We start from the raw sequence: 112,759 nt of genomic DNA on the forward strand, positions 1-112,759 counted from the left end.
AGTTGTACTGTAAGCTAGTTCTTTATTTTTTAAATATATATATTTTTTTTAAATTAATGAATTAATTTTATTTATTTATTCATTTATTTATTCATTTATTCATTAATTTATTCATTCATTTATTACATTTTCCCCTTGAATGCTTGTGTGATATGACGCTAACGCTTTCTGCCCAGAAGCGACTCATGGTTGAACACAGGCTTTTAGCCCGCAAGATTAAAAAGCTGAGGCCTTCACTCAAAGATGTGCTTGCAAGTTTCAGAAGAGGCCATGCTTTGTTTGCTTAGGTGAGAGGCTGGGGCGGGAAACTCCACTCTTATTTATTTTTTCCCTGTTGGAATTTGTATAAAGTTGTTCAATCAAAATATTTCTGCAGTGGTTGAAAAGCCTCCCATGTCTGTGGTAAACCCAGTGTAAACAGATGGTGAGTGTGTGTAATGCTATACTGCACCTGCAATTGATGTCATGGAATTGTGACACATGCAGATGGTTATGGGGTATGATAAAATCTGAATCACTTTAGTGTTTTGAGTTATAGTGTCCTTTTTAGGCTGCCGTAACTGCAGACTTGTTTAGACTTTGGGCTTAGACATATTATTCGCTGTTATTAAAACTCAATAGTGTTAATTTGACGTGATCTCAACCTGATGTTGGTTTTGCCAGAACACACACACACATATATATATATATATATATATATATGTGTGTGTTACGGTGAATGTGAGAAAACGGGGAATGTGAGCTTTTCCCGGTTAATGTGCACATTCCCCGACCTCGCGGGAGATGTGAGAAATTGGTTAGTATTTCTCACATCTCCCGCAAAGTCAGGATTGTGCACATTAACCGGGAAATGCTTACAATTCCGACCTTGCGGTAAATCTAGCTAAGCTAAGAAGTATGCAAAACTTCTGCACAGCCGGGTGGTGGGAGGGGAAGCTACCGTAGGTTTATGCCAAAAGACAAGTGCGAGTTTGATGCATCCTCAACTAGATCATTTACAGTTAATCATAACAGTCTGTGGTCTACTTTGAACAGTAATATATGCTGCACAGTGTAATATATACTGTATATATGAGTCAAATGATAATAAGAAGCTAATAAGTGAACATTAGAGGAGCCAATATGAGACTAGCAGTGGAGGCTGGTGACTCAAGACATTGGGGAGGACAGAGGGAAAGATATGACCCCCATCCGCAGGCATGTTCTCCCTTGTCTTTTCAAGTGTCTCTTTTGCTCCCGCTGTCGGTGTCTGTCGCACACTAATACTGTGAATTGAAATAATGGTTCAGACTCTCTGCTTACGGCACACAATTTGTTTCCATCTGCAGATCAGTCTGGCCTTCCTCATATCTACAACAATTTAGATCTCCATTTTCAATGTTGATCACTGCCAGTTGCTGGCTAGTTATAGATAGCTAACGTGATTGTGATTGTGATTTCGTCATCAGGCTCTCCTTGGGTGATTGACCTATTGGGGTTACAGAGGATGTCCTCCCTAGCAGTCCGTTTTTAACATGGAAAAGATAGGAAGGTGCATGTTTGTATAGTTAGGATGCATTTGAATGGAAGTCTCTGGAGCTGTATGGAGGACGGGAGCTACGCTGCGTTCCGAATCGCATACTACCCTACTATATAGTATGCCAAAACAGGATGTAGTATGTCCCAATACATAGTATGCCACATGCAGTATGGCAAAAATACCACGATGTCCTACTACATCCGGTCGTATTTTGCAGTATGCAAGCCAGCAGGCTTTTCTGGCTATTCTGACCCACAATCCTGTGCGCAGCAGAAATGTGCGTCACATGTGCGAGTCGTGACAGCTGTAGACGAATGTCGTGTTATGGACAGCGACGGATGTGGGCAAATTTCAAGGCGCAATGTTATGACAAGGTAGTATGTCCCAATTGGATGCCTACTGCTTGCAAAGTACGTACTTTCTAAGGGCAGCTGTAGTAGGTACTGGTAGTAAGAAGTATGCGATTCGGAACGCAGCCCTACTCATCCTCCCAGAACCTCAGCATGTCCCCCCAGTCACGTCTCCATGAAGCTGTTGAGACTTTAACCTTGGCAACAGGGTTTTGTGTATCCTGGATGCTTACACATTGATTTGAAGGCGAATAAAACAAAAACAATAAACATATTTTTTAGTAAAAAAATATTCTTTTTCTTTCTTCAAATTATTAGGGAGGACCGTCCTCCCTGTCCTCTATGGACGAGCCTCCTCTGGAGGTAGGTTTGTTCACCAATGACGGAATTCACACTGTTCCATTATACTGTAAACACAGTCTGGTCTTTGATATGTTCAGAAGGCGATTGCAAATTCCTAGTTTATCCATTTACACTATGTGACAATGTATATCAGGCTTGTTTTGTAAAATTGCCTTGCTGGGCTTTATCCAATCAGCAAGGAATGCACGTGCAAGACCGATTTTGAAGATTTGTGTGATACAGTTCCTATGTAGACCTTTGAAATTAATTTTGATACACTTGAATATATGTCTGTTTCCAACTGGCTTACATATTTTGTAGAGGGTAAAAACAGGGCTTGGTTGGCTATCACAGCAAAATGAATAAAGACAATACCAGTAGTTTAATACTGGAATACATTATTTATGAATGAATACTCCATGAATTGAACAAAAAACATTCAACTTAAGTACTCGCATGCATTCAGATTGGTGTCAGCAGTGACAGAGAGCTCTCCATATGTGATGTTATGATGTTTTACACGGCGTATGAAGGGCCTCCTGCCTCCTTCCACTGAGTCGTGGAAAACATCTGGGTGACACCTTTTAACACCCTTTTTACCTTTCCACAGCTGTCCATACAAGAGAAAAACATGAAATTATATGGGCAAAATCTGAGAAAAGCCTTGGAAAAATAAAGTGTGAACAGAACTCCAGAATCCTTAAGAAGCTGGGTCCCTCCCTGTTTTGAATGGTCTGAGGCAGGGACCAGAGACCTGCTAGCCAACATAAACATACCACCACCTAGGGTCCTATTCAATAGAAACCGCTATCCGGAAATAGGTCAAATAGGTCTGCATTTATTTCCCTGGAGTAATGGTATTTTTCATGGGCATTCCAAAACTGCACACTGTACATGTAGTGGAATAACAATGTTTTTGACTTTTGACTGTATTAAAATATAAAATATGTATAAAATCCAGATACCAGGCTCCAGTTTCAAAGTACTTAGTTTCAGAATCTTTAGTCTGTTGCCAACAGGGAGAGAGAGGTCTATTACTTTCTGATGGTTGTTTGTCACTTCAGATTGAATATTGTTTTATATTCTCTGCCCCTCTTACTCACTTGCAACACTGTCCTTAGCAGTCCATCCCCTAAGCCCTGAACAAGACAAGTGTCGGATTTCACTGAGGTATTAAACAGTTCAAGCTGCCAGATTCACTGTCTCTAAACCTAAGTATTTCTGCAGCTGCAGTGGAATCAGGATATTATGTTCCTGTGTTCTATTCAGTGTCATTATAACTTCTAAAGGCCAACTGAGGCTATTGCTGGTATGTGCTTCATCAAGGAGTGATCCAACCAAGTCAAAAGAGGTGGTGGTTTGGAATCCAACCTCTGGTATGTTGATTTTTATGGGCCAGCTTTGGCATGTTGCCTCTGTAACAAACAGTTTTGTCCTGCCTGAAGCTTTTTTCATACACTTGTAGCAAATGTGCAGAAAAGGTACTTTTGGATGAACTGTGGGTGGAGGAATTCAACTATTCAGATCCAGGTATCATGTGTCTTGAGTAAAGCTCTTGTTGAGTTTGCAAACCCATCATCTCTTTTAACCACAGTCCTGAATGTAGCACCATCTGGCCCACAGCTGAGAACTGTTAGGCACTGCTGGAACTTCCTCCTCTCAATTCCACCCTGTCACAAAGCAAGTAAGTCGCTTTATTTTGGTTCTCACTTGTTCCTTTTGCGTGTTTCTCCCAATACCTCTCTCTAAATCTGTTCTCTCTTCTTTTACTTCACTTGGCAACGGTTGGGGGTATAGGTTGGTTTCTGAAAATAGTCTAGTTTTTCTGCTGTTTGCTGAGAGTGCTGCTTTTTCATGTGTGGGACTCTGACTGAGAAAACGCTGTGGTTTGAAGAGAGGCAGGCTACACTTTAAACCGAGAAGACCCAGCTGATTTTTTAAATTGTGGACTGCTGGGGCTATTATTCATGAACAGATTGTTGTGCGATGTACAGTATAATGTGTTGCGCTTAGCAAGCAAGATTCCAGACCTCAGCGAAAAGCAAAGTGGAGAAAAACAAAGAATCTTTGTTGCCTTTTTTCTGTGGCATTATGTTGGGGCTACAGTGCATGATTTTATTCCATGTCAAAAGCTGGGCTGCCTTTTTTTGCGCATATGGATCAGATTAGTGACTGGTGAAGAGGCTTCTTTTTTTTTTTTTTTGAGGAGTCTTTTTGTTTCTTTGACATTACTATCAGACATATTTACACGTGTGTTATTTTCTGTGAAACATTTGGAACCTTTTTTCCCATGTGGATTGCTATTTGGGCTTGAAAGAAGACTTTTCTGGGTCAAAGTAGGTCAACGAACAAAAGTTTGTTTCCCAACCTAAATTCCATCTGTCTGAGTCACTGAAGATGAATTGTGAAATGTTTTTCTGAGTGAATCTCCCTTATTAGAATGAAGACTGATCTCATGATTGGGCCCATCTTTCATTTATTTAATCTTTTGCAAAAGAAAAAAGAAAGAAAAACAATTCTTTTAGTTACACATTTGATGTGTTTGGTCACTTGGATTAGTCTGTTGGATTGTATGTGCATGTTACTGTACGTGCACGGATGCTCATCTTTACCCCATATTAGTAGTAATCTGTTGCCATACATTACTTCCCAATGGCACAGGAAGCTAGCAGAAAGATGTTTAAACGTACCCTTTAAGTGTTAAGTGACGTTTGTGCCATTTTCTTTATCAGAGCCAATAACTGTTTACACACCAAAGTGCCCCGAGCATTCGCATGCCCTTAGATGCTTTCAGTTGATGCTGTATTGTAAATCACATATGGTCTTTGTCTTCCCTGGGGAGCAGTAGACTCACCCCCTCCCTACCCTGTTCCTTGTACTCCTAACACGCTCGCTCTACACACAGATACAGTGCCAAGGAGTTTTTGAAACTTGAGGTAAAAGGTCCTGCCAATAAGACTGGCTCAGCAAGTCTCAGTCCTCCAGACGGTCGTATATTCGGCAGTGTGGGCTCAAACATACCTGACCCTGGTGCCTCATACCACAGCTGGTCAACAGCAGTGGGGACTTGGGGAAGTTTGCGACTTGGTGCTAAGGTGGGGTGCGTTTGTGTGTGTGTGGAGGGGGTTGTTTCTCCCAAGAAGGTGGTGGGGGCTGAGGGAGGGAGAGATAGAGTCACTAGCCAAGAAGACATTAAAAAATTAGAAAACGGCACCTGTCACTCAAAATGAGTGACATCACAGGCGTCAGTCCAAGCGATAGGCTACAGAGGAGTACAAAGGGGATACCCATTTAAGTGAGCGGGCATTGTAATCTGCTCGTCTATTCCTAGGTGGCTGCCAGTAAATATAGTATTTTGACTTTGAATAGCATTGCTGCATGTTGCTGATAGCTACTGTCAGGAAAGTGGATGAGGACGAGCATACATTTAATGTATGATGTGAATTCAGAATAGATTGCCTTTAATTCCAATTTCATTCCTTTGTGTAGTTTAGTTTTGTATGGTTTCTGGCATTGGCTATCAACAACTAGAATGGCACTCAGAGAGCACAGACCTCTGCCCAGAAATGCATCTTGTCAGCATGTGCAGTGACAGATACTTGGAGATGACAAATATAAAAAATATAGGCCTAGGTGGTGGTGCATCATCTTTGCAGTTTCTGAGCAGCTGGGTTTGAAACAACGGGTGGACTTCGGCTCTCTGATTCATCTCAGCTACCTAGCTAGCTACCTAGCTAGCTCGCTCAAAGTTTTGTTTTGGCTCTCTCCGTGCGCATGTGCATGCAAGCAAGACATGTTTGGTATTGCTGCATTGGTTAGGTCGAGAGATTTATAACACTCCAAACCCTGTGTCTCGGCTCTCTCCGTGCGCATGTGCATGCAAGCAAGACATGTTTGGTATTGCTGCATTGGTTAGGTCGAGAGATTTATAACACTCCAAACCCTGTGTCTCTGTGACCTTCCCACTTTGAGATATGGCTGTTTCAACCCCCCTCCATTGACAATGAATGGAGGATTTTTTTCTCTCCTGAGCCTGAAGTCCCAAAAAAGGATTGAGGGTGTTTGGGCGGCTCTGTGGCGCCCCCCTCGGGTCAGAGCCGGCTGGTGGCAGTTCGGTGAACTCCAGGCTCTCCACCTGCAGCGCCCAGTCCACCACCGTATCCAGCACACAGGGAGCTTTGCTCTAAGTTTTGTTTTAATTTGTGTATCTGCCAAGTGATTCGAATCCACCCCAAAATGTAATGGCTTGGCCCATGTTACACCGCTCCACAGAGTTTCATGAAAATGAGTCTGGTAGTTTTTGCATAATCCTGCTAAATAACGAACCAACCCAACAACACATGCCACCGAAAACTTGGTGAGGTGATTTTGTAGGCCAAAAAGTTAGCATCGCTGCCATTTCCCTCTGAAAATGAGCGAGATTAGTGCAAAATGCAGAAAATAACTGTTTAACAGACTTCCAGACTATTGAGGGTGATTTGTGCCAAAATTAAATACAATACACACATTGAAAAACAAATGTAACAAATACATTACAAAAATGCTTTGTGTTTTAATGTCGGTCAGGAATATTAGTGCCAACATAAAAACAATACAACCGTATTGTATTTCAAGGTGTGTATTGGATTTCGATGTGCGGTTTCGGCACAGGTAACCACATGATGGTGGGAGTAGAGCAAGGTGGCAGTACTAATTTCACCGAACATATAACAGCCATCCCTTCACGCTCTAAACCTCCGCGAAATTCGGATTTGGATGAATTTCGCAGAGGTTTACAGCGTGAAGGGATGGCTGTTGTATGTTCGGTGAAATTAGTATATGGTCGGTGAAATTAGTACTGTTTACAAGCTACTGTTGTTTCGAAATGCAGAGGCAAAAGGACCTATGGTGTTTACAGGATGACTTCAGAGCTTGGTAAGCATAAACCATGTAATTCCTGAACTTGAAATCCACGTATATCATACTTTTTAGAGTTTTTTGATTGTGACCATAGCTAGCAACGAGCCAGGGTGCGCGTACCGACGTTATTGACACAAAACTCTGTACTGCACAAAACAGAAATATTTTAACCTGTTCTAGTCAGATACATGCCAGGGAAGCCAGAAATAGGGCTTAACATGAAATTCAGAGTCCTTTTAAACAAATACCTTATTTTGAGGATTTTCCCCCATAAAGATCTAGCACACACAACCACATGGCGGGAATGCTAACTTTTAAGCCTACAAAATGACATCAGCCTCACCACTCTATTACCTCTCACCCTGCGCTGTCGCTGGGGCAGGGGTAACTAGCTAACTATTTTAGACCCAGAACACCACAGGTGTGACAAAGTTGACTAGACCAATCAAAATTCAATGAAAGTGGTTATCAGTGATTTTATATGTTCAATATGCCTAGTGTGGAGGATGTCATAAGGAGGCAATCAGATGGAAAAACACAATGAGCTGGACGAAGGATTTCAAGAATAGTATATAGTCGTACTACTCCTGGTCATGAGTAGGCTGAAAGATAATCCCTAAATCAAATTGTAGGGTTTCAAGTGTGTCAAAGTTGCCTTGTGGCTAGACCATAACTTTAAGTCCTTGGGATTCAAGATTAGGAACAGACAACAAGTAGGTAAGGTCTCGAAGTGTTTGTGTGCACACAGTTTGATCTGGAAGAGCAAGACTTCATGAATGAGGCCCATTGTTATCTTGCCCAGTGTAGCATAGGCCTACAAAACTGGCCTGACGGTGCCTATTGGTCTGTATTGTTGAGATTTGCAGAAACAAAGCCAGTCATTTGACTGTACATTGCTCTCAGCAGCACAAGCTGTTTTTTCAGCAGCAAAGCCATTCTGTTTTGGCAGACCTCGGAATGTCCCAGTCCCCACCCTGTAGCTTGTTCCATTTTAGACTTGTCCTCCCCCCTATAGGACCTCCATGGTGAGAAAACATCTAACATGTGGAGACATATGATGTAAAAACTTTTATTTTGAAGTTTGAAAGTGTATGTGATAATACATCTCATGAATTATTAATTACTCTATTGAATCGTCTATAGAGTATTTTATAAATGTTTCTTAGAATCAGAGGAGAGATAATGACATATTATAGGGAGCCTGTTGCTATGCAATTATAAATAAGAATCAGGTGTTGCAGTTCATGTGTTAATTATGATGGTTTGCCTCTTTCGGATTCCTTTCATAAGACAAATAAATGATGGTTTGAGTCGCTTTGTTTGCCTTGTTGTGCAGTGTTGTCTCTTTCAGTTGGAGATTACATTGTCATCGGGCACAATATCCAGTATATCAGACAATACATGTTGTCATAAAGCTGTTAGTGCAAGGACTCTTGCATAACAGGATACACTCATGCTTTAACTGACAAATAGCATGCCTGTCTTCCTTTCAGACACGAGTTGCATGATACACTCAGCACCACACCCTTCTGTAGAAGTAGCCTTGGAATCATACTTTTTTTCACATGCCAGATGTGATTTTCTTTCCTGCTTCAGAGTCATTAGTGTGGCAATATCCCTCACCCAAACAGTGCATGTCAGTAAAAAGGATTTGTCTCAGGTCCTGTTTTAGATGGAAGTGCAACGTATAAAGGCTTCCTTAAGCCTTCATAATGCAAGCACTACAGAAATGTGTCAGAAAGCATCTATAACCATATTTCATGCATATATTTTATAGATGCCGTGTGACACATTTATGTAGTTCTCACGTTAGTTTGAATGTATTAGTAGAAGTGCACAGTAGGCCTATGGATAGTATAGTAAATGGCCAGTTTGGAAACCTTTAAATGTCTAGTTGAGTACCTAGGACTGGAATGAGGAACTTATAAAATACTGTAAGGACAAGCGATTACAATACCTCCAATGTACCTGTACTTGTTACACATGGCAAATAAACACTCTATTCTATTCTTTTGAGAATTGGTTGATTAATTGCCTACATGGTTCATGATGGATATGGTGGATATGGAAGTACTGAACTTCGAACAGCCTGCCATGTATTTGTCAGTATCAGAATGGATGGATGCCCAATTCTGTTAAGTTGAAGCTCAGACACAAATATGACCTAGTTCTTCTAGGAAGATTACACTTGAATGCCAGGGATTGTTCCAGAGGATGGCAAGCATTGCAATGTTCCATGTCTTGCCAGCTTTGCCAGATATTGTCAAACTGTTTACTCGTAGGAAACAGTACAGCTAGTAGTAGTTTTTTGGGGATATTTGAATAGTCTCTCATAGACGGACACAATATTTATATGTAATTTCTGTCACAGAACGGTGGAGTTTGTGATACTACATTGGACAGCGTGGTCCAGTGTGCACATTTTCTGTTACTGGTTATTTCACTTTTTGGTGACATATGTTCAGTGTGGTGCAATGATCAAACCAGTCTTGAAAGGTGAAACAGCTGATGAGGTGTAAAGGGTTTGGCAGGCTGGAGCAACTTCTATTCTATCTATGCCATTTTGTCACAGACACTTTGGGTATGGTTTCCAAGAGTACTACACATACCAGAGCAAAGATTATTCTACCAACAGCGATTGTACTAACATCAACAACATGTCTAGTCATTGAGAACACTGTTGTTTTCAACGCGTATGACTTCAGAATAGTTTTAATCCAAGGGTAAACAGGTGCTATGCCGATTGCCCAAGGGTAGACATTGCCCAAAAATATTGCCTTACCAGTGTTTCCCGTGGAATTGATCTCTTGGTGTGGTGGTGTGTGAAAAAAAGAGTCGATTTCGAAACCAAAGCGGGGGATCGGAGACCTCCCTTCTTCCTCCCTTGTTCTTCTCTCCTGTCCCCTTCCTATAAGTAGGCCTATAAAGATGGCCTAACTTATCTCGTAAGGCTGGTAAAGTCCTAGAGCTTAAAATGTAATTAATTACATGTAACTGGACGGGATAAAACAGTAACCACACAGGCACTTAATAAATCATATGGTTTATAGACATATTTTAATCAGATGTATTGTAGGTTACCATTATAACAGCAGCTGTTATAATTGTAACAGCTGCTGTTTTCTGTTATTTTGATTGGCATTTTTTAGGTGGCTGGAGGAACATTAATGCAAGCTAGTGTTAGTTCAGCCAGCCAAAAAGACCGTCGCACAATCCATCAGGCAGCTGTAGCTATAACGGCACTACTAACATAAATGTATAAGACAGTAGGCTAGGCATTTTGAGGAGTAGGCCTATGTGCCAGCACCAGTGTTTGGCCCAATTCAAACACTGGTTAACACTATGGTAATATTTGAGGGTCAACATCCTACCTATCTTTCTTTGTAACCTCATGCCGCTCACTGAAGAAAAAATCCCTTCACGCGCCGAGTCTTCCGATCACCTCAGAAAGGAGCAGCATGGAGCGGTACAGAGCGCGCGGCCTATAGGCTCTTTATTGAAAATAAAATAGTCCTAATGTGGGCGCGACAGTGGTTTTGAAAGCGCATTTAGGCGGTGCGCCACGACAAAACCTTACCAGCGGAAACGCTGCCTTACTGTAAGAGGTTGGGTTTCCTGAACCAGATACTTAATTGAGTCTGGTAAGATTTTGCATGTTTTGTTAAGCAAGGGCTTGGGGTTTTTAAGCTGTCTTTAACCTCCTGTTCCGTTTGTCTCCAGGTGGAATATTGGCAAATACACAAGAGGGACTGCCAAAAAGCAAAATTTTTCAGTATGAACCGGGCCTTTAACAGGAAAAAAGGTGAGTGCTTTGCACACAAACACTGAACCCCACATTTTGGCCTATCTGGGACTTTAATATAACTTAGCTAGAGAACATCCAGATGCAAATCAGAAAATTAACTGCACAATAACGATTATCAATGTGGCGGTTGTGGCTCAGGAGGTACTGTAGAGCAGGTTGTCCAATGATCGTAGGGTCGGCGGTTTGAATCCTGGCTCCTCATGTCCACATGTCGAAGTGTCCTTGGGCAAGACATGATAAGACAATGAACTGCACTTATATAGCGCTTTTATCCAAAGCGCTTTACAATGAAGGCCTCTCATTCACCCATTCACACACACATTCACACACCAATGGCGGAAGCTGCCATGCAAGGTGCTAGCCTGCTCATTGGGAGCAATTTGGGGTACAGTGTCTTGCCCATGGACACTTCGATATGTCGTCAAGAGGAGCCGGGATTTGAACCGCCGACCCTACTGTCATTGGACGACCATTCTACCTCCTAAGAATTTAATCTAATTGACTACCCCTGCCTGACATAAATCTAAGTCTAAAAATCATGAGATCAAGTCCACAGTTGGCACAGAGATTCATAAGTCAAGTACACATTAATTTTTCTATGAACTTTTGCTCTACCGTGAATGAATGAACTTGGATCTCCCTTGTGGATTAAAAATAATTGGTTTGGCTTAAATTTGTATTAGTGGAAAATCCCATCATACTTCCTACACTAATCCAATGCCTTTAAATACCATGGGAAAATAAGTTCATTATTGGGCTCACAGGTAAAGAATCAGACAACTCTTGATTTTCCTGATAATGCTTGCATGAGCATCTTACTACATCTAGCTTCTGTTTTATAGTGCAGGATTAATCATTTGCTTGAGTGTACGAGGGCTCAATGGGCTTGGTTGACATTTTCCAATTATTCAGTTGGCTCAGTTGCATGGGTAGGATTCAACAATAACTTTTTTTAAGGATGTGGTATGTAATTATCATAATGAATTCCAATGCTGTCACTTCCTGGGTTTACTTGTCCAGTGCAAGGTGTACAGTACTTGCCCCCGGGCAGTTGGGTCACAGTTCATGTTGACCCTTGTTGGGGCAAGCTCAATCTTGCACAGCAAAGTATTTGAAAGCATTTCAACTACTTTGTAACTGTTCCTGCTCCCCCATCGCTCAAGTGACCTACCACAGTCAAGAAAGTCAGACTCTAGCACTGCGGTTTTCAGCAACATCTTGGTGGGATTACCACCAGCTGTGCCACTCCTACCTCTCCCATGAATCAACAGACAGCGTAGCCGGCTGGACAGCTTTCAGCGCCCAGACGGCCGTCCGTGTTCTAATTATATTTTGGCATTCTGATTTACCACCGGGCCCTGTCAGAAACCTGTGGAGGAGCTAAGGACAGTCATCACTGGGGGCACATCTCTTCTCCTTGACTTGAATAAATCTTTCTTTTCACCTGCAATATTGAAATGCAACGCAGTATCTAAGCTTCTTCCTCATTGATTTTATCCTGCACAGGGTAACAAGTAAATATTCTGAGACCTTCCCTCTTAAAGTTCCCCCTTTATAACAGACATGGATCAGATGCAGTACATTGAAATGCAAATGTACAGATGTAAAACAAGTAATATAGACGAAAGAAAAGAACAGAAAAAAGAAACAAGTAGGCCGACATGGGCAAGTCACGTGGTAACATTCTTCAGAAAGCAGTTTAGATACTGCGTTGATTCTTTTGTCATGTTTCTACGTAGGCGAGCGCTTGGGAGGGCACAATTGCGCTGAAGCCGTGAGAAGAGCGAGAGGCAAAACAGACCAGTTGGCTCTACAGCTGACAGATAAAGTGGTCACCGATGTGTCCCGGGAGAGAGAGAAACAGTGGAGCTGTTTACCATCCGCTGGCCAGCTCTGGCTGCTCCCCACAAACACCCTCATACATGCTGGCGCACAGCTCCGTTCTGTTGGATTGTGGGATGGGATGGGGGGCGGGGGAGTGGCTACAAAGGGTGCATCCATCCAGCCATCGGGCAGAAAGAGGGGCATTAAATCTCTTTCACAGGGAAGGACAAAGGTCTCTCCCCAGCTCTCCGTTGAACATAGCTGACCTTTCACCCCAACTGAACACCTAATATTAATTCTACCTCTCATTGCACGTTCATCTAACTACTTGTGGTGCAGTTACTGTATGTGGAGTTAATGTTGCGCACTCAGCAAGCATGTGTTTGTCTGTGGAAACCTTCTGTAAAGCTGATGTTGAACGTGCCGATAGATAATCTTTATGGTCCTCTTGTCCTCTTCTAACATGTGGCTTTTACATCGGTTTAGTGTCTCGTAAAACTCAGTACAGGGGGGGGGACTTTATTTTGGCCACACAGTGACACAAATTGCACATAGTTATGGCGACTTGGCACACAAAACACAATCAACTTGGTGTCCCCGGTGGAAATTGTTCCCTGCATTTTCCCATCCCAGCTGTCCCCCTCCAGGGGCAGCCAGGAGCAGTGGGCAGCCATCATTAATGGCGCTCAGGGACCAAGTCCAAATGTTCAGTCCAGGTCTTGGTCAGGGACCAGACTACAATTTCAGTAATGACACCTTGTGCACACACACACACACACACAAACACACACACACACACACACACACACACACACACACACACACACACACACACACACACACACAAATACAGTAGCTTAGGCTAGTATAGTGAAAATGGATATGGATGGATATTTTCAAAAACTATAAATACAACTTTAATAGCAGACAATTCTACCGTTGCACACCAGCGGTAGAGATGGCTCACAAACCTGCACCGCTTACTTAACGACATGGGTGTGTTTTTTTCTGTACATTTCTTAAAATGTGTTATCTTTCTAAGCCAACATGAGGTTGTAAACTTGGTGAATGCTCACTCTGCTGTAGTGTTCATGTATAAACACTACAGGGGTGGCTGTAGCTCAGTTGGTAGAGTGGGTCGTTCAATGATCAAAGGGTCAGTGGTTCGAATCCCTGCTTCGACTGTCCACATGTCGAAGTGTCCTTGAGCAAGACACCTAACCCCAAATTGCTCCCAATGAGCAGGTTAGTGCCTTGCATGGCAGCTACCGCCATTGGTGTGTGAATGTGTGTGTGAATGGGTGAATGAGAGACCATTGTAAAGCGCTTTGAGTGCCGCTAAGCTGGAAATGCGCTATATAATTGCAGTCCATTTACCATTTATGATAATGACTTGCCTCTCTGCATTCAGTGTTTTAGTTCAGTATTTGCACTCCTCCTCCAGAGATACTGTTGGGAATCCATTTCTTTGCACATTTTCTAGGAATGAAATTGGGTCAAATATGTAATTTTCCGCTCCGTCGAGGGCATTAGAATAGATACAAATAAGTCGAAATTGAAGTGTTTTCCTGCCCCATCACGCAAGGAATTCCTTTCCAAACATCCACATTTCATTTTCACAATGAATGTAGTTCAACTGTGGATAGAACGCTCCACTCTGTCAGTAGACATTATTTGAGACGGGTGGCTTTTTTTTTTCTGCAGGCATGCCACTATTCCAATATGAGTAAAATGACTGGTTAATAACTTGTCCAAACTGTCTAAACTAGGAAGACCTTTGAAGGACAAACATGAATCTAGGATATGATTATTAGATGTGGAAATCATAATAGGCTCTCTTTGTTTGTGTCCATACTGTTGCCTATTCAATACTCCTTACAGTAAACAATAATTGTAATAAGTTAGCTAGTAATTAGCTAGCTTGTAATAAGTGCATTTGATTGTCCAAACTGTGTTTGTTTAATTCCCTGGCATATAGTTATGATATATAATTGTGTCCAACATATCAGCTGGTAAATGAATTGTTTTAATCTCTCTCTCTCTCTCTCTCTCTCTCTCTCTCTCATAAAGAGCAATGCATGTAATCATTTCACTCAGTGGAAAACACTATGTGATTTGGAGTTAAGTAAAGCAAAATGTTGGAATCAGACGGACATAGGAGCTGACTTTGGGTTTGGTTTTCAGAGGTGTTGTGCCCCTGTAGTTTGCACTGGTGCACTGATGCCCTTATTAAATGTGTTGTCATGGCTGTCCTGATGTCCTTTTAAAAAAACGGTCCCGGGTCCCAGCGGGTAGATGGGAAGGGCTCATGCCTCTGGTGGTGTTGAACCTCCCCTGGGTAGAGAAGCCAAAGGTTGTAGGAGACAGTGCATCGGCCCTTGTGATTGATCATCCCCGGTGTCTGCCAGCGTGGTGGACTTGGATCACAGTTAGCAGGTACTGCCAGAAGGGGTCTTGATCATTTTTATCACCCATGTTTACTGCTGAGGCCAACGAACGTGACATGTAATCTAAAGTGCCCAGTCGTGATGCCGTGGGCTCCAATTCTTTTATTGAGAGAGAGATAATTTGATCTGGCTTTTCTTTTTTTATAATTAATTGACATGCTGATCTGTATTAATGCAGTGTATTATGTTGTAATTATGTATGTTGGTTACTTTGTGTTGTTTTCTTGGCCAGGTGTGCAAAAGAGATTTTAATCTCAATGAGACTAGCCTGGTTAAATAAATGTTAAACAAATACAAATAAAGATTATCAGGCAAACTTGCAGGGCAGAAGGGTTTACAAATGAATTTGAATGTTGGAAAATGTGTGCAATATAAAAAAAGACCAGGTCTTGTAACAATGAGTGCCCATATTAAGATTATCAGTGTGTTTGCAGAATGCAGAGAACAGCCTCTGTACCCAGTACATGTTCACACTAGTTCCTATGATATATTTTACTTCCTCAATATTGACAACAGACTTAAAGACCTAGATTTAGCTACAATGCTGCTGCTCTCAACAAGCTTGCTAGTTGGAATACTAGCTCAGGACCATGGCGCCATGACATCAGGTCACCCTCTCCCGCTCATAAAAGTGTGTTAATGAGAAAGAAAAGTCATAGCCAGTATTTTTACATAAAACAATGTACTAATAAACTGCTCTGACCTAAATGTTTGAACTTGGGGGATGCTAATTTCATACTCTAATGCCAAAAATACAACACAAATCCTGGAAGCCTTGTTTTACCTTTCATAGGAACTTTAATACAGTCTTTATTTGCTGGAGACATCTCTTGTCAATGCAAGGAACCCAAGCCTCATGCTGGACTTCTGAGTTATTGTTGATTTTATGTCGCTTGACCTACAGTACACCGGGACTAATAAAGTATTCTGAATATGAATCTGAATCTGAATGGAGATAGAAGCCATCAAAATGAGATCATATACACACTCGCTACAATGTTGAGTCATGTTGCTCATGCTGATTGTGTAATGTCCTCTATTTGTCATTTGGGGATCAACAGATAAAAGGCACTCATGTGGAAAATTAGATGCCAAGGTTACAGACACTAATTTCTCTGGGCCACACTGACGGTCCATTTCCTGCAGCATCATAATACGGGTTATTAGTGATGCTCAACTCAGAAGCCCACTCTCTGAAGATTGTATTATGTAAATCATATTTTGCAACCCGGTGGTTGAACTTGAAAATGAGAGATACTTCTCGAATCAAACTTTTTGAGGTGGACATGTTTGCATGCATCAGTCTTGTATACAGCTATTATGCCTTGATTTCAAACAATTAAAAAGGCACTGTCTGAATTAATTATTCTAGTCAATCATTTTTTGTTTGAGTATGTGTGCACCACCATTTTATGTGTGTACTACCACTTTAATATCTCTGAACAACTTGTACTTTGAATTTGGCTTGCAGGCAAGTGTGTTCAATGTGAAAAAAAAAATCTTTAACTTTTTTCATTTGTTTTAATGTGAGGAGTTTTAAGGCTACGCTCTCTGGGACAAACACTGTTCAAGTGACATTCACACATGTGTTTGCCTTAAGCTTGTGTGTTTGTGTTAGTGTTTGCCTTAAAGGACCATACCGGTCTAAATAGGATTTGATCTCCTTAAACTAGTCACCCAACGTATATCACATTACCGCAATCCATTTTCCAAAGTAAAGCTCATGTTAAAAGATGTTTTCATTTTTGTGTTTTACTTACATTTCAAAAGTTGAACATGATGGTTTTAAAACATATTTTTAAATTGTTCCCTCTTTGACAAACTCGTCCCAGTTACTTTCAAATAATTTTCAATTTTCAGTTCAAAATGAACTTAAAAAAAATATATTTTTCTGCTCAGATTTTTGTGGATGCTTAGTGAGACTTAAGTGATATCATAAAAGCATTGTTACTATTTCAAGCCAAGTTACCTGAATCTGCACAGTTACGAAACATAAAAGGATCATTGACGGTTGATGAGAGATTTCACCAATATTCACTATAGATGAACGTTCAGAAATCTTCAGGTTCAGGAACACAATGGCCATTCCCTACTCTCTCTGGCAGAACAGAGGAAAGATCCCTCATTGAGTTGGAGGAAATCCATTGTTTCCGTTTGCCTAATGATTAGCGATTTATAGCCGTGTACTCTGTTTAATGAAAACTGATATCTTGAGGCCTTACATACTGGTGGAGGTATTTAAGACATCAGTCCCTGCGGACTTGCCGATCGATCTGCCCGAGTTTTCAATGAGACAAATCTGAGATTAATTGGCAATTCTTTTCCTGTAAGGTCTGGGGTCAGTTATGGGCCACTGTCCAGCCTGGACAATGTATTGTGTGAGTGTTCCTGTCCAAGAGACATTACTTGTGTTATTCATTAAAGTGAATGTAAACAGAGGATATAATGGTGTCAGGTCTGCTGATTAGACCTTTGAAGGTTTTATAGCCTGTGTTTTGGAAAACAAAGCTCTCTTAATATACTAAGTATACTCAGTTACTTGCCTCAAAACCTAAGACATTAGTGAACTGAGTGTTTACAAAACAAAATCAGGGGGACCCATTGTAGATGGCAAAGGAAACTGAGAAGGTGACTCTAAATGACTATGTACGTAAGGCGTACTTAGCTGTGGCATTTCTATACTAAATTATACTGTATTGGATCTACTTCATATGGATATGCATAGTTGTCAGAGTAATGCTGCCATTACCTTTACCTTATATTTACCAACTGACGTTTCAACCCATTTCACTGTCACAGACTAATTTCCAGTGTTGGAATAAAATCATGAGTTTTGCTGGAGTCGGAGTGCGCTCCCGTCATCTTTATCGTTTGGTGTAAGGTGGCAGTCCGAGCTGTCTTAAGTCAGTCTTTTTCTCGTCTTGATGTTCTGATAAAATCAAACATGTTTAATAGTATCCTAAGTTTGTAGTCTTGGCTCATGCAAATGGTGAAGTTCAATGACGTGAACATTCCGCTGCGCTCATCTCTCCAGCACCAGAGCAGACGGGGTAGAGTAGTCTTCCACGGTAGAGGGGGAGAAGGGAATCAAGTGGACAGACATTACTGCAGCATTCGAAATGTAGGCCAGTCTAATGACCCTGACTAAATAATGACCCTGCAAGATCCCAGTTTTTGCGAAATCTCATGGTCTGTGACTAAAAACTTAAGGCAAAAGAGCTGTGCGCACATCCAACCTCAGTAGGCCAGGTGCTGGATCTTAGAGTACATACGTATGGAGAGAGGAAAGATCTGCACACTGATATCTCCTGGTTCACTTTGTGACTAAAAACTTGAGACATTTGTCTTTAGATCTGAGAGGGTGTCAGACCCACAATCTTTTCAAAGTCCTCTAGTGTATTGTAGGCATAAGGCATTGAGCTGTTGTAGCCCCACATCATCTCTTAATCGCCACTCTCCCATCTGACATCTTTTGCCCTCGACATGACACGTAGGGGAGAATGGGGTGATTTGTGCCAGGGGGGAAGTTGTGCCACCCCTTGTTTCTTTGAAACCATAGGATAAATTGGTCATGTGGCCAGAGTTATCTATTTTACTCACACTGGGCCTCATTTATCAAAGGAGTGCAGATCCGTTCGCAGAAAAGTAAAAGTTTTTAAATAAAACCTTTATGAAGTAATTTGGTATTGAAATGGTCTCACTTCAGTATATTATATGAGGTGAAACTGTTCCGTTTTACTTCAATATAATCAATGGCACAATGCGCCCCCACATATCCTCTCCTTTGGCACAACTTACCCCTCATCGGGGGCAAGTTGTGCCAATAGACCACTTTTTTGTGATATTTTGAACACTGTTTATTTTAGATCCAAAGTGATTATTCCCAGGAATGCAGCACATCCTGAAATATATGTACATATTTAAGTTGGAGACATTACTGTCATGCCCTCCCTTTTAAATACGCCTCAAGTAAAAGCTGGCACAAACTCACCCCACTCTCCCCTAACTAAAGCTGCCTTCCAAGATGCCTGTAGGCACACATTGCCTGTAAACTGACCTTCAACATCAGACTCGTCCTCTTGCACCAACAGTTTATTTCCCATATCCCCCTTGTGTCATTCCCAGTTTTTCACTGACCTTACTGTGGGCTTTTTTATATGGTGGGCTCAAGAGGTAGGACTGCCACTATTAATCAGAGACATGTGCTGACGCAACGAAAAATTGCCGGGCTACCTGCGTGCTGCAGTGACTCCTGCCCCCCCACAACCCATTCATCATAGTTAGAAATGACAGTTCCTCAGCACTGTTGGAGGGAGGGAAGGGAGGTGCCCCATCCCTCCATCAACCTCTGTCCCTAGAGCTCCTCCAGCAGATTGATTGAGAAGTCAGCAGGTCTCAGTACCGTTGTGTGATGCCAAAAAGTTTTGCTGAGTTTTTTCATTCATAACAACATGACAGAGGGAGCAAACGGGCATGCCATAGCCAACCACATGATATGTCCTTTCTTTCTCTCTGAAGTTAGTGCTGTGAAATAATAAAATAAATATATTGTGGATGATTGCAATTAGGCCGATATTGGAGATCAAGTCAGAAGTAATTAGTATAGAAGCTATTAGGCCACTATACTGTGTGGTAGAATTTTCATCTTGCCTTTTAAAGAGTATAAATGAGATATGTGTAGAAGAAAACTAACTCCAGGGGGTTGATCCTTATCTACCAGATGGTCTTGTCTTAAACTGTTCAAGGATTGGTTTAAATCAGCTAAATTGGGCCATCAGGTAAAATGGGCCATTTAAGGTTTGAGTGTCTCAGCTCTTTAAAAGTTGACAGCCACAATGTTTTCAAATGATTTCAAACTGTTGCCACAACTGTGCTTGATATGTAGCAATTGAGTGGATTGGTCTGATGCTGCTAAGGTGGGCAGGGAGATGCCTAATACTGTATAAAGACTGCTGAAAAAATCTTCATGCAATTGGCTTGACGCACCAAATCTGACGTGTCAATGATAAGGTTGATAAATCAATGAGAAACAAATGAACATCTAGAAGTAATGCTTCACAATATATGTCTTGATGGCCTCTATTAAGTGATGCTGATGTTGATATTTTGCTAAATAAACTTAATTGTTTATGAAAAAGCATTTTAGTGACTGGCCAAATTTGCCTTAATGTGTTAGTTCAGCTAAAATGGCCCACCTTCTGAGTTGAGCTGAGCTGATAGTTTGATGGTTCCTGTTATTATAAACCTGTATTTGTATACTATGTATTATATTATTGCGTACAGTGTTTCCCCTAGGATTGTTTTCAGGGGGGGTGGTAGGCCCCCCGAAATTACTAATATTGTTGGGCGGGCATGTCACAGATATATGGCGTCAACAGTGTCGTCATAGACTGTATGGACAAAAGTAAGGAGCTCTTATGATATCCCATTCTAATGTGAATTTTCTAAAGGGAACGGCTTCCACTCTTCTGGGAAGGCTTTCTGCAAGATTGGAGACACAGGAGTGTGTCTGTGGGAATTTGTGCTCATTTGTCTAGAACTGCATTTGTGAGGTCAGACACCGCTGTTAGATGAGAGGGCCTTAAATCACCAAGCGCAATGCCACACATCGGATGGAGCGGTGTAAAGCACACCGCCACTGGCCTCTGGAGCAGTGGAAATGTGTTTTGTAGAGTAACGAATCACGCTTCTCTGTCTGGCAGTCTGAAGGACGAGTCTGGGTTTGGCGAATGCCAGGAAAATGTTACCTGCCTGACTGCATTGTGCCAACTGTAAAGTTTGATGGAGGAGGGATACTAGATTGTTTTTCTGGGGTTACTAATGTTAGCCTACCATGTATGCCCTACATAGTTACTAACATCAGAAGACATAGACTAAACTATGGTTACATTACTTATGTAGCTAGCTACAGCAACAGAAAATATTTTCATTTCATCTCTCACTCCCAGTCAGAAAATGTCTGCTAGCCGAAATGCTAATTTTCACTACTTTGTTAAACTTCATTGACTTATGCAAAAATTGTTAGCGATCTAAAGGTCTGTTATTTTATGGGTCTTTCTGGAGGAGTGGGGGGTCCCGTTGGGGGGGCGGGCGGCCCCTCCAAGACAATGGTGGGGGAAACACATTACATGCCTCTCACATTTTCCCTTCTAAGTGTGTGGTGTGTGTGTGTGTGCACGACTATGTTCAAGTGTAACAGGTGGGCTGTCATGGCATCACTCGTCAGCAGCTTCCAACCTCTCTTTGCCCACACTGTGTTTGAACTCGGGTCCTCCGACTTCCAAACTCATGACCACCTCTCATAAACACCGCTACCAGCTACACCATCTAATAGCTAGCAATTCAGCAGTGTATGTGGGTGGTTTTTACACTAAGGAGTGAGTTTAATTCAACTCTGTTACACTCACCCCACTTAACTCTACACACACCACAGCGCCCCCAGCTGGTCGATGTGTGTGTGTAGTGAGCTTCCACCCCAGATAGAATGTATTGCAAATTACCCACACATGACGAGGGCAGGAAATTAAAATGGCTGAGAGGGGTGAAAAAGATGAAATGTGGCAACACAGTCGTGGCATTTTGTTTATTGGTTTGTGATGATCTCCTTCATTCCTTGTTCAAATGTGACTGAACAACTAGATCAGTGTGGTCTGTGATTCACATTCACACCTTCTAATGGGAAGGAAAGTATGTTACTTCCCACCTTATTCTAGGAAATGAAAGGGATTGGGGAAAAGAAAACATGGCCGCATGAGAAACGTCTTGCATCACTGAAAGGCCCCCATCTTTATAAAACATGTTTAAAAAGTTCTTAAATTAAAAAATTTTCTTATATGTTTGATCTTAGATCCAGCACACATTTTAATTTTTCCTACAATACCAATAATGCAAAGCTCTGTTCACCAATAACTTCTTTTCTGGTTGTATTTGCCTATTTCCTTGATTACATTTTTTTTTTTTTTTTTTTTTAAATCTCATGTTCTGTCCTACCCAACTCAACTGTGGTTTTCTCGTTTCAGATAAATCATGGATGCACACTCCAGAGGCACTGGCAAAGCATTACATCGCCTACAATGCCAAGGTCTGTATCAGTATGTAATTGCCTCATGCTTTGAATGTAAACTACCTCATTGCAATTGCAGGGCTGATGGAGAGAGTTGGCTGCTGTTTTGTTTGGTTCAGCAAGCCGTGTGAGAATTCCACTCATCAAAGGTTTTGCAACATGTTTATTTGCATATGGAGTGTTTGTTTGCATATGGAGCAGTTCTGTTTGTAGTTCTGTTTAAATTCCGATGCACACTTGTGTCTGTGCTATCCGAAAGAAGTATTCCCTAAACTGAGACGTTCTTGCCCTGTGAAGTGTCTACCTCATGTCAATCAAGTATAGTACAGCACAAACAGGCTATTTCAAAGGATGGATGCCCTCAGAACGACACAATATATTTTGACTGGAAACAAAGAAATGGATTTGTTTGTCTCCTTAAGGGAGACTGGCTCACTCAGGCAGAAACTGCCCGAACCTCTGTTCTGTTTCACCTTGTGGCAGAGAAGCTGTCTGCAGCCACCCAGAGCTCCTCTGAGAGGTCTTACTGAACTGAAGTGAGGAAGGCAAAACCACAAAGTTTCAAACTGCCACTTCCCCTAGCATTCAAATGTGGTGAGGTGGGGAGGGATGGATTTACAGGGGATGGCTCTGTCTGATATCAAAGAAAATGAAAAAATGATCTCTCCCATTAAGGGATCATAAATATCGGTGCATACAATGTGTTGATCCATCTGCACTATTTGCTGAATTGGAAATTAATGTGAAACATTGACACCTACAGTATGGGTCAAGTCAACATAGTGGCCTGCCTTGATTTTTTTTTTTTTTTACTTCCGCTTTAAGAAGCACCTGGATGAGACGTCGAGTGAGATTAACCCCGTGTCACTGAAGCTTGTAAAGAGCTTTTAGGATGGACATTGGAGAATCTTCGTTTTTTATTGAAGGGATTTGTGCAGATCTGGCTTTTATTGAAATGTTTGTTCTTCTCTTTGTCTACAGATATTTTTAGGAACATTCTGTATTTAAAATATATATATTTTATTTACTGACATCTTTGTATGTTGTATATGAATTGGTCGTCTCTTATGATTGCAGCATAGGTGAAAGGTCAAGCCAAAATGTCTACTTTCTGCCTCCCCCTTTATTTTTAATTTTTAACACTATCGTAATTTTCACATTGCACTGCATTTTGCCGCATTGTTTCTTGGTATTTTGTATTTGCATTTTATTTGCACTGCAAAGCAAGCCAAAATATTGTTTGTACTGTTTTGCACTGTCCTGCAAAACAGCAGCTAGAGCAGCGTATGCCTTAACCCTAGTCAAATTCCCATACTGTATGTGGACCATCTACATGGCAATACACAGATCTTGAGTGTTGTGGAATCCACAATCTTGAATCTTGAGATGCAGGAGTGGTACAGTATACCTTTGCCAATGCACGCGGCAAGTGATTGATGAACACGGACTGGGCTTACCTAGTAGAACCGGCTGTGTCTCAGTCCAGCAGAACACACTGGCCAGGAACATGTCACCCTCCATTCCATGCTGGGCATCTGTCAGCGCCGCATCCCTTGCAGGGTCTCACTATACAGTGCATGTCCTTGGAAGTGGCCAGCATTTGTCATGGCGGTGTGATACACTGACACATTTTCACTGGTGCTTCATCCATCTTCCTGGTCTATTGATGAATATGCAACGTGGCTTGTTTGGCGTTGTTAGCCTGTTTGCCTATATACTGCGAGGCGCCTGTGGCTCAGTGGTAGAGCGGGCCGTCCGATGATCGTAGGGTAGGCGGTTCGAATCCCGCCTCCTCCTGTTCACATGTCGAAGTGTCCTTTGGCAAGACACTGAACTTGCTTCCAATGAGCAGGCTCGCACCTTGCATGGCAGCTGCTGCCATTGGTGTGTGAATGTGTGTGTGAATGAGAGGCCATTGTAAAGCGCTTTGGATAAGTGCAGTCCATTTACCATATGCTGTAGCACAAACGTCCTCCGTTTGAAATTGCCATTTCTGAAATCAGAAATCGCATTGCATCCATTAAACAAAATTCCAATTCAAGGGTTGCCCCATGTCACCTTTAACAGCCTGTATGGGAAAATGGGAGGGGCACTGAGAAAGGCAGGGATGCACAATAGAGTGCAGAGTATGGAGTTCCACTGAGTAAATGGAACCAGTGCTGTGGACAGATGGAAGAGCCACATGCTCCGGCCTGAAGGTTAATGGCTCCATCTGTTGGATTGCCGCAGTAGAGCAATTCTTTTACGAGCACAATGTACAGAGGCTCTCTCACAGACGGGCTTTTCTTTGAATTTGAGTTTTTGTCAGAATTTACCATAGTTTGATGTCTTTACACTTGCAGAAAAGGAACAAATGTTGTATGCTGTGTATATATGGCATTAAAGGCATTGTTTAGAAACAAACAAAACCATACTAAAATGCTCTGTAAATGTCACCACACTGCCATTGTGGTCAATCTACTCACCAGACTTTTCAGTGACTGATAGATATTCATACTGTACCTGTGTCTATTTTGGTTTGTAATGATCCTCAATCACTCAACTCTTGTTATGTACACATGAACAGTTAATCACTCAAAAATCTTTTTTCCTCTATCGGTGATACATTTCCCTCTTCGTTCTAGTTCCTGGGGAACACAGAAGTTGACCAACCAAAAGGCACAGAGATTGTAAAGGACGCAGTCAGAAAGCTAAAGGTACAGTAGGTTACAGAATGTTGGTATGTTTTATTCTACGATTTTTGTGTGAAACTGACATTGGTATGGTTTCACTAACATTTACATTAGGGATGCACCGATGCATCGGCCGAGCCTTGTTGACTGCCATCGGCCCATCGGCAAATAAAATGACATTCACCGATGGTAGTGGCCGATGTTATGTCGCAACAATTATGGCTTTTTTTGTTGCAAAACGTAGCCTACCCAGCTGCAGATTCAGAGAAGATCCGTGAGGTAACGCTGCAAACGCACATGTAGTTTGCTTTCAAATTAAATTAATTTGATTTTTTTTTTTATTAAATCGGCGTTTTGGAACCAAAAACTTAATTTCTTTGTTTCCCTGGCACAAAAGGGGGAATTAAAATGAAATAAACATCGGCCATCGCCATCGGCCGGATTGTTATTTTAAACATCGGCATCGGCCCAGAATTTTGCAATCGGTGCATCCCTAATTTACATGTTAAGTCCTAACAGAGAGTGTGTAAAAGCATCGCCACTGGAAGCTCATTGAATGTACTTTAATTAACAACAAAACTTGCCCTGAGATGTGCTGGTTGTCTTCGACTTTTGCTTTTAGTTTGCTGCAGTTTTTATGATTGTTAGATGAGCAAAGTCACACTTGCTGCTGTCTACTGGCAATGGTCAATACCTCAGAAATTCTACATAAGATCAATGGGTCTCAACAATATCTTCCCAAGTACCGTTCTTAAATTTCTTCCTAAGAACGTTTCTAAAGAAAGCTCATGTCTGATTCCCGTGTTCGTAAACCACTGGATGAGTTCACACCTGCCTTCTCATAACGATGAATCCCATGGTTTCACAAGTTGAATGTTCATGGTCGTACACCTGAACTATCATAGATAAACAGCCCCATATAAGGACATGCAACTACAGAATGAGAGACAGCACTCTCGCTTTGTCAAATTATGATTTTAAATGAACTGCTCTTCCATGTTCGTAGATTCTGTTCTTATTTTCCACATGTTAGAACATTGGTGAATGCCAGAATCTTCTTGGAAACGGTGCAAGTGGAGTTTAAGAAGAAATTCTTCTTAAGAAATTCTTAACTATGTTTGTGAATGAGGCCCAATGTGTTGTATGTGCAGTATCAGTGAGGCAGATAACATTTCTTCAGTCATGTTGGATCTAGTCAAACATGGACAAGACCGTTTATTTCATTTGGTCGCCATTGCAAACTAACAAAGAGTTTGAACAGCTTTGTTTCTCTCTGATGGTCTTGGTTCTGTGTTGCTGTGCTCTCTAAATGTTAGCTCCCTTGCCGTCTCCGTCTGCCAACATTTGGATTGTGAGGCCGCTTGAAGGGGAAACTTGTTTTCATAGCCCTAACTCCCTTCTGTTTCTTTTTTTTTTGCTTGTGCTGTCTGGTTGTGGAATAGGCCTTATTTTGTTGGTTCCCTTGACAGCTTGCCCTTCAACTTATATGCCTTGACTTATACTTCACAGTAGCACTCACACTGACTGTACAGACTTCAGATACAGCATGTTCCAACAATGTCTTATATGGCTACAATTCTGGGTTTCCTCATCTTAAAAGATTAACTTAAAGCATTAACCTAAGGAAAAACTCTTGACCCTTATGAGAGCCCATAACATGGGCCCCAGATTTTTGTGTTGTCCCTGACTCTACTTATGAAACAACCTTTTGGACTATACTGTAGACCTTGTGAGGTATGCCCCATAACATGTACAGTACAATTACATCATACTAAAAAGTTTACATTAAATCTTAACTGTGACTTAAACTGAAAGGGCACTCTAAGATTGTTGCTTTGCCAATCATCTTGATTTTAAACGCCACCTTATGGTTGTTGAGATATTGCAAGTTAATGTACAATAAGCATTCTTGGCAATCCTAGTGAAAGTGATGGAGGACAAAAACACTTTTTTTTGTAAATCTCAAAATGTCTATCCATTAAACAAGTCAAAATCAATATGTAGGCTAATCTACTTCTAGTTTATTTTCCATATTCTTGGACAATATTGGGAAACATTTTCCTGTCTTCTCAAATTGATTACATTGATTGATTACATTCAATGATTACATTATTAATTGCCGTCTGTCCTCTTCAGATACATACGTATTCTGTTTAATCATGTTTTTGAATGACACTCGACATTTTTGTGAATTTTCAGAGAAAATGCCTTCATGCCCATCAGTTCCTCTAGCATTGCTAGCAATACTAACAAACGTCAACTTGAATAGGAACAGTAGGAATATTTAATATCAGTTTTGATGGATAAGCAGGGGACATGATAGGCAAAGCAAGCCAAATATTGTGGAGTATGCCTTTAAATGTCCTCCATTGAACATGTGTAGTTCAGGACTAAGGTGATACAGTCTGTCCTAGATTCCACCATCACTAATCCCTCAGCAATTGATCTAATGTGAAGTTATCGATTTGCCAGCACCGAGCGCCCTCCCATTCACCCTCTTTTGATCCTTTACTTTCTTCCTTTGTGTGCTTCTCCTTTGTTTGGCCCTTACCTCACACAACTGCCAAAGGATTTCAGGTGTGGAGTTAAGTCAAACCAAGGTAAGAATATTGAGTGCAGCATTGCTTGGGGAATTCAGGTTCTTCCTGGGTATGGTGAACTCCACACTTGACAAACCCCTTATTTCTGCCGGAAGTCAAACATAGCACATAGTTGACACCATTTTGGCATCCAAACACTATTTGGCATATTCATATTCCATCAATTTCATCAATTGACATTCAAAAATGTATTCATGTAGAAGTTTTTAATATTGACTCAAAGCCTCAAATTTCCTAGCTGTGATGGATGCCAATTTGTATCATGCCCTTCTTGTGTATGGTTTGATGAGCCTTGCGTAACAACTGAATACTAGCAATTAACTTTGCTTTCTGTTGTCCCTCCCTGTATCAGGTCTTTGGGTTGGTTGTTTGAAAACAGTAGAAACTGATTACATGATTTCTAAAATGGATACAAAAGCACAATATTTTATTTTCAAGATTACGATACTTTTTGATTTGATTTAATTGATGTTCTCCATAAATATGTGTTCTGTTCTGTGAAACGAATCTGAATTGTACAATATGATTCCTCACTGGTCCACAACAAGGTTGACATTGATTTACTTTAGGTGCCTGGTTACTGGTTTACTAAGTTTGATTCGTCAGTGGGTTCAATTAATGTTACAAATTCACGAGAACTTCGGATTGTTCGACTATTTCTGTGCAGCCACTTCAAAGGTTACAAGGTTACATTATCTCCATACAGTATGTTGGTTTTAACGTGCATGATTCACTTGATCTAAATATTGTGTCTCTGTACTTTAATTTCCCCTCCTCAGTTTCAAAGGCATATCAAGAAGTCAGAGGGACAGAAGACCCCCAAAGTGGAATTACAAATTTCGATCTATGGAGTGAAAATATTAGACCCCAAGACAAAAGTAAGCCTCCCCTCATTATACATTTGATGATGATGGACTATAAAATATGCTACTAGATGGGATTTTACGTACTTTTACTGCACATGCAGGGGGGCAGCTGTGGCTCAGGAGGTAGAGCGGATCGTCCAATGACCGTAGGGTCGGCGGTTCGAATCCCACCTCCTCCTGTCGGAAGTTTACTTGGGCACGACACTGAACCCCACCTTGCATGGCAGCTGCCGCCATTGTTGTGTGAATGTGCGTGTGTGATTGGGTGAATGAGAGGCCATTGTAAACTGCTTTGGATAAAAGCGCTATATAAGTGCAGTCCAGTCACCATTTACCATGCAGAACTGAACATTCAGTATTATTATTTCCTGTCATGTGACATGCTGTACTGTACTATGGTAGCATAAAATGTATACAGTAGATGCATTTCACTGATCAATGACCAGTATTATCAATGGTAAATGGACTGCACTTATATAGCGCTTTTATCCAAAGCACTTTACAATGAAGGCCTCTCATTCACCCATTCACACACATGGCGGCAGCTGCCATGCAAGGCAGCTCATTGGGAGCAATTTGCGGTTCAGTGTCTTGCCCTAAGGACATTTCGACAGGTAGTCAGGAGGAGCTGGGATTCGATCCGCCGACCCTACGATCATTGGACGACCCGCTCTACCTCCTGAGCTATATAGCAGCCCCACTTTGCCCCCACACTGTTCAACTTTATAGAAATTTGAACAGTCAGTATTGTTAATATTTTAAGGTTTAGTCTTAACAGACCTGTCAAGGTTTGCGTCCGTCACTAAGGTTCTAGTATCTGGTTTCTCCTTTTCCCAGGATGTGCAGTACAACTGTCAGTTGCACCGAATATCCTTCTGTGCAGACGATAAAACAGACAAGAGGATCTTCACCTTCATCTGCAAAGACTCTGAGTCCAACAAGCACCTGTGCTATGTGTTTGACAGTGAGAAATGTGTAAGGAGCACAGGATATAAACCGGGCTTTTCTCAAGGGCACCGTTTGTAGAGATTGCATAGTGTCAACAAATACATCTTCAAAATGCAGTGGTCATCGTATAATCTAGCAGCCTGGAGCCCTCCAGGCTGGAAACATACTTGGAACAGTATTTCTACTACTGTAGATCAAATGAGACCACTATGGTTTTTGTATACTGCAAATTCTTTGATAGCTACTGTACCACAAAGACTAGGCAGGTGCTTCTAGTTAGTTTGCACCAGCAATGCATTGTACAAAGGTATGCTGTGGTATACAGATTTCGGTAATACAGAAAGGGCAAGAGGACTATAAACAACGTCGCAAAGAGTGTTATTGAATCTGTGTTTCAGGCAGAGGAGATAACCCTGACTATCGGTCAAGCGTTCGACCTGGCCTACAAGAAGTTCCTGGAATCAGGCGGCAAGGACGTGGAGACCCGGAAACAGATAGGCACCTTACAGAAAAGAGTACGACTCGATTGTTGATTGGATGCGACTATCCATGTCTAATGTTCTTAGGAGTTATGGATACACACCTTTGGAAGCTGAACATATCACACTTTCACTTCTCTCTCGCTCACATCTTTTCACGCTGTCTTTGTTGTGCGTAAACACCTGCTCCAATCAGATACTACAGGAATCATTAATCACAAACTGATCTGCCTTTCCTCCGGACCCTTTAATTAAGCAATGCTTCTTTATCTGAAAGATTCCTCAAAGCATTTCGGGGTGCATATTCCTCTATTCTTTATTGCTATTGATAAGGTGAAGATTGAGAAACCCCGGTGTTTCATGTGTTATTCACTTGCTTTTAATGACGGTGTGCTCTGTGGAGTGATTGGGATGCTCTTGCTTTTGCAGATTCAAGAATTGGAAACGGAAAACTCAGAGCTTAAGAAACAGCTTCAAGATCTGGAGGAGCAGCTCATGATTTCTCCTGTATCGCCTGTAAGAACCGCATGGTCACAGACTCCATCCCAGCCTACCGATGATCACGCCTTAATAACCATACTGTAGAACCAAGAGCAGTGAAACGTTGTCTGCCCTGTACTTGCTGCAGTAACTGACTAGTCTACTCAAATACCCACACTAGCACATTTAGGCCAAAAATATGCCTTGAACTAATGGTGCGTTCGTTTATAACTGGGAGGTGGCAAATTGCGACTTGCAACTAGGAATGATTAAATAAAACGCTGCAGAACTCACATTTCCTCGTCGCAAATTCTGATGTTTCTCAGCCCCCAGTTGCCGGCTGACGTCAGTATCATATATCATATCATTCGCTATAGCTCGAATGCACACAGGTCGGAATTTAGGTAGGTATTTTGCCACTTGCGACTTGACACCTCCGACCACAAACGAATGCACCATAAATGGCCAGATTCAGTTCAATCAGAAACCTGCAATATGTGGATGAAACATTCAAGGAAGACTCTTTAAATACAGGAGTTTGTAAGTCTGGGTAGCAGGCTGGTGTCATTTTCCCCACCCAATCTTTTAATTTCCACTAAATCTTCCTACGATCTCTTCTCAGCTGCTGCACATAAACTCGACTAACGAGGCGTTGGCGCTGCAGAGGCCGTGCTCTCTCCTCTGGTGCCACAGCCTGATGTCCTCTTCCTGTCTGGAGATCTCCTCTGTCACGCTCACGCCCATGAGCTCGCCGGAGTCCGATTTTTCCACCGGCCTACTAACCCCTCCGCCTGCTAAGCCTTCTCTGCTTCCTCCCCGGCCCGCCCAGGGGCGGAGCCTACCGCGACCTCGCGTAATCTTCTTCTTTCTGGATCTCCTTCTTGATTCCCTGCTCCTTCTTTCTGTCTATTTCCTTTTCTCCTCTTTGGGTGTCTTGTATGTGTCTATTTAATGCATGCCCCTGAACTTGTGTACGTATCGTGAGAGCTACATGTTGGTTAGTGCAACTTAAAAAAAATGGCTAGTTTTATCTTTGCCCTACGGACTTTGTTTATTTGCATATACAGGCGATTGGCTTTATGTACTGTCCACCTGAAAACAAAAGCCCCTGTACCAAGCAGAACAGTAATGCATATGAAACTGGGGTGATGAAATAGTGTGCACTCAGTGTACAGTATAATGTCACAGACGATGATATGATGACAGATGATACAAAGAAGTATTCAATATTATTCACACTGTATTAATTTTTTTTTATATATTTTTTTTTTTTATATAAATCTTTTAGGATACTATTGCCATGAATTATTTTAAGAGTTCCTAGTCTGACTCGATGTGCATTCATACTGTATGCAGAACTGGGTAATTACTGCGATGGCGAGTAAAGGTTATAATTTGAGTGTGATATAGGCGAATGGAGATTTATGTACACCCTTTTTTTCTACAGGCAGGTAGTATCTCTCTGAAACCCCAGTCAACAGACATCTTTGACATGGTACCCTTCTCTCCTGTGACACCCTTGGTTCCCCTACCGGCCAGTAATGGAACACCACCCCCACCGGCTACCACATCTCCCCCTGATATGAGTGAGTAATCCTCTGACTTTGGCGATTGTTCGGACTAACAGCTTTTGCACACTTGAGGAAAAGCAAGTCTCTTCAATTCACTTCCCTAGGAAAGGACCTTTTTGGTGCCGAGCCCTTCGACCCGTTCACCTGTGGAGCGGCGGACTTCCCTCCGGATATCCAGTCCAAACTGGATGAGATGCAGGTGACTGCATGTCTGTGAACGGTCTTAAGACCTTTTTAATGGACTCGTCATGTAAGAGAGCAGCCGTTGTACTGCTGTTACTTGTTGTAGAGTACTTCCCCCTGTCACGTTTGTCAATAAATAACTGGTAGCCTAATTTCACAGTAGGCTTTACCGTCTGCAGAATGGTAGTGGCATTCCATCATCCTCAATGTGAAGCGTTGTGCATTATTATGAAATGTCCCAACCTTTCGTTGCATTGAATCAGTTTGAGTGATGGAGATGTAGAACAATAATTGCTCATTGAGAGAAGATGGATGCAAAATTATAATTGTCAGTTGTTCATTATGGCTGCATCAATAGTAATTTGCCGCCTTCCTGTTGTCAAAAAAGGCATTTTGTTGTAATTTACAACCTATTACAAGTACAGAATATACTAATTATAGATACTTATTATAGATTAGACTAATTATAGACTGTCATTATGAGAATTTAAGCACCATTGAGTTGGAATCACTAATAGTGCCAGTCTGAGCTGCAACAATGACATTTTCCACAAAAAATCCATAAGACTTCTAAAAAAATAAATAAATAAAATAATAGAATTCTGTCATTCAGAATTTGAGCTTAGGCAATCTAACATCCAGCTGCAAATTATTGCTTGCAAACCACTAGATCCTCTTTGTCTTTGCCAAATTGAATATTTTTCTCTGATCTCCGTGCCAAAAGAAGGCGTATTGCTACTCAACCTGTTCTCTACTTCCTCCTTCCTTTAATTGTTTTAACAAGCTCTTTCCATGTCTTTTTCTCCTTCTGACTACAGCGCCAGAGATGGTTTGTACCTTCTGTTTTGAACTACAAATCCCATATCTCTTGGTTGTTGTAACAGTTTCATTGTGACATTGTGATTGGACTTGCATGCAGTGTTTTATATCTGTAAAAATCAGCAAAGCTAAGTACACCCAAGACCTTGAAATTGCACTGTTGTATTTCAACTACGAATTTGGCTATTCATGTGGAATTTGAAGTGTATCTTGTATTCAGTGTTAGAAATGCACATGCACAGATGACGTGTTAAGAAGTTTGAGAAAAATCTAAATGAATAAGCTAATTTACCACCCTTCTATTTCTTTGGGCTAGGAATATTGACATGAATGGTTTTGGATGTACTATGCTTAAGTCTTAATGTATTAATTAGTCAATTCTTTTATGTTTTTTATTTTTGCTATTCCAATGTAAAATGTACAAATAACAGTACAATGGTTATTTTCTACCTTTAAATCTGAGGTTGTTGGCAGGTATCATTGCCATCCAAACGATGTGGCTTACTATTCCTGTATTTTGCCCATCCTGTTAAGGAATATTGTGACTAAAACATCCTTTGTCTTCTCATCCGTGAGCTTTTTTAAATGAATATACCTATACTCTAACCTTTACTTTGTGCACCTGAATGCATGCCCATGGGTGGTGTGTTGTCCAAGGATAAGCCTGTAATATATTATTTTCAAATTTGTGGAACCGTCCCACAGGCTTACTGAGGATTCAGCAATCACTTCTCAGAAGTTTAACAGTGGAAATATTTGAAGATACCTGTAATTAAATGTCCTGCCATTTCATAGCTTCACCTATCCCACAGAGCAGCTTGGCGTGGGGTCACAGTTATGCTAACGACCTGTCTCTGGCTTGTCTTTCAGGAGGGGTTCAAAATGGGACTAACCCTAGAGGGGACTGTCTTTTCCCTTGACCCGGTAGACAGCCGCTGCTGATGCCAAGAGGACATTTCTCTGTTACATCACTTTTAACTCGTTTGTACGAAAAGTGGCAAATTTGGGTCTACTACAGTTAGTCAAGATGTCCACGTTCTCATCTTGAGGTTTTTATGTATTTGCATTTGAATTTGGTTTTAGAGGAATCCATGGTATGTTCAAATCCGATATAGAAAAGCACTATTTTTGTAAGATCTCATGTGGAAGGATTAGTTTTGAGACCCTTTGCTTATCCAGGCAATGAAGGCTGTAAATAGTACAGTATGTCCAATGGGACACTATCTGGCAGAATTTTCATACGGTACAATTTTTAGTGTAGAATCTGAATATATAATTTCTTGAATATGCACCGTTTTAGACTCACATCTGTAACATATTCTTATTTGTATGTCAGACATGTCTCGCCTTAAATAACCTCACAAGTACAGTAAAGGTAGTTGGTCTTGTATTAACACTCATATGCCAAACCCAGCTTAATGATGTTTAACCATGTCCTTTTTACTCTTTATTTTTACTCATGTATTTAGTATACTGTAATGCATTCATTGTGATTATTTTGACTGGATATTAAATTGTTGGACTTGTCTTGACATCTAACAGGTGAATTATCATCTCAGTATGCATCTTTGTTGCCATACCTTTACTTTCTTGTTCTAGTTTCCTTGCACCAGAAAGCACTTTTGAAAACCTCTGTCCATACACAGTACTATATACTTGTTCTTTTATTTTGTATGCAAATATGACTTTGCTGTTAGTTATTAAAGAAAACACACTGCATATCAACACCTTTACACATTCTATAATTTTGTGAAATGTCTGACTGAAGTGTTGTTGTTTTTTTTACTAAAAATGGAAAAGAACGTATATTTCTATGCATGGTTGTGATGCAGGGTCTGTGATGAGCGGACTGGTAGGGGTGGGGGGAGGGGGGCTGGATGCAGAATAGCCAGGTGGAACCTGCTGAAGAACTGGTTTAGCTCATTGGCGCGTTCGGGACCTCCCCCCTCAGCTGGGCCCGGCCCACGTTGTTTGTGTCCTCTGCTGTCTCTCTGTTGCATCCGCAGGTGGTCTTCTCATTACCTCAGCGACAGCACCGGGCAAGAGGTCATGTTTCCAGTGGGGCGTGTTTGTCCGTCCTTTTGTTAGATTACTCAAAAAATACCAGACCAATTTTCATTAAACTCGGTGGAGGGGTGTATCATGGTCCAAATTGGACTCATGGACTTGGACTCGTTACATTTTGGAGAGGATCCGAATCACGGCACGGGGCCACAAGCCGATCAAACGCGGTCGGCCATTTACCTCCATTCGTTTTTTGGACTAGGATTACGCAAAAACTATCAGACCGATTTCATGATGCGTCATGGAGGGTTGTCGCATGGGCCAATTTAGAACCCATTAAATTCTGGAGCGCATCCAATTCACGGGCCAGCATGTCCTGCTTGCGCGTGCAGAGCCACAAAATGCATTCATGGGCGGAGATCTGTGCTCTCCAAGCACCATTTCTAGTTGATGTATGAGATGTCATTGATGTTGGATCAAGTTGGATGCAGAGAGACTTTACATGTGTACAAAACATTAAAGGTGATCTGTAGATGATCTCCAGTGATGCCAATTACATCACTATGTGACTAAATACCAAAGCGACACTCTAAAATGGAAGCAGGTAGAGTTATCGTTAAAATATTTATTCCACTGATTTGGTTCCAGGACAGATTATTTTAGGCCTCGGAGAATGTGACCAAACAATCAAGCCTATCAGCAATGACATTTTATAACAGTTTATAAATTTTAATCCATGTAAGTGTAATATTTATATAAAAAAAATATGTACCTCGAACATGTGGAACAAATTAAGATGAATATCTGGATCAATCATTGTTGATGAAGATTGAATTAGAAAAGACAACCAAAGCGAAACATGCTGTAGTTTCTACACAAAGGAAATGGAACATTTATGCTTAATCGGAAAACTCGACATGTGACTATAAATACACAACTTTTCAATGTACTGTAGCTGTGATGCCTATGGTGACCGTCACTATGTGCATACAGTAAAATTCAGAGGATGTACAGTATCTAAGAACGGCACAGCTTTACCCCCCCCCCCCCCCCCCAACAAAAAAAAAAAAATAACAGCTAAACCTTAATCAATATGACAAAAAGAGCCCTGGAATAAACAAGCAGTTTAATTTGTTGCATAGCAAAAATACATGAAGCAAATGGCCTTTCAAGGCAATCTAATTTAATTTCTCAAAAGTTATTATAAATGATTACTGAGAGATAGGGTATTGAGACTGGTTCTGACATGCAAAAAAATAAAATAAAACACTTTTAAAGTTACTGTAAATGATTAGAAACAAAAGAAGTGATCATACCCAAAATAAATGTTCAAAAAGACAATCACCACACACCTTTAACGTGACACTGATTTCAGGCTCTATCAGTGACAAAGATCTTTATTGGCATCCCCAATCCCTGCCCTGTTCAAAAGCTAGAAGCGGATGTTGAGCACACCACTTACAAAGCAGCACCTGTGGAAAGGAGTTACTGTACACACAACCCTTGTATCCTGGTTTTGGAGGCGAGGTAGCTAACACTGCAGAATCGGCAAGGCTGTCCTTGTTGTGTCTTTAATTATCGTTGGTTCAATAGTCATTACAGAGATAGGATAAGTGGATACAGAAATTGGTTGTATCAAAACTCTTTCGGAATAGAAAATAATTATGCCAATGAAAGCATTTTCAATCCATGTCCTCAATAGCACCATACCATGTTGTATAAAACATAAAAAATAAGCAAGCAACTTAAGTGGTGAAAGTGATGTTCTCATCTTACAAACAGCAGTTAATGACTTATTTTAAAGCATTCGTAATCACAACAAACCTTTGGCAGTAATTTATAAAAGCTTGCATCAGTTGGTTGGATCGTTGTACCTTAACATTGTACTTAGCTCCTCAATGTAAAACGCCTTGCTCCTCTATCAGGAATGCAAGCAATGTTTCTAAATCCAATTCTTACTTTGTTTCTCCCAAACATTCATCTAACGTACATTGTGGGCAATAAGAAACCTAGTAGGATGTCTTGAAAATGGTTGGAAAGGCACAATAAATATCTCACCACGAGGCCTGATTGGTCCGCAGTGCTGTATTTACAAAGGGGCTGATTGCATCAGCTGTCAGTTCAAGAGTCTCAGGATTCTCTTCAATGCATCCCTGTTGTTGGATTTATAAGAAGCACACAGGCCCGATATCGATACCAAACTCCTGGTCTGAGCCACCAATGTCCACAGGGGCAATATCCACAATGGGAAGTCTCGCCGTTTTCTGTGTCCTGTATTCAAACACTGTCTTGCCCCAGTTGCCATTGGCCTGCTGTGAAAAGAAAGACAGGGGACATCTTGTCAGTTAAGATCTTAGGAAGACATGTAGCTTACAACTGGCCATAGTTTTGACCAAATTAATGTTTTAATTGTGTTAGTTACTTGTAAGCGGAGTCTTTACAATTATTTTAAATGTGCTCTCCACTTTGTTCTTGTGAGATCCCCAAAATAAATGGGTCACCACTAAAGAGAGCTATGATGACCCTTAAGAAATAAGTCAAAACCCTTAACCCTGTCCCAACCCACAGGCTGAGAAACCCCTGGCGTCAGATGAGGACACTCACTGAGCAACTGTCCTCCAGAACTGTGTATCTGAAGCGGTTGTTCCCCTCAGCTCTGAGCTCCAGGTCGTTGGAGCCCTTGAGGACCACGGCCTTCTTCAGGTTCCCGCTCGTCTCGTCCTTGTAGCCAATGGTGTTCTTGCAGTGGTAGGTGATGGTTTGGGAGGCCTCTTTGGAGAGCAGACGGATGAAGGTCATCTGGACCGTGACAGAATTGGCAGGCTGGTCTTTGTTACCATAGGCGAACTGTGGACAAGTTGAGAGGAAAGAGCACGGTAATGTAATTGTTCCGATTGCCTCAGCTGTTCATTGAAATGAGTTTGTCAATTTACTTTGTAGAGGACATTGGTCAATGGCTTATGGTCCATGGTGGAGCCAAGAGCTTACTGTACATCATTGGATTGTGAAAAATTATACTGTATAGGAACACTGTTTTTGTCTTCTGAGACTTAGAACAAACACCTTGTGAGTCATGTTTGCCAGTGTTCTGTTGTTCCCCCATCATTCACCATCATATCATATTGGAAAACCCCACAGTACTAATGTAGCTACATGTTCATCTGGATTTTCTTACTTGTGTTCCACGACTGATGTCGGCTCCGAACCACACCAGCTTGTTCTTGGAGGAGGTCCACCACACTTTGCGAGGTACGCTGGCGGGATTGGCCGAGATGCAGGTCTCTCCTGTATCCATGTTACAGTGGACTTTGATGGCGTCCTCAGCACTTCCTTGGTTGGGGTCCACCCAGTATTCACCTAGAAACAGAGAAGCAGTGGGATTTAGCTAGTTCTGTTTTGTCCCGTGTTAAATTAAGCATATCTATCCATCAATGCGTGTCTACTGTTTAGTTTACTACAATTCAGAGGTAGCCTTATCTACTTTCACAGAATTCAGCTGTTCCGCTCACACCACTGACCTGCTTGATGCTAGAATTGACAATTGGATTAAGAAATGTCTGAGCTAGCACAATATGGGCTCTCCCAGGTCAGCGTAATGGTGTCCGAAGACCATTACGTTGACATGTACCTCTGAAGGATCATTCCCAATGGAGGTTTCAACTCACCGCTCTTCTTCAGCGGGTAGCACTGCTTCAGGTCCTCGCAGGTCCTGGCGGGGTGCTTCCTGCTGCCGTCGGGGCTGCGCATGCTGTCGATCTGGCTGCTGAGCGCCTTGAGGGTGGCCTGGACGCCCGGGTCAGCCTGGATGGCGTCGGAGGAGTTGCTGTTGGGCAGAGCCTCGTCCTCGCTGAACTCGGGAGGGGGAGGGGGGCCGGCGTCGTAATCATGGCCGCCGAACAAATCGTCCATGGCGGCGGTGGGGGGTCCGGGAGACCCAGGGTGACCCTGTGGGCCAGGCTCTCCAGGGGGTCCCTAGGAGTAGGAGAATCGAGTAAAAGAGTTGAGTAAAAAAAAATTTTTTTGTAAAACTTTTATTTGTGCACTGAGGTTTCTTTAACATACTGCACCTCTGGTCCAATGTCGCCACTGATTCCACGAGTTCCAGGTGGTCCCATAGGTCCAGGCTGTCCAGTGTACCCTTCCTTTCCTGGTGGCCCGATTGGTCCAGGGGGTCCCTATAAAGCATCATGACAAACTCAAATTTAACCAGATCCAGTGAGTCTACAGTACATGAAAAGTCCCAAGATGACATAGCTGAGGAGGCACATAGCTCAGGAGGTAGAGCGGCCGGCTGGAGATCAAAAGGTCGCCGGTTCGATCCCAGTGTCCTTGAGCAAGACACTGAACCCCAAAATCGCTCACGTGCGGCACGGTGGCGCAGTACTTAGCACTGTCACCTCACAACAAGAAGGTCCTGAGCTGTGTGGAGTTTCCATACTCTCCATGTATTCGCAAGGTTTCCCCCATAAAGAACAAAGAATATGAAAAACATGCGGAGGAATAGATCGCTAACGCTGTCCGTCTTTGACGAAGACGGACAGCAGAACGTGATTGGTCCCGGGGCGCTGGTTACTGTCTGCTCCCGGCTGCCCTTGGAGGAAGGACAACGGGATGGGTGTTTGAGATTGTGTGCTTGTGTGTGTGTTGGCGCTGCCGTCTCCCTACACTGTGTGATGTGCGTTTCCTTGCGTGACAATAAAGGATCTTTTTTGTTTGTTTGAATTCTAGATTTGTTGAGCAGATCCAACTGACGTATGAAGTGTCCAGATGCTAAAACAGATGGATTGATCTCTGCCAAACGTCTGACTATGTTTACAGCTTGGAAGATCTTTAAGAAGCACACATACCCTTTGGCCACTTGGCCCGGTGATTCCAGATGCTCCCTGCTCACCTGTTGTACCCTAAAAACAAAGGAGAGATTTTTAGTAAGACCGCTGGGAGACGGTGTGCTCATATAAACGATCGTCCAAAGACGTCTCATTTCACTCACTGGTGGACCAGGAAGACCCTGCAGGCCGGTGAAGCCTCTGTGTCCCTTCTGTCCTCTCTCTCCATGGTCTCCAAGGTCCCCCTTATCACCCCTCGGTCCTTGTGGCCCCTGCGACCAAGCGGAGGAAGTGGACATGACTTACTGAGCAAGAAAACTTGTGGTTCTGTGCTTTACTATACAATACCCAAGAGGCTATTACAACCTAATTCAAACCTAAGCTTTAGTGATTATCATTGATTGAACCCATATGCTTTTCTATATGGGGACAGGCAATCCAATTACTTGGATATCTACGCAGATATTGAATGCCGGCTTTAAACTGTTAAGACCTCCTGTTAAAGTTTATATCTGTTTATATCTGACAATTTTCATCATTTGTATTGATCACAGTCTTACCGTTAAGCCTCTTTTCCCAGCTGAGCCAGGTGGTCCAAGAGGCCCTCGAGATCCCTGCAGACGGAACACACATCAGTACTGTTACTGGTCTGACAATAACTATGTTTTGATGAACAAATATACAGTGTACAGTATGTCATAGAAACGTAAGACAATTTCATAATACATACCGCATCTCCTCTCTTGCCGGCACCTCCTGGTGCACCGACTGGACCTGGAGAGCCAGGAAGTCCAGTGCTGCCAACCAGACCTTCTGGACCATGGTCACCACGAGCTCCCTGTAGAATGGAATAGAATAGTCAAAATTATTTTATTAGTCAAAATTCTTTACTGCGATTTTTGGTCAAGGATAATGCGTAAAAATGCAGGAGGTACTATGGCCAAGTTCATGTTCTGTTCTTACCCTCATACCCAGAACCCCATCCTTGCCTGGTGGCCCATCTGACCCAGCTGGCCCCTGGGAGAAATCAGTTAGTTAATTGTTAATTGATTACTAATGCACACATCACACCTGCTTAATGCTGACGATGACCTGTTTGTAGGGTGATGGGCTGTGCTGTCACTGCAAAAGTTTGCACAGTTTCAATGGTGTACTCTAACATCAGGTTATGCGCCATGATGAACAAAAAGCAAGTAAAACTCATTACAAATAATTGATATGCTTTTTAGTCCTCTATTTCATATATTCAATATTGCCAAGATCCTTTTTGGTACCATAACAGTTAAGTCTCGTTGTTTCAGTACTTGGGTGTCCCAATCAAAAGACCAATAATAGGATCTCAACCAAGGGAAAAGGTATGAGACAACGTACGTCAGGACCCGCGTCGCCACGAGGGCCGTTTGCTCCCGGAGTACCGAGGGGGCCAGGGGGGCCTTTGTCTCCCTGAGGTCCTGGAGTTCCCTGTTTCCCTGGAGGACCCTAAGAAGACAACAGAAACTCAGTGTCTGGCAATGGAGAATGTTGCAGGCGCAGGACACAGTGTTAAAACAGTGCAGTGCTGCTGTGAAGAATCAGATTGTTTATTGCCATTGTACTTTTACATGCATAGGATTTTTGTCCGACACTGTGGTGCTTACAACAAAACAACAATGGACAGGTAGTAGTGCAATTGGACTACAAAGAGTCAAAAGTTGCAGGGGGCGGGGGAGAGAGTCAGAGGGGAGCCATGTTTATAAGGTTGATGGCCGTGGGGAAAAAACTGTTCCTGTGACTAACAGTTTTAGAGCAACCCTCCTGCAGATCATTAGCCGAAGCGCCCAGACCTGTAAAGGACTTGCAGTGATGGGCAGAAATCTGGGTTCTGTACATACCGCTGGTCCTGGAAGTCCCAGCATGCCGCGCTCTCCCCTCTGACCAGGAAGACCCACAATGCCTCTCTGTCCTGTAGTTCCTGACGGACCCGGAGGGCCGTCGGGACCCTGTGGAAGAAATCCATCCAATCAGAACACTTCACATTGACAAACCTGAGGTTTGACCTCAGGCTGAGTCTCAACAGTCTGATCGAGTTTTCACCTCAATACCTTAAACCTGCATTCAATGCTCATCTTCTGCGGTCAGTCTCCAATGATTTTACAGTACTTGATTATATCAGGCCACCAGCCTATTGCTTTGGCTTATCCAGTCCTTTCAGATCAGTGATCAATAAAGGCAGACAACTGCACACAATTGAGATGCATAGCCCTTATCTCCTTTCCTAGTATCGGTCCTCCATGACCACTGCTCCGGCTAGATCGAAGCATGTCAGAATTGTGGACTTCTGCCGAGCCCATTCAGGTATTATCGTCGAAGAGAAAGGGGACAACAAAAAGAAGCCATTTGGGTGTTGACACAGGCTTGCTAGTTTACCGTGGGTCCGTCCTCCCCCGAGTCTCCTTTGTCTCCCGGGCTTCCGGAGGGGCCGGCTGGTCCTCTCTCTCCTTGTCTTCCGGGGGATCCGTGGTCTCCACGGAGACCAGCGGGGCCCTCTTTCCCAGGAAGACCGAGGGGCCCGGGTTCACCCACGGGACCCTGTTCGAGACGGCCAGCATAGTTATTACTTGGAACTCAACTCTATAGGTGAGGTCATGGAAGTCTATCAAGATCATATGAAGTCATTGCTGAATTTACTTTTAATATGATTCATTAGGTTATGATAGTGAATGCACTTACAGTGGATCCGGGTGGGCCAACTCTGCCTGCAGATCCCGGGAAACCAGTAGGCCCCTAACAGGACGAGGAAGAGATCATCCACAGACTTAAATGCTTTCTAGGTAGATTCAGTGTGTGAAAACATATTGATGGTATCTTGTTGCGGTCACAAAACATTTGAGAAAGAGATTAAATGACTTACCGATGCTCCTTGAGTTCCTCTGCCTCCCTTGAGTCCTGCCACGCCTCCAGGGCCCTGCACAGAAATATAACCTCAGCTGGAATAGTTCCTTATCCCTCAAAGCACCTCACAAGCCCCGTGAGAACATTCTGATCTCGCGAGCTCACATTCTGTCTCTTTCCACAGATCAGTCTGGGAAAGCTCAGACAGTTTGGGCCTGAACAGAATTTGGTCGGGCCAATCAGCGTACTGGGAACTACTAACAGCTACGGCCGTGGCTTAGGTAAGATGACAGCGTGAAGCCCAGGATAAATAGTTCATCCAATCACCTGCCTGTATTATTATTATTTTTAATTTTTTTTTTTTTTCTTTTTGTGTGAAAGTGCCTGCCCTTTTCCAAACAGTTTTCAACTGAGCTTTCCCAGATAGCTGTGTGAGACAAACCATCTGGCAAAATGTCCGGCTCGGCCTGCGACTGCAGTCATGTTTGTACAAAATGTATCCAATAAAATGTAGAAACTCACGGGAGGCCCGTGGGACCCAGACAAGCCCTGTGGTCCTGGAGACCCGGCGTCCCCCTTCTGACCCGGCTCACCAGGCTCCCCCTTGACTCCTGGCTGACCATCAGGACCCTGGAGGAGGACAATAGAAGCATGGGGGCTTTATTGCTCAGTAGAGTATAGATATAACATACAGCACTGTAATAGAAGTTCTAAATATACGGGTATTAAAGGGATGCTAATACTTTTTAACCCTTTAATGTATTTTTCGCCATCACGAAAATGGGAAATTGATTTCCCTTCAACAGCAAAATAATGAGATTAATGTCTACATCCCAAATGCATCAAGGCACATAAAAGACAACTTACAGGTACTCCGGCAAATCCAACAGCACCGATTGGGCCAGGGTCACCTCTAGCTCCCTAGGAAAGTGAAATATCAGAAGCTCAGTATGCAATAGAAAAGGACCATGAGATGTTTTGAAATGAGTTGCAAACTCTTATTGTGAAAGTCAACCTACAGGCACTCCTCTTGATCCTGGGGGTCCGTGTGGCCCTTTGGGGCCAGGCTCACCCTGCATTGAGAAAACCACAAGAATCCATTCATTTCAATCTGAAACTTACAGCTGTGTAGCAATGAGTCACACTTTATTTTTTGGGGCCAGTTTACAGTTCATGTATGTATTACAGTATAATAATCCTGGATTTGAATTACTGCAAAGTTACCATCAACATTCTTATTTCGTTACCTTTTCCCCACTGGGTCCATTGGGTCCATGTGGGCCTACTGGACCAGGAAGACCCTGTTGCGAGAAAAAGCCTAGTTTAGAAAGTGGATTTATCAACACCATCTTGCTCAATAAATGCTTGTCTGACAGAACATGCTGTGACAAGTACCAGGCTAGCACCCTGAAGAATAATTCATCCATCAAGTGTCTTTTTTGTGCAGTCTCACAATACAGATAAGCTGTCTGAAGTGCAAGGCGACTGTTTGAATATCATAGATCGTCAGATAAAACATCTTGTTCAGTTTTTCATGTTCAAAAACATCATTCTCATTTTTGTGAGATGGCATGTGACACGACAGTGTCCATGTTTGATATTCTACAGTATATGTGTGTGACTCAAATCACAGCAAAGGGAAAGGTGTGTGTTAAGTCCACTTACCCTGGCACCATCGTTTCCAGCTGTACCTTCAGATCCTTTCTCCCCAATGGTCCCCTACGGTGACGGAAAAGTGAATGTTAGTTAGTAGTAATGAATAGAATAGAATAGAATGTCTTTATTGTCATTGTAGCAAGGTACAACGAAATTAAATTAGCCTCAACTTGAGTGCGCTGGACAACATACATCACAGTGTGCGGACAACATCACAATACACAGACAACATCACACAATAAGAATATAATATAATGAATTGCTAATTGCTAATTAATTGGTTCTATTGAAAGTATTTGAGGAAATATTTCAGCTCAAATCTCACACTGGTGGAAGATGAGACGGGCATGAATACTTACTCTATCACCTTTGGGCCCAGGAGGTCCCGAAATCCCTCTCTCTCCTGGCATCCCCTGAAGACCTGGAGGACCAAGGTCACCAACAGCTCCAGGTGGACCAGGACTACCCTTTGGAGAAAAAGCAGAGGCTTGTCATCAGATATTTCATATATAAAGGCTACTGTAAAATACTTGAAACACACAAACCCATCTTAGCTCGGTCATCCACTAAGGGTACAGCAAAATATTGCTTAATTCTGACACTTAAAATAAATAATCTCCAATGTATACGAAGATGACATTGTGATATACCTTTGGCCCATCTGGGCCAGGTGTTCCTGGGATTCCCTTTGGTCCTTGCAAGCCGTTTGGTCCGAGTTCTCCTCTCTCACCTGGAATTCCACGTTCGCCCTGTGAAAAAATACAAAATCATGTTAGTCACACGACAGAACGCAGTTCAATGATTTTGAATATTTCAATATGATCTTGTGAAAGAGACACTTACCCTAGGTCCAATTAGACCAACAGTACCACCCTCTCCAGGAATACCCTAAAAGCAACAAAGACATGGCTCATTGTCATTGTTACAATGAGAAGAACACTTGTTTTTTATCCTCTGTCTGCCTTCCAAACTACCATGGAGGAAAAGGAAAAGAGCATTTTTTTTTAACGGTAACTCTTTTTCTCAAAGTGTCTCCAAAAATGCAGCATCTCCAGTTTTGTTTACATTGAACAATGTGTGACATTTCGCTCTTATTTCACATTCAGTGATATTTTTCCAAACTCACCAGGTCACCTGGTTTCCCTGACTCTCCAGGGGGTCCTGGTTGTCCGGGTAAACCCTAAAAAATGAAACCAACATTGCGCCTTTAGATCGGAACACCTCCGTAGTCTGCAGTGGATTTGCAGTTGAATAGGATCCACCACTTGTTTCTTCATCCACCTGGGCCATTTTGTCAACCGAAAAATATGAATACAAAACAAAAGAAAAACAACAACACACCTGGAAACCATTCACTCCAGGGGGTCCCTGTTCTCCTCTGTCACCAGCAACACCCTGTGAATGAAATACAGCCATTTCAATAACCATAATCTAGTCACAACAGCTCTAGAGTCATGAAAGCCTGTACCTAACTAGCTGTGACTTACTGCTGGGCCAGCAGGGCCAGAAGGGCCGACTTCTCCATCTTTCCCAGGAGGACCCTGGGAAATGAAAACATCATCAGTTAATGTAGGTCAAGCAAACTTTGTCTGCACATTGATGGCCTCTCCACCAGCAGAGGTAAATACACCTTTATCCATTTTACCTTTATTTATACTGAAAATTAAACTGATTAGTTAACATTGTACTCATTTGTAGTGTCGCTGAGTAATTACATCATTAAAACATCATGAAACAATACCTCATAAACAAGAATAAACACAATTACATGAACAAGAATCAATAAACAATAAAAAAAAATGTACATTTTCAGAAATGTTTAAAACAGTTACAAACTGTATTGACCTGCTTGGTCACCGATGTCGTAAACCGACCCATGGGCGACACTCAAGTACAGTACCTAGTTTCAATATGCCTTGCAGGGCATTTCATGAGTCAGGGGCACAGAATCAGAGGGCAGATCTACCAAGTGCAGTACAAACTCTCGGTGCTCTAAGCGTAAGCCATTCGTTGGATCGTGTATCTTAGGGTCCAGAGGAAGTGATGTAATATGGACAATCCCCAATTATGGCTTTATTGTTTATAAAAACAGACGGCAGTCAGTACAATTCTCGTCTCTCTGCCAGAGAAGACCACCCAACCCTACAGAATACAATGGTGAGTATTATAACTATCACTGGCAATACATCTGATGGTTGAATTATAACAGTCTAATACACAACCATAACAGAATCTAATACACAAGCATACTCACTCTCTGCCCTGGCACTCCAGCCGATCCTTGTTCACCTGCCTTCCCTGGATCTCCCTTTAGGGTTTTAAATAAACAACATACATGAGATTACATATAAGCATACAATACTGTACAGTTCACTACAAAGTTATTGTATCTGATAGAAGGTTGAACTCGCAATCTGACATTGGCTATATGCCTGTTGTCATACATCTTATATGTCAAACGTTGAGTTTTGTGACTGCAGCCTTACGTTGAAGCCCTTTGGTCCAGGGATGCCCATGCTGCCCGCGGGACCTTTGCTTCCGATGGACCCAGCTGGTCCCGGGCGGCCGTCTTCACCTGGCGCGCCCTTCACATGAAACAAAGATATTAGCTCTTTCTTTTAATCTCTTGCTTCTTTCTGTGACAGTAATTGATGATACAGTAAGGGCATTTCACAATGGGAAGAAGGATTCTGCACCAGTCCGCCTTTTATGCGAACATGTGACCGGTTCTGGTACGCAGTCTAGCAGGCCTTCTGAGAAGGTGGTTTGTGGACTAATGCTCATCGCAATAAGCGTCTATTGACTAACTCATAACAACATTAACATAGCTTCATCGTCCAAGCCGAAGAGAAGTGTTTTGTACGGTCACTGTTGCCATGCATTCCTGCAGTCTGGAATGCAAGCAGTCGGCAAGAAGCGACTTGTAGTGTGAAAACAAGGAGGAGGGGTTCGCCACAGGCCGACTGATGCAGATCCGGCCCACATGATGGTGCTCTAGTGTGAAAGGCCCTTGGAATTGATTGTGCCGGCCTAACCTACCAGAGGTCCAGGTTTGCCCTCAGCTCCTTGAACTCCAGGAGTGCCGGTCAGACCCTAATAAGAAAAAGAAAATAAAAAAACAATGAAAATCGGCTTGTAGGGACTTGTAAAACCTTCCAGGGACAAGGTAAAAAGGTTTATGTGGTTTATGAAGGGATGAATGGTTAAAGATTAGGGCTGGACAGGTAGCTGGACAGTTGTCTAAGGCAGGCAAGGCTATTCCAACATTACCCTTGCTCCTGGCAGACCAGGCTCTCCAGTGCGTCCAGGGTCACCTCCAGAACCTTTCGGACCCGGCGGCCCTGAGGTTCCGCGGTCTCCTACAGCCCCCTTCAAATGAACCAGAACCCTTGATTAGAGGATGGTCTCTGTATACTTTTGTCAGACGGGTCGCTTTTGTAATTGATTGGTTAACACAAAATTCTGGGCCCTATACATTAACAATCTCTGGGCCCCCCACTCTGGGCCCCCCACTCTTTCTCTTTTCCCCACCCCGGGATGACTCTCCCCCGGGACAACTCTTTCTCCCCCCGCCCCCCCCCCTACTGGATGACTCCCTAAAGGGCCCCCTCCCTACTGGAGCCCTGGGTAATCAGTTCCACATCCCACCTCCCCAGAAGCCCATGGGTTAACATACCCTACTGTACACTGAGCATAGATACCTACTGTACAGTAAGTAGAGAAGCAAAATAGGTGTGTAAAATGTCCCCCGCAACATAACGATCACTTCTTGAGCATTGATATTTCATGACTCTACCTTGGGGCCAGGCAATCCATCAGCACCAGGAAATCCTCTGTTACCAGGAGCACCCTGAAAAAGAAATGTACATTTAATACTTAACCTAATGATGTTGAGCACATGTTGTGCACAGGGGTGGTGTCGTTTCCAACTTACTGGAGCGTTTACAATAAGATTAAATATCCCATTAAAATGCGATTCACCCACACGCCAGGGCACCTGTTGGTATACACAATCACACGGAGGCAGTTCGGTGGTGACTCACTCTCTCTCCAACGGGTCCAAGCGGGCCCACTGACCCAGAATCGCCCCGGGTGCCTCTCTTGCCCTCCTCACCCTGAGGTCCGAGCACTCCTTGGGAACCAGGAGAACCCTAAGACAATAGGACAATAAAACATCCTCCAAATCAGCAAATGTTGTAAAAAGGCTCAATTAGACACCAATTTTTGACGTAAGAATCAACTTTGATCTACTATATGAGAGAATGGTTCATATTTGTAGCAGTCCAACGTACAGTATATTGTCAAGCTCTCGCCTCTAAATGCCATTCATGTTGGATATTATATTGTCTTACAAATAAGTACCACAAGACTACAAAAAAATGACGAGCCACATAAATGCACTGTCATCATAACATTTGGGCTTACAGGTTCTCCTTTGGGTCCAGAATCTCCTTTGAACCCAGGGATGCCCACATCTCCCTAGAACAGAGACATGAGAAGACACAAATTAACATCCTCGCAATTCCTTTGATAAAACCTATTTATGGCGTCAGCATGTCTGCTGTGGTGGTGGTGGTGTGTGTGTGTAGTGGGGGGGGGGGGGGCATGAAACCCAGAGTCTGAAAGTCATAGTCTGATAGTCACACCTGATGGAAAAGTCAACCTATTAGCATATTATAGATATGCAGAAGATGAGGGATGGATGAGAGAGAGGGATAAGGGATGGATGAGAGAGAGGGAGAGAACATTGAACAAGTGGGTGGCATCAGACCTGGGGGGTCGAAGTACTATTTGAAACCCTTTCAATTACTTCGGCGTTGGCTAGAGCCTGCCTGGTACAGTTGGGTTTATACAGCCAGCAGGAGCTACATTACCAATTGGCCTTTGATGCCGGGCTGTCCGGTGCTCCCTTGTGGTCCTGGTGGACCAGCAGGTCCGAGGTGGCCACCCGCCCCCTGTGTGCCAATATTACCCTACAGAGAACAAACACCTTTCAGTTTACAATGAATATGCAAAGTGTTCCATCTCTGGGTACAGGACTGTACATTGATACCACTGATACCGTTATATAATTTAGACATATCAAAAAGTGCCACTGGACATCAACGTACCACTGGACCTTTGCTGCCCGGACCTCCATCTGTTCCTGTGGGTCCCTGCAAATGGGAAATGCACAGTATTTGATTAGCGTGTGTGTGTGTGTGTGTGTGTGTGTGTGTGTGTGTGTGTGTGTGTGTGTGTGTGTGTGTGAGAGAGAGAGAGAGAGAGAGAGAGAGAAAGAAAAGTGTGTGTGTGTGTGTGTGTGTGTGTGTGTGAGAGAGAGAGAGAGAGAGAGAGAGAGAGAGAGAGAGAGTGTTTGGGTGTGTGTGTGTGTTTGTGTTTGTGTGTGTGTGTGTGTGTGTGTTCTTGCGTGCGGGGTTGCATGCGTGTGTGTGTGTGTGTGAGTGTTTATGTGTGTTTGCGTGGGTGTGCAAGTCCAGTATACTGTATATTAGCATAGCATGTTTGTTATGGAGTGTGCAGTGAGATGTACAGTAAGACGCTCACGCTCATGCCAGCTGGTCCAGATCGGCCCAGATGTCCGGTCTCACCCCTCTGACCCTGTTGACCCTCAGGGCCTCGGACCCCTGTGGGGCCGGATTGACCCTAAGGAGAGCAACGCTAGCCGTCAAGTCTCAGTTTCAATATCAACAAGTCCCTGACCATTTACAGTGCCTAAAGTACAGTGCCAAGAGTCGACATGGTGGATCGGCACAACATTATCATATTGGGGACTTAAACAGGCACTAATATGAATTATTTGATATGAATTCTCTTTCTTGCCTTCATTCCTGGAGTTCCTGGATATCCCGGTGGTCCATTCATGCCCAAGGGGCCCTGAAAGAATCAAACATGAGGTCAATTTAGAGTATTATTTCACATAGTACTAAAGGGAGTTGATCATCTGGATTGAAAGTAGTAGCCGTTGTTAATTCAATTTCAAACATGACTACGCTATTATATGGACCATTTACAAGCATTTTGCATGGTCTTCATACACAATAGTGGTTGTCATTTTAGCTCTAGCACGTTAATGTATCTCTGCCTTTCTTACCGATGGGCCTGGTTTGCCGAAGTTGCCAGATGCACCTCGCATACCCTAGAAGACAAAAAAATAAAAATCTTAAATTTGTTGAATTTCTCCTTCGTTAGACAGTTTTGAATGCACTGTTAATTCCATTGTGTGTGTATTTGTGTATTTTGAAACCTGAAAAGTACAAAAGGCAAATAAACTTGACAACATGACAAACACTCTCTTACTGGTGCTCCACTGGGTCCTGACCGGCCTCTCTCTCCAGGCATTCCAGAAGGACCCTACATCGGACAATATAATATTATTATTATTATTATTAGTAGTAGTAGTAGTATTAGTAGTAATAGTAGTAGTAGTAGTAGTAGTAGTAGTAGTAGTAGTAGTAGTAATAGTAGTAGTAGTAGTAGTAGCAGTAGCAGTAGCAGTAGCAGTAGTAGTAGTAGTAGTAGTAGTAGTAATAGTAGTAGTAGTAGTGGTAGTAGTAGTAGTAGTAGTAGTAGTAGTAGTTACTGTACATGTAGTAGTAGTAGTAGTTACATGTAGTAGTAGTAGTTACATGTAGTAGTAGTAGTTACATGTAATAGTGTTAGTAGTAGTAGTAGTAGTTACATGTAGTAGTACTGTAGTAGTAGTAGTAGTTACATGTAGTAGTAGTATCACTTTCACAGTAAAGCAGTACATGTAGCCTACACATTTAAAGGCAAAACTAAAAAAAAAATCCAGATATGTTTAAATATAAAACAAGTGTTCATTCACATCAATTTAATAGTCAGGGCTGTACTGCAGCCCTAAAAAGGGGTCACAGCCTGAGGTATATCTACAGTATGACTGATTATGCCCTTGTGATGACAAGGCCTCGAGTCAAAGTCACTGCATTTTGCCAACTAGCATTACTCACGACTACATTACTCACGACTACATTTTGGAAGAAGATGATTCATTTCCTATTACAGGCATTGTAAAGGTAATCAAATGACCATATTGCCCTTCCTGGATTGAATTTGGTTGGCATCCAACTTTAAGTAATCAGAAGCGTTTTGGTTAATGAAGCATCCATAAGCCCTTAATGAAATGAGATGATATATATTGTAGATAAGTCATTGTATGCATCCTAAGATCTAACATATATAACCTTGTTTTCAACTTACCATCGGACCAGGTGCTCCAATAGAACCAGTAGGACCTGTCGCCCCCTAGTAGATCAGTCACACAATCAAAACCTTGATGATTTATACAGTAACAGTAAGAGTCATTGTGTAACAGTGACTCAATTTTATAACAAAATACAAAAATAGCGATATTTTATATGATACAGTACTATATTGTAGTATGGTAAGTAGAAAACAAAGATGGTGGTCATTATACTGTATGCATCATTAAATAGTTTGTTATTTATGATGTTTAATTTTTTACCTTTGATCCAACAGCTCCAATTTCACCCTTTAGACCCATTGGACCTCCATGACCCTGAAAGCAAAAAGTGTATATCACAAGTACTGTAGGGATCAATATTTTATTTTAGTTAAATATTTATAGATTAGATATAGAATTAGATTAGAGATTTGAAGAAATATTGGGTGACTTGGGGTAAACAAGATACAATTAATTTTTCCATAGTGTCCTGTCAAATCTGGTCTCTTCAGTCAAAAACTGAAACATTAGTGATTTCTGTTGTCTAAAGAGCAGTTTCCAGACACTGAACAGACAATTTTCGAGTAAGAATAGAGAATAAATACTCCAAACGATACTGGGGTTAAACTTACTCTGTGGCCTTTCAATCCAGGAGGCCCAGGTGTCCCAGGAAATCCTCTAGCTCCCTGAAAATATGACAAAGCAAGTACTTGAAAGCATTTTCTTGATTAATATTAGTTTGCACTTTGCAACTTCAGTTTAGCTGTTCCAATGGTTCTGGGTGTGAACTCAGTACACCCTAAGTATTTGACAGTTTTTGCAAAACACATTTGAACCAGAATTGAGGGAATGCAAGCTACAAGCCTCCAAGGTTTGAGTGTTAATTTGACCTCAATCAACACTCATATTATTCAGAATGATATCAGTTAGTTTCCTCACCGCTGACCCAGGGAATCCCATTTCTCCTGAGTTTCCTGGTTTTCCGGATTCACCCTGTAATGAGGTCACATGAGAATCAGACCTCGGATGGACACTGCTGAAAAGCACTGACCTACAATTCATCAACTGGCTGATTACCGATACTCATGTTTATACTGCAGATGAGCAAATCTGCACCCTCTCATATGGATCGGGTGTTTTTTGGGGGTCTGTTTCTCGTTATGGGATCTAAAACTAAGGTCAAAGGTCAGAGATGACTCACGTCTTCACCAGGCTTCCCTGCAGGGCCCTCCGGTCCCCTTGTCCCAGAAGAACCCTACAACAGAAGGCCAGCATTAGTTACACGACACAATATTGGTATGTATACTACTAAATCTGATAGGGATGTCTGGATGTGTGTGTGTGGATGTGTGGGACCACAATGTGGCAGGGATATTGTCGTCGCACCATTTGACCGGGATCACCAACATCTCCAGGGGGTCCTTGTGGTCCAGCATGACCCTATAAGTAAGACAGAGACAGAATTGCATTGATGCTTGTTCCAATGGGATATAAAATATGCAGAAGCCAACTGGAGGTCAATGATAATTGGTTTGTACTTACAGCCTGTCCGTTGGGCCCAGGAGGACCTCTTGTTCCTGCTTCTCCCTATAACAAGCACATATCATCCTCAGTTATCCACTGAAATAATGTTTTACAGAGTAAGAGACAGTAACCTAAGTGCACCAATTTGTTCCGCTGAATACTATAATCAAACACCTGGACAGTTTTAAGCGTCGTTCTTGCCAAAAAGTCCCTTCAATTACAGTGCAATTCAATCCAAGTCTTGATGAGCCATTAGCGCTATAAAAAGACCTGAATGTGTGAACACCCCTGACCGTCTTACCCTCGTCCCTGGAACCATGGCCATCTGGCCGGCTGATTTCTCATCCCCGAAGCCTCCTGCCATGTGAGCCCCAAGTCCCTGTACAGAGCAGAAGAGACCTCAGGACACACGTTTCAACCCTGAAATGAGCCTGATGATGAGCATTTAACTAACGAAACCAAAGGAGAATCGAGGGGTAGGTATTGGCATGGGGAAGTATATATGTTCAAGACTGCAGATACAGCATATTCTTTCTGAAATATTCAACATTAAAGTGTAACTGGATATATTCTGTCAGCTACATGTGCATACAGTCGGTCGTTAATGAGATTGTTGTTTTGGAGGTCAATTTTGATTGGTTGTTGTTGGTTGTTATTGAAGTATAAGTGTGCATCACCAGCAATCCAGTTGTATAGTTTGGAACTGTGGGTGGTACAGTATGAATGTCAACAGCATGTGATGAAGTGTGTGATCACAAAACAAATAAGCCAACATTTTTCAACATTTCTGTATTATCTTTCTGCCCAGTTGCAAATGCAAATCTTAATGTGACTTCTGGAAGAAAAAAACAAACTCCATCTTCATTTTGAGTAATGGTGCCACTCTTTGGTAGCCTCATGAGGAAATCAGGATGGTCTCACAAGGCTAACTGGTGTATGTCCCTCTCAAGCCTTACTGTATGTCTCACAGGGAACACAGAGTCAAAGTCCGAAGAGAGTCTCAGTCGAATTGGCGGATGAAGTACAGGTTTTAAAAGGTAAGCGACTAATTTACTCACCCCAGGATGAGTCTGGTGTCCTGGGGGTCCGGGTTCTCCCGGGTTTCCTGGCACACCGGGCTCTCCGTCGTACCCTACTGAACCTCGTAAACCCTGGTCATAGAGGGCCACATCGCACATCAACCAAGAAGCCAGGCTAAAGGCTTAACAAACATAATCAGTGGCCTGTTTATGAACGTCACGAGATGAAGCCACTGTTGAGAGACACTTACACATGACCACTTAATGTACTGAATGACACCACACTCACACACACTCACATACACATTACACTTCACACACCATACACACACTCACATATCACACCACACACACACCATACACACACTCACATACTGTACACATTACACTTCACACACTCACTGTATATACACTTACCGCACTACACTTTGTGTGTGTATATATATATATATATGTAATTTTGCACTGGTATTTTGTACTGCTCTTGCACTGTCCTGTCTTTGCACTGTCCTGTCTCGTCCCTGCACCCTGTCCAATGTTGTCTCCATGTTATGCACCACGACCGAAAGCAAATTCCTAGTATGTCGAAAAACTACAATGGCAATAAAACCAATTCTGATTATGTAGCCAACAAGGCATAATACACAATGAAACATTAGAATATTAGCATTCATACTTTTGCATGTGTTTTTAGTAGTAGTTCCTCAGAATGGCTTCTTGCTGATTAGAATGATACAGATAATATAACGATAAAGCTGTTTAATCGAATGGTACGTAATACATCATGTGGATTAATGTTATTTTGTAAAAGTAGATATCCAATAATAGTCCAATAATGGATTCCACATTTCAATAAGAGTGGCATACCCATTTATCAACTTGGGGGCTGAATTCATTAGCTTGCAGAAAAAAAGTCAATTTCAGGGTTGGCTGTATGCTGTGTTGATCTATTGTCCTTGGATTTAAAATATAACTTGTTTTGCACAATTTTTCACCCTGTAACCACTTTATCATATAGAAGCAACACATCAAAATGAAGAGCCTCCACCCCAGTATACCGGCCATTTTGAACTTTCCTATCACTTTATTGATTGATTGATTGATTTAATTTATTGACACACCAGTGTGTCATGGCAGTGCACTGCAATCTGTCAAAATAAAAGTCCCAGCCTTATTTCCATTGAGGTTATCGTTATTACTCTCACAATTCTAACAGGTTTACTTTTTTATTTGAAGGGGGGAAAAGTAAATACATAATGGCAGTTTTGAATTCATTTGTCACACTTCCAGGATTCACTCTGTTCCATCAAAGGAGTCATAGATTCAAAGGCCATTTATCATTACCATAAGGCTGACATGATCGCCTGAGAGGGAAACTTTCCCATGGACAAGAACTGATTGCTGACAATTTTGTCTGGTCATGATGTTAATACATTCCATATTTAAAGGGGTAGTGTGCTATTTTGGACATTTAGCCCTATTTGTGGTCTGTCTACTATGAACATAAAACTTAGTTACAAAACTATGATAAATGTGCGTTTCTGAGACGGGAAGCACAGGGTGTATTCTTACCAGTCTCTGTGTGGTCTCCAGTGAAATGTATCACAATCCAAATATTTTTAGGTGTTTGGCATGACATAGTCCTCTGTGGTAACAGTGAAAACAAGCGCCAGGGGGTTGCTTATGTCCAAGCCATGCCAAACATTTAAAAACATTTGGATTGCGATACATTTCACAGGAGAGCATACTGAGACTGGTAAGATTACACCCTGTGCTTACCGTCTCAGAAAACCACTTTATCATAGGTTTTCCAACTCATTGACTTCCATTGTAGCCCAGTGAGAGCCTGCATAAAAACTGCAGCTAGCTCAATACTGGAACGATCAGTGAAATTGTGGTCTCTTTGTTTCAGGTTCATGGTAGTCAGACCACAAATAGGGCTAAATGTCTAACATATAATTCTCCAAATCATGTTTACATAAATGTGTAACGGTAAGCGAATCAATCAATCAATCAATCAATCAATCAATCAATCACAAAAAAGATCAACAAATTCAACAGTGAATTGAATTGAGTGATTATCAGGAACATACAGGCCTTCCTTTGTGTCCTCGATCTCCTCTGAATCCTGGTGCTCCGGGAGGACCCTGTTGGGATTAAACACATTTGAAAGGTTCTAATGGTTCCTTGCAATAGTGTTGCTAAACATGCTGTCCTATTATTATAACTAAAACAGGGGAGTTGGTCTGTGCAAACAGGAACCCCTTCAGGTGACAGAGAGGAACCCCTTCAGGAGAACAGAGAGGAACCCCTTCAGGAGAACAGAGAGGAACCCCTTCAGGAGAACAGAGAGGAACCCCTTCAGGTGAACAGAGAGGAACCCCTTCAGGAGAACAGAGAGGAACCCCTTCAGGAGAACAGAGAGGAACCCCTTCAGGTGAACAGAGAGGAACCCCTTCAGGTGAACAGAAAGGAACCCCTTCAGGAGAACAGAGAGGAACCCCTTCAGGAGAACAGAGAGGAACCCCTTCAGGTGAACAGAGAGTTACCCCTTCAGGAGAACAGAGAGGAACCCCTTCAGGTGAACAGAGAGGTAACTGTGCTCTTATGCCATCTAGTGTCGACTCACGGAGATGAGCATTGACAGTACTACAGTACTACAGGAAAGGGTTCTAGATGTATATATTGTAGTCATTTGTACACATAAAGCTGTAATAAGGCTTGTGTTTACATTTTTTGACAGCAAATATTCAAAAGTACAGCCTTACCATAGGTCCAGGACGACCTCTGATTCCAGTCACCTGTGATACAGTAGATGATTAAGGGTTGAATACACCTTTCTCATATAAATACACTACTAAAACATATAATACTATTTCTGTACTGTAAATTAGGGAAACCTCAGTGCTTTACAAGTATAAATAAAGGTTTGAGCTTAAATTTCTAAATTATAAAAATAAGACCCACACTTACAATTGGAACATCTCCGGGCTCCCCCTTCTGACCCTGAAAAGAGGACAATTATGAAAATATATTAGGTTGCATGAAGTCAAAATGAAAATACAATTCCATAAAGGATAGACAGAAAGGATGTGACTGATGTTAACATTACACTTACCCTGTACACTCTGCCCTCTGAAAACAAATTGTCAGATAAAATATGTAAATATGAATTCATGGACACCATAGACCACAGACATTGTTAAAATGCAAGGAAAGTTCACTGTGCACTGGCATCCCCTATGCAAACCCTCAGTGCCTCATGAAATCATAACATATTGGGGCTATTGAAAGAGTGTCCTGTCAAGCTTCAGACCAACAACCAGGTGAAAACATAGGTGAGACAGAGTTTGAGCCCTCTGAGTCTACTGTACCACAAGCCATAGCATTCAGAATCAGAGAGATGGAAGCTCTGATCGCATTAGGCTCGATGTAGCCTACAGCAATTCCTCAATCTACAAAAGGCCTAATAATCACTGTAGAGACACTCATGGTGACTTTCACTACTATTAACCATCTCATATAAGCACAGACACACTTCCCAATAAGGCTTACTCTAACTGACTTAATTCAACAGACTCTACCAGTCAAAATTCCGATTCTGATCCGACACTTTCGGCGGCGGCGAGCGCTCACCCGTAGACCGGTCGTTCCCGCCCACGTCCGTTGTGGCGGCATTTTCGCAGATGGGGCAGCACTCTCCCTCAGGGATGACCACCTTATCGCAGTTGGTCAGCACGTCACACTGCACCTCGTCGCACAACACCGAGCCGCTGTCGCACACGCAGATCCGACATGGCGCCGGTTTCCAGATGTCCTTGTTGCTGTAGACCTGGCCGTCCAATATGCAGTCCAGATCATCTCCTGGAAGACACGGGGAAATGCAGTTTGAAATAATTTGTGAGCTAGGCCTACTCGATTGATGAGAGACAATTGAAGAACAAAGTTAAGCTGAAATTCCAAATCGCTGGTCTTGATTGACCACACAGGTGATATCTAATTAGATGTTTCTCAATCTTTCTAATGAAAATGCTAGGCAATCTGTATACCTCTGAGTTCCCCAGTGACATCTCCAAAACAATGCTCTCAAATAGCTGATTTTCAGATCAGGTAACACCAGTGTCCCACATTGCTGCCATGCCAATGATCCACAACAACAGGGCATTATCACAATTTAACTACAGAAGCACATGAAACACAGCAGAAGAAATGCATTGTTAGTCTGACGGTATCTTTTTTTCCCCTATCCTAAACCAGTCACAGGTAACTGTGCCGGTGCATTTTACAGGATAATGGGAAACATATGTTTCCATTATGTTAACGATAAAATCTCAGCTGAACTACAGGGGAGAAAGGGCAGTGGAAAAGGTGAAACTTGGTTCTAGTAAAGTCTCCCGCTGTCAGACATGAGCTCATTTCCTCCCCAGGCTATGCCTCAAAAACCTGACTCAGTCCAGGGAAAAAGGGACTGGAAAAAATCATCTATGAACACCATGTCCCATAGATACTATAATTATTATAATTATTATTATTATTATTATTATTATTATTATAGAGTAAAGACGTGCTTTATGAATAAAATAAAAAAATATGTATTATTGTTGTATTAATGTTACTTATTTAATTGATCCCCAGGGAAAATTTGCAAACCTAATACCTATTCAGAAAGAAAAGCAGTTCCTGCAGAAGTTTCTTGGTTCACCTGCACCACTGCACATACTTACACTTCAACTCATCCACTAAACGCACTGAACCGAGTTAATTAAGGGCTCTTAACTACTACAAACACAGTCACATGCGTTTTCATCCCAAATGGATTGTCTTGGACTGGGAGTTCTGAGTGGGGGAGCAGTAATCTGATCTCAGATCTGTGTAGTTGAGGTTCGAGGTTATTCAAAGGGCTTTAACTTTTCCTATTGTAAACAGCAGGTGGCAGCCATGATCATTACAAGTAACCCTTGACAACCGCACACATATTTTGGACAGTTAACAGTTGTACTTAGCCCTTATTAGGCCAATTTATGTGCCCCTTAAAGGGCTAGTTACATAATAATGTAAAGTAGACTGATGATATATCAAAATTTTCCTACATTTAGATACATCATAGAGCCAGAATACTGTCTCCTAGAATATTTTACCAGATGCAGTATTTCAATGCAATAATTTCATTCTGTATCCCCAGTAAACCCTATATTTTAGAAAGACCTACAGTTCAACTTGGAGGAAACAAACTGTCCAGTCTGCTACAGCATGTCATCCTTTGGCACGACAAAGACCATCCTGCAGATAAGCTCATTGCGGAATTGCTGCAGTCTTCAATGATCAAAACGCAGCCACATAATTGATGTCCCTTTACCAACCACATCAAAAACATAAAAGTACCACCCCAGACATGTGGGTCAGCCATTACCTCATACTGTATCTCCTTTCTTCACTATTCTCTGAATAAAGTGAATGTTGGCTAAGCAAAGACAACAAGCAAACCTGGCAACCCTGCAGAGATATAGTAACACAGAACGCTCTTCCCCTGGGAAGCAGATCAAACGAAACCAAAGAGGTCCAGCTGACTGAAGAGCTGGGGGGGTGATGTTACTGATATCGTAAATCAACCTTAAAGACGCCTTAACAAAGGAAATGGGGACTACTAAGATATCTCAAATTGGAGGTAAATCAATGCTTGGCTGCGGTGCTGACATGGCAGTGTAATGAAAGCCTATTGGACGGTCCCGTAAGTGAGTGTGGCAGCAGCAGCAGTGGTATTTCCCCAGACCATGACTGACTGTCTGTGGTCATTAGTCATGAGCATGGCATGGACTCCAACAAAACTGCACACACACACCACATACTGTACAGTACACACACACACAAATGTACACACAGGAACACACCAAACAAAAGTACACACACACTAACTGCACAAACAAAAAACTACACAAGCATACAAACAACTACACACACACACATACACACACACCATTGGGAAGCCCCCTGCTACAGTACCTCATCCCTCTGTCTACTGTAGGTTGTCCATATGGTGGAACAACCCCGTTGCTGATCCATAGAGCCCAGCCTCCACCATGTCTCCCATTAGGTAACGGAAAATGACCCTGTGTGACCCTCGATGCCCCTGGTGCTGGCAGCTCCGACGACAAGAAGCACATGAGCTTGAGGAGGACCGGGGTGATCGACGGACCGTCGGGAGAGACGTGAAGCCGGTACCACACCCACATACCCCCAGTCAAATCTTTCACCGGTTCTGTTTGTGGCAGACAGTGGATCACAGATTGGGCTCCACAGCCACAAGAACACTCACAAGATGGATGTGTGTGTGTGTGCGTGCGTGTGCGTGTGCGTGTGTGTGTGAGTACGCACATGCACACATGTCTGTGTGTGTTTAGATGCTACAGACACAGTGGACACCTTCAGGAAGAGGTAAGACCATTAAGGTATTTGACACGGCTAAAAACAAGACCCAGATAGCAAGCGGATCTGGGCCATATACAGGCCAGATCTGGCCCTTGTGGTTTAGTTGCGGCCCATATATGGCCCAGATCCGCTTGCTATCTGGGGACCCAGTCCTCCGAAAGGATAGCTAGTCTGCAAAAAAAAAAATCAGCAGTCTTGCATCCATTTAGTGGTCATAATCACATGTGAATTGTTGACATTATAGGGGCTTTTCCATCCAGGAGAGGGACCATTAAGTGTTGATAGTGCACAGTATGTACTGCAGTGAGAATGTACATTTGAAACCAATATAAGTTTGTAAACATGCAAAAACGGAAAGACTTAACTTCATATGCAATTCACACTTGATTTCCTACACAGCAGAAGTGTGTGTTATAACCAAACCAAATGTTACTACCCAGATACCCTGTAACTGGTTTTGATTGAATAGTGCCCAGGGAATTTATAAATCCCAGTCCTCTTGTGCTTCTTATACCTTGACAACTTTATTACCGGCAGCAGACAGCTTTGTGCGCATGGTATTTGCGCATGAAGGTTAGTTAACCGTGTGTTAAATGCACGTCTATTACACACATTACACAGAGGAATACGATTGGAATAAGAGAAAGAGTCGAGCTACGGACTGCAAAAATGTCTTTTTTTTCTGTTGAGGTTTTTCAAAAGGGGGCATCAAGAGAGTCTGAAGTTTACTGGGAGAGAAGTCTGGTTCACAGGGGCGGCCTTAAAAAAAACCCTCAGCGAGGGATGAAGGCGAGGTTCGCTTTCCCCCTCCTCTCAGCTTACCGGAATTCATCACAGGCTCCGTACTTTCTGCAGACGCTGTAAAAGCCGTCCGCTAAGGCCACATCGTGACAACGGTGAAAAAGCAAGCCTTCCCTTTGTGGAGTCCGCCTAATGTTACATTTTCCACCCGTCTTCCCAGTCTGTGAGCCAGAGGGCTGATAATTTTCCCTTTTCCTGTCCTAGAACATGGATTCCGATGGGGGTTATTCGACATGAGCCAATGTCTGAGAGAGGACCTCTTCTGACCACACACTCACCAGACAGTTGTGAGATAACAATGAGCCACAGCACCCTCAATGGAAAAAAGCGTGACACCCAACTAACAACTTGGGAAAAGTAAGAAATTATCTCAAATGTAATGTATCTGGCAGATGCAGACAGAGGGGGGAAGGGGGCTGAAAAAAAGCAACTTTATGGATTTTCCCTGGCTAATGTGGAAATACTCTGGGTTTGGGGAGTCAGCCATTGAAGCCAGAAGTCTGTGAGGTTAGAAAATGACCTTATGGAAACAATGAGTCACTTAAACTGTATTTCTTTCTCTTCGTATCTCTCTGTATCTCTCTCTCTCTCACACACACACACCATCCCTTTCTATCCCCAAAGACGCAGACCAACTGTTAAGAGGACATTTGTTCAAAAAAAAGATTGAGACGTGCTTGCCATTACCATTGTGTGTTTAAACCCACTAGCTCTGTCGAACGTGCGTGCGAGCAGGACATGTTTGGTATTGCTGCAATCGGTAGGTTCAATCCCCCCATCAACAATTGGAGGATTACATTTTTCGCTCCAGAGCCCAACTCCTCCGGGACTCTCCCCCAGACTCTCCCCCTGCACACCCCAGTCCAAAATCCCATGTTTCTAGCGCCCGCACATGGGGAGCTGGTTTCTCTCAACATTTAGTTTCAATTCATGGATCTGCCTGTGATTCAGATCCGCTCAAAAATGTATGGCGTTCTTCCTTGGCCCATGCTACAACCCTCCACCGACTTTAATGAAAATTGGTCTGGTACTTTTTGCTTAATCCCGCTGACTAACAAACTAACAAATTAACGGAGGGGCAGAAAGAACCACACACGCGACTAAAGAAAATGACTCTCCGCCCAGTGTGCACTCTGGGTGGAGGTAACAAATCTCTCTGCGTCCCGACTGACAGTGTGGATCTCTTTAGGGAAAAGATCTGTTTTCTAGGCGGTGTAGATGACTTCCAGCTGCTGGTTGTGAGCTTGGAGCAGCTGTGCAATCCTGATTTGAAACCCCTGGTGTCAAACCAGACATACATCTTTAGACACCAACTGACCTGTGAACTTTTCTGTAATTGGTTCACTGATTAAGCTATAAGTGCTTGCTGTTATGCACAGCCACCAACACAGTATTTTTGGTGTCATGGGGTTAAAAACTTTGACAACACCTAATTTTTGGCAGTTTGTCTACGGAGTGGTGTGAACACACATTTACACCCTTTCATTATCCTTTTGCCCTCTGTCACCAGCCTCTATCAGTATAGCCAGGGTTGCTGCCTTCCTTTGAAAGAAAAGATTTTATGGTCATTTGCCTCTCAAAAACACACCCCATTTCATATTCCAGAGCTGGGTGGTGTGGAGCAGCGTTGGGGATTAGCAGTTGAGCCAAGTTGGAACAAGGAACTTTCGAAAGGCATGGAGCAAACACCCTTCTGGTTTAAACATGCTCCTCACATTGGCTTTCAAAAACAACGCAGTTTATCCAGGGTGTGGAAGGAGAGCCAGGAGAGTTCAAATGAATAAGTAGCTTACTGATTACATGTCTGGGCTTTTGCTTCGTGTCTTCTTTAAAGCTTGTCTCCTTTAATGACAAATGGCGCACATGACTTGTTCCCACTGTGTTTAGCCTGGATGGAATATTGCGGTCCACCTAAATTACCCATTCCCCCCCCCCCCTCTACTCACTGACCCCCAGATTTCCACTGTCTCTGCTCTGCCAAACCTTCCAATGGTCAACTGCTGTGGAGGTCGGTGTAGACTCCCTCCCCGGAGTAGACGAGACTGAGATGTTAGAACATGATCTTTAATGTCTTTACCGTAATACTGCTGTAATCAAGAAGGGCTTGTGTGCAATTTTATAATGTGGAAAACTTACTTTCCAGCTATCATGTACTTATTGAGGATTACAACTGCACACGGCACACCAGAACAGAAAGTACCAGAGTCTTCTAAGATAAATAATTGGTGTCAATGTTATAGTTAGGTATTCACTTATCACCAAGCTTGGGTCAAATTGTGTATTAAAAATCTAATCCAAATTATTTGAGTGTTTCCTTCAGCCTGCCTGGAGTGTTGAGCGTTGGTGTTTTTGCCTTTACTCATTCATTCACGTCATTGTGCCAGGCAAGATCAATCAATCACAGGTAAAGTATTTTAATTAATTTAAAATAGTACTCGATCCAGGTCTCCTAATATCATCAAACATGAGTGAAAGCTGAAATAGTTGAGCCTGCACAGTAGTTACATTTTCTAAGCCATATTACAATAGAAAAGAAAGTCATTGGGCAGCATTCTTTTAGTCAGTCTGCAATCTCCTATGGGTCTGTGGTTTTCCTAACAGAGGCATTTGGGTGACCAGTAACCTCACATGGTTTGTGTTTTTTCCCCCCACATTCAGACAAATTACAGTCCTATGACCACGATGACAGTGATGTTCAACCTATAACATATAATTACGCACCTAAACACTAGCCTGAAGAAACCCAGATCAAAGATCCTTGCTACGTAAAAACCTTAAAACTTAAGTGGCTATGCTTTACTTTAAATTTCTATGAATATAATACCTTTCACTCCACTCCAAAGTTATCTTAATGGCTCGTCTTACATTGTGAAGCTTGTTATCATTGAAATATACAAGGTACAGTTTACACAGCACTTTACAATAACAAGGATGCCAAGGCTGAAATCAACTGTCATTACTTTGGGAGGGAAAATGCTTTTGAAATCTTACCATTACAGTACATGAGTATAGGCCTAGCATCCTGCCTGTGAACCCTCAGTGTGCAGCAAGTGAAATAAGTCTTCTGTGGTTTAATGTCTCCCGCGTGAAATAGACATGAATAAAACCTGTCATAATATTATTAGCGTACATTCCTGGTGTTAAAAATAACAATGTGTATAAAGATAGCACGGAGAGAAAGAGAAAAAAAAACACTGTTTGGCTTCCCCAGGTGGACCTTTCTGCTTTGCAGCCACATCTTACGCAGTGTCCTGGCCGGCCGTCAAACATGTGGCTTTCATATCCTCTCAGGTGGAGTTCAGCCTGCACGGATGAAACCCAGCTAAACACATTACCACACTTTAACAAATGGGATAAATGTGTAATGCTGCATGTCCCTTTCCTTTGTGAACAAGGCCACATGTATACCGAATGTGTGAGAACGCAAAAGCTATTCATTACAGGTGGATTAAGGTGTTCAGAATGAATCATCCTCAGGTCAGGATATCAAATGTGCAATACATAAGGCTGTGTTCTTTATCTGGCAACACCACAGACTATTACATTCATCTAAGGCAAAAAAACACATTTATCCTACGTTTATTAAACATTCATTTTCTGGCTATGGAATTTTATATCATTCCAAATCAATAGTCAAATTTACCGCCACCGAAGACCTTGAAACCTTTAACTTGAAACAGCATTTGAATGTTTCTGACACATCGATTAAATCAATTAGTGAACCATTCCATTCACCAGAAGACAAATTCCTGTTATCCTAAATTGACTATAATGTTTTCTTAACTTCATTTCAGGCGCTATTTCTTACGTGTATCCATGAGAACTTTTTTTTATGTCTCATTAAATCAATTTTTGCATCTAAGAAGCCAGAGTGTGCGGCATCACTTTCTTTGTTCAGTTATCCATGAGACGCATCAGATACCATGCCAGGCATGTTGCAAGGGAAACTTCCACATCCCAGTTAAACATCCCAGTTTGCCAGAACTGGACTTTTAAACAAACAGTTTAACCGTACAGTACAGTATACAACAGGTCCCAGCGTCCTGGTGTGTTACATCAACTAAGCGCATGTACAGATGTGCACAGACAGTCTCTGAACGTGAGGAAAAGTTCTTTCCATTTCATCATACATTTGTGATGCAGCTGAACCACTTAGAGAAGGAACACAATGAAGCATATGATTTTAGCCCATATGTTTCATATAAAAAGAGAGTGGGGATAAATTGAGATCCCCTGGCTGCTCCAATGAAGGAGAATGAGGTAACATTTCCCTCGGGAAGAGGAAACTAACAGAATAAACCCAGACTAATGATGTCTATCTATCATGTCAACCTTACATCCAAACATTCAGAACTAAGATTATGGAATGCATATTCAAATGAACCATAACCCTAACACAGACAGGGACTTCAATTTGAAGTACCAGGTGGATATGTGGATTATTGGACGACAGGAAAACTCTGGGTCCAGGACAAAGGTGAAATTTGACACCCAGATGTTCTTTTTTTCCTTGGGGTGGTGGTCAGGAAAGTGAGGGCTCTATAAGCTATAGCCTAGATGGTGCTTGATATCTCAGAAGATCACATTCAAGCCGTCATGAAAATCTCAAGAGATCGGGAGTCTAACAAATGCATGGGAGTAACTTCAATTTAGACCCCGGTTCCTGTGGTGGGAACACTGTGCGTTCCTGCAAAGGTTCCTAGTTCCTGGGGAAAGTTCCAGTTGAAAAGGCCTAATAGGCAAACTTCCATGGTTCCTCATACCAGCTGCCTATAGGAAAGTGAAGGGGAAGCACTATTTTCCCACACTCATACTGTCAACTATGATTGGATACTACCCAGTCCTAATCCTCTCTATTTCAGTGTTAAGTGCATATCAAAAGTACATCAAAAGCATGTTGCTCTCTGAAGAAAGTCCTCTCTGAAGAAAACAGATTTCATTTTACTTAAAACCTGTGCTCAGTGAGCTCAGGGAAATGAGCTTGATTCAAAATGTATTTACAACACAGGTTGTTTCATTTAATGCGCAAATGCCAAACAAGCCAAGAGAGGTGTCAACTCATGAGCAGTGGGCAAAGGGAAAGAGGCAGTAGATACTGTCGGCCATTAGGTAATTAGGGCCCAATAAAGTTGGTGATAGTGATAGCACAACACATCAGCCAGTGGGTGGCACACACATACACACATCACACACACACATGCTATATACACCAGATTATATAGAGATCTAAACAACTCTACAGACACCTGTGTGTGTGCATGTGTGTGTGTGTGTGTGCGTGTGTCCATAGAACACTTTCGCCACTGCATCTCCGTGATGACCTACTGACTAAATGGCCAAGTAGTGATTGTGTGCTTCAACAGGTATCAGAAATGCTAGTTATTATTGGAAAGCCAGAGGCATATAATTGAAAGTGTTCTGTTGCAGTTAGAAAAATCAAACACAACAATATTAACTAGTGTGTGCATGACACAGTCACTTTGCATTTTTCAGCGTTGATTCAGGCTGTCTACATGTCTCTCTCTCTCTCTCTCTCTCTCGATCTATCTATCTCCCTCTCTCTCTCTCTCACCTGCATTCATCAGGTAATATCTGATAGGCTGTTACAGCAGTTTGCCAGGTGTGCTCAACGCTGCCTCCTGGTGGTTGGTGCTTCACTCACTTAAAATAAAAATAAATACCATACTGCGGCATCTGACAAATAAATCGATAAAGATCTAGAAGAATTCACCCAATACCTGTGAAGCCAATAGAGCAGTTCCAAAAGCTACTGTATGAGGCAACTCAATTCATATTGAATATATAGATCATCCCTCAAGAAAATGATCAATAAGACTGATACCATAGTCTAAATCAATACCACTCCTCTAATTCCAGAAAAAAATATTTGATCAATGGATCTGACCCGGTTCAGGTATGGACCCATTCCAGACTATGTCATCTCGACCACGCATGTCGTCTCAACCTATGACATGTTCAAATCATTCTGAAAAAGTATTTCACATTTTTATGGTTTTGAATGAATCGTTGATTTAGATTCAGTCTGAAAGTGACCTGAGGGCATGTCACACAGGAGCACTACAATCTGGATGAACTGGACCCACGTCCAAGAGGGACTGTCGTCCTTCTTGATCTCACACCACAGGTTGCTTTTTGCTGACCACTAGCATTCTAGATTGTCCACTAGCATTCTAGATTGTCCACTAGCATTCTAGAATGTCCACACGCAAGTAAATTAGAAATGCATAGCAACAATAACCAATCCACATTGTCACACTCAGGTTTGCATAAAAGGCAAGACTGTAGCAGACTGATGCAGATCGTTTTTTGGGTCACTGTGAAAGGCCCTTTGGTTAACCTAACCCAAGCCCATATGCTTATACTGTACCAATTCCCAGATACATCTTCAACTGGATCACTGTTGAGAAACACTACTAAAGATAAACTTAAACCTTTTCCATGTCAAATCTGTGACTCCCAGTCCGAGTCAAAAGTGCACTGCATTCGTTTCTGAACTGATGAAAGGGTCTGTGGCCTTCATTATTCTACACATCTACTGGGACGTCCACACATCCACCATTTCACTCTGATAAACCATTTACAATTTACAGATGTGCAAAACTGTGTAAAGCAACAAAAAACAGAATTAATGTACACTAATTCTACCTATAATAACATAACCATTAGTCAGAAAAACATGTGCCTAGACAATCTTTGTTTTATTCCAGTGATGAAATACACTTTAGATCATTATCATTCTTTATAAGTTCCCCAGACCAAGAGTTTTTCCCCAAATTTTTGAGGTATCCTATATAAATTATGAAGGACACCAGGCTAGTTCAGATAAACTGCCACCACATTCCATTTGACCTTGTATAATAACAGTTGTGTGCTTTGAACTCCATCCCTCTCTCCTTCTGTCTACACCATCCCTTCTCTCTCTCTCTATCTTATCTCTGACTGTCTCTATCTCTCTATTTCTCTCTATCTGCCTCATTTTCATTTTTTCCCCACTCCCTGTCTCTCTGACAATCTCCCCCTTCGTTTACAGTATCTCAATCTGTGCCTTCTCTAAATGCCTCTCTCTCTCTCTCTCTCTCTCTCTCTCTCTCTCTCTCTCTCTCTCTCTCTCTCTTTCTCCCCTTCTCTCTCTCGATCTCTCTCTCTTTCTTCCCTTCTCTCTGTTTTATTATTCCTAAGGCCTTGCTGACTAGATGCAGCTGCTTGGACCCTGACACAGGCTCACACTGCAGCGTTGCTGTGAGCAGGCCCAGGCAAGGCCAGGATGTGAGGCATAAATATTTATATCTTTGCCTGGGCCGCAGATTGTGTAGAGAGTCGCATGCATGCCTGCTCCTTTAACCAAGTTCATCTCCCAGAGCATAACCCAGACAAACAAACACACACATATTTGAGACACACATTTGCGGGTAGGGTATTGTAGGAAAGTGACACTTTAAATTGCAACACATGATTTATGAGAAGTTTCCAATGGAAAAAAGCCAACCAGGACTACTGCATCTTCACATGAAACAATTCATGCATTATCTTCAGTTGCAGATAATGCAGGTTAATGTTGGGGACTAGCAGTTATTTATACAGTAAGCTAAGTTCAATGCCTTTGTAAAAATGTATTTTTTATAGGCCCTACATGCTACAGTAGATGCTAAACTAACATCCACAAACACCAGCTAACTGTCTCCTAGTCCCAAACCTGACCAAACAGTTGTTATCAACAGAGTTGCAGATTACAGTTTGTTGAACTGTTAGAGAGGTTGGGCAATGCTGAGTGAAGGACATTTCTACAGACCGTCACAAGCCTCTCCCAGGGGCCCCTCTGGCCTGCTGGTGACATCATTCTGACTATAAGCCCGAGGGACCGACAGCGGTTTATCACAATATGAGCCCCTTGAAGTTTATTGCCTCCTATATCTTTGTCAAACCGAGACAGACAGATGAGGTCAAAGGTCATGGCCTATGATACGCCTGTATACTACTAAAATTCCTTAAAATCGAGTTTCTTAAGATGTGTGATACTAAAAAGTATCTGTGCACCAACAAAAATAATGCAACGTGACCCACAACTACAGTTCAAGTCAGCTGAGGAAATGCATCAAGGCTAAATGATTTAATAGAATTTCACGTTCCTAAGAAAATGTATTCCTAATTCAATTGTAGACATTAAATCACACAAACAGTGGCTTGTAGTTCTGTGATGATAAAGTTGTGGGTGGAACTTTTCAAAATATGTGTCCTTGTGTATCTCCTGATACTGAACGTAATATCATAGAAGGAGTCTGCGTTTCAAATGGTGTGAAGATTCTGTGTTAACTATCTATTTGCTCTGTTTCCGAATGCATTTTCTCAATAGACTTCTCTGTGGACTTCGTAGGGAAGGCTTTAATGCCAAAAGAAGGGATTAATTATTGGCAAGTTCGACGCAGTTAGTTCACCATGGCCTCTCCCTTCCAATGGCAATCATTACATACTTCTTGAACATGTCATCAGCAGCTGCAAGAGCTTTGACACAGTGTTCTCCCAAAAGGCAGCCCTGAAATCAGGATAGTGGATATTTTCCCAAGGAAAAAACAACCTCACCACTTTTAAAGGGATAGGGATCCAAGTAACGAATTGGCCTCGTTTCTGACTGCAGATGGCTGCGCTAAAATCGTAGCGTGAGCATTGTGCACCGCCATCTTAGCATTAGGGTTGTTGCATTACTAGTATGACGTAGTATCGTTTCAGTATGCTAAACAACAGTGGTCAGGCTATGTAATGGTTACTTACTGTATCATAATCATTTCAGTTCCTTCACTGGACATACATGTGTTGGGCCATACATAATTTACATCCACATGCCCTTAGGAAAACCTGTAGGGCCTACAGAGCCAAACAGCAGCTTTGATTCTAAAGCCTGTGTGTTAATACACAAAAAACAACACAAATATGACAACTTGGAAATCTTCTCCCATTTTATGCGCAAAGACCAAGGTTACTTTATTTAACTCGTGTCATTTGAGGCAAACAAGGAGACATCATCTCTAAGTGAACGTTTCCATTGTGGTTTCACTAAAAAAACATGGCCGTCAGTAGTCCAGATAGACCTAACACACACTGGTCCAGAGGAAATTCCATTGTGACAGCGCTTCCTGTGGTAGAGATAGGCCAGTCTGTGGGGACAGGCTCAGAAGAGTGCCCTGGATGACATGTGCAGCGCAGAGATACACACCGAACTCACCCCGCCCCCTCCCCCCTCCTCCCCCGCCCCCTTTACCATCTGCTTTCCTTCACCTCCTCTCCCTCCTTTCCTCCTCCCGTCTCTACCCTCCTCTCCTCCCCCCCGCCCCTCAGCCCACATCACTGACGACTAGGGAACTGGAAGTGAATAACTGTCTGTGCTGATGAGAGAAATGTAACCGCACACAAACGTAGCGCCCTTTAGTCTGGGTAAGCATGGATGTGACCGAGCGGAGACAAAACAACTCTGTCCCGTCGAGTCGGTCGTGTTTTAACCTGAGCTGTTTGTTGCAGTGCATCATGCGTGGTTGATTGTGAAAAAGTGTGAGTTAAAAAAATGTTAGACAGTGTGTCTGTAATTACAAGACAAACTGTTTGTCTGTAATTACAAGAGAGACCAAAAAAACAGTTGAGAATACAAAAAGCTGGCGTGCTCAGTGTGTTGAGTATCTTGGTATACGTGATGCTATTGTCCTAAATTGGCAAAAAGAGCAAGAAACAGCTTACCTGTAGATAGCTGTGGTCTCTTTTGTGGGTCCAATGTAGGCTACACTTATTTAAGAACAGAGGTTAGGTAGGAAGAAAGAAAATATGTCTGCCCTGACAAAGGCAATTTGGCTGAAACGCAACAGAGACCACAGCTATCTACAGGTATGCTGTCTTTGTTTTGCTCTATTTGACGAAAAAAACATTTTGTTTTCCCCAAGACAACACATGCGGGTCTGCTTCAGATCTTCAGATCTTAACACCATGAAATAACACGTTATGCTAAGGTGATTGCTGTCAGAGATTACCTAAATACAGTTCCATAACTAGCTTTGACAACAATGGCGTCATCACACTCACTAGTCTGATCTCATATGCAAGTCAACCTGTTAACTCTCATGAGAGGAAAAACTTCGGACCCATTTTGCCCTCAAATGAGCTTGAAATAACTCCCACCTTAGAATAGGTCCCTAGCCCACATGGTCCATTGAAGTAAATTTTGACCAAAACATTGTTTTTTTAAGTCAATTAAATCAACAGGAGCCAAATCAATTAGCCTCAGGCTCCTTCAAACCCTTCAAACCTTACTTCAGCATTGGCCCCATTTGGTCAAATCCAATTCAGCTGGTAGCCATGACTCACTGCAAAACATGCAGACATTTCCACATGCCACCAGTCTGACTTACTGTGGTCAGTGTTTGAAGGGAGGGAACTGGACATTGGACGGGTTTCTGACTGACAAAACAGGCCTACATTGTGCTGAAAGAATGCAGTATTCTGTGTCCATTCCATTCCAAGTCCATTTTAGCCCTGAACCTACTTGTATCATGGAGAATGTTTATCATTCACTTTTCCCCCCAAGTAACTGTATTCAGTCCATTCTATTGAAATGCAGGCCAGATGTTGATATACTGTACAATATACACTGCATATTTTCCATTTGATTTTATCTACACTCCATAGGACTCAACACTTGATTCTGTGCTTAGTCTGAAATGTTTTGCAGAGAATATGAGTGTAATTGTGTTGGACGTTTTGTTGAACGTCATACTAGGGTCTGGCAGAACAGTAAAGTCTCTGTTTCTATTGGACTTTTCACAAACTACTCCCAAGACTAAAAGTCATGTTTGTACTATAAAGAATGACATAATAAAAATAAAAAGTTCCTTTCTATTTGCCAAAATGTGCTCTGTTATCTTAGTATACTGCAGAGACATACTGCAGAGACAATGTAAACAGAGGACCCTCAAACACCAAACAGCAGGAAAGCAAGTCTTGACAGAATTCCAATACATTTCTAAACATTCTGTATGTGTTCCAATTCAGTCATGTCGTCCATCAAAGAGAATGAGCAGATGGTCACAGTGCTGTGCAACCCTGCTATTCTCACTCATGTGCAAACCTGGAGAGATACTAGAGAGATTTTGAGTATCTAATCCCAATAGTGTGATGTATTTACCTATTACACAACTGTAGCCACATGCTAATACATTTGTTTCTCATCTGTGCATGACATCATAGTCAATTTCATGATGGCGTCAACATTTATGAGGTAGCGACTGTTAAGGTACTGTATCAAAAAAACAACACTAATCATGCAGGCAAGTTCTGGGATTCAAAGCAATATTATATTTTCTGCTGATTCTCTTTGTTGGACGACATGACTGGATTGGAGCACATACAGAATGTTTAGAAATGTATTGGAATTCTGTCAGGACTTGCTTTCCTGCTGTTTGGTGTTTGAGGGTCATCTGGGGTTTACTGTATTAACCCTTTGAATACCACCGTGTCGTCTGCAAAATTTTAAAGATATGGTATTTTTTTTGTTTTAAAAAAAAATAAAATTAAAAAATTATCAAAAGAATTCCAACATCCCAACACATCCTGAAAGCTGAGAAACTATTACTAGCTTTCTAGTAATATAGGGAAAATCCAATTAATATTCGGAATGTTGGCACTGTACTTTCAGGGTTAAAAGGGCAGGACCACCTGTATTGTGGAGCACCTACAGTACAGGCATTTAGCTAATCAAAGTAATGTAAACATAAATCCAATCAGCTGCCCCAAAAATGGTTTTTGTCACCCACTAAAGTCTATGCAGACATCCACCATAGACCTTAACCACAGAACTAAGCATACATTTGGGTTAGTCCTCGCCGCAAGCTACCATAAATCAGGCTTCCTACAGCCCATTGGCGGCACAGGGACAAGACAAGCGCTTATAAGAGACTGATCCTGACATCCAACTCAGATTAGATATGATACGTGAAGGGTTATGAAACAACACCTAAGATAACCTTTAATACCTGTACAGTATGTACTTATACCTAAGTGGTAGTCCCTTATAACCCCCCCCCCCACAAAAATACTCACCCAGGTGATTAAGTAACTAAAAGGTTTATAAGCAATCTCTACTGCCCACTGCTGGTGTGCAACATTATTGGCCACACGGATGGACACACATCACGTATAGAAGCGGCTGCACAGCTTACAAAACGTCTAGCCGTGATAAGACACGGGGTTAAAAAGAGACTCAAAAAAGAGTGCATCATCAAAAACCATGACATCTTTGTTGTATGCTAATGAGCGCTGGCGTGGTTTTGCTGACTCATGCCATATGGCCTGACGTGCCATGTTAGTGTCTGAGACAACTTCCCCAAATGGGATATAGCATCTCCAATTGGTGGATTTAAACCAATTACAGTAGTCTTTGAAATGGTCACCGAGGGAGATAGTGAGCATGCGCAGTACAGAGGGAAAGAACAGCCCATAAAGACCTGCCAACCACAGTGGATGGACTCCAGAGGGCAAAAAGTCCTCCTGATCTCTCAGAAAAGCACAACCAGCTGTGTAAACATCAAGTGAAACTGAAAAAGGCAATTTGAAAAAGAAAAAAAAAAAATGTTGCGTGGCGCGCCAGTGACCTACGTTAGCGTTCTCAAGCGAGGCACGCGTTTTCCGATGCGTACCTGTCATCCGAGCTTCCTGACCAGAGGAGAGGTCGGTCGAGTGGATCACAGAGCAGATTGAGAGGGAAGTGCCACTCAAGAGACGAGGAAACATGTGAGGAGGGTTCTAATTTGTACACTCTCAAAATGGATGGTTGGTTTAAACTTTTGACTAAAGAGGTCTGGGGAAGCGGGGGGGTTAGGGTTAGGGTTGGGGGGGGGGGGGGGGGGGGGGGGGGTAGGGGGGGAAACTGTTGGAGAAGTTCCCACAGACCATGAAGGATAACTATGAGCCCCTACTCCCCACTACCCATAACCCCCCAAAGCTTTACACTGACGTGCTGTGTTTTGCATCAGCCATATAACATACCTAGTTGCCTTTGAGGCCAAACCTTGTTTTAATATTTCCCAAATACTGCCAAAGCAACTATTTTAACATCTGGAACTCATCCCCCCTCCCCCACCCCCAACTCCCCCTTTGCTGACTGGCGTCATTTGCTTTAGTTCCCATGGAGCTGACCTCGTGGGTGCAGGCAGCTTTATAAACCTATCGTCCCATCGTCTGTGCCAGTGAGTCATGGAGGACGCTGCCAGAGCCAATCACATAAGGGCAACCGATAACACATCCGTCTGGCCGTAGAGCCACAGACCTGAATCAGGTGACGTCCCTGAAGAGCCTAATCCAAGACAATGTTAGGTTTTTTTGTCATTTTTTTCTTAAGAAAAGAACATATAATCAAGTCATGGTGCAAATATGCAACATGTGGTTTTAATCAGAGCCGCCTGGTGGGCCTGGATGAATTTACGTTTGGACATTTAGCGTTGGTCGAAAACAATCCATTTGTTGCACTGTTAAGCACTCTGGCAACAACAACTGGAACTAATTAGTTAGTTGAAGTGATCTCATGTAGCCTGCTGCTTGTTTATTTGGAAGACTCACTTGGTTTTCCCGGCACGTGTTGACAAAGAGAGAAAAGTGGAGTTGTCTTTTGTCTTGGAAAGATAACATATTTGGAAAGATAACACAAACTGACAATAGGCTAAACCTGGGATTACTGAAATATAAATATTGTTATGTATGAGAATATCTCACCAAGTCTAAGATTGTTGACCGCCTGGTCGCTTTGATGTAGCTGTGGTGCTTATAGTGGCATCTTTGAAGATGTTTTACTGCCTTGTCAGACTGTGAGAAGGGGAGTGTCCACACACACACACACACACACACACACACACACACACACACACACACACACACACACACACACCCCCGCACGCAAAAACATGGTTTCTTGCTACTAAAATCCTGGGCAAGATTCCCTTGTTTCAGCTACTAGAGCTAGTAATCTGTTGCCAGTTTTCTTTTTATGTTCCCAAACCTAATCCTTACTCCAAATCTAACTCACACACTATTACTTGTCCCAGTGCCAGGGAGAAGTCTACAGTACCTTTGTCTGAATTATGATGTTGTGCTTTCTAAACCAGGTTCAGAGTGTGTGCCACAAGTCAGACTACCCATTTGTCTTTACCTGTCTTCAGATCTGGAGAAGGATCAAGAAAGATCAAATTCAAACTCTCAGCAGATGCACATTAATATAAATGACTATTATTCTATACAGTATAACTCTAACTCTATAAAACATTTAGATTTCTATGACTTTCATTTTAGGTTTTAGCCTTAAAAGGATCACTTTGGGCTCTAAAGATGCCATAGAAATGTGGCAAGGAAAAGAAGAAAAAGGAAATGACCTCAATGCCCTCCGCTCTACAATAGCCCCCCCTCCCCCTCCAGAATAGATAAATATTACTGTTACGTTCCAACCTCGTCGAGTGAAACAAAGCATCTGCTTGCAATTATCTCACTTTCATCAGCATTCAACCACAACCAATTTGAAGCTGCCATTTTCCATATAAAAATCTCAATTCACATTGGTAATCGTCGATGTGGGCACATGCTTTGCTTACTCTGCTGAAAACCAAGCTTAGAATGTTGAGCACAGCAGAACACTTCTCAAAGTTAGCCACAAAGTACTGCACAACGGAAGATGAACATACTGTAAGTCAATACTACTCTGCTTTGACAAGCAATGTTATGGACTCAAGCTAATGTCAATTTGTCAGTGTTCAGTGGGAACGTGTTGAGTTCAAATCCTCCGTGCCTCATCTCCGATGGACAAATATGGAAAACGGGAGGGGAGAGGAAAATGACGACACTCCCACTGGGAATAGAGTCAAATAAAATCTGAAAAGCAACACTTTCCTTTGAGGAAAGGTCTAGAACATCAAGGGCACAATGTTTTACCCCTGCTAGGCTTAATAATGGACACTCTTACTCATACTCATGCTTTAAATACTTTTAGTGTAAGATATGTTCACTGCTAACACTTCAATAGGCTTACATATTGATCATAATGTCAAATGGATGTCTTACCCAAACAGTTAACTGGCTTTTAGTCACTATTCGTTCCACTACCACAAGGTGGCAGTATCTCTGATAACATAATAACATTTATAACATGTGTTACTGTAGGTGCATCACATGTTCTTTACAATGTAATATGCAGTTAACCAAGAACAACCTTCACAATGAAGTATTCCTCCATCCAGGGCATAGCCTAGAATCTGAAAATGAACAGTCCTTATGGTTTCCTGACTCTGCTAACTGAAATCAGGGCCTCTTAAATTAACTTTCCAGTCAGTTCTTAGAGCCTGCTTTGTTCTCAAGGCGCATGACATCATACTTAAAATTCACTTCAACAAACATCTGACATCATAGCCCTTAAAAAAGCAACAAAAAAGCTCAAAACTTAACTGCTTAAGTAAAACAATAATGCTCAGGTGTGTTCCAGCTCCATGCGTAATATTCTCCATTTGCTCAGCCTTTAAAGTGTGGAACCAGCCCAGCGCCTCAGTGAATCACACACACACACAGACACCCCCCCCCCCCCCCCCCCCCCCCCGCCTTCATGTCTCCTCACATGTGCTGTAAATTAACATGCAAGCTGTGTTCTCCCAAAGACATGTGAGCACTGGTGTCGAAATAGTCTTGGCAGATGTGAAATGCATCCGAGGGAAAAAATGCATGTTGGCAACACTTAACGGAGCCTACAGCGTGACAAGAGAGGTGAGAAATTAAGTCAGTCTGCGAGGACCCCTTTTTTCCTCCCCCAAGTGCATTTCTGGTACCTCCTAGTGACATCACTCACTGAGAGATGACCAACGCGATGGACCCTGACTAAAAGAGCTTGTTTTCCCGTTTAACATAATCCACACTAGAATTTGTCTCATCTCCTCTCTGTATTCACAAAGCTGGAGGGATGCTTAGATAATCTGTTCTGGTCTGTAACAAGTATCCTTTAAAGAGATCTTACATGCCCCATGTTGTCATTGTGTTTTCAGCTGTTATCCATTATAACAGAGGGTAAAAAGCCCAAACAAGGTAATCATGTTATGTTATGCGGGTGCATTTACTGTGGCAGCAAACATTTAACAACTTGACCAAGAAACAAATGCTCAGTGCTCTGTTATATTTCTGAATCCAGAGTTTTTCATTTCAACAAATAAAGGATGAATTGTCACTTAATTAATTTAACCACCTGGACAAGATAAGGTTCTCTAACACCATGTCAAAATTGAACACCAAACCAATTAAGACAACTTGAGCCCTCATCCAACAAGCTTATGTTAATGTTTCACACAGCATGGAATTAGCAGCCACACACTTAACATAGTCCACCCATCAGCAATTAAGTGTTAAAACAAGCAGAAAGTGTGGGTACTCACCACTGGTTCCCTCTTGGCATTTCACAAACAAAACCTGAGCCACTGAAACCACCAGAAAAAGGAAAATCCTTGAATGCACTAAGGTCATCATGTCTATAAGAAAGACATGAGCCTTCCCAGTGTGCAAAGTGGAGGAAAAGGGGTAAATGTTCAGGGTATCACTGCTACACCATGAAGACAGGGAGCCTTTCCTGGAAGCAGCCAGCAGACCCAACCCAGACTGCGCGAGTGCTTTTTTGTGTAGTTACAGCTTTAAATGAGAAGAATGCTGGCAACCCTCATTTTCCTCCCCCTTTTGTCAGCCCTCTCTCATAACCCTCCACTCACAGGCGTGTGAGGCTGTGTGGGAACGACACCCATGTTCACATGCTCAACACTTTCTATAGATTCTTTAGTGGGGAATTTACTGAAACAACCTACATTTGAAATCCGAGAAAAGTAGAAGATGAGGAAATCTTTGTTTTAAACTGTCACTATTTACCCCCCTCCCTGAAGTGGTTGCTAAGCAAGATTGTAAAAGTGCTGTTTTATTGCAGTCTTAAGGGCACCAAACTAAGCAAGAGCCGACAGGAACATTTTATTAGATCATTAAGAATAAGAATAGAGTTTATAACTAATTGTATTCGGTTCGGGGTGATGATAATTACGTGGGGCTGGAAAACTCAGGACTGTTGAAATAGCTGGGAGAGATACCTGTACAGTACCTTGTTAGACTTGTAGACCTACTGCTTCTCTGATTGTTTCTCACCAAGCAAGATGTGTCCCTAACGTTCTCACCAAATAAAGGGAGAAAATATTTGAGGGTGGTGAATTGAGTACATTAGAATAAAGGGATAAATAGGTAGCATAATACTATACTGTAGGTGAAAATATAAATACTCTTTTGCTCAGATGATACGTTGGAGAAACATTTAGTCAGAGGAACTTCACAGCTCTTCTTATTCAGGACATTTTTGCATCAACATCTGCATTGCGTATGTGCATAGTCCAGTCCAGCTGCGTGGGTTACTGGATTATTAGCCAGCTAACTTATGACTCAAGGAAACCATTAGTCTACTGGTACCACTGTTGGGGCAGACTAGAGTTAGCTGGCTAGTGAGTTCACTGTGTGCAATCAGTATACTGTACATGGTTAGTTAAAGTTATAAGGATATACAAAGTAACATTAACATTCACTAGCTAACAATAGCTAGAATTCACTAATGTTGTTTGCTGTGTAGTGTAAAGGGTCTCTCCCTTGAGAAGGGTTGTATTAACACCCCTAAGACTGATTTCTGCCTTGTGCTAGCAACATTTTAAACTGCAATGGAAAAGTAACTGACTCTCCTACAATTAGCCTACATATCATAGAGTCTACCTTCATATTTCAGCTTTTTATGTGCATATTTAGTTAATTACAGTATGTCCACAAATGTTTTGGTTGGACGTTCTCGTGACTTGCTGGCCGGAAGCTCACACCTGTAGCAATGCCTAGCCAGCCTCATTCTCCTTATTGCTATCTTCCCACTCACCCTTGGCCTCTCTCCGTACAGATCTTCAATATTGATGTGCGTGTTACAGTATGACTTATGTCCAGTGCTGCATGTAGCATTCTGGTGTAGCATCCGTCCAGTGACCTCTGCAGGGAGTGGCTCAGGCTCCAGCACTCACAGACATACAGGAGAACGGCCTCCACAGTGGCGTCGAAGAAATGGAGCTTGGTTTCACGGGGCAGGTTGGATTTCCACACGTTGCTCATGTCATTTAGAGCTATCCACGTCTGCGCGTTCCTCACTTTGAGATCCTGCTCCATTAAGTTGACCAGGTATTTGAAGTCCGCAACCTCCTTCAGAGCAGTACCTTCAGCTGTCAGTAGGGGCAGATGTTCCAGGGTGTTATAGGTGATGACCTCAGTTTTCTTGGCGTTCAGTCCAAGACCCACCTTGGCACATTCCTCTTCTACTCTGGTCAGGAGCTCTTGTGCTTGCCTCACGTGGTTAGATATCAGGCTGATGTCGTCAACGTCTTAGCCCGACCTCCTAGGTGTTATAGTGAAGCCGTGATCCTCCTCCCTTCCCTGGATTGCCTGCCTCAGTGCATAGTCCAGGACTATTATAAAGAGGAAAGGTGTGAGTGTGTCCCCTTGTAACACTCCCGCCATGATGCCCAAATCCTCGCTGCTCTTCGATACCTGCGATGAGATCAGAGAGGAGGAGTTGATGGAAAAGTTGTGCAGGGTGGAGGCAGCCCGAGGGGAGCTTTCCCTTGTGTTCGAATACATGGTCCCTATGGCCCAAAGTAAATTGGGGGGAACACCATAGGCCTTAAGGATTTTCATCATGACCATTCTGGTTCTCTCTCAAGTGAGGGTCGATGGCGCTCCGCAGCCTGTTTAGTATCATGCGGTTGAACATCTATATAATGATACAGGTCAGGCTGATGCCACGGTAGTTGTCCGGCTTTGAGAGATCCCCGGATTTAGGCACTGGGATGATGTTGGAGAGAGACCATAACGCCCAGGCCACACCAACTGCGTGACTGCGTTGAACGTATCGCAACCGCCCTCTCTACTTGAACGCAGCATACGTCACTATTTGGCGGTGGCTGGTCGTCTAGCATCGCTATCTTCAGCACGCTCTTCAGAACTGGTCTCATTGTTGAAAGATGTGAGAACCGGCTCTGTTGTGTCTATTTATATTAGTATTAACTCCCTCCACAATTCGAATATAGGCGGGAGACAACATAATAGGCTGCCGATGCAGTTTTTAGATCAGTATTTGACACATTTTTAAATAAATATTTTATATATAGCCTTATAGTCGTATATGATATATATATATACAGCCTATAGTGTACGTGATGCTATATAGCCCAAAAAGTGATTCAATTCTCGCTCACAATAGGGCAACCATAGAGGTAAACGTTACCAGTTAGCTACGAGATCGTGAGATTTTTCGAAATTGAATTTCTGCCTCACGTATCAACACAAAACTGCATTTGTAGTTCTGTGTCGTTATAACTAAGATATCTGTCTGAAGAAATAATTTTTCCATGGACATATTTAGCCAATATTTGATTTATAAACTCCCTCGCTCTGCCCCGCTTGGACGTCCGCCATGACACCTGTCCTGAAATGTTCGCCTGGCCAGTGATTCTATGATACTTCCGGCCAGATCTATGCAGTGGATTTGATGCAAGCGTTCGATAAATCCAACGCTTGCGTGATCCGAAATGCAGCGCATACGCTTCGGAACGCAACCCTGTTGGGAAAACGCAGCGTTACATTGGAAATGACTGGAACTTCCGGTGCAACACAACGCAGTCACGCAGTTGGTGTGGCCTGGGCGTAAGTATATCAGGCTTGTTATTTTTCATTAGGGCAAGGTTGCAGATGTCCAAGATGATGTCATCAAGGTCGCAGTGCTTAAAAACCTCTGGGGGAATGTCCACTCTTTCCCTGCTTCAGAGTGGATTTCACCTTGGCGAGCTCTGCAGCTGTAAAACGGCCATCGTCAATATTGAGATTTTCGATGACCGCAGGTATCTCCTCCTCTGCTTCCTCCACTGTCAGGTGGATGACCGCAGGTATCTCCTCCTCTGTTTCCTCCACTGTCAGGTGGGTGCCTAGGAGGTTCCTGAAGTGAGTGAACCAGGTGTTCACCCTCTCCACTGGGCTGTTGCTTGCGACTTGACCTTCCTTTGCCCTTTTTCATCCACTCATCTGGTTAATGACCTTCCAGGCCACCGTATCATTGCTCCCCTCAGGCTGCCTCCACCCTGTACACATTTTCCCTCAGCTCCTCCTCTCTGATCTCATCACAGGTATCGAAGAGCTGTTGCTTTGCCTCATTCAATGCCAACAAGCTCCCCATAGTCTTCTCTTGGCCAAGACGTCAGCGAGCCTTCTCAACTCTTTCCTGTGCAGCTACAACCTCCGGATGACTGGACCTTGGGGAAGCTCTGGTCCTCTCCACCACTGGCACACACTTCCTGGTTGGCTCCACTTGTGCTGCTACAAACCGATCGTACATTGCATTAGAACCTTCCTCCATGTCCAGCGGTTGGAAGCGATTTCTCATATCCACTGTGTATCTAGCCTGAAGCAGGTTAGAAAGATTGTGACTGACCCCTCCTACCCCGGTCACAATCTCTTTGTGCCACTCCTCCTGCGGTCCATCAGGGCCAAGACCTCACGCCACAAAAACAGCTTCTTCCCTACTGCCACCAGCCTCATCAACCAGGCTTGTGTCCCTCAGACTCTGTCCCCTTTGCATAACTTGCACATGACCGCCGGTGAAAACGGTGACAAAGATGTGAACCCCTCAGGAGGGTCCGGGGGCATGCCCTCACAGGGAGTATTAAAAAAAAAAACAGCTTTAAAATGTGGAATTACAGTGAATTTTAACATGAGGATATAGGGATTTGTCATGGTCAGTGAGAAGCACTGGCATTTTAATTTTCTCCCTGCATCTTTTCAGGTCTCGTTTGCTCCTGCTGTTGGTGTCACTTACCTGTAGCACACTAATAGCAATAGGAATTAATTCATCTGTATGCCAGTGGACTCAAGTTCACAACCCTGAAGTTCTTAGTTTGTTGCACATTTTGTTCTACAGTATTTCACACCACGATATGCAACCATCCATACGGTCTTGTATATTCCACTAATGCCAACACAAGGATGAATAAGTATTTTTTCTCTTTGATAAATGTGTCACAGTGTAGCCTACCATTGGTGGGATACTTTCAAAAGTACCTAAGCTTACAATTATTCTGGGACTTTAGATTGTATCCTTGACTGTATCCAAAGTAGAGAGAGATATACGAAGGGAAGGGTAAGGGTCTCTCCTCCTAGAAAATGATTACGCACACAAATTTTGTAAGCCTACAGTCTCAGATATGTAAATATTTGCATTCACACAACAAAAAATTAGGTCTTGAATTTTAAAGTTGGAATAGGAATAGTTTATTATTAACTTGCTGTGACAAATAACAATCGCTCTTCTCTGACTAGATTGCACAACAGGAACAACATGAAAACTGTATTTATTTATTTATTTAGCAGGAGCAGTGCACTTTAATAAACATTACAGTAAATATGCCAGCATTTTATTTATTTTATTGACCTTTATTTATACAGGTAAAAATTTCATTGAGACCCAGGGTCTCATTTACAAGAGAGACCAAATAGCCAGGATGGCTAGCTTTTATCTGCATGGCTAGCTTTTATCTATCCCAGATTTTACAAATCATTTTTAAAATTGCAGAGGTTTGACCTGAAGCCATTGTTGCAAATGTCAAAATTCCATAGATTTATTACAAATTCCGATTAGTCCTCAAAGATCAAGAGTTACTACAACTAATGACTAAACATTCAATAAACGTGACACATTTGTATCATGTAGTTCCTCCTCGGCGGATGTCGTTCTCTGGGCCATGTAAGCCTGAGCAACTAATGACAGGAAACAGCTGCACTCCATGCTGCTAAAGACATCAGGTGATTTACTTTCCATGGAGCTGGATGTGGGGAAGAAGTGGGGTTGCTGCAGAGGTAGAGTGGAAAGACAGCTGTTGTCTTGTAGCCCTGCCCATACATGGCGTGGCCTTCACCCAATTCATGACCCTCTAAGACTAGCTTGGCATCCATTTTACTTTCACTGGATGGAGAGAGGGATGAAGATGGCAGGTCTTTGTAAAGCTGCGTAGCAAAACGCCTGCCAAGGATTGGGTCATGAGAGAATCTGCCAATGGGAGGAGAGTTTTACAGGGAGTAGACATTAGGATGAATCATGGCTGGTTCCCTTCTTGTCTATGTACTACTGGAGTTGCTTCTTGAAAGTATGCCCTAGAGACCCTTCAAATGAATCATATTCCCTCAGTGTGTGTGTGTGTGTGTGTGCAACTAGTGTAGGTCTGTTAGTGTATGTGTGTATGCATGTGTGTAAGCTACACATTGTTGTAATTAATAAAACTAACAAATAAATAAATAAACAAATAAACATGAATAATAATATTAATATTAATAGGCCTATGCATATTCATGATTATAATATTATTGATAATAATAACTATTAAATGAGTTTATCCTTTAGTAACAGGGCTAAAGTCACATAACCAACACTGTTGCCAAGATACAGATTTGGCCTCTCCACACCCATCCATGCAGAGCTAAATAATAAGACCATGGCACGCATTGCAATCGCAATAGAACAGGACATCACACACCCACTCAATCACCACCTTACCCCACTGCCCTCCGGGCGCTGGTACAGTAGAGGCCACTGAGGTGCAGAAGGGCTCGCCTTGGGAGAAGCCTGACCCCTGCAGCGATAGCTGCCCTAAACAGTAGACCATGCTCAACAGGCCTGAGATTGTCCCTCTCATTGTATGGTGCTGTCGTTGTATGGTGCTACTGTGTGCTGTTGTATGTAATGTTTGTCTGATGTACAGTGCTGTGGAAAGGAATTTCCCCTTGGGGACAATAGTCTAAAGTCTAATATACTAGAATAGTCTAAAGTCTAATGTACTACAACTTGTTGAATGCTTTCCACAGATCCAACATTTATCCCATGGGAAAGAGAAATCTTTGTCAATATTTACATAAAAACCTGTTCCCATTTAGCATGACAAAACACGCCATTCTACCATAAAAGTGAAGTTGTGAAAAGATTGGATTATGAGCAAAACACCAACCAGTAGTTGGAAATGGTGACAAATGTTGAACTCAGCATTTCACCGTCCACTGATCTACAATGACTGATTTATCACAAGGAATGCTTGGCCTGGACTGCAGCCAGTAACGATCAAGTACCAACTGGCCCATCTACGTTTACAAGGCACCATCCTGAACAAAGACCATGATATGGGGATGACAGAGCAATGTTTGATTTATCTCTACTGCTGCAGAAGGGCTGCTGATTGGAGTCAATTGGGGTGGATCCCTGGTCAAAGAAACCAGCCACCCACCACTTTCTGGACCCACTACTGCCTTCTAGTTGCATGTTTACCAACTGAGTATTTGGTCCAATTGCTGCAGTTTCACTTCAGTTCCACATGTGCAGTGGTAGGGATCTGTATCCAACTTTGGGGGGGACATTTACATTTTCCTACACGGCTGTATGCTCATTTGAATGCCACTACCCCAATCTAAATATTGGGGGGAACAATTTTAATGATCTCAAATATTGGGGGGGACATGTCCCCCCTGACCCCCCCAGGATCCCCGCCCATGCACATGTGTAATCAGAAGTAGCTAAATGTATGCATTTCCAGCACTGTGCTAGAGACTTGCGGCCATCTTGTAATGCAGTGAGTATAACAGAGAGTTGGGTAATCAAGGTCACATATCGAGTGACCCTGCCGCAGATCCAAGGACTTCCATTAGCTTGCTTGGCTATTACCCAGCATGCTTTATCTTAGAGGGCAAAAGCATTCTTCCGCTTCAGAGAGAGCCCTGATGATAAATATCGGGTTGATTTGCACCAAAACTTCACTTGCTTGGCTGATAAGCTGTGGATCAGTCTTCAGCCTTTGGTTTCATTTTACATGAAAGTACAAAGAGTCGTGGACCATTGTTGAGTACTAGCATTATGTTGTCATCACACACGGTATGAAAGGGTAGACGTTCTTGGATTATTTAGATTCAGATCTGTCTTGGCCAGTGATTATGTGGGCATTTGCACATGCCCTTTCCTTGACTGGAATCAGGAAAAGAGCCTCAAAGAACCATTTTCGAGTTTTGTGCGAGTTTTGAATAGAAATGACCAAACAAACAAGTGACCCATTGCATTGGTCATAGCAACATGATGTGTGAGATACATAAGCATAACTCTTAGAAGAAAAAGAAAAAAAAGTTTGTCTACACAGCCTTTTTTTTTGTTGCGTGAATGAAGGAAGGAAGTATTTTAGGAGTTTCCCTGTGCCTCTCAACATCCATCATGCATCCGCTGACTCCTCCCACTTTCACTGTGATTTACCGTGTCATAATGCCTGACCAAATCCTCAGACTCCGTCAAACTCTATGCTTGCTCAAACACTCCCACCACACTGCAAAGTACAGTGAGCCCTTGCGTTCAACTCCAGCGTTCAGCTTAGCCTATGCCACTATCATGATCATAGACAGAACACACGTTTACTTTGAGGTTTAAAATACATTTTAGAGACACAAAAATCCTTGAGCTCATCTTCTACTGTAAGTCAATACACATCCTCCACTGTTTTCCAAGACGTGCTGGATTCATGTGGATCAAATGCTACAGTTAGTGTAGCTATGTAGTGGGCTTCTGTGGTGTGGAGTAACAACCCAGGCCTCGCGCAGGAACTTGGATGGAGAATGGAAATAATTAGCATGGTCTGGGTCTCCAAGGGAACGCCTGCCAAATAGTCGTATAAACAATTTATCCAGCCAGATCTCATACACCATCTCTCCATCCACAACCAAGAACTAGCATTGTTTCCACACAGAATTTTGAGCGAATCATTCTTGTGATCTTTTGCTTCTTTAGATACATTTAATGGAGGGAGGGAACACATGATGGAACATACATGTACTGTAATAAAGCTATTTTTAATGTATTGCATTTAAAAACAGTGCACTCTTGGGAGAGACAGCCCACGGTATCTATCTAGAGTCTGATTTTTTTTGTTATTTAGTCCATTATGGTTTGGCAAAATCCCATAACCATCACTCATCAAACCATACTGCAAGCAGTTTCAGTGTCTCACAAATGTTCACATTTGAGAATATCGTTTGGTTTGGGGGTGGAAAAAGTTCTCTCCAAGAAGCACAGAGCTAATTGGCAGAGGGCCTCTTCTGAATTCTCCAAGGCAATGTAAGCTAGAGCTTCACTTCCTACAGACAACCTCCCTCGTGTTACAGTATCTCTTGCTTGTAATGACCCCCCTTTCGCTGCGATGCTAAGCCCCAGCCTAGAAACAGCTCTCCACACACATGCTGGTGCTGTTCTGGCAAGATGACCATAATAGCTTTTCCTTCAACCAACGTGAAGTCTCAGGTCCTCACTCATCTGCTTAAGACATCTACCTCCCTCATCTCGAGAACAACCGAGGCCAATAAACAAGAGAACAAAAATGAGAGATAACCTGAAACAAGACAGAGTTGTTCTATACTGACTACTTGGGTTAGTATAGTAGGCTGCTGTATCTGAAGTAAACACACACCACCATTTTTGTAAGGCTCTGAGACATAGTTATACTTATAGTTTTATTTTCCATCTCAAAATTCCTTTAATACTATAACAGGAAGGTTTTAGCGATAAAACACAGCTTGAAACACTGGCTCACCTAACTGACTGCTCTCACACAAAACTGCCACTTCCAACTATACCTATACTGAGCATCAGTCAAGTGAAACTGCACCACAAGCACAGCATGCCATGTCTCCCTCCTGACTTTCACCAACTCAAAGTAATCCCGCCAATGAACAACATCAAATAACATGACACACGACTTCAAATCCTGACCTGTGGTTCACATGGCAATTGATGATGATTACATTGTTTTCCTGCCTAATTGGTCACTTTGATCATGTGATTTGAAACCCATCTGGACTGTGGTGGGCTATGTTGTTTTTAGCCCAAGGCATGTTCCTGTCAGGCATGTGTGAAGGACGCCTCTCGGGGTAGACTGCATGGACCCTCCGGCCCTTCAGTGCCAACATGTGAACACCTTCTGTTGTGGTAAACTGTGACTTGATTTACAATCCCCCAGTGACAAATGAATTCCTTTCCACTGCACTTCCCTGCTGAACTTTGGAAGCAAAGACACAACATCCTGAACAGTGGGAACTCTAGGAACTTTCAGCATTCCGTCAACCATTAAACTGGTCTTGAATTACGTCACACTCATTGATGAAGTAAAAAAAAAAAAAAAAAAGGTCCCGGATTATACATAGGCATCAGTAATATTAATAAGAAACTGTTTCAACTAATGAGAATCTTTTTAACGTAGTATTAGTGCAGTTCTTAGTTACCCTGAGGACAAATATTGAAAGGTAAGTTATGGACCTGTTTTAATGGAAGGTAGCCTATTTGGTCTCTCCACTGACCCCTGTATGACCAGCCTGCTTCTCTTTCCCCTCCCAATTCCCTCACAAAAAAACAAAATGACTATGGTGATGAACGACCCTTTACAGACAACTAAGGTCCTGCCTAAGTGTGTCCCAACAGGTCCTCTGCAAACAGATTGACCAGTAAGACTGTCAGCAGTGACAGATGAGGAAATAAAGCCAAAACACAAAAGTAGTCACATTCTCGGACAAGCTCATACAGGGGGGGAGCAGGCAACACAGTTTAAGGATTATTTCATCATTGGAGTGTGTGTGTGTGTGTGTGTTTGTGTGTGTGTGTGTGTGTGTGTGTGTGTGTGTGTCATCAAATGGTTATTGCAATGAATAATTGAAATTGAAGCTTGTCTTTTAGCTATACTGTAGTCATGAATGAAGTACAACAACATGTTACTGTTTCTCCTCAAAACCCATGAATGTACTGAGAGCACAAGATGAAGAACGTTTGAGGAGATGTTGGCCTAATGCAGTGCACATCATTCTACCATATTCACTGTGCAGAGATGAAAATTGGGAAATCGTTTATTCTCTTTATTTTGTTAAACACACAAAAAAGAAAGGAGTATGAAAGCTTTGAGAGTTTCAGCGGTCGAGAAACACGTTTACGATTGGTTTTACATGGCTGTACCGTAGGTGAAACGCTTTGCGCCAAGTGGAAAAAGTGAGGAGAGCTGAGACCACTAAGCATGACTCATTGGCCAGCTATCTCGGAGGGGGGATGGAAGTCTCGCCTTTGAATGCTGGACTGAGACATTTTGTTTACTTTCCAGTCAGCACAGCCGAGAGGCTCCAGAAGGGGATTCCTTAGGCAGAACATGCCTTTTATGAGTTCTGCCTTCTACATACTGGGCCTGATGTGATAGAAATGGCAAATCGTAGTGCATTGTGGGGTGTATGTAAGATATGCTGCAGAATGTAGGGTGTAATGTAAAAAGCTAAACCTGCACATTGGCGACACATGAAAATCTATGAAGCCGGATTTCCAGCGTATGTTTCTTGAGGAAGACTCATGTTTTTTTGTTTTTTTTATTCCCTAACTCTTGTCTCAAAAAAAAAATCAAGTTTCAAGATCTGGTCTGCCTCTTTGGGGGGGGGGGGGGGGAAGCATCAGGAAAGACAAACTGGTCAGAGTGTTCCAGAAGAGACAGACAAACTCTGCTTGGCTCATATTTGAGGAGCAACAGACTGGGAAATTATGACTAGTTCTCCTGTCTCAGGAGACCATCCAGATGTTGTCTGGGATGTCTGGTGCGTTGACCACAAGGGAAGGGATGTGAAAGCATTGCTCACCTTTATGTTTGATGACATGTTGCTCAACTAAACCACAGACCCACTCTTGGTTCTCTGCAGTTTTCCAACAGAGCCAGCAGTCTGTGGACGATGCAGTAAATATGGCCGTCCACATCACCCTTTAGCACCTGGACTGTTCAGGAACCTACGCCAGGATCCTGAACAGTCCAGTGGTGACACCGAACAAGACACCGTGGTGACACCGACTCGGACTGCAAGGAATCTGTGTTTGACCCTGGACGACCAACTGTCGTTCTCCGAACACATCACATCCGTCACACGCTCTTGCAGATTCCTGCTCTACAACATTAGGAAGATTTGCCCTTTCCTCACTGATGAAACTACGTCCTCTTCCAGGCCCTGGTCATCTCCCGCCTGGACTATTGCAACTCCCTCCTTGCTGGGGCCCCGGCATCAGCCATTAGCTCCATGTAGCGGCTCGCTTCCTGTTAAACTGTAAAACTCTGGTACTAGCCTACAGGCAGGGGCGGACTGGCCATCGGAAGCACCGGGAATTTTCCCGGTGGCCTGGCGCACCAACTGGCCTGGCCCGCGGTGAATGGCCTGTCCCCCGTCAACAAATCGCGCAGCACCGCCCCCCCCCCCCCCTCCCCCGTCAACAAGTCACGTAGCACCCCCCTCCCGCAGCACCCCCCCCCCCCCCCCCGTCAACAAAACTGAAGGTGTTCCATCTCACCGCGTCGGCTCGGCTCGTGGCCTGACTGGGGCTACATTTCCCGGCAGGAAATATTCACCCAGTCCGGCCCTGCCTACAGGGCAATGAAAGGAAAAGCCCCCTCCTATCTCCAGGCCATGGTCAAACCTTACACCCCCTCCCGACCACTAGGCTCTGCTACCTCGGGGCGACTGGTTGCCCCGTCACTCCGAGGCCCCTGCGGTCGATCAACACGGTCACGGCTCTTCTCTGTCCTGGCCCCGCAGTGGTGGAATGAACTGCCCACTGACGTCAGGACAGCAGAGTCACTGCCCATCTTTCATTGCAGGCTCAAGTAGAATCTCTTCAAGAAGTACTACAACTATCCTTCCTCTTAAGCCCCTATTGTACTTTTAGAGTGCTATAATTGCACTTTGCCTTCAGCACTAGATTATGCTATACAAGCTCTCCCAGGTGCACGTGCCTGACGCCACCTGCAAGTGAATCACCAACTTCCTATCTGACAGGAAGAACGCGAAGCTGGGGAAACACGTCTCTGAGTCTGGGACCATCAGCATCCACTCCCCTCAAGGCTGCGTACTTTCCCCTCTACTCTTCTCCCTGTACACGAACAGCTGCACCTGCAGTCATCAGTCAGTCAAGCTCCAGATTGCTGATGATGATGAGGCAACCTGCTTGATCTGATGTCCTGGTGCGGACAAAGCAACCCGGAGCTCAACGCTCTAAATACAGTGGAGATGGCTGGAGACTTCGGGAAGAAATCTGCAACTGGTCTCATCAACAAAGCACGAGACACCCACTGACACCTCTACTTTGTACTTTCTACATTGATGTAGATTGTATTAGATAGTTAGCCAGGCCAAGCAATCGCAAAACATATTGTTACATATATATATATATATATATATATATATATATATATATATATACTGTATATCCTAATAAAATACCATAATGAATAATGTATGCTGAAAACAAAGTTAGTTACTGAATAATCTCCCTTATAGGTCTCAGAGGGGAAAAAAGGGTCCCAGAACCTTTGATTGGACAAAAATGTTTTAGGCTATGTCAGTCGACCAAGATTTTCGCTGTTTAAATCTATTTTTTTCCTTTGGGTGGATTTTGGAACTTCCAGTGGGTGGATTTTGGAACGTCCAGTGGCGCCTGAAATCCCTAGTCTTTCGCCAGACTGACCTACCCAGTAAGGTAACAGCTTCTGTTCACAAAACAGCCATCCTGGCAGATTCCACAGAATTATACTAAGTCTAGACATGGGAAATTGGCTGTGCAGATTTCCCATGAAATCCTGTTCATTCATGCCCCTAACAGATCAATTTCCAAGAATTGAATGGGAAAGTTTGTATGTGTGAATGGGATAGATAGATAGATAGATAGATAGATAGATAGATAGATAGATAGATAGATAGATAGATAGATAGATAGATATTGCACAGCAAATCAGTATCCTACACTTCGTTCATGGCTAGCTAGCAATATCAGTTACATTATGGAATTACTGTAACTTGTGATGAAGTCTGGCTTCCAGGCTAACTTTTCGGTACTTTGGGGTACTTTTCTGTATACGTTTGGGTACTTTGGGCTGCTTTTTGATACTTTGGGGTATTTTGGGGTACTTCTTTGGGGTACTTTTTTGCTTGATTTCTTATTTTTATTTTGCTATTTTACTTTATTATGTTTTATCTTCCATCTTAATTTTCCTGCTTTTTGTCCTTTTATGTCTATTTTTATGTGAAGCACTCCATACATGTAAATTATCTGTTGTTACTTTGAGCTGCATTTATTTGTATGGAAGGTGCTATACAAATAAAGTTGTATTCTTCTTCTTCTTCTTCTTCTTAATAATAATAATAATAATAATAATATCATCATCATCATCATCATTGTTATTATTATTGTTATTATTATTATTGGTATTATTATTATTATTATTATTATTGTTGTTGTTGTTGTTGTTGTTATTATTAATATAGTTCCGCACTCAGGCAGGCCATCAGTGGATGGCAGCAGGAACTCAGCCTCACTATTTCACCTAAGAGGTTGAGATGGCACCCCGCTGTAGTCCTAATGGACCTGGGGCCTCATTTATCAAAGAGCGTGTAAATTCTGGTGTAAAAGAGGGCGTACGACGAAAACGCGGAAAATGCGAAATGTAGCGTACGACGAGAATATTTACACGCTTTTCGGATCTATCAAAAATGTCGTATGCCCTTTTCTGCACGAGAAATCCGAGACTGGCGGAGAATAGAGCGTACGCGCACGCGCCTCGTGTTCCGCCCTCTCCACGCCCAAATCCAACCATATATGGTCAAAACTATGACAGCGCACAACGTGGATACCCCGGAAGGAACCGACATAATATAGCGTCGAGCATTAGGACAGACTTTTATGGAAAAACGCGGAAAGAAGAGAAACTTTTCGGAGACGGAGGTGCATGTGCTTGTTGGTGAGGTCCACGCGAGGAAAGAAAATCATCTTCGGAAGGTAAGCTATTTGTACGAGCCTACATTTGTCTGATTGCTCCTACAGTTGAGGTAGCCTACTGTACGTTTCTACTGTAGCCTACGTTTCGTGGCGTAGGCTACACGGACATGCTGTATTATGTGGCAATGAAGCAAACATTCCACACATTCTGTGGTAGGCTATGATTGATTCAGGACCAAAAACAGGGAACGATAACACAGATGACCACTTCATAATGTTAGACCACATTATTAAGACTCATCTAAATCACCCGGTAAATCACACTTAAGCATTTATTTGGCTGCCAACAGAAAAACATATCAATTGAATATGGCTACACAATAAAATGTTTAATGCATAATCAAGTTAACAGACAAACTCAAGGAAAATGACTGAAATTGTTTCTCCAGACTCTGACGTGGGGTGGGACTCAGAGGAGGGGGAGTCTGCAGTGGTCCTTGACCTGACGGTCGTGCCCCCGCGAGTTGTACCCTCCACCTCCAGCGCCACGACCTCCAGTGCCATCACCTCCAGCGCGCCGGCCTCCACCTTCTTATCAGCTTTGAATATATATCTTGGCAAACATAACACGGGATGATGTACAAGGAGGGGACAGATACCTAGTGAAAGTACTATTGGTTGCTAGTAAAAAGACAATAACGAGGGCTTGGTATAAGGTGGAACGCCCAACCAAGGAGCAGTGGCTGGGTGTTGTGGAGGAGATGTATGTTAGGGAGAGGTTCACGCATGCATTGAGGATGCAGGAAGGAAAGTTTGAAGGGAGATGGGAAAAATGGATGGATTATAGAAGGAAGTGTGATGATACCACTAATATTAAAATTGTTATATTTGAGTAAGAAAAAAAGCTGCATGGATGGATGTACCCATAAGCTGCTGTTGTAGGTTTTTATGTTTTATTGTATTGTCGTTGTATGGATGGAAAATGCTAATAAAGATTAAAAGTAAATAAGACAAAGAATATGTATCTTGGTTATGGACACACCAACAAGCCAGCCGTCACGCGCAGCGCCTGCCTCCAGTCTAGCCCCTACCCTGCTGTGCGCCAGGATGAATGAGTCATGCGTGGAGCCAGGCCACCGTGCCACTACACTTGTGATGAGCATGTCAGCGTCACATATGATTTGGGTATTTCTAGTGTGCACATTTTAGCGATTCACATAGACGTATTCATTCACTGATGGTGCCCTTATGTGGGTGCAGTCGCCATCGCCGTCACCTATTTGGAGTTCTATCTCGGCCAGTATACTAGGCCGAGTAGCGCCGGATTCATTTAGGCTCGCATTACGCACAGGAGGACTGTCATTTATATGCTTACCAAAGAGCAAACAGGTCCACATGATCACATATTGATGACAATCTAATTGGTCAATGATTGCCGTTTGATGGAGTGCCTGCATTAAGTGTGTGACATATAGCGCGGAAGGGTTTGGGACAGCGCATAGGTACAGTTTGGGGAACAAATCCATATCGAACCATGAATGAGCCGGTTAGAGGACACGTCTAATCTTGCATTGCGATATATGTTTGTGCTGAATTGGCCTAGTAGCCTACATGATTGTGCGTTCATGAACTGTCGCTCTTATTCTCTCCGTCAAACATAGTAATTCACCGACGCACCACCTGCGTCGCCAGTTCCCCCTGTGTTCAAAAAGGGCGTAGAACACCGTGTAAATCGGTAGGACAAGTTGAGAGGTGTCGTACAAAAGCGCGGAGAAAGGCGACTAAATTTTCGCCCTTTCGGCTTGATAAATCGCAATGTGGGGGGGGCAAATGGCGTACGCCTGAACTCGCGAAAAAGACCGTGTAAAAGAAGGCGTACCTCAATGATAAATGAGGCCCCTGGACTACACGGACGACATCAGCCTGCTCTCCGTCCATGTGGAGCAGGCACAGGAGCTCCTTAGCAGAGTGGAGACAGAGTGAGTGTTCCAAGTTTAGCCTGATGCTAAATGCCAAGAAAACCAAGGTTATCACCTACAAAATCCTCCCAGACTATCCACCTCTAACGATAACAGTAGGCACTGCTCTGAAGGAAGTCAGTGACGTCAAATACCGGGGCTCATGGGTCAACTCATCCAAGCAAGACCTTAAAGTGAGGAAGGCACTTGCATGCAATACTCTGAACGGCATGGCCAGTGTGTGGAACTCTAACCTACCCCGACAAATCAAGCTCAGCTTCTTCTATATGACAGTAGCGTCCATTCTCCTATATGGCTGTGAATGCTGGACCGTGAAGCCCACCCTGCAGAAGACCTGAGATGGATGCTACACCAGAATACTGAGTGCAGAACTTAACATCAACAAGAACAAGCATGTTATCAATAAGCATCTGTATGGGGTTGTCATCAAGAGTGAGTGAGAAATAGCAGCCAGGAGAATAAGGCTGGCTAGTCACTGCCAGAGATACCAGGCGCTGCTAGCCAGCAAACTGGTGCTGTGGGAGCCAACACACGGGCATCGATCACGAGGGCGTACCACGCTAACGCACGTGGATGTGTACTTAAGAAAGAAGCAGGGGCAGAAAGTACCGGTGAGCTCGCCAGATGCGTGGACTATTGGGATGACTGGAAACGCTGATGGAGGGCTCGTCAGAGACGACCTACAGATGTTCACTGTCATGCACCAACTAGTCTGACTCACAGGATACAGGTTTTGGGGATCAGTCTGTCATTGGCTCCAGCTATTTCTCCCAGCGCCAATTAGATTCAATCCCCCGACACTTTGTAAGGGCACCATTGAGAAAAAAACAAAACAAGCATAGCACAGCCCAAAACGATTGTGATTGATTTAAAGCAATACAGCGTTTTTTTCCCTATCCCACAATAATAATGGATTGCTGCCAGAACTTTCTCCAGTATTGACACGGGGCTAAAGTGTGGAGATAGGTCTAGCTATGTGAGACTATGCACCAACAGACCAAAACAAATTCCTCGAATGTGTAAACCTGCTTGTCAAAATAAATCTGATTCTGATTCTGATTTGGAAACTCAAACTGGACAACTTGATGATAATCATAAAATATGAGATTCCACGAGTTGCTGAAACAATATCATCCCGTGTCGAGGACGAGACAGTTGCTTTAGACAGAATATCTTGCTAAACGCCTTTCATGAAGAACATGACTGAACATGTGTGTTTGTGATTGCAAGAGAGAGCTTAAAGCACCTTCAATGTCTTCTAAGGCAGATATAATCAATATGACTGTCAAATTGTCCAACTGGCACTTGCCTGCTATCTCTAAGATGATTTTTGATGAGGGCTCAGTCTTGACTTGAAACAATTAAGGAATACTCATAGAGCACCTATTTCATAGTGTTCAGCTTAAATGCTAACCATGCAGATATTATTTTGAAAATAAATAGCACATTCCTGCATTAATATTCACACACTCAGTCACACTCAGAAAATCCTCCAATCCCTGCTACATCTTCCTTATCCACATTTTTAAGATCACATTTTTGGAATAGGTTTCAGAAAAATCGACAAAGCTGTTGACGTTTCTCACTACTTTCATTTGAACAAAAATGGTTGTGAGCGCAAACCTTGTTTTAATCACGTCAAACTTTGTACTGCAGTCAAGCCCGATTTAATGCACGGGCTTACCGGGGCTTGAGCCCCGGGGCCCGACGGCGTAAAGGGCCCCACAGCCCGCTACGGGCGTCCTGCGTTCCTTGGAGCGGACTCGAAGTGGCTCAAGTTCAAAGCTCCGCTAATATAAGCACGATTCGATTGCCGATTTGATTGGCTCTGTGACTGGAGTATTTACATACCGTGATTTGATTGGCTCTGTGACTGGAGTATTTACATACCGTGATTTGATTAGCTGGTGATTTGACTGGCTGCTTGAGTGAAGTTTTGTGAGCGACTTCGACTTGAGAGACAACATAATATAGCCAAAGATGTCAATGGAAACTCAAAGAAAAGTGAAAGTGGGTCGAATAAACGTAAAAAAACAAAGAGATAAATTAGAAATGGAAACACATTTACTGACAAAAATCCCAAAGTTAACGGGGTATTTCAAATTAGCTGCAAGTGCTGGGCCTGAGGACGAAGACCTTGCGTCAACATTGGCCGATGAGTCGCCGGCAGTTAGAGCCGAGGAGACGGGCAACATCCACAAGCAGGCTAGGCCTTTTGCACACCAGATATTTTGAGCTTGTAAACGAGAATGACAAGTTTAATTAATAAGGTTGATTAACGTTCTACCCCATTGTAACAGGGCCGTAATCAAAGCTATTAATTACACCGATGCAAAGTAGCTAGCTACCTGCCTGGCTGTGCAACAGGGCTATGCTCTATAGCTAGCATAGCTTTACTCGTTTTTGAAAATGTAGCGAAAGCTTTAGCTAAATTCAGCTGCTGCAATGCTTCATAAGAAATACCATTCAGATTAATAAGAAAGATGGACCTGTCTTCAGTATTTCCAAACATGGATATAGCCTTAAGGATTTACTTAACTCTGCCTGTATCCAATGCCTCTCGAGAGCGCTCCTTTTCAAAACTCAGACCTCAAAAACAGACTGCGCTCTACAATGGGACAAGAAAGACTCAACCACTTGACATTGATGTCTTTGGAAAATGACATTCTTAGAGCACTTTACTGCTCTAATTAAGAACTTTGTCAGGCGTAAAGCCAGGAAGAAGCCTTTTTAAAGGTAAGAATGCATTGAATGCAAATCAAATTTAAACCTAAGGCATTATTAGCCTTCCTGCGCGTTTCTATTGATCAGTAGGCTATCTTATGCTTGCTCTACTTGTGAGTGGACAGAATGATGCGTGCAGCCAGGTTGTATGTGATGAATACGTTTTTGTTCTTGATGCTCAGGGCTTGTGTTGGTGAGGGAGGGGGGTTAAAGGGAGCGTGCCTGCGTCATTAATTCAGAGTGATCGCTAGAGTGTGGATGTTGAGTTGCTGGACCGGAGTGTGTGCGCCTGGCTTAAGAGTAGAATTGTAAATTTTGACTTATAAATATGAAACTTGGCTCAAATAATAAGCAAATTAATAATACAATATGCTGAGTTGCAGAGATTGTTACAATATAGTGAAATTGTGTGTGTGTTGGTAGCAGTGACGGGGGTGGTGTTGCTGGTTGTGGTGAGGGTACTGTTACTGGGGGGGGGGGGGGGGGGGGCTAGGAAAATGCCTAGCCCCGGGGCCCATGGGTGCCTTAATGCGGGCCTGACTGCAGTTGCTACCATTTCCATTAAACTAAACTAAACTAAACTAAACTAAACTAAACTAAACTAAACTAAACTAAACTAAACTAAACTAAACTAAACTAAACTAAACTAAACTAAATTCATTTTTGAGGGGTCCCATTAACTTAATGAAAGATGAGAAATTGAGGCTAGTTGGACAATTGAAAATCCCATACACATACAGTAAGTGTTACCATCTTTTTCCAGATTCAGAAAGAGTCCTGGAGTTGATGATTGATGCTGTAGCAGCATGGGTCCTGAGCCTTCAGCCAGCCTGAAGGAATCCCAGCCAGTGCTTGAGTTATAACTCACAGGAAAAGGAAAGGAAATCCTGTCATACAGCAATGACATATTGTCATACAGCAATTAACACGCCAACATGCATGCATGAAGCGGTGACTTGAAGCACATACACGATGCGGCCAGCTGATGCAATCTGATCTCTGCCTTTGACCCATCCATGATCTCCTTCCTCCAGGGACAGCCAGGAGCAGTGGGCAGCTCTCAGCACCTGAGGACCAAGTCCAAGCACTCAGTCCAAGTCCTGGTCAGGGACAGGACTGAAGAACATCTGTTCTTCTGCATGTTTTTCATATTGGGGTTCTATGTGGAGGGAACCCGAGTGAGCAAGGGGAGAACATGCAGACTACACACAGAAAAGCCCAGGAGACAGCCCAAGCGGGAATTGAACCCAGGACCTTCATTCTGTGAGGTGACGGTGTAACGCACCAAGCCCCTGTGCCATGGCAATGTTATGTTAAGTAAACAGGGGCCTACAGTTGGCTACCAGAGATGCCAAATACCAATGTTCATCTTTCAGCGAGAGCGGAAGGGCATGGACATGGACAGAAGGGTGTGGACTCTGCTTAACATTAGCTATAGCTCCCTGGAGACTGTGGCTCAATTGTTTTGTCTTTGTTCTCTCTGTGCTGGAATTACCCCCCACTCTTTCATACAGAAAAAGGCTGTGAAAGTGGTTCAGCCCGCTGTCAATCAGCGTATATACTTGTTATATACTATCCCATGCACTTCAATAGCATAGCTGGATATGGTTAAATTCCTTTGTTATTCAGAACAGAAAGTCTTCCCACAAGCTATCCTCTAGTCAAAACAACACAAAACAATGCATGTGGGGGACCAAATGCTGTTAATGTTGTTTGATTAATTATAGCCTTTGTGAGTGACTTTCTAAACAGTGAAACAATTCTCTTATTTGCCATGCCAGATGAACACTGTCTGTCCAAGCCCCAGTGACCACAAGTTGGGGAACAATTCTGCAAACGGATGCAGAAAACTCAGGGCTTCTGGGAAAATAAAGCAGTATCGCCTTACAGTATATTCAACAATTCAACTCTTCCTGGGAACTTGCACAGGGAGGTGCACTGCTCATTAAAATTACATTAAGGCTATCTAATACAACTGCCTCCAAATATAATTGAAAAAGCAGTCATAATTTCTCAGTAAGTGGCAAGTGCAGTTGATAATTTCAGAAGTGGCACTTGCCTACTGTTTGTGCCTATGCATGAGACATGCAGTATCAATCTATCATTTGATAGTATTTGAATGATATAGACATTCAACAATACTGTGGTGAAGAAAGGACAAAAAATGCATTGTATGACGTTCCTTTACTGTATTAGTTACAGTATGCTTATCTTTTCAATGTACCCATGCCTTGGAATGCACCGTACACTTTGTGCTTCACCTCAAGAACGTACAGTAACGCTCGACAACACACAAGGCCAAATCACTAGGTACAGTATAAAACAAAAGTGCGTTGACTGATGATGTCATCTTTTTATAGCACGGCTGTGTGTGAGTTCCTTTTTTCCACAGCTGAGGGGGGAAAAAAATCACGTACGTCCAGTTTGTTCCAGATTGTCCCACAGATGCCTTAGCCCCCCCTCCACCCCCATATGTCTAGCGAGCGGGGTATTCTACAGTCCAGGAAGGAATGTACCACTGTGGTTTATGAATCTGAGCTCTATGAGTCAAGGGAAAAAAGTAAAAAGTAGAGAGAAGATGCATTATTTCCTTCGCAAAGAGAACAAGGCCTTGTTACAGTAAATCATAGTTAAAAATGCCATAAGCACCATTTATAAAAGCAAAAGTTTACCTATACATTTACGTGGGTGATGAGGGTTACAATAGCTAGAAGGCTAGTTTCAACAGCTTTGCTTGCTACTCTTGTCATCACCTTGACCTTCCTCAACTCCTCAGTCAAAGCTACGTCTTTCGAGTATTCCTCACAAGTTACCTGCTGCATGCCTCTGCAAAGACTCTTAATGTATGTAAAACTAGTCGAGAGCTGAACACGATTGCTTCTAAGGCGCTGATGGATGTAGAGGGAAAGCAGGCCTCGGGCGAGTTGTGTTACAAATAGTTGATAGGTGAGTAATGACAGTTCTGCAGAGTGTTATTTATACAGCCATGCTGGGCCGTGGTTCTGGCTGCCACAGGTAAAGGAGTGTCTGTGTCTGTTTTGCCCTGCCTGCAAAGATCCGTCAGCTGCATTTCACCCTTTAACGCTGTATTGCAGTGCTATTGATGTGTGAGCCTCATTGGCCATAATGAAATTATACCACACCTTCTTGAACATGAACTCCATGGCACATAGCTGTTTCCTCTGGGTTTCGCAAGCTCCATTTGAATACCTCATTTTTAACCCTTTACCCTCATATCATCTGAATTCAAGTTGAAGTGGGTGACAGAAAAAAAAAAATGCAAGAAATACTTCATGAAGTCGCACCCATTGAAATTTTATCCTGACCTGGTCAATGTTAACACACAGTTAGACTGTAGACTACAGTAGTCTACAGTACATAATGCAGTCTCTGTAATAGATTATAAAGCCATAAGCCTTAAAAACAGCGTGGTATTCTCAGAAGTAACCCATATTCCTTCCCAACCCAAGAACATTGTTGTGCTAGTATCTCCAAAGGCAAGTCTCTACAGTCATAAATGACATCTCAAGATTGAAGAGTCTGGTCCATGTGTTTCTTGTTCCTTTCATGTTGGCTGTGTTTGGCAGTTTTTAAGTATTTCTCCAGAAACTTTTCTTTCCTTTGCATCATTGATCAGTATTTTGGGAAGAATGCCATGTTTTAAAGTGCACTGTACTGTACCTTCCACTATTAGCTTTGATTACAATCTGACGCTCCACTCCCCAGATACACTTTTACGATCATCGTGTAGACGATTCGACTATGGAAAAAGCTAGTCCGATGTAACTCCGACCACCCTCTCTCGCTCCCCTCCCAATTTCACTCCAATAAGAAATGCAGATGTTGAGGAGTCACTCAGAAAGTGCAGGGAGGGGGTGTTGGAGAGTGGGAGAGGGGAGAGCTCCGGCAGTGATGAACGTACAACGATGACCTCAGAGCTTGGATCTGTTGGCCACGTCAGGCCAGAGAAACAGACCTAATTATAAAGTTTCCTCGAGTCACTGAGGCCCTGACTGGATTGCGCTGGCTGTGGTGGAGGTTGGGACTACCCCACAGGGTGGCATTAAACTGTTGAGTCAGAGTTCACTTTCCTAGGGTTTTAGTGTGTGTGTGTGTGTGTGTGTGTGTGTGTGTGTGTGTGTGTGTGTGTGTGTGTGTGTGTGAGTGAGTGAGTGAAGAGAGGGGTTTGAATAGGGTTAATGGGGAGGGGGGCTGCAATTCCTAAAATTGTCCAAGGCTGAAATTCTGTGTTAAAGAAAGAGAGGGAGAAAGTGTGAGAGAGAGGGTACGCACACACAATCTCAAGCCTCATACCACTCCACACACACACACACCCCAGACAGTCTGGATGGGGGCAGTTTCATGATGTTTATACAGGTCCCTCTTGCCGCTAGTCCTGTGTTTTCCTCTGTGTAAACGTGTGCCTGCGTGTGCGTTTACACAGCAGTCAGGGCCTTGTTCTGCCATCACAATAAAGAAAAGGACGCGTCAGAGCACAATGACACACCTTGATGTATGGCACACACATGGAACAACAAAACACAATCAACTAACTGTTAATGTTTCACACTGGAAACACTCTAGTTTACTTATATAAAGCTGGTTACAGCAAGCAGTTTTGAGATATAATAGTGTGTAGGTACTGTAGTTCTATAGTATGATTGTGTTTAGTATTGGGTGCTCAGGAGCACATGTTGGGTCTTAAATCAAATGAAAAGAAAGAAGGTCAGAACACAGAGCTCCCGTTTACCTTTTATTCAGCCAAACGAATGTGACGTTTCGAGCAGCACCCTGCTCTTCCTCAGACATAAATATATACAAAGGCGCCAAGTTTAAATACACTTCCCATCAGGTCATGTGACGCGTCCGTCACATGATCTCTGTAATTAACTAGGGTCCACAATAAATATACCATAGTGACAACACTCAATAAATACATCATCGTAAGACAATAGTATATCATAATAAAGTTCAGCAGTATATCATAATACAATAAATTAAGTCAGAAGGATCTGCTTGGATCTTCTTTCATTTCATCTGTTCATTCCTGAATCAATGGTTATAGTTAATAATCAAAATGCCCCAAAAGTGATCAACATTATTGCTTGAGCTTCACTTATGCAAATCACTTCCATTATACAGTAGAGGGCAACCGGCTTCTTTTTGACAGAGCTTCTGTCCTTGTATGTTGTCATGGCTGAATGGAATTCATTGATCATTGTCAAGAATGTGTCTAGAACAGTGTTGTTAGCAGTACTGTAGCAGTAGTACTAGTAGCAGTAGTAGTAGAAGTAGTAGTAGTAGTAGTAGTAGTAGTAGTAGTAGTAGTAGTAATAGTAGTAGTAGTAACAGTAGTAGTAGTAGTAGTAGTAGTAGTAGTAGTAGTAGCAGTAGTAGTAGTAGTAGTAGCAGTAGCAGTAGTAGTAGCAGTAGTAGTAGTAGTAGTAGTAGCAGTAGTAGTAGTAGCAGTAGTAGTAGTAGTAGCAGTAGTAGTAGCAGTAGTAGTAGTAGTAGTAGTAGCAGTAGTAGTAGTAGTAGTAGTAGTAGTAGTAGTAGTAGTAGTAGTAGTAGTAACAGTAGTAGTAGTAGTAGTAGTAGTAACAGTAGTAGTAGTAGTAGTAGTAGTAGTAGTAGCAGTAGTAGTAGTAGTAGTAACAGTAGTAGTAGTAGTAGTAGTACAAGTACAGTAATAGGTACTTTATGGATCCCCTGGCAGTTTTACAGCATCAAAGGACAACAAAGTATCACAGTCCAGACTAGACACAACTTTACAATAGTTACAAAATATACAGAAATATACAAGAGTGCGAGAAATATACAGTATAAAAGTATACAGAAGTAAACAAGTGTATAACAGTACTGTCCCTTTGCATGCCAGTTGTGCGAACAAATGTTCTTGTGTGTGAAAGTGTGCTCCTGCTGAAAACCTATGGACTCCTTGGGGCCCTTGTGGGTGTTGAGCATCTGCAGATGTTGTTTGTAATGTCAAATGCGTGTCACGTTGAGGTTCTACTGTTCTACTCCCTACTTTGTGTGGCTTCCTCAGTTTTATCCCTCCCTGTAAGATTCTGAATGAGGCCTTTTTGTGTCTTGTGGTCAGTCCCTTTTGTTATGAGCTTTCTAGGATTGCCTTCTTTCGGGTCTGAGAGACTGCACTGACAGCAACAAGACACTGTAGTTATTATAGTTATATTATAGTTAGTTATTATAGTTATATTATAGTTAGTTATTGTAGTTACTATAGTTAGACATAGCCTGATTGTGTGATTTCGTTGAAGAGTATGATCCTCTGTTTTTCCAACCTTTCTCGTTCTTACTCTTTCCGTGATTTGTAGGTACAGAGCTTATTAATTCATCATGTCAACACATTAGAATATGTAATAATTGTGTCGCCACATAATATGAACTTGCTTCAAAGTCCAAACTGACATGGGAATTCATCTAATGTCGTCCTGTTTAAATATCTAGTTCGCATGAACTCACGGCATGTTTTTTATCATCTGCACATTTGCCTTGTCTTTTTCTTGCCAACTTCCCTTCAAAATGTCTGCCTTGGCTTCTATGATGTTTTCCTGCAGAAACTTGTACTGAATTATCCTTCACTGAACATAACTCACAGCTCTTTTGATCCCAGTCACAGGATTATATTTAGCTTGGACTGTTGAAAATTGTATTTGATAAATATGCTGTAGTAGTATTCCTTGATATTTTCACTATTGCATCCATGTACATGCTTAAGAATGTACTGTAAATGAGGAGGCATGATATTATCATGCAAATGTATCTTAAATGCCGGCTTTTTAATACACCTGATTCACATCTGTTGTGTGAGGCCATCTAGACAATTGTGTGTGTGTGTGTGTGTGTGTGTGTGTGTGTGTGTGCGTTTTCAATTTAATATGTACATCTGAAACACCCATTGTGGAACATGTTACACCGATCTTATGATCCTCCCAGGAAACAGTTGAGAGTCTTTGCTATATTCTCACACTGAAGCCTCAATATTCTGATTTGTATTTTGGGGATATTGCTTCTGCTAACTGCATGAGGCAGCAGTCATGTTCTGCACAATAGATGTATTTCATGGAGACACAAAGACACAGTGTGACCTCATCAGGCCATTCCCCTGTTGTGAACTTCACAACTTTCAAATAGAGACTTTCTTTCATATTGAGCTTTTCTTTCATTCTACTTTCATAATGAAATGCGAAGACTTACGACACTATCTCTTGCCAGTGTATTTCAAAGTGAAAAGTGTATTAAAACTCTTTACGTCCACGACTGTCGATAATGACAAAATTGCATTGAGGCTTGAGATTGTGTGTGCGTACCCTCTCTCTCACACTTTCTCCCTCTCTTTCTTTAACACAGAAATAATGTCCTCCTGACACATGATGAACAGCCAAGACAACCAGCCCCCCACTCCAAAAAAGGACTTGGGGGGGGGGGGGGGGGCACAATAAGGTGGTGACACCACACCTACTCATGTCTATTTTGTCTAGTGGTCTTTCAAGCAGTGCTCACCTCAGGGAGGTCTGTAATCACTTGAAACAGCCTTACCCTTGGGGCAAAGCCACAGTCTATCTGGAGGCCAACTAATACATCCATCCCACAAGGCAACTGAGAAAGGCCAGTTGAGTTTGTCTGTGTGACAATGCTCACTTAGACACTGTAACATTACCGTTGAACTCTTGCATTTCCGTGCAAAAAATAATTAAGGGGTATCACTATTCAATCTATCAATCAATTGGGGTGAAGAAGTCGCCATTGAACTCTGAAATTGATATGACGTTGGATGAATAATGTACTGCACGCATCAATTCAATTTAATGTAAAAGCTTGTTCCAACTTGATATGCACAAAAGGCACTTGTTGAACACCAATAGGATTCTTCTAGTCCACAACCCCCTCCCTTTTTTTGTCTGACATTGTTAGAAACCTTTTCTTGAATGTTTCTTTAACAATCGCCAGGTCTTTGGCGTCGTGGCAAGACAGACGCATGCTATCAAGAAACGCATACATACTAATGACATTATGTTGACAGAAAGCAGGGCCTGCAGCCCGCTGGTGTTTTTCCGTCTTACCTCCTCAAGTTGATTGCAGAAACATCGTGTTGTAAAGGTTCTACACGATTTCCGTTGTTTCTTCATATTTCTATTAGCTAATTTGATACCAAGTTATATCTGCAGTGTTGGTAAGTAATTGCCTATCGCAACTGACATGTCACTTCAACAACTCTGCAGATTTAAACTGGTTAATTTAGAGATGTGAAAACTCAACAAAAATATTAGCTCTTTTAAGTTAATGCAAAGCTTCTACAGCCATGTTCCTAAAACACAATGACATGAGGGTAGAGACTTTCTTCAGCCCGTTCTCTCCATCTGTGCACTGTTTGTAGCACTGACACACCTCAGCAACCACAGACTGTCTGTCTTCCAGATTTCCACTCGTCACACTAAAATGCTTTTTTTCTCTGCTTATAAATGGTCCGACTCTGACATCAAGGCCATAATTCAGACGCAAAGTATTACACATTGACATTCCAAGTCACTACTAGCCGTAGGGTGAACAGAGAAACACACAATCCACCGTTAATTTAGAATCAGAGGTAAGTGTGTGTATCCCATTTCGTATAGGCTACAAACGTCACTACTAAAAATAGAATAGGCTACTCTTGAAACTTAATTTAAAAATGTAATACTATAGTAGGCCTACAAATGGAATACCTTCATTTGTCAGCAATTGCCAAATCATATGATCAGTGTGAATGATTGAACTAGCTTTACTTTTTTTTTTGGTGATAGCTCGCCCCCTAGTGTGCTAAATGTGCATCACAGATCCACGGAAAGAATGGGTCTGAGTATGAATTATAGGGGTGAATTACTGTTTCAGCATTCATCAAAACATTTCATTGGAATATGATTTTACTGGTGTGTGTGTGTGTCCCACGGGAGGTGAGCATTACATTTCTTCATCTGCAGAATGTTCTCAAGTAAGCCACACCAAGCGGTGAAGACATTAACAAACTGTGACCTACATGATATCTACTTTGTATGGGCAGGCTATGCCTTTTGCTTCTAGTTGAGGGGAATAAAGTATCTTCTACTAAATACAATAACTTCAAGTGTAGGTAGCCTGCTGATAAACAATTTAGCTCATTTTAAATAAATAAAAATTGCTAATTTTGGATGTTTTAAGTAAAAAAAATGGAGCCAGCACAATGTGTGGTTCTGTATTTCCAGAAAGCAACACAAGGTGGAACTAGAGTTCATCCAATTGAAAAGTATTTTTTTGTTGCCAGACCAGAAGAGGACCCTTCAGAATCTATTTTTTATAATTAATAAAAAACATGACTCACAAGACAAAGGTCATTACTATTGTCTACACACAAAAAAAACAATGAATTAACATAGTGTTATGTTATTTGTTAGAAAAAAATTGTGAGTGTACTGTATACTTACTGTATACAACCAATAGACTATTTTTGCTGGATAAAATACATTTCTATAAATGTCATGGAAAAATTCTGAAGGACCCTTGGGATCCTGAAGCCCCACCCCTAGCCTGGGTCCAGACATTTGAATGCGCCCACTCCACTGAAGTTGACTGGTCCTTGAAGATCTCAACAGAGTGTAACGAGATGACATTCTGTCTGTTATCAGCCCCCCCCACCTCCCCACAGCAAGATATATTATTTAGTAGGCCATAAGCCATTTCTATTGTATTCATATTTAACATGAATGATCTTAATATAGGCCAGTTTTAAGCTTTTTTCCCACACTTTTCTTCACATCACAAAAGGTTATGTCATCCATGACACTTCATTTGCCTATCTGCTGTTTGAATCATCATTTGTTCATAGCAGTTCTAGAAGAGTGAGTTAGCTCAGCTAACGTAAGAGTTGTGAATGTGTGCAAATAAGCCTATTGGTTCATTTTAAAACTAAGTATTTTTTTGTTAAATGTACTGGGCTTATAGAATATTATTTAAACATATTTTGATACATTTAACAAAAATACCAATCATTTAACAAAAATAACAAAATGTTAACAAAAATATTAACAAAAACGATAACAAAAATATCATTATAAAAAAAAAACACTTACTGGGCTTATAGAATATGATTTAAACATATTTTGAGACATTTAACAAAAATATTATTATTATTATTATTTAACCGTTTCCCATGGACCCCGTGTAATTATGCCATGGACCACGGGGGTCCTTAAACTCCTGGTTGAAAAAATACTGCTATAGCCTACTGTCAAGTCCCTCTGTTGTGACGGATAGTCCATCTATCCGTTCAAATGTTCAGGAAGGTTAGCTCTATGACTGCCATAGTCAATCTAAGTTCACTGGCTCCAGATGTGGCTCCAGATGTTTGAGGAAGGTTTGCTCATGGCGTCACGTGGTTTAAAGCAGCATCTCTCGCAGCTGTCTGGGTAGTCGTGTTTTCACTGGGAGAAACCACAGCAGCCGCGCTGCTTAGGCTAATCACACATCTCCCACCAGTTTCCAACTTCACAGCTCGACAAAATCACAGGTAAGGTAGCAGGTTCGAGTATGATGTGGTGATAGATAATGTTATTGAGAAATTCGGGAAAACATAGATGCACATCTCATTGTCTTGACGCAAGGATGTTGACAGGAGTCGCCGCCTCCCCAAGAAGCGCAGTTCCAAGGCAATAAAGTGTTAATGTCCAATAATACATATCTCAACAAAGGATTGATGCGCATGGAGAATTACAATAAGCAATGCAATCTGATAAATTATCATCTAAAGGTTTATAACCTGTTTTATCCATATCTTTGGACGCGAGGTAGCGCTGTTTATCATAAAATGCACGTCCTTTTGTGTGTGCAGGTAAAGCATAGATTGCAGCGGAGGCGGTATTGCATTTGAAACATTATTACATTGTGTGCAATTGGTTTTGAATACTGATGGATTAATCGTTTTCAGTTTGGTGGAAACAGACAGTTTAGATCACGGTGCATGTTTTCACAACAATAGAAATGGCATTGAATTTATGTCAAACGAGCAGTTTCGTTTTTTGCAATGACTTAAACTTGTTACTTTAATTAAATGTGCAGCTTTTACGTCATGTATCTCAATAATATGAAGGCCAAACATAATCCAGAAACTATCGATCCATTTTGATAACGTGACATTATTTCCACTTTTTCCAACATTCTGTCTGTCTGAGTCACGTGCTGCGGGCAAGGCATCCCTGATTGTCTTTATGGAACACGTTTTGAATACAGGCCTGCTTGTAGAATTAGGTTATAGCTTCCGACAAAAAAATGCATCAGAAGCGGCGTTGATAGCGTACGGAATTCAGTTGGATAACACTTTACTTTTCTGAAAATGTCTTTAAACATGTTTTTATGTGAAACATAAATCTAGTTTTCCTCGTGTTTGTAGTGTGTTATGAAAGCTGCCTTGCCTTTTAATTTTACATTAATGTAATACATGTCACTCTGTAGTTACATAGGAACTTTGTAATCCTGTGCATTTGCACTGTATCTACCCTTTCTGAAAATGTGGCCTAATTGAGCTTTATGCGAGGTGAGTTACAGTTGTAGGTACACTGGCACAGTAGGCCTACAGCCATTGGTAGGCTACAGTGCATTGGCCCAGTACAGAAACTGTTACAGTACACTGGCACAGTACGGTATTGATACTTAGCACTTGTCTGTGGAGCAAAGTGCAGAAACACATCCACTCGTGAGATAAACTCACTTTCCTTCATCACACAATCCTATTCAGTTCCGGGCATTTTCCTAACTTGCATTGACAAAACACATTTGTTTTGTGTACTAAAGCCCCAAAAAAACTGCAAGGTGGCAGCTGGCTGGGGGTGCTGGAGGGCGTTTGTAAGGTTCCAACTTCTACTGTTTGTTTATTCTCAGCCGCTGCTTTGCCTGTGCTAGCCTGGCTTCGCCAGACTCAATCCGCAAAAATGCGAAGGGCTGGCTGGAAACTCACTGTTGCTTACCGATTCCCAATGGACGTTACCAACGGGGGGTTGATCAAAATGCTTCTGGACGCAATTGGATAGACCTACAACCAATCAGCGAAAAGGTCTCTACAGCGTTCCTCTGTTCCGTCATCGTATTAAACCCGCCTCATATTAGATAAACGCTTGTGATTGGTACGAATTAATCTCGGTTCGAGCGGATTCCGTTAGAACGGTTGGATATCCAGACTGATCTGCGGAGTGACAGAATGTGAGCTCCCGAGATCAGGCTGGCGACGCCAGGCTATGCCTGTGCACCAACCACTCCAGTTAGTCTGCATGTACCCCAGTCTCCCCTCTAAATATAGATCTAGACATCACTAGAAAATACCTCGCAGCTCATCTGGAGTGGATAGATATGGCTCCCAGTGAGGTGGGGTCTTTACCTCTCAAGCTCCCTCAAATGACACATCAGCATTTCCATGCCTGAAGTCTGATAAACATTTTTATGATTAACATTTTATTTTACATTTACAAGGCTTCAGTTCTACGCTGGTTAGTTCTAGTGTCTTGGTTGCTTTCTGAAAATTCAGGAGATCTCTACAATCATGAATTGCCAAGTGTTAAGTGCTTGTGAAAATTCTCTGAACAGACATGGTCTGTCTTACAGCGTCTAATTGGAGGTTCTGATTAAATTTGCATGGGATGAATTATTACTGTTGAAGTCATTTGAGTTGCATCCCCAATTTGCTTTGAGAACTGTTTGTTTATGGTAATGCTTTTCAAAGAGCACTTTGTTTTCTACATGCCTGTATGCATTTCTCAGTTACCAGGCATATGTGTACGCGTGCACCCCCCCCCTCCCACACACACACACAAGCGCGCGCACACACACACACACACACACACACTAATACTTTTTAACACTTAGGCTGTGCATGTCACTGTCCCCTCACACTCTCCACCATCCACCAGCAGAGGAGGGTGGACATTCAATATGTCCCTGGCCAGAGGTTAGAGCTGTGGGCTGCCTAAAGGCTCCACTGTTTTTGGAGGTCAGCTGTGGCCAAGATATACTTTCCACTGGGTGAGGAACTAGAGAGACACCCTGGCACATCAGACTGAAGGGAAGGTAGGAATCTTAGAATTTGTATAGTCGGGCGCTTCCATTGGCTTTATTTAGTGCACAGACGAGCAGTTAAATGTGGAAAAAGGTTAGTGGCCTCAGCCATGCCATATTCAGATAGCATTAGCGCTAATGTGTACCGTGGGGGGGAGAGGGGGGGGGGATGCATTTTCCATGGGTGGTTAAGCATATGCCATGACTCATGTGTACTGTAGCTTCTTTCACTGTTAACTCCAACTCCCAGCATATATTGTAGTAGTGCATACTTGTTGATTGCCAAAGTATACTGTACCGCCTATATGTAGTCCATGTCTTTGCTCTAGGTTCTGGTTCTGTAAGTTCTCTCGGCCTCTCAAGGGCATTAAGAGTTGGAGGGTGGCTGTGGCTGCAGTTTAAAAGTAGCAGAGAGAACATATTGGTCCAGCTTCTGACCAGAATTGACCTTTGAGCAGTGCTACAGTATGTTATTACAGTAGCTGTTAAGATGTGATGGACGTGTTTTTGAGAGGATTTGGGCGGGGTGAAAAATGTGCAGTCGGCCCTTATTCGACGGTACAATTGTGTCAACCCCTTACAATATGTCCTATACTGTATATTTTGTACTTTGGAATAGAAAATAGTCTGTTGTGTGTGGTACTATGTAGAGAGGGACTGGCCAGTTAGATACTGAGCAAACCATGACAGGCCTCAACGTTAAATGGTACATCCATAGATAGTTCCAAAGTCTTACAACTGTATGGGCAGGTCAGGGATCGGGTAGGGATGGGCAGGTCAAATACTTTTTTGAAAGTATTTAGATTAGATTTAGATAGAAAACATTGCATACTGTACCAGACTGTCACATCACAATACTGTAAATGCATTTGTGTGTTTGATTTAGCCTACAGTGTTTGCACCTTTGGAACTGTCCAATTGTACTAGGTCGCAAGAAGTAGAATAAAATATTGTGAGCTTAAAGATAGAATTGTCTTCAATGAAAGTGGGTCTTTGGAGTCTGTGTGTCTGTGTGTGCATGTGGATCTTCAGTGGGGGTGATGGTGCTTGTGTTGGGGTTGATGGTGTGTGTGTGTGTGTGTGTGTGTGTGTGTGTGTGTGTGTAAATAAGTGTTGTTGGAGGTGTGTGTGTAGTCATGTGTGGTTATGTGTGTTTTTGTAGAGGTGTGCAATGCCCTCTCTCCCACTGTCCTGGGGCCGGGGTAATTACGGATCAACAATGTCTGGTATGTTTACTCTGATGAGAGACACCTGTTCCCCCCCCCCCTCCACCCCCCCTTCCCCACAAGCAGAAATCCATCAGCTGGGTCTATTTTGGCAACGTCACTATTATTAAGAGATACCAAGGTGCCCTAACTCTGCGCATGGCACATTGGCAATGGTTTTTCCACTTACGCACAGGAGGACAAGTGAGGACTAAGAAAACATTTAAAAAAAAAACTGCCTATGAATACACTACAAGCTTGATAGATGACTTGACCGTTTTTGGTAAAAACAAGTCTTGTCCAGTGACGTCTTGGGGCGGGAGGTATAGGTTAGAGTCAAAGTGAAACCTTTTTTTTTTTGGGATGGATTACAGGTAGACTTCATAATTGCCGGTAACAAGGCACGCAACAATAAGAGATGTAAACACATTTGGTTCATAGGCCTTTCAGACCTTCACAGACAATGTGCAATGTTGCCCATCTTAAACTACTATTTTGCCATCCCAGGATGGCCAGGCTTTTCATTTGGTCATACAGTGTGACATTTACTAATCATAAAAGACTGGACCCGACACACAAGCCTGCAAAAGCCTTAAAGGAGTAGTAAAGGGAAAATGCATGTTTAGCCCTGTTTTAAGGTTACTTATGATCATATACAATGGTTCAGATCAAAACGTTGACAAAACTAGCACTTTTGAGAAAGTCTGATAATTGCTCTACATCTGTCTTTGAAATCGAGAGTTTAACATGTTTTTGAAAGATTTTTCAAGGTGCCCACCCACATCCATTGTATGACCAAAACGGTGGTAGAGCAATTATCAGACTTTCTCAAAAGTGCTAGTTTTGTCAACGTTTTGATCTGAACCATTGTATATGATCATAAGTAACCTTAAAACAGGGCTAAACATGCATTTTCCCTTTACTACTCCTTTAAGAGGATGGCAGGATGCCACTGGACATGAATAGGGCTGGCGGCAGAGACCGGGACAGGATTGAAATAATCAGGAGCCGATGCTTTGACAGACCATCATTCTAAGAGCATGACCTTTTCCCTCACTCTTTGTGTGTGTATCTGCATATGTGTGGTTGTGTGTGTGTGTGTGTGTGTGTTTGGATCTGATCATCTGCCTGTGTGTGTTTGTGTATTTCGGTGTGTTTGTGTTGTGTTGACAGCAGTAACCCATGACTTTCCCCCCCATCCTAATCCTTTTCCCAGGGACCCGACCGGAACTCAGCTCACAGCTCACCTGACCGCCCGGGGATGGCTCAGAGTCAGGGGCTCTAGGATGGATATTTGTGGGTTGTTGTGCTCAGTGGCTCTCATAAAACCACGTTGTGCTAAAGAAGTAATGAAAGTTAAAAGTCTCTCATCCATTTACTCCTGTGTGTGTGTGTGTGTGAGAGAGAGAGAGAGAGAGAGAGAGAGAGAGAAAGAGAGAGTGAGTGAGTGAGTGAGTGAGTGAGTGAGTGAGTGAGTGAGTGAGTGAGTGAGTGAGTGAGTGAGTGAGTGAGTGAGTGAGAGAGAGAGAGAGAGAGAGAGAGAGAGAGAGTACGTGTGTGTGTGTGTGTGTGTGTGTGTGTGTGTGTGTGATAGAGAGAGAGAGAGAAAGAGAGAGAGTGAGTGAGAGAGAGAGAGAGTACGTGTGTGTGTGTGTGT

At 42.5% G+C, this 112,759-nt stretch overlaps 2 protein-coding genes across 2 annotated transcripts; one reads left to right on the forward strand and one right to left on the reverse strand.

Moving 5' to 3' along the window:
- Positions 1-10,869: 10,869 nt before the first annotated feature.
- gulp1a (GULP PTB domain containing engulfment adaptor 1a) lies at positions 10,870-33,809 on the forward strand (the record flags this gene model as incomplete). Its single annotated transcript, XM_084451903.1, has 11 exons — positions 10,870-10,912; positions 22,206-22,267; positions 24,874-24,945; positions 28,301-28,399; positions 29,225-29,362; positions 29,734-29,850; positions 30,244-30,330; positions 30,917-31,147; positions 31,742-31,880; positions 31,970-32,064; positions 33,738-33,809. Exons 1-11 carry the CDS (start codon positions 10,885-10,887, stop codon positions 33,807-33,809), a joined length of 1,140 nt encoding a protein of 379 aa, XP_084308029.1. The 5' UTR covers positions 10,870-10,884.
- A 2,175-nt stretch (positions 33,810-35,984) lies between these two features.
- On the reverse strand, positions 35,985-77,848 carry col5a2a (collagen, type V, alpha 2a). The gene is made up of 54 exons (XM_084451820.1): positions 77,650-77,848; positions 57,608-57,835; positions 57,090-57,106; positions 56,945-56,977; positions 56,740-56,772; positions 56,065-56,118; positions 54,011-54,103; positions 53,254-53,331; positions 52,971-53,015; positions 52,815-52,868; positions 52,630-52,683; positions 52,368-52,421; positions 52,061-52,114; positions 51,711-51,764; positions 51,446-51,490; positions 50,525-50,578; positions 50,319-50,363; positions 50,048-50,101; positions 49,772-49,870; positions 49,336-49,380; positions 49,099-49,197; positions 48,650-48,703; positions 48,268-48,375; positions 48,021-48,074; positions 47,495-47,593; positions 47,264-47,317; positions 46,711-46,809; positions 46,479-46,532; positions 45,712-45,765; positions 45,566-45,619; positions 45,351-45,404; positions 45,068-45,112; positions 44,875-44,973; positions 44,584-44,691; positions 44,234-44,287; positions 43,816-43,869; positions 43,588-43,641; positions 43,436-43,489; positions 43,091-43,198; positions 42,588-42,641; positions 42,407-42,460; positions 42,104-42,265; positions 41,569-41,676; positions 41,069-41,176; positions 40,661-40,714; positions 40,428-40,535; positions 40,258-40,311; positions 39,862-39,969; positions 39,719-39,772; positions 38,939-39,046; positions 38,537-38,843; positions 38,047-38,228; positions 37,476-37,718; positions 35,985-37,183 (listed from the first exon to the last, which is right to left on the reverse strand). The coding sequence occupies exons 1-54, from the start codon at positions 77,738-77,740 to the stop codon at positions 37,037-37,039; spliced, it is 4,494 nt and encodes a 1,497-aa protein (XP_084307946.1). The 5' UTR covers positions 77,741-77,848; the 3' UTR covers positions 35,985-37,036.
- Positions 77,849-112,759: the final 34,911 nt, after the last annotated feature.

Source organism: Borostomias antarcticus, assembly GCF_949987555.1.
Source record: "Borostomias antarcticus genome assembly, chromosome: 17".
Classification (NCBI taxonomy): Eukaryota; Metazoa; Chordata; class Actinopteri; order Stomiiformes; family Stomiidae; genus Borostomias; species Borostomias antarcticus.

Excerpts from the sequence above, each read along its gene's own strand:
- col5a2a (XM_084451820.1), bottom strand. The coding sequence starts at position 77,740 with ATGATGACCTTAGTGCATTCAAGGATTTTCCTTTTTCTGGTGGTTTCA. Across the intron at positions 43,870-44,233 it reads CTGGAAACGATGGTGCCAGG|GGTCTTCCTGGTCCAGTAGG; the intron begins GTAAGTGGACTT and ends TTCTCGCAACAG. Across the intron at positions 42,642-43,090 it reads CTGGGTCCCACGGGCCTCCC|GGCCCTGGAGGCGTGGCAGG; the intron begins GTGAGTTTCTAC and ends ATTTCTGTGCAG.